Here is a 144179-nt window from a genome sequence, read left to right as displayed (position 1 = left end):
AAAATTCCTTTTTCGTCATCTAATCCCTTAAGTCCAAAAAAGTATAAGACAATACAGAAGGGATGAATTTTTGATACTTTTAACGAGCCGAACAAACAAGCGCTTGATATTTTTGTGTAATAATCCCTCAGGTGCAAAAAGATTAAAATCTAAAGGAGGGATAGCACTTCCGGTCCCTTTAACGAGCTGGAGAGGCCAATGGCTCAGCAATCTTTTCATATTTTACGAGTCAGTTGAAAACAACTTAAAGGAGACTCGTCTTTTGAGGAACGAGTGATAAAATTGGGTAGCAGCTGATTCCAGGTAAGGTTTGGAATTTTCCAATCACGACAGTGTTACAAGGATGGCTAGTGAGATCACTCTTCGCAGCTATTCCTCTAAAGGGGTAAACAATCAAATGGAGGTGAATGATCGGCCAATACAGAGTGGAGGTGATGATGAGAACACGACCAAGGCTTTTAACGGCTGAAGTACTACATTCACGATGGTTATTTACCGGGAAATAGTTCATTTTTTAATGAGCTTAAATGCGGGGGGAAACATTTGCTCATGGCTTATGTTTATTTTTTAACGAGCTTTAACTATGCTCTAAAACTGCTTGATGTAATGGTCATTTCTTGACTTTACCATAAATAGCTTTGTTCTTTCAACGATTGTACTGCATTTTCAATTGCTTCATCAAACTAGTTAGAAATGAACAATACATGTTTGAAAAATGAGTTAGAACACTAATATTTCACTCGAATTACATAAAAAGTAATGTAAAAGTGCTTTTACCTCTCATTTTACCATTTCATTTGAACTTTGGTTTGTTGGAGCTTTGGAGGTGCTTTCCCCCCTTGATTTTCATCAGCTGATTTCGGGAGATTCTGTGGACGATTCTCGGCGCCGTCTAGACTAGGTAGGAGCTAAACTAGAGCTCTTTCATTTCATGCTTTCCATTTTTCATTCTGAGCTTGATTCCTAGTTTTTCTGAGCCTCTGGGGTTTGAAAAACTCAGCCTGGCTTCAGCGCACCCGTTGTGTATCGAAAGGTGCGTTGTATGTTGGCCTGTCTACTGGCCATCTGACATGCAACGCACCCAGAGCACTACTGTAGGTGCGATGGGCGCAAGGAAGGAATTTTATGCACAGTTTTTTATGGAAATTTTTCCTGTTTCTTACCAAAATCAGGATCTAACTCTTCTCTTGTTTGTTTTTCAGAGATTTTTGGAGCAAGATGACTATTACATGGCGAGAACGTGAGCATGAAGGAGAGGACATGCTTTCTTTACATGATCCGGTTACAGTAAACGCACTGCGGAGCTGTGGCTTGCTGAAGTTTTTCCGCATTTCTAGCATGAGACAACAAATCAACTTGCTGCAGTATTTGCTCGATGCTTGGCATCCTACCAACCAGGTGTTCCAGATTAGGGGCAAATCCATCCCCTTGACTATAGTGTACATCTATTTCTTGACTGGCTTGTCGAGGCGGGGTGCCCCCATCTCTTTATCAGGTTCGGCCCGAGGAGGTGAATCTGTGAGAGATTATGTTCGCCGGTATTGCAGAGAGGGATCTAAGCCGAGTAAGGACAGCAAGATCATCATCCGTGATGTCACTGACAGGTCCCTCAGGACTATTCTGTTCACTTTTGGTAGGATGGCTGGTGGTGCGGCTCTTCATGTAGCCAACCGATCTTATATGCAGTATGCCTTGGAATGTCTCCAACCGAAGGTGTTCAACTGGTGTGACGCAATACTTCTTGTGATGAAAGAACAGTTGACCAAGGTGAAGAGTGGGAGGTTGAAGAACTTTGGTTATGGTTCTATCTTGACCGCCTTTGCCTTGGAAAAGATACCACAGATGCAGCCGCAGTATATTGCACTCGATTTACCTTCACCGACTGAACCACGTATGCAGAGATGGGTCAACCATATGTCTAGGCATGATGGTCAGTCTCAAATTTCCTTTTCTAATACCTTCTTCGGGTGGTTTGATCGTTAGGAGATGGTTTATTCCGAGTATCCATATGCCAGTATGGACTTCCGAGGTGATCCAGATTTAGTACTGCCGGCTGGTGAACAGTGGGGCGCCATTGGTAAATTCTTTGACCATATCCTTGTTTATCATTTTTCTTTTATAATGTCCTTGTGCTTTATTCTATCAAGACTTAATCAAACTCATGTGTTCATGGAAATGTTGGTCCCGTTCGGCTAGTAGTACACCTGAGAGTGCCAGCTGCCGCCCCAACAGGAGAGGCTATTGGAAGGGCTATCCTTCGCGACCTCGATGTGGCCGAGACTCTCACAACATTACAGGAACAGGTTGAGGGCCTCACTCTTGGTATTCCGGATGTGAGGATCGACGAGCTGCCCTTGAGGTTGCAGCGGCATACTACTGGTGTGCCAAGACGCTGGACTCGACTCTTATGCATGATCAGACAGGTTGTGACTTTCTATCACGAGCATGATTAGACTAGGGTGCCCCCTAGCATTTTGAGTTTTTTGGTCATTTGACCAATTTTGTCTTGGTTATAGAACATTATGTGTAAACCACAAACAGTTATATATATATATATATATATTTGATTTTCGAAGCTTTATTTTGGTTAAGTTACATGATCCAAATGGAAATATTGATGGTATGCTTCTTTTTATAAATGTTGCAAATGTCTATCTAACACATAATTTGCCAATGAGTCAGTTAATGCGTTTAAGTTTTTGGAAATATGCTGATATTGAATAAAATCAAATTGCCTTTCCAAAATCTTAACCCTTAGGAACATGCGATAAATAGATGGATTTCGTACAGAGTAGATACCAGTGAGTTGTAGTATGACGAGTTGTGAGTCTAGCCTGACAATCAGTTGGCGTATACCATGTGTGATGGCATCAGAGAGAAGTTCTATCAACGCGCTATATTCAGCGATGTTATTTGTTGACCGACCAATACATACCCCTCTGAAACTTACTAACTCGCCGCTTGGATCAAAAATGGCCCAGGCCGCGGAAGATAGGTTCCGCGAACTACGACTCGCTCCGTCGACATATCAACCACATGACTCCAATAGGTTTGACATCTGCAATAAATGTAAAAATTGGATTACTTGATCAAAACAAACACTTTAGCGAAAACAAAAACATAACAAAAGCATACAGGTTACTATACTGAATCACGCATAGTAACGCTTGAGGTACAACCCGTTACGAGGTTGCGCCAGTGGAATCCCGTCATAATCCATTAACTCGTACGCTCCTTTTGCTAACACTCACTTAACAATATAGGGGCCCATCCATAAATACTTGAACTTACCTGCCCCCAATTTATCAGATTCTTGGTCATAAAGCAAGACCAAGTCACCTTCTGAGAAGACACGGGGTTTGACATTCTTGTTGAACTGCGCTTTGACTCATTTCTTATGGGCTTCGTTAGCCAAAGTGGCATCATGACAGGTTTCATCCAATTTGATTAGTTCCAAGAAACGAGCCTCCTTTTCTGAATTTCCGGGGAGAAGGTCAATTGCGAGTTTGAGGGACGAGATTTCACACTGGATTGGTAAGACTGCTTCCAGGCCATATACCAGTTGGAAAGGTGTAAACCCGGTTGCATTCCTTACCGATGTTCGGTAAGCCCACAAGGCTGAGTACAGGATTAGGTGCCAACTTCTTTTGTGAATTCCAATCATCCTTTGCAGCATGCGCTTCAGGACCTTGTTGATTTCTTCAAATTGTCCATTGGCTTGCGGGTAATATGGAGTAGAGCTGTCGTGAGACAACCCTAGTTTGGCAGCTAATTCGACCATCATGTGACTGCGAAAATGTGATCCATGATCTGTGACTATAGCTTGTGGGACGCCGAATCTGGCGACTACATGATTGTAAAAGAAGAGGGCAGCTGTTTCACCAGTATTATCTGATGTAGGCATCACCTCGGCCCATTTGGTAAAATAGTCAACTGCGACTATGATATACCCATGCCCCCCGGTCGAGGTGGGGTTACATGTCATGAAATCGATGCCCCATTTGGTGAATGGCCCGACAGCAACTATTGGCTGCAGAGGTGCGGGTGGTATTCTAGTTTTGCCATTGAAAATTTGACAAGCATGGAAACTTCTGACTTCGGTTATGCCATCTTTGAACATTGTTGGCCAGAAGTATCCTGCTCATAAAAATTTTTGCGTTGTAGCATAACTGGATTGATGCCCCCCACACGCGCCTGAATGGCAATCATTCAGGACTTTTTCGGCCTCCTCATGGGTGAGGCACCTTCTCAGAACCGTATCGATACCACGACGGTAAAGTGTATCACCGACGATCATGTAGTCTTTTGCTTGCTATCGAATACGTTTTTGTTCGGAGCGAGAGGTATTTTGCCTATGTTTTTGGGTTTGGAGATAAATGATTATATCCCCATACCACAGATTGCTTGAAGATATCAGAAACAAATTTTCGTCCATGATCGTTTCTTGGGATATTTCATCGTTAGACGACGACGGGAGATCGCATAATAATTCTGCGAAAACCAGAGCTTTCTTTGACTTGGATTTTACAAATTCCAGATCAAACTCTTGTAGAATTGCTATCCATTTTAAATATTTTCCCCCCAGCAACTGTCGCGACAATATATAAGTCATGGGGTTGCAATCTGACAGAATGGTAGTTTTTCGAAAGAGGACATAGTGTCGAAATCTCTGTATCACTTGAACAACTACGAGCACTAGCTTTTCAACATAAGGATATTTTCTTTCTGTATCATTTAAGTTCTTACTCAAATAATAAATAGGATGTTCAATTCCGTTGTCTTCTTGAACTAAAACCATTGTGATGGTTGTATCCGTTGCAGCCAGATACAGGTTAAAGTCTTTTTTATAATCAGGAGCGTACATTAATGATGCTTTCATTAGATATTCTTTTAAAGCATCAAAGGAAGCTTGTGTAACCTGATCCCAGACAAAGGGTACTTCCTTTTTCAAAGGACACATATAACCTTTAGCAAGTTCGACGTAATTTGGAATGAACCTCCTCAGAAAGTTTGCTTTCCCTTGGAGTTTCTGAATCTAAAGAAAATTTGAAGGTGGAGGCAAACTTATGATCACCTGAACCTTACATGGGTCGAGACGAATCCTGTCTTTCGAGACTACAAAGCTAAGTAAACGACTAGAACTGACACAAAATACACATTTGTGTGGATTGAGTCGTATCTTGTAGTGTCGGCAACGTAGAAATATTGCTCTTAAATGTTGCGGATGATCAGTCCTCTTTCGCGAATGAGCTGGTAGGTCATCTAGGTATGGTTGAATGATGTTTTTGATGTCATGGAAAGCATAATTCATTACCCTCTGAAACGTTGCCCCTATGCTCTTTAAACCAAAGGGTAATTTTCGATATGCGAATGTGCCCCACGGACAAATAAATGCAGTCTTTGACTAGTCCTGTGGGCGGATATTTATTTGATTATACCCAGAGAATCCATCCATGAATGAAAAGATTTCGCATCCGGTGCACTCATGAACTATCTGGTCGATGAAGGGTGTAGGGTAGTTGTCTTTTGGACAAGCTTGATTTACATACCTATAATCGACGCACACTCTAATTGTTCCTTGTTTTTTCATAACAAGGACAATATTCGATACCCAATCGGTTAGAGGAACCGGGTAAATGAAACTAGCATGGAGAAGTTTTTCAACTTCTGCCTTAATGGCAGCGCCTTTCTTGTGGTGCACCTGCCGTAGCCGTTGTCGTACTAGTTTGACATCTGGATACATCTTGATTTCGTGTTCAATGATACTCAAGTCAATGCCTGGAATTTCACTATATGACCAAGCAAATACATCTCTGAATTCGTGAAAAAGAGCGTTATATATTTCCAGTTCTGAAGGAGAACAACATTTTCCAACATAGATATTCTCCACAACATCTGTTTTGGTCGAGATATTTATGGCGATAGTCTCTTCGATGTTGGACAAGTTTCGCTCGGAATCCACCGTGTTTACAGTATTTGATAGGAAATCAAAAACTGAAGGATGATAAAGGTCATCAGGAGTATTTTCTTCACAATCCGGAAGAAGGGAACAATGGTGGTAATCATCCCATGGTGCCCCTTCAATTACCATTGATTGAACAATTCCTTCGTCAGTAACATGCACTCGCGACCAAGGATCTGAATGGGTACCATATTCCTTAGACCTATCTATCCAAACGCTTGATGAGCGTTGATTTGGGTTTGCCTCCCATGCTAGGAACATTGATTGCTACAATATTTCTGTTGGGCTTGGAGGCAAAGCCTGCGCATGATCCATGTTGATATCATTTTTTGAGATCTTTTTTGAAGATATCATATTGCAGGTTCCTACCGACGCTACTTCCTCCAAATTGATTGGAGGTGGAAGGGAAAAAGTTCCCATTAATATAGGATCTTTTAGTAGGCCTACTCCGATATTTCGAAGCGAATGGGGGCTTCCATGGATCATTGGAATGCTTCCCATAACTTGAGAACCATTGGGGAGGAAGTTTTGTTGATCGACGATTGTAATCCCTCCTTGAAAGGGAAATGCAATCTTCCTAAAATAGGTCGACACAACAGCAACCATAGCATATATCCATGGTCTTCCCTGTAGGATGTTGTAATCGAGATTTCTGTCGATTACCTCAACATCTATTTCTATTGTTTTCCCTCCTAGTTCAACCTTCAAGTTACTTAGAATACCATATGGGGTATATGTTCATCCGTCAAATTCTTTTAATGTCGTCGAAGATCGCGACAAGGTTGGAGATCCTAAATTTTTCCAGCAACTCATTGACATAATACATGTAGATTCCCCCTCATCAATAATTGTTCGATGAACAGTTTTGTTGAGGGCTGTCACTTGAACGAGGAAAGCTAGTTGAGCTGGTAACTGAGGATCGTATCCTCTATGATCGAAGGATATAAGATTGGAATCCTTTGGGTCTATCGCACTAATGGCTGATAATAAAGCTTGCTTTTGGGATGGACAATTTTGTAGTACCTCAAGAGTCGACATAGCTGATGGCGATTGGGCCAAATCTTCCACTATACTATAATGTTGTGTCGCTCTAGCGCGGGGATTAAACATCGACTTGTGTACTACTCCCTTTGGCGGTTTTATTGTCAACTTGGGAATGATGGGTGGCGCAACTTCTATCGAAGTTGTTGTCGAACTACTAGGTTGATATTTATCCTTGTTGTTCGACAGTTGTGGATTCCCATAATCTTTGTTTCTTGTTGATATCAAAGCATCATTTTGCTGTTTGGAAACTGACAACATTAGCATTTGAGACGGGGAAGCATTTCCACTGTCAACCAGATTTGTCCCTGGATTTGGAAACAGATCAGTCAATACTGCAGAGGTTTTTGAATTCTTGAAGAACTTTTTAAGCTCAGCTCTGTGTGGACAATCTGCGGTCCAATGATCCTCATCGCATATAAAGCATGGATTTTTTGGTTTCCTATTTCCAGGAGGGTTTGCAGAAGATTTTTCAGGCGATGATTCTTCCTCTTTCTTCTTCTTCCCTTTGCCTTTCTTCTTGCCCCCTGGTTGCTTCGTTTCTTTTCCCTTATCTGTCGATACAGAATTTACTTCCGAGGCAAGAAGTTCCTCTTTTTCATTTTTACCGGAAATCTTACGAGCCTTTTTAGATGTAGCCTTTATCGATTTCGTGTCTGTTGCGCCAATCACGCCATCGCCGGCATGAGAGTCATTGTTTGATTTAGGAGGAGGAGGAACTGAGAATTCCGGTCTAGGAGTGTCATGTATTTTATCGTAGACCATGCCAGAATGACTGTAAATCAATTCCAAATATTGTGCACGAGCGATAACCTGCTCTTCGGTGACGACTGCCCCTTTTGCCACATCTTCCGTGATGGAAGGCAATAATGACTTAATAAACCATTCAACTAAAAGATGATCGGGAACATACGTTTTCACCATTCTATGACGACGTCGCCACTCATGTATATGATCAGATATGTGAGTGGTCATCGTTTGTTTGAAGTTGGTAAGAAGTTCCGTTCCCGTTTCGTACATTATTGGTAACTGAAAATGGTTTAAAAAGGTTGTGGCTAGGGTATTGAAGTTGTCAAATGAAGCTCTAGGCAATTCAATATACCATTTTGCTGTCAGACCAATTAACGTCCTCTGAAAAAGGCGAAGCCTAATCGAATGATCGTTTAGGGTGTTTGATGAACACCATAGATGAAAGGTCATCACATGATTCGACGGATCTTCACCCGGATTTCCATTAAATTAAGGAATATCTGATGGAAGTTTATGCGGAATCGCTGGCCACCAAGGGGCGTAAGCAATTGGATCGTTTGTTAACCGATTTAAATCAGGTAACTCTAAATTCACCACAAAGGGTAACTGTTGATTCAGGTTAGGTGAAGCATACCCAGGATAAGATGGGATTGCCTGAGAAGTTGGTCTTTGCATACCAGCATAATGCATTTGATGCTGCTAACTTTGGTAAGGTTGGTGGGCATGACCATTGTAAAATGGTTGATTTTGACCGTTTTGAATATGCGGTTGCCCACTATTCTCAAAGATTTGTTGCTCAGAACCTTGGTATACTTGTTGGAACTGCGGTTGTTGGTATTGCACTAGCCATGGTTGTGAAGCCATGTGTTGTTTCCCGATACTAACTGTTTGACCAAGACGACCAAGGCTTTTAATGGCTGAAGTACTATATTCATGATGGTTATTTACCAGGAAATAGTTCATTTTTTGATGAGCTTAAACGCGGGGGGAAACATTTTCTCATGGCTTATGTTTATTTTTTAACGATCTTGAACTATGCACTAAAACTACTCGATGCAACGGTCATTTCTTGACTTTACCATATATAGCTTTGTTCTTTCAAAGATTGTACTACATTTTCAATTGCTTCATCAAACTAGTTAGAAATGAACAATACATGTTTGAAAAATGAGTTAGAACACTAATATTTTACTCGAATTACGTAAAAATTAATGTAAAAGTGCTTTTACCTCTCATTTTACCATTTCATTTGAACTTTGGTTTGTTGGAGCTTTGTAGGTGCTTTCCCCCTTGATTTTCATCAGCTGATTTTAGGAGATTCTGTGGACAATTCTTGGCGCTGTCTCGACCAGGTAGGAGCTAAACTTGAGCTCATTCATTTCATGCTTTCCATTTTGCATTTTGAGCTTGATTCCTAGTTTTTCTGAGCCTCTAGGGTTTGAAAAACTCACCCTGGCTTCAGCGCACTCTTTTTGTATCGATAGGTGCGTTGGATGTTGTCTTGCCTACTAGCCATCTGACATGCAACGCACCCAGAGCACTACTGTAGGTGCGATGGGCGCAAGGAAGGAATTTTATGCACAGTTTTTGATGGAAATTTTGCTACTTTCGTTTTTCCTTTATGAAATATAGATGAGAGAAGAACAAAGAACACCAACCTCTGTCTTGCGCCAATCTCCTAGTGCAATTCCTCTCTCTCTTGATAGTCTTTCGCTACTTGCTCCCTTGTACGCCCAGCTTCACAGAGTACCTGTAAGATCACAGTAGCATAGCACTATACAATAACATGGATCTAGAATCATAAACAATCTAGGATCAGATGTAAATTGACCATACAAATGCATAAAACATAAATGACACAAGAGTATGGAGGAAAACTTGAATAGCTTTTATTGATAAACAAGAAAGAGCCAAGGGAGTTACAACCAGTTGTTCTGACCCAGCATCATCCTCTCAGCAAGGAAGCCCCTCTTCACCTCATACAAAGCTTAGATCACCCAACAATCTGATGTTGTCTCAAGAAACCAACATCAATTCCTTATAATATGCAAAATTCCAACCTCCTGGATCTCTGGGATGAGAGATCCATATATAGATATCTGTAAGGGAGACGAGTCAACTTGTGATTTGATTAGTGTCTTCCCTATGATAGTTCTTGCTTCCACTTGGAGATTGATGATCTGTTACTCATCCTTGGTCAAATTCAGAGAGGCAAGTGTCACAGGAGAAGTTTCTGGAAGTTTCCATGCCTCTCCACCTCGCGGAATGACATTGTCATTTGTCACTTCTCGCCCATCGCACCCCATAGAAGGGCTTTTTGTAATGCAACGCACCCACACAGTGTATTTAGGTGAGATGCAACGCACTTTGCCTATGGAGCAGCTGAAATGATCCTGTTTTGACCAGTTCTGAGCAGTTTTTCATGTAGAACTTCTGGGAGAAGCTGTAATTAGTTGACCTTGTTCCTTTAGGGGTTAGAACAACACTTTTAGGGACTTAGGAGCCCTTGCTTTATGGAAATTTCATGCTTGGGGTTGTAGTGCCCAAAAATGTCTATAACAGTTGCCCCCTAAAGCATGAGGTCGTTAATCTTTTGATGTCGGGTGAAATGCTTTATTATGAGGATCCGAAGTTATTTCAAGCTGGGAGGAGACCTGTAATAAGATACAATACAATAAATTATCTTCATAATATTTTCATGATCTAGCTGAGGCGGGCATTCCCATGCTCAAATTTATAAATTCATTTTCATGTACATAGGACAGACAATCGTCTAAGTGTAGACTGATGATTCTGGGAGAGTCATCATCCCTTTGATTGGATGATTATCTGTGCAGCAATGATGTACATTTGATGTCTTTATTTCCCTGAATATATATCGTAGCCCGGATGGATGAAACTGGATCCGGGGTCTTCAATCTCGTTCGATCTTCACTCGAAGTACAAGTCTATCCATGTGAGAGATGTTCTGGAGTCGAACATGGAAAGACATCGCCTGATTACTAGCCAATGATGTAATCTGTTAACAGGTGCGAGAGGAATCACCGATAATGATAATGACCATCAAGGTACTACAGTACAATTCACGTGGTGTGAATAAAGGAATTGGCGTCGAACACCACGAAAAATCTTTCGGTCAAAGGTCATTCATGTAAACCTGTCGCCGGAAGTGAGAAACTTGACATTGAGGCATGCAAGCTTAAAAGTACTGAATGGGGTGTTCCTAGATTGACTTCTTGGATAATGAGCTGATGTCGACAAGAAGCGATCCGTCACAGGAGGGCCTTAATGAATCCCACATCAATGACACGGAACGGAGCAAATGATTTTAATGGAGGTGAAAACAATCTGATGACATAAGGTTCAGGGTGGCGGTCATGAAAGAATGGAGTGTAAATGTATTGTAGCGGGTGAGACACAGGTGAATTCTCTGAATGACTTCTCTTGAACATATCGGCGACACTGACGTGATGGACTGGTAGCATTAACCCCAAATGTAGATGGTGTGATAGGACCATGGTGATTTGATCAGTGAATGAAACAGCCCAACCCGACTTGGATGTGGAGTGAAAGTGTCATGTTCAAGAGCGACTTGCTACCAACAAAGTTTCTTCAAGTTTTCTTCCCAATTTTTCCCCAGTCATTGCTGACCAGTACCTCTTTATTTTTGTCAAGCTTGAGGAGGATAACATATGCGTGTTCTATAATTTTCCCTTCGGGCAAACCCATCGCTATGTTTTAACGAGCCTAGCGATAGTGAAACTCGTTCTTGTCTGCTATGGACAAGTTTGTCACTATTAAGTTTTAACGAGTTTAACGACAAAGATAACTCGGTCCTTTTCAATTTTAGAGAGTCTAAAAAGGAATGTAAAGGAAACTCCAAAATTCCTTTTTCGTCATCTAATCCCTTAAGTCTGAAAAAATATAAAACAATACAGAAGGGATGAATTTTCGATAATTTTAACGAGCCGAACAAACAAGCACTCGATCTTTTTGTGTAATAATCCCTCAGGTCCAAAAAGATGAAAATATAAAGGAGGGATAGCACTTCCGATCCCTTTAACGAGCTGGAGAGGCCAATGGCTCAGCAATCTTTTCATATTTTACGAGTCAGTTGAAAAGATCTTAAAGGAGACTCGTCTTTTGAGGAACGAGTGATAAAATTGGGTAGCAGCTGATTCCAGGTAAGGTTTGGAATTTTCCAGTCACGGCAGTGTTACAAGGATGGCTAGTGAGATAACTCTTCGCAACTGTTCCTCAAAAGGGGTAAACAATCAAATGGAGGTGAATGATCGGCCAATACAGAGTGGAGGTGATGATGAGAACACGACCAAGGCTTTTAACGGCTGAAGTACTACATTCACGATGGTTATTTACCGGGAAATAGTTAATATTTTAATTAGCTTAAACGCGGGGGGAAACCTTTGCTCATGGCTTATGTTTATTTTTTTTAACAAGCTTGAACTATGTGCTAAAACTACTCGATTAATTCAGTCGTATAATAAGAATGTCCCATTTAAAAATGGCAATTTTTAGAGTTTTTCCCCACATCCTTTCTTTATGCAAGTTAGGAAACGACCAATCCTACGAGTTTAAAGGGTTAGAGGACCTACAAATTTAAAAAAATAAATAGTCACTCTTCGCTTGCATGCCGAAAGGTTTGCATGCCCCGAGGTATAAAACAGAGTTTCAAGGTCACCTTTCAAATCTCCAACAAAACATTTGTTTTATCAGGAAAGGTCTACCTCTTTCAGGTTACCGAAGATTGTTCTATTCACAGTGCAAACAAAACACTTCTTCGGTGATGTCTACCGAAATAGACAAAGGTGAGACAATCCACTCACATAACTTTGACAAGAGAATCTTATTCCAGTCTAACCCCCTCTTCCTATCACGGACAGGAGTACAGTCCGGTCATATATCTCTCGCAGAAACCTACCCTATACCCGAAGTTTTCCTGCCGAAGCAGACGAGGGTGCATGCCTCCTGGGTTTCAGTCATGTTCCCCGAATCACTCGCTCTCATCAGGTGGACGGACTAGAGATTGATGAGACATTCCTTGTGTGAAAATAGCATTCAGGAATGGCATATGACTATTTGCTTTGTGTGATCCGGGAAATGAAAGCTGGTCTACGAGCTTGACCACTCTTCCTTCGTGCGGAAAACACATCACTCTAAAGAGTGATGAGACAATGGCTCCCATGCAATAAATATAGTCTCGTCCAAGGAGTAGATTATAATCCAGGGGTCTTTGAACTACCATTACGTTCATGTGAACGGTTTTCCCTCTCAATGTTATGGGCACATTGGGAAGGATCCCTAACAGTCGACTGGTTCCTTTGTCAAAGCCTGTTAGATTTCTCATCTCAGGCAAAAGCAATGGCACACCAAGCGCTTTCCAAGCAGTCGAGGAAAGGATACTCATAGAAGCCCCTTCATCTATGATGGTACCAGCCATAACCATTCTATATATTTGAGCAATAATTCAGAATGGTATACTAGCTGATAAACGGGGTCTACCTAGTTGATTCCAGTCGAAAGACACAACTAGGTTGCTTGGAGGTGGGACCGAATAGATGGTCGGGTATGACTCTGACGAACCTCCTTCCTGTGGTAAAGGAACGGGTAAATTGCCCCCATGTTCATCGGAGTTTGTGCTTACGAAAAAAAATTGGACGGTGTCATCCTTATTCTCTTCTGAGACTATATCATCTGAACATGGAACCTCTAAAGGCAAGACCGGGTCAACTACCGCCTCGACCTTTTGACTTTCGTCTGGCATGGGTTCATATGATTTGTCTTCCATGATAGATGCTTCGGCCGACCACCTGAGCGGGTCAGCCCGCTTTTCAACTAGTGACGGACTCGGCAAGAGTTTTTTATATCGAGGAGGAAGTCGTAACGGTGACACCGGACGATCGTCCAAAACTCTTTTAGCCTCATCTAAGAAGGGACAACGATGGATGGCATGGTCGCCTTCGCACAGTTTGCAAGGAAATCTATATTATCCTTTTTGTCCTGGGGCTTCACTTTCACTAGTCGTCGGTGTGCTTTCAACATGATCATCAGAGGTTGACGACACCTGGTTGTGCAAACGAGGAGACCAGTCCCTTAATATCCGAGGGATGCAAGGACAATCTCTATGATAGTGGTCTCCTTTGCAAATGACACATGGCGATTTATGCCTGGTCGGTGCAGTGTGTGGATTTTCGCTAGACGACGCTTGGTTGCCCCTTTCACTTTTGGCTTCTTCTTCTTCTTCTCTTTCTTCTTCTTTTCCTTCTTCTTCTCAGGCACTTGGTTTTTGGCTTTACCAACCCCATCAAGCGAAGAAGAAGGAGGAGAGGAAGAATTGGAGGAAGCAGAAGGTTGGTGGGCAACTCTAGATTCGTCTAGTTGCTAACTCGATTGTTCAGGAATTGCAGTGTTCTGAACGACAGAGGTTGAGAAGAGCCATACGGGCAAGCCGATTGTCAATCCTGGAAGCGACAATGTGGCCATATGGGGTGCACCAACATCTCCCCAAGAGGAGAAGGGACTAGGATTTCCTCCAAGGGGAATTCCTTGGTTGGTGGGTTCCATTTTCTCAACCTAAGATCAATGTAGGAAAAGGTGATGATTATTCCGTTTAAAATAAATTTTAGACGCTTTGACACAACTCGTTTTTTCAATTTTTAAGAGTCGAGAAAAAACAAAAGATGACTCTATTCGCCTTCGATTTTTAATGAGCCTGAAGTAACAAGTGCTCAGATGGACCTTTTCCGTTAAGGAGTCTGAAAAGGAACGAAAGGGACTGCTCTGGAATCTAGGTAGAGCGATTACCAAACCAATCGCAAAACTGAAGAATACTTTTTACGGTACGGCAGTCAATCTTCCCGAATGCTGTGTTCAGTGCATTGCGATCGATAGGGCGGCAGACATAGCTTCTTATGGATAAAGGATTAAGCCTATTGTGGTCTCCCAAAATATACTCGACGGTACGTGGGAGCACAAGTCTGTACTGGCACTTATCATCTCAAAGTGGAGGAATCACCCAACCATCAGTGAGAACAACAGTTACTAGGCTTTATGACGCCAGAATACGTCTCTAGCCTAGACTTCTAAATGTTGTGCATTGGGTTCCAAAGCATTGTTAGATTCATTAAATTTATTTTATAGTTGATCTTGTTTAAGAAATTTGCCTTTCAGGTTCATCGTGAGATGTAGATGTATAATTCCTAAAATGCAATCTAAGATGATAAACAGTCTTTTATCTTATTTGTGCAATGAAAATCCTAGCTACTAAGGAAAGAGAGACAGTATTCTTTCACAAAGAGCAAAGAGCACACACTAGATGCACAGTCCTAAATCAAACCAATCAAACAATCTAAATACAAATGCACATGCATGTATTTGTTTTCGGCTTTCTTAGTATGTGAATGGTAAAAAGAAAGCTAATGCACAAATCTGAATTACTTTTCAAGCGACAACTACTAACAAGTTTCTTTTCGAAATCAGAAATGGAGACAATCACAACACTTTACGATTTGGAAAGGAATACTTGCTTTCGACACTAGAAAAATTACAAAATTCAGACCAAATACAATAGTAACACGATAATCGACTATCTACAGCAACCAAACTCTTTCCTATGACTGAAAACGACACTTGCGACACTTTCAAATCAAAGGACGACAGTACGATTACGTTACTTTTTGCAAAGGAGAACTGAAAATGACTCAACAAATACACAAAAACATTTACAGTTCTTTTTTACAACGGAGGCGGAATAACAGCAAGGAAAAGGGGTTTCAAACAGAGATATACTGATTACAGGCAGCAAAATTCATGAATAGAACTGGAAAGAATGAATCACAGAAACCAAAACTGAACAATGCCTAGTCTGATCGGCACACCTGTAACACAGGGAATTTGAAATGCAGCGCACCTACTACACTCGGGAGGTGTGCTGAATTTCAGATTCATAGAACAGTACCTGCACTGGTCCAGAGACGAGACTTTGCTTGGGTTCTAGGTCACAGTTTGCAGTTCAGTTCATGGGTTTTGGCCGAGTAAATGGTAATCAGTAATGCAACAATCAAGGGTAGATCTAAGGAGGTTGTGAGAGCTACCACAAGGGGCAATCAGAGAGTTTGTGAATTAGTTGTTTAAGTTATAAACAAATCCTGGAGATTGACTGAAGCGGCATTTATCTACTTTGCATTTGCATAGCAAATGCAGTTCGACAGCTACCTAGCTCGACTTCAGGCTCCGTCTGTAAGTTTATAAAATAGACAACAAGGAAGATAAAAAAACAAACTAATTTGTCCCTAGCAGAGTCGCCATTTTGTTACATGGAAAAGTGTCTACACAGAACTACTTATCCCACTAAGGTGTGGTAGCTACCTTAGAAACAAACAAAGTAAAGCTACTTTTGTTTTTCCTTTATGAAATATAGATGAGAGAAGAACAAAGAAGACCAACCTCTGTCTTGCGCTAATCTCCAAGTGCGATTCCTCTTTCTCTTGATAGTCTTTCGCTACTTGCTCCCTTGTACGCCCAGCTTCACAAAGTACCTGTAAGATCACAGTAGCACAGCACTATACAAGAACATGGATCTATAATCATAAACAATCTAGGATCAGATGTAAATTGACCATACAAATGCATAAAACATAAATGACACAAGAGTATGGAGGAAAATGTGAATAGCTTTTATTGATAAACAAGAAAGAGCCAAGGGAGTTACAACCAGTTGTTCTGACCCAGCATCATCCTCTCAGCAAGGAAGCCCCTCTTCACCTCATACAAAGCTTAGATCACCCAACAATCTGATGTTGTCTCAAGAAACCAACAGCAATTCCTTACAATATGCAAAATTCCAGCCTCCTGGATCTCTGGGATGAGGGATCCATATATAGATATCTGTAAGGGAGATGAGTCAGCTTGTGATTTGATTAGTGTCTTCCCTATGATATATCTTGCTTCCACTTGGACATTGATGATCTCTTACTCATCCTTGGTCAAATTCAGAGAGGCAAGTGTCGCAGGAGAATTTTCTAGAAGTTTCCATGCCTCTCCACCTCGCAGAATGACACTGCCATTTGTCACCTCTCACCCACCGCACCCCATAGAAGGTCTTTTTGAAATGAAACACACCCACACAGTGTATTTAGGTGAGATGCAACGCACTTTGCCTATGGAGCAGCTGAAATGATCCTGTTTTGACCAGTTCTGAGCAGGTTTTCATGGAGAACTTCTGGGAGAAGCTGTAATCAGTTAACCTTGTTCCTTTAGGGGTTAGAACAACACTTTTAGGGACTTAGGAGCCCTTGGTTTATGGAAATTTCATGCTTGGGGTTGTAGTGCCCAAAAATGTCTATAACACCTATCCCACATAAGTCGTCCAACGACTATAGAATTGATCCAATCCTCATCTCGCATTGTTATCTTGTATATCTGATCTAGATCATTGTCACTTTCGACCTAGTCGCGCATAGGTCCAATGTAACGCGCTCCTTCTGCAGGGTATAGGGGCACTACAACCCTGAGTGACTCCTTCTCAAATGACATCTTTCACTTATTTAAATTTATTACCCCTGTTCATATCAATAGCCCAGTCAATTCGTAGCAGCACAGGATATGTGTTACTTTCATCCACTATCTCAATGACCTCAAAGTCATCCAATGTACTCACACCCTCAGTGTCCACCGTTACACCATATAAGCACCCCATTGGAATAATCTTCTATTGATTTTCCACGCATAATTTAATAGGGTACCACTACAGCGTAGGTCTCCCCATCTTTTCCCATGTCTGTTTAGGCAAGACATTCGCATCAAACCCTAGATCTAAGATTACCTAGTCCATTTCATATTCTCCTATCTACGCGGTTAGCCTCATCTCACATCCCATTCGCACTTTATGCTTACCAATCTTTCTTACTGTGTGTTGTTCAATAGAAATCTTTTCCTTATTGGTGCACTATTCTATCATGTCTTTCAATCCTTTGACAGCTTTCCAATCGCACAATATCTTCATACAAGTCTTCAAAAAGGTAGCTAGTATTAAAGGATCTACTTCTAGTGACGCGTTAGTCTACAACATTTTCTCCTGACTTCCTGAGGTGGAGGCCTCAGGGAAGTTCTTCTTTGATTCCAAGAAAGTTTCTTTATCACGATTGAGATCAAAGTCAACTTCCTTCTCAGTTGCCTTGCATACCCATCTATCTTTCTCAGGTTGCTTATCTTTATCTGTGCTAGTTGTCATACCTCTTCTCAACACAACATTGACGTTCTGATCCTCTTCGCAGGGCTCAACCCTCATCATTTGAATGTTCTGCATAGGTTGTTGGGGTTGCGCCTTCTTCTCTTGCATCTTTGCCATTAGAACTAGACATTCCTCTATGACATGGTCAAACTGTCGACAATATGGACATGAGGGATGTGTGGGATTTGTACAATCTCACGTGAAGTGCCCTACTTCACCTCAATTATAGCATATCACCTTCCCATGTCCTCGTCCTGGTCCAACGCCTCTTCCTCTTCCTCGACCTTGTTATCCTCCACGCACTGCTCCCACGCCTTGATCGTGAGGCTGGTTTTCTGCCTGCATTCTGTAGGTAGGGATTCTATCCATCATCAACTCATAACTCCTACAATGGAATTCATCGTGTCCTGCAGACTTACAAAAATTGAAAAATAATTGTTAGAGGGTCTATACAAACTTCTACAATAGATGGTAGTTATCAGTAGCATGATGTCATGTAATCTAAAAAATAGCGCAGCTCTCGTGCTCGTCCCAACATTATTCTCTGGTTTCAGTGGCATAGACCCTCCTCCTATAATATAATTCTTAAAGACTGAGCAATGATCCATATCATGCCCATGGCTCTTACATTTTAGACACTAGATCTCAGTGTGTACCTCCAGTTGAGCTTCCCTTCCTTTCTTCAAGCACTACAACTCCAAGTGCAGAATTTCCAGCTGGGAGTGAATCTGTTGCACCCCAAGGTTCGTATCTTGAATAGGCAATGCGTCCAGCCTCATCACGATATACAAGGCTTCTACTTGCGTTGCTATTTTCTGTTGTGGAAGATGTATTCTTAAATGTGGTAAGAGCAATGATATAAACAAGTCGCGATGCTGGGTATCTGAGATTTGCATATTAGTCTGCCTGATCAAGCATTTCAACCTCTGATCAAAGTCCCAAGGTGTCGCATCGACCTTCTGTCGGATTTCCTTAAATTAAATTACGGATTGCACCTCTGACTTAGGCTTACTGAAATCCTTATTCAAAGCTAGCTGGGTATTTTCCAATGGTGTGTTGGGGTTATCGATTCAATACTTGATATACCATGTTAATGTGTGGTCCTGTAAAGCTATAATCAACTGTCCTTTCTTAATATTATATTATGTGATCTGTTGTGTTGTCGAAACAAAATATGCAACAAACCAAATGTTTTTTGGATCTTCGGTCCCCGTTCCTTTACAAATTTGCATCTTCATCGTGTTTTCCATGTTGAATGGTGGGGGTGGAGGTGGAGGTGTAGGTGAAGGTGTATGAGGCAGAGGTGGAGGTGGAGGAGGAGTGGATGGGTGAGATATCCTTGGAATACCCTATGTTATTAACTAAACTATACTTTGTGTCATAGTCAGCATCGTCCCTTCGTCGTCACTTAAAAGGGGTTCAATGAGCGGACTATATTCTCAGCTAGATCCTCTGTTTCTTCTAAAGAATCTCCCACTTCGCATAGCCCCAAACATCAAGGTAACTGCCTAAGCCTCTTTTCACATAACAACATTTTAATCCAAGTCTTCAGTGATTTCAAATACTTACCTCGCGATCATTTAAAGATCCTTTCCTTCGCTTTGCTATAGCTAATATTCTTATCAATCATGAAATAAATCACAAAAATGCCCAACCTGTGATTAACCCAGTGATCCATAGCCCGCATGATTGCTTTATGATGCCTCCAGATGTCGCACCAGTTTAGGAGTCCACACTATAGGGCCTTTGAGCCTCTACGTCCCTTTACTATCATCTAATTTAGATAACCACTTCTATAGTTCTTTGGGGAAGAAACAGAAGGACACGTCGATCTCGTCCATGTACAAAAATATTTGTAACCACTGCGCCTTAGATAATTTAGGGCTTCTGTTCTCCTGGGCCGCAAACACGTGTGGTTTTTAATCAATCTAGTTAACAAGCTCTTTCTTCGTAGGAAACCATTTATCGCACATCTCTCAGATAGATCCCGGTCCTAGCAACAGAACCATTTGTTGGTTTAAGGGGGCCTGACCTAGGTTCAGAGTTGTTCACACCAACCCAAAAAAGTCTAACTGCTGGTCCTTTTGGCAACAACTTACGTAGCGCAGGCTGCAGTCTCACCTGAACCAGTATTGGCGGATGCTAGAACCAGGTTTCTACATCCAAGAACATCTGATAAGTGGTTCTTAAGCTTCTATATCTCAGATCTGCCTTCACTCAGATTGGTAGTCTTTTAGGGGCTGCTACTGCAACTCTATGAAAATAGCTTCTTAACTTCACGAAGGTATATGATCAATCTTTGCGGACCTTAAAAAGGCAATTTACCTACTTTTCTGCATCAATGGATAACCCTAGATTTGATCTCGCGCATATCTAGCCAATTCATTAGAAAACATAGAAGAATCAACCCTTAACTTCACGAACACATATAATTACTTAAAGCATGTATAAATAATATAGATTCAACTGTTTCGCCCAAAATTCATATGTTATTTCATGAAAACATACCATTGAGCGACAGAATATAACATAAATAGAATCAACATAAGTGCTCATATTGTACAATAATTCTTCAAAATCAATCTTTATTGATATTCAACGTTCATATTATAGACTCTTCTACCCTGCACACTCAGCTGCGAACTTACCAAGGTGTCCTGCACACTCAGCTGCAGGAGCCTTCCCCTTCTCGCCTAAGTGCAAGAAGCAGAGCCTTCCTTCCTTAGCACTCACCCAAAACAACTACAACCATTCAAAGTTCACAATTGTTCCTTCTAAGTTATCCTTAAGGCTCGTTATGCCTCAACTATTTATAGCTTTATTCCATACAATAGCATGGCCCACGGACCATGGGAGAATCTTAAAACTGACTCAAAACAAGGGGATAAGACCCCTTTGACTCCTATATACCTACGCACTCCGCATCCATATTTCACGGAGACTTTACATCTTTTTACAAAACTTGGGTTAACTAACCCCAAAACTGACCCTAGGGGCCCTATCCCAACAGGGTCTGCATCGTCGGTGGTGTTATTACTAGTGTGGTGCGTTTTGCAGTCTCAACACCAAAACATGATGATCAAACAATGTGAATCAGGGTTCCTATGGATGAGGAAATGAATCGTATATGATGTTGTGTGTTATCATCATTAAGTGGTGGTGTAATTTCAATTATGGTGGGTTGATAACGAGCGGGTGGAATTTCTTGCAGCCTTGTTGGTGTACTAGGGGAAAACGTATCTTCCTCATTGTGAGGTTGATGTTGAATCCTAATTTGTCGGAATGTTTGTAACATATGACATGTCTCGGTGTTATGAGAGGTACTGGTGCAAACACTGCACACCAGACTAGTATTAACCAAATAGATAGTGTGGGTGCTAGAATTTCTCATAGGATGAGATGATGACTCCTGGTTGACATCATGAGATGGGAACCTTGGGGTGGTAGCCATCTCTGGATCTTAGTATCGGTGTGCTATGACTTCATTGTGTGGGTTTTCTTTAATGTTTCTCTCGTTGCGCGAAAACATGGAAGGTAATGACAATTCCTCATATGATGTGATTGAGAGAGGATGCGACAATAATAGCGTGTGATTTTCTCTTGATTGGAGAGATGGATTTGTGGAATTTGGACCATTAAGTGAAATATGTCATTAAACTTATCCAATTCATGACATATATTTACCAAGTGGTTGGGTTTATCGCATAGGGCACATGTGAGGGGTGATCTTTTTTTCCACGTGGCCTTAAGTCATTTTTTTCCTGATCTAGATTGATTATGGTGAGAAAATATGTGACGATGGGGGCCTTGTTGAACTATTAGCTGTATTTTTTCATCAAACACACTTAAAATGGACCTAGATGCTTGATTCCATTGTGGTGTGGTGTGATCTGATGGTTCGGTATATGATCCGACTAAGTTAGAATTCTCATGGATGAATCACCGCATGAATCCCAACATAGATTAGAAATGAGAAAGATGGGGGAAATACCGCACGCGATGATTTCATGCACAAATATGGCAAGTGTGACATTTGTGCCTGGGTCTGGTACTTGGGAAACGTAGGTAATTGGATACAATTAGTTGAATGCCCTTAGGCACAAATTGGTGGGGTTCCCAACTATTTGACACAAAGCACAGGGTTTAGGAACCCTAGAGGAGGGAGTGTTTGAAGCTTCCACCTTCTTACCTTTTTTATTATCCCTTTTTCTGGCACCGACTGGTGTTAGTGCAGGCGTTGCTTGTTATAGTGTGTTATCCTGAGGAGGAATAGGATTGACACCTGTTGAAGTGATACCTAAGCTTGCTGACATGGACTGAGGGGCAAGATACCAAACTGGTATTGCCATATCAATATTAGGCATTGAGAGTGTTTCAATGACTTGGTGCGAGACAAACCAGGTGGGGGGAATAAGAAGGGTGTTTGAGTGATGGCATATGGTAAGAAAGTAGGATCAGTAACAACATTTTTGTTGGTATCTGAAACTAGTTCTTGATCTTGGGGGTGTTTGATGAAATCATCATGCAAACCGATGCTCTTGTGGTTGGAGAAATCTCCTTTATCACAGGAGGGTCTCCGAGGAATGTCCCTAGGAGTGTTGATGGCTTAAATTGGCCTATGCTAAATTCAGTGTAAGTGGTGATCCATTCAAGAGAAGATGAGACAAAAGGTAGCACACCATCTAGTGTAGGTAATTTCTTCTTATCATAATATGTCAATTGATCTATTGTAATGAGTATTCCATCATGGGGGAACATCATTACCTTGAATACATACAAGGAAGCTACTGACATTTCGTACATGTAACTTCATCGCAATAGGATATTGTAATCCAACTATGCATCCAATACTTCGATATCTAGTAGCATGGTTTTGTCGGCCAGTTGTACTAGAACACCTTGGTATAGTCCTATGGGAGTTGAAGGGAGCTCGTCGTACGCTCTAAGAGTGATGTCAGAAGGTTTGAGTTCAAGGGATCCCAATTTCTGCCAAACAAATTTGGACATTACACATGTGGGTGCCCCTTTGTTGATAATGCAATGATGTATGGTGATATTTTGGATTGAGACTGGGATTTGAAAAGCAACGGCTAATGGTAGTCGTGGGATAGCTTTATCCAAGTTAAAGACCATTAATCAAGAATCGTTCAGGTTGATAGCACCTAGAGCGGTAAGTAGGGATTTCTATTGGGTTGGGAATGTTTGTAGGAACTTAATGCTAGCATAGTTGAGGGAGATTGTGTTAAGTTGTCGACTATGTTGTAGCTATGAGCATCTTTTGAGTTATGCCATGTTTATCGTAAAGGTCCTTTGGCCATCTTTGGCATGGGTTTTATGGGAAATCATGGGATGGTAAATGATGCTATAGGTGTTGTAGTGGTTGAGGTGAATGGGTTGGGTTCTAGGGGAGCTTCATAACTTCTATTTTTTTTCTGCAAGAGAATGTCTTCTCCTGTCATGAAAATGTCATGATTAGAATTAATATGGGGGTTTCATCCAGAGGGATGTGGATGGGATAGTTGTTGTTGAGTGTTAACCTCTCCATGATGGGGGAAGGATCATGCATTATTGTAGTCTGTTGTCCTCCCTCCCCCCTATTGTCTTGTATCCTTTTCAACTCAAGGAGTTTAGGACAATGATGGGTATAATGATTGTATTCCTTGCAGATGGAACATGAATGATTAGTCTATAGACTTGTGTTCTTATTTTTCCTGTGTGGGTTTTTATTGGTTGACCTTTGGTTTTGATTCTAGTTAAGTTTTCCCCTTTCTGGTGCCTACAGGGGTCTCTGATGATTGTTTCCCCTTATTCAAGCTCTCCCTTTGGTTCTCTCTTTGGTTTTTTCTTACCAACATTAGGTCGATCAGCTCAGTTGAATTTATCCTTTAATTAATGTTGTTGAGTGAGAGAACGTTGCAATAGATTAACTCTTGCATTAATTTGCGCAGGTGGGTTATTCTATTGTTGTGGTGGGAAACGAGAATATTGATTTCCTTGTCCCTGATTGGTATATGGATTCTGGGAAGAGGACATTTCTTCTATATTCCTAAAGGATTATTGGTTTCGTTGTGGGGGAGGGTATGGGCCTACATGTAGGGTTTGATATTGGTTAAACCTACTAGCCATATTCTACATCTACATGGGTTTACCGGGGTAGTATCCTCTATGCTGTGGTGGTGGTGTGTTTTTCATAGAATCAAATGCTTAGCCATTAAACGAGTATCTAGGGTACTAGTAGGTGTTGCTAGGTTGATTTTTGGTTATGGACCTATCAATCCATTAGTAGTACTGGATGCACCTCTTGTCTCTTTATAAGTCTACAAGTGTGGGGCATTTGGAAGCAAATAATAGATATACCTAGACTGGGTGTATATAAGCTCTAATTGTTGACCTTTGTTGATGGCTTCTTCCCCATTACGTGGGGATGAATTTTCCACGTATTTTTAAACTTCCAATGTGAGGGATATCAAAGATAATTTGAGGGATTTACCTTCAAACTATGCTTTACACAAGCTAGAACGTTTCCACCATTCATGGATATGATCTGATATGTGTGTAGCGGGTGTTTGTTTGAAGTGGGTGAGGAGTTCCAACCCTGAGTCATGATGAACCAAGAGCTAGAAGAATTTGAGGAATTTTTTAGTTAGGGAGCTAAGGGTGCGTCAAAATTATCGTAATCGAATAGTATCATCTATGATACTATTGGATGAACACCACAGGTGAAACGTCATGACATGGTTTCTTGGGTCTTCCCTATTTCCCTTTGAATTTTGGAATGTGTTTTGTTTTTCAAAAACCCCCCCATTTATTGATTTAATAGCTAATGTTCTATTAGTAAATTGGGACCCTTTAGTAAAAAACCCTCCAAGAAATATTTAGCACTTAAGCGCCCTCTTTTAAAACCTTTAGAAATAAATCAAGATATCAAGTCAAAACTCTCTAAGACTAGCAATTTTTGCCTTTACGCATACTGCTGGACCGCATTTAACTTAGACGTAATTAGACTTTTCATTCAAAGCTAAGACTTAAGGCATTTCCTATAAAATGAAGCGCTTATCACAATCACATATCGGCATTCACAAAGGATGCAACTTACAAAGCATGTAGTAACATGCAAGATGCAATATTGCGATAGAATGAGTCAATCTTATCACATCGCATCAATTTACCTAAAAGCCCAATCTTATGAACTGTGCGAGCTTGCGAAGTGCAATAAAACCCGGACCCAATAGAAGCAAATGTTATAAATTGTAAGTTATGTCCGGCATGTAGTGAAAATAACTTTATGAAATAATTACAAACTACGCTCTAAACGATAAAGAATATGTTGCTTATCTCACATCTCGCATCCCACAGAATATTAAAAACTCTAGGAAAGCGCACAACCAAAATTGCGATAGTGTGATTTGCAATATTGCGATAATCTTATCACAATCACAAAAAATCGGCGTTCTCGCAATTTAAACCCACCACCTTAAGTTTTTCCTTCCCATTTGTGATGCGGTCGTTTAATGAGTAATAAAGGCAATGATAAGAGACCTTAGCGGATATTTAATGAATTTAATGGCATTTATGTTAAAGAGAAGGTCAACGTGATACAATATCGTTTCATCTTCATTTCAATTAAAAGCTCCTTTCTTGTCACATTTTTGAGGTTAACGGTATCATTTATTCTCACTGTCAATCTCACTTGTGTTTATCCGATAACTTCCATTTTTCTCCATTTCCGGAAACCTCTGCAAAGAACATTGTTAGAAACAATGGTGAAGAAGGGAAAGGTGACTGCATCTGAGAAATCAGACATGGTGTCTCTTTTCTCTTTTACCACATGCAGCAAGGATGGAGGAACCTTCACATGGAAGGCCATGTATAAATTGTTAGAAGAAGAGAAACCCATGCCAATAGTAACAAAGGCCATGTCTGATGCTCAGGAGTCATCTAACACGTCATATTTCGAAACAGCATGTTCATTCCTACACCAAATAGCTGCGAGACCAAAGATTATACCATACACAGATATGGTCAAATGGGTAATTTACGAGGTAGACATCTCAGACAAAACCTTCAAGAATCCCAAGCAAGAGGTCATGGGGTCTTTATTAGCAGACAACCTACAACTAATGTACCAGTTACCAAAGCTGCAAAATCTCTACAAAAAACAGTTCCTTGAGAAATTCGCCAAAGAAAATGAGGACCTGTGAGATGTCACGCAGAACTGGAAATCAAGTGAAGCCAAGCTCAAATGGGATAAAACTAGTATGTAGTCAACAACATCCATTTCTCCCCCTCATAGTTTCGCAGCAGCAATGATATGTAGGTTATTCAATAGACCCGATAGCACCAGGGTTTCCATGGAATGGCTCTCGTTAATAGATGCAACAGTGGATGAAACAATTATGAACTGGGCCCAAAGTTTATCAGACAATTTGGCAAAGGCCATTATAGAATATCGAAGGAAAAGAAGTCCTTCTTCAAGGATTTTTCCCCCTTTCTTCATGAGTGATTTTGTTATGGATGCAATCTATTTTTGTTCTCAATTTCCCAATATGGGATGGAAGTGAACTGTACAGAACACACTTCCCATCCATATATACCATAAAATTTTGTGGTAATCTCAATTCCACTCCCATTTTTATAAAAACTGTCTAGGGGTTATGCTACCCATTCATAGAGCAATGTACGATAGAACTGCCCCTAGGTTTCATAAAGAGGTAGAAGCAGATATCTTGTCAGTAGCCAGATGATTTGGGGATGAGACATTCACCTACATCAGAGTTTTTGGGAGCATTTCTTCACCGCATATCCTCCCATATTATGTCCCCGACAAACTAATGGCCAGAGAAATAGCCTACCAAAGAGAAAGGGAAGGCGGATTAAGCAGAGGACTGAAAGAGAAGAAGGCGGTCATTTGGCCTACATTCCCATTACAATTTGGTGATTTTTCACTGCATGATTATGGACATGCATTAAAGGAATCAAAGATTATTATGTCTCTGAAATTAGCTACATTGACTGGAAGGCAATACGACCCTAATGGCATTGTTAAGGAATTTATTGTTGTATTAAAAGTAAAATAGTTCACCCACGAAGAGGACACCTTTGATGACCTCTTCCTACGAGCAGAAACATTTTCACAAGTTCAACATACATCATCACTACTTTTGACCCCAAAAGATATTAATGCTTTCCATGTGTACAGTAAAAAGAGATTATTAAAGGTGTCATTGGACCTACTGCAGATTGAACCAATAAGGGAGCCAGCTCCTAGTGTAAGCTTGGAGGGAAGCTCCAAATAAAACTCTGAAGAAGAAGCCCAAGATAGTTTGACTCATGAGTTAGAGAACTCAAAGAAATAGTCTCAAAATGGGGGAGGAAACACAAGCAAAGAGTCTGAAAAAGGCACAACTAGAAGTAGAGAGGAGACAGTCGAGTAGGCCCTAGAAAAGAAACAAGCATAGATTGCTTCTGCTTCAACTCGGTCAGGTAAAGATCCAATCATTGACCTAGAACAAGAATGGCAGTAGTTCAATAAAAATCTTCACACAAACACAAACCCTGAGAAAACATTTGAAATGAAAACTCCTAAGCAAACCCAGCATAAGGGAAATCCAGAAACAACAAGGGAAGGAGCTACAGGAATTCAAGACATTGAGATCATTCATGTTAATCCTATCAGAAATTGTCTTAAGAATTGAGGAAATACCCCCATTAGATGTATTCTACAGTCCTACCCACAAGGTTGTAGTCAAAAGACAAAGGAAGAAAAGGAAACTGGACACCACGGCTGTTACAACTCCAGAAAATGAACCAATCAATATCGTATGGAAGGACTCACCTATCGACCCATATGAGAATCTCACAAAGTTGTCGTAGTTTGTAGGAGCCTATGCCACAGTGCCCATCGACAAGGCTATATAGGTTGAAATTTTGCTAAAGGAAAAAGAACAGAAAACTCTACAACTAGACCAGAAATTAGCCCAAGAAAAATCTAATCAGCAAGCAGAATTACAAGTAGCCCAACTCCAAAGAGAATTCGAACAAATGAGGATTCAACACCAAGCCAGATTAGCAGAAAATGATTCGCAAATACAAGCCATGATAGATAAACTTAAATATTATCCACAAATCGACAAATTCATTAAAGAAGCACTCAGCCTCAATTCCCTACTAATGTATCAAAAGGAAGTATTTTGCCAAAAAATCTTGCAAATAAATCCTTATTGTGAGACCATTCATAAATTAAAAAATCAAGTTATCGATATGAGGTTTGAGTATGAAAAAATCCAAAAAAGGGTTTCCGAGTTTATCACCTGGAAAGAATCAAAGGATGAGAGAAAGGTTGGCCTACCAAAGCCAGAAGAGTCTCATAAATATATTTTCTTCCCGGATTGGGATTCTTAGTTGAAATAGGAAGAAAGGGAAACAACGATAGTAGCAACAGCAACAAATAGCATAATAGAAGCCATTAATGAAACTATTCATGGTGTCAATCTTGTCAAGGAGTGTGTACCATGGTTTCTTCTAAAAGTTAAACAGCTAGAGCATCAGTGGAAATAGGAAGTGCCGTAAAAGGAGGCAATGAAACAGTTAAACACGCTGAATTGGGAAGCATACTAGAAGTTTATGGTAAAACCACACAGCCAATGGATGACTCTAAGATGTTTAACAACCTCTACACAAAATATGTTTCCAACACTGACAGATGCCATATTTGTTGGTCAGTTAAATTATGCAATTGTCCAAATGCCTCCGCTCAAGCCAATGACTGATATTTTTGACCTTAGAGATCAAGTTCAAAGGAGTTAGTCATTAATTTATTTTTCTTTTAGTTTTATTTTTGCATATTATGAGGAAGGTTTTTTGAAACCTCCTCATGTTTTTTGTAATAATCTATTTTGACACATATCATTTAGTATTTAAACTCCTATCATACATTTATAGAGGGGTCGAGAAATTTTATCAAAAACACTTTTCAAGACATTTCACTTCTGTACTTTTGAGGAGGTTTTGATGAAATGGATGGAATATGATCTATTTTTCTTTACATATCTAGCATGTTCTATTGAAATTCACTTTTGCACTCTTAGAATGTGTTGGATTGAATGAGATTGGGTCAATATTGTTGAAGCACGTGAGCAAGACTTATCATATATGGTACTTTTACCGTATGATTATATTTTATTTATGTATTAAGAAATAATTCTTCTTTCAAGTGTTTTGTGTATAAAAGTCAGAATTATAGTTTCGCATTATTGCACTTTTGTATGATGTTAGCTCTGCTTCTAGTTTTTAATACATGAACAATTTTTATCTGCGATATATTTTTCTCAATCGTTTTGTCTAACTATTTATCCAAAATGATTATTGTTAAATGATTTAATTTCTTTTGGCAGTTGAATGATCTTTATTACTAATTGTTGTAAGACACCATTGTAGATCGCATATCATATTTTATTCCCAGGTATATTACAGTTAGAAAATGTTAGATTAAAGAGATGTGCATGTTTTTAGTAGTTATATTAGATTACACCTAGCTTAGTCATTTCCTGCTACATCTTATATCAACCCACCAACATTATCAAATCTCTCTAAGAAATTGGTCCCATTATCCCCAATCGGAGCCACTATACCAAACAGAAAAGGAGCTTTTTTAAGGTCCAAACCAGGTGGTTTTCCCCCATGTTGTCGCAACAATTTTCGAGGCTTCAACATTTTTGCGCTAGGAGGAGGGCCTACTGTGAATGTCAAGAAAATATAAATTAGTAAGCCATTCTAAAAGTAAAACTCCCTCACCATCACCTCCAAATTCTCGGTCGCATTCTGAATCCCCAAATCCTAGGTGTGAGGTTGTGAATAAATCCTTAGAATCCATTAATGTGATTCCAAAGAAATCAGATCAACCTCCTTCTACAAAAAATCCTAAAGTTCAGTCTTTAATCCATAAACTACAGGGGATTTATCTATCTCAAGAGGAATCTGAATTATCCCAAGCTAGTGTTTCTTCTCGGTTTCCTTCCTCTCAAAGGTTAACTAGAGCACATAGCAAAAAATTTGGGATCCCCCCATTTGAATTCCCTCTACCAAACCCTCGAAGGAAAACTAAGAAAAAATTATCTGAAACTCATAGTGAAATTCTATCATCATCACCTGAAACACCCTCATTCATTCCATCCACTTCATCACAAAATCAATCATCCACCTCACAACTCCAGATCGTGATTTACACTAGTATTAGAGCACAAACCTCCTCCACCCAATCACCTTCAACTACTAGAACATCTTCCTCTACACATATACCCACTATGGCTCAAAGACTGTGGACAAATCCAGGAGTTGTTCGAATGGAAGGACCATTACACTCACTATTGATGCATCCAATGAAATGGTTGCCAAAATTTAACCCTGATGATGGTCTACTTACTAAAGAACACATAAACAACTTCATGTTTTCCATAAATCTGAACACAGTGGTAGAAGAAGATGCAGTTGTAAGATTATTCCCTTATACCTTACAAGGATCAGCAGGATCATGGTATTTTTCATTACCATTAAGTTCCATTAATATTTGGGATGCCTTTCAAGAGTAGTTCCCAACCAAGTTTGGATATGACCGATCAACAGCTACTCTTCTCAATGATCTCTCCAACTTGAAAGTTGAACCTAGAGAACCAATTAAGGACTTCAATTCATGTTTTAATAAGTTACTGAATAAGATCCCCACAGCACCCAAGCTTAGTGATGAGGTCCAAAATGAATCGTACATTTCTTCTCTTCCCTCAAAAACGGCTATTTTTGTCAATAGGGCTACCAAACCAACTTTGGCATAAAACATGAAAGAAGCCATAGGTGTAGAAAAATGTATTTTAGCTTTAGAGAAAAAGAATGCATTAGAAGATCGAAAATCGAAGAAATTAAAATTTAGGGACGAATCCAAGAAAAAAACACCTAAAGATCATTTTTTTCTTGAAGGACTACAAAAGGTCCTTAAAACTATGTCCAATGAAATGGTCGACAGTAAAAATGGGTAGCTGAGACTTCTTCAAGGAAAGCATACAGACCTTACAAAAGAAATCCTTCCTCTGATCCTAAGCCTCCTAGTAAAATATCAAATATTGAATCATATGTGGAGGAAGAAGAAATCTCAACAGCTGAAGAACAAACTCATGACGAAGAAGTGGTTGAACTACAAGGAATGTGGGGTTTCATTCTTCCTGACGAAGAATCACAAGAAGCATTACCCATCACAACGAGGAGTACAAGCACTGTAGATTTTCCACAAACAAATCAAAAATAGAAAGCATCAACTCTAGCTCCTAAAGATAAAGCAATAGGTAAGAAATATTCACCCAAATCCACTTAAACCACTCCTCCTCAATCAAATTCTTCACCTTCAGCTAAAACCCTGCTAGTCTTTGATGAAATGGAATACAACATCCTTGAAGATATGAAAAAGACAAGGGCAAAGATTACATTTGTTGGGCATGGTATCCCCCACAGTAGGTTTTGGGGGATAAAGCCCGAGTTTTGGTCAATTGTATTGTAAGACTCCGCGAAGTGCCGGCGCGGAGCACGAAAGTCTAGGATGAGTCATAGGGTTGTTCGCCCTAAGAATTTTAAAATAATGTAAAGTTGTGTCACCCTACCCATGGTCTGAAAACCATGGGATTGTATAAATAGAGTGAGGATCTAAGTGAAAAGATAGTTTTTGGAAAGCAAGTAATAGATAGATGAGAAGGCATGGTTAGAGCATAGGGGGAAAGTTGAAGTGTACTGGTTCGTAGTAGTAGGAAGAGGCTCAGCAGCTGAGTGCACAGAGGCCTAGTAGAGTCTGCAGCTGAGTGTGCGGACCCCTGTAGCTGAGTGTGCAGGGCAGAGTCGGGTTTGTAAGTGGGGTTGTAATTGAATAGGAATACTAATAAAGATAAGTTTGATTCGGAATATTTTGCATCTATGTTTCTATTTATCTTTATGCATTTATATTGTTTATGATTACGCACACTTACCTAAATGTTGAATGAAGTAATAAGAATATTGGGCCCTCACAAGTTAAGTTAAGTACTAAGATAATAGTGCAGTAAGAATAGAGATTAGGGTATTACTTTCTTTGTGCCCTTACATAGGTGAATGGAGGTAGTGGCATAGGTCGCGAAGGATAAACAGTTGCGCAGAGTAGCGCAAGCATGCAGGTTTGGACCGCGAACCTATAGAAACTTCATCAAGACATCCTGAGGGTGCAGAAACCTGGTTCTAGCACCCTCCCATATTACTGCAGGTGAGACCTCAGTTCGTGCTCCACGGACTATTGTCAAAAGGGCCAGTAGTACCAGGATTTGCTTGGCTAAATCACTTCCAAACCTGGGTCAAGCTCCACTAAGCCAACAAATGGTTCCATTGTCAGGACCGGGATCTGCATAAGGGATGACTGATGTTGTTCCACTAGAACCCAAAAAAGAAGGAAATTGAAGAGTGGTTGGACAAGAAGATTCACGATTCCGCGACACAGGAAAACAAAACTCCGCAAGTATCTGAGAAAAAGTAGTTGGATCGCTACGTGTATATGGAAATCCATGAGATTTTCTTTGCATCCTTTCCTTCTGAACTATATGAGTGGATCATGAGGTTAGCCGATAGCTAGGGAAGGTGTAGGCTCGACCAACTGATAGTGTGGACTTCGGAATTAGTGCGCAGACTAGAAGCCTCAGAAGATAAGATAGCGTGAGTTGTGCACAACTAGCTCGACCGAATAATAGGAGGATTTATCACTAAGTTCGTGGTGGACATGACCGTCAGTTACAGTGAGGTAGAGTGACATTTTCTCAAGGGACCGCGAGGTAAGTATATTAAATCTTTGAATACCTGGATTAAGATGTTGTTATGTGAAAAGCGGGTTATGCGAATAAATTAATGTTTGGGACTACACGGAGTGGAAGAATCTATAGAAACGGAAGTAGTGAAGAATTAGAAAAGTGTCAGTTTGATAAGGCAGCGGATTTCACGGTTACCACCCACACCTCCACCCACTTCACCTCCTTCACCTCCATCTCCACCCACTCCACCTCCACCACCTCCATGGTTTAGTATGGCGAGTGCGATAAAACTACTAGTATTTATAGGATTAGGGAATGACAAGCCAAACCAATTCTGGTTCATGGTAAGAGTAGTATGGGAAGCACAAGGTGTCACAGATGACAACATTAAGAGGGATACATTGGTGAGTGCACTAAAGGATCACGCATTAACATGGTACATCAAGCACTCTATCGACCACCCAAACGCAGGGACAGAAAAGATCCATAATGCATTGAACAAAGAATTTAGCAAGCAAAAATCAAAGACACAGTCAATCATTGGGTTTAAAGATATCATGATGCTTGCAGGTGAGACCCCCTGGGATCTGGACCAAAGGCTGAAACGTACGATCCGCGAGGCTAATATGACGCTAATGGATGCACATTTCATGCATGGTTTGTAGCATCTCTGACACTACACTTGAGGATGGCGTTGTCACAATAGAAACTTTTTACCCAGGCTGAAGCATTGGAGATGGTGATGAGATTACATGAGACCCCAATACAGGACCCTGGGTTGGGAGTTCAGCAAATCCAGAGGCGCGGAAGGAAGTATGGTGCATAAAATGTAAAGGCCAAGGCCATGAAAAGGATCACTGCCCAGTATTCACGAACTACTTGGCAGTAGGAGGGCCAATGCCACTGAGACTGGAGGCAGAGGCAGGGCCGAGTGCGACACCCGCTTTATGGTGTCGATCTGTTAGATAGGAGGGAAACACACGACGGACAATTGTCATTTGCTGCAGAAATATACACAGACACCCCATCAATTGTTTTGTAATATCTATAGGTCAGTAGGCCACAATGAGCGCACTTATCGCAGTTACAAGCTAATGATGGATCAGACCCCAGCCTATAGAATGCAGAGCGAAACGCAAGCCCTTGACCCAGAAGTGGGGCTGGCACGCACTTGATTTCAGGGGCGAGGTCAAGGACAAGGAGGAATGGGACCAGGAAGGTGCCGTGGATAGTTAATTTGTTACAATTGCGGAGGAATAGGGCACTATGCTCGTGACTGTACCAACCCGGCGAGGATATCATGTACGTATTGTGCTCAGTTTGATCATGAAACAATAGATTATCCTACGTTGATCACAAAGATGCGCGAAAAAGGGGTATTCCAGCCTCCCCTACTTAGAATATACAAATGATGAGGTCTGAACCGCGTGAAGAGGACCCGAATGTAAACATGTTGCTCAAAAGTGGTGCGACCATGGGAAAGGATAAGGGAAAGTAGCCAGAGGAAAGTATGTGGGTTTGCAAGGCATCTGCAAAGGAACCCAAGTTTGACTTAGAACGTGCAAAGGAGACATTCAAGGAAGCTAAGAAGAGCTTTATGGAGGCCTCCACTTCAGGTAGTAAGGATCAACCAGAGCCAGGAATGGATCCTTCAATGCTTACTACCTTTCTAGAGACATGCATGAAATTGTTTCACAACAACAAGGTAGTTAAGGAACTACGGGATCTGATCACCAGGTGCACAGGGTCAGGAGAACTGCACGTAGTCTGGAAATTGGGGAAGCATGTATTGCACACTCGAAGGGAAATGAGGTTGACTGCGTAGATTGGTGAGTATGAAATGGATCAGGTAATCCTCGATCTGCGTTCAGACGAAAATGTATTATCGAAGAAAACATGGGAATGCTTGGGTAGGCCCGCATTATAGTGTTCCCCTATTCAATTATGAATGGTGAACCAACAGAATATTTTACCCATGGGGAGGTTTCAAGGGGTAACAGTTGATATTGAAGGTGCGAGCACACAAATGGATTTCGAAGTAATAGAGATTGTCGATGACGGCACTCCCTATCTATTATAGACATATTTGGGCAACCCCAATCACATATGTCCATAAACTAAGGGCTTCTAAACCCCTAAAAGTATTGTTTCATACCCTAAAGGAACAAGGTCAGCTGATTACATCATTTCCCAGAATTTTTCCCTGAAAAGCTACTCAGAATTGGTCAAAACTGGACCATACAGACTGCTGCATGATGAGGGTGTGATGCATCTCACCTGTTACACACAGGGGGTGTGATGCATACTGAAAATCCCCTTCTGTAGGGTGAGATGAGCGAGAGCAGACAAATTGCAGAAGCAGTTTTCTAGGTGGAAACTCAAAGAATCTTCTAGAAACTACTCATATGACACTTGCCTCTCTAAATTCACCCAGGGATGAGTAAGAGATCATGAAATCTCCAAGTGGAACCAAGAAATATCAGTGAAATGACACTAATAAAAATCCCAAAAGCTGACTCACTCTCCTGCAAACATCTATATATGGATCCCTCATCCCAGAGATCCAAAGGCTGGAATTTTGTAATTTGCAAGGAAGTGTTGTTGGTTTCTCTTTGAAGACATTGTTGGGTGATCTTGCTTTGAATGAGGTGAAGAGGGATTTCATGCTGGGAGGATGATGCTGGATCAGACAGCTTGGTTGTAATCCTCTCTTCTACTACTTATATCAATAAAGCTATTTGAGTTTTCCTCCATATGCTTTTATATCTCTGAATCTTGTATTTGTATATGCATTTATATGGTTAATGTCCATTTGATCCTACATTGTTTATGGTTATAGATCTCTATGCTTTGATGGTATTTTTTTTCTTTGACGCTACAGGTGTTCTTTGAAGTGGGACAAGTGAGAAAGGAGTGGAAAAAGCTTTATCAAGGGAGAGAGGAAACAAGCAAGGAGACCAGCGAAAGACTAAGGTTGGTATTCTCTGCTTCTCCCTCATCTATCTCTCATAAAGGAAAACACAAGTAAATTTAGTTTGTTTGTTTCTAAGATATATACTCGTCTTAGTAGGACTAGCAGCTCTGAATGGACACTAGTTTTCTCAATAACAAAATGGCGACTCCACTGGGAAGCAAATAGTTTGTTTGTTTTGTTACTGTTTTTTACTTTATAAACCACGGATGGAGCCTGAAGTTAAGCCAACTAGCCTTCGAACTGCTTTTGCTATGCAACTGCAAAGTAGATCAACGTTACTTCAGTCAATCTCTGGGTTGGTTTATGAACTGAACATCTAGCTCGCAAAGATCCTAAGTGTCATGGTGGTAGCTCAGATAACCTCATTAGATCAGTCCCTATACTTTGTGTTTACTGACTATCATTAGCTCAGCCTAAATCCCTGAACTTAGCTAGAAACTGTGAGTGAAAACCAAGCTCAGTCGCGTCCCTGGACCATCACACTGTCTCTCATTGGAAATCTGGATGCATTGCACCTCCTGCATGTTGCAAGTGAGATGCATCCCTATTTCCCTGTGTTACAGGTGTGATGATTGAGTGAGACTTTTTCTCCCTCCAGATTTTGGTTTTTTCCTCATTGTATTCAGCTTTATTCAGTAGTTTTGCTATCTATGATCAGTATATCACTATTGAAACCTTCTTCCTTTGCATTATTTCAGCCTCCATCAAAAGGAATTGTGAATGTTTTTTATGTATTTTTCATCATTTACACTTCTCCTTAGCAAATAGTAGCATAATCGAATTGTCGTCTTTTGATTTGAAAGTGTCGCAAGTGTCGTTTTCAGTCAAGAAAAAGAGTGTCGTAAAGCATTCCTCTTTTAGATAGTCAATTACACTTTTGCCATTGTATTTGATTTGAATTAATAGTATTTCAAGTGTCGAAAGAAATTTTAAATTCGAAATCGCAAAGTGTCATCTTAGTCTTCCTTTTGTTTTTTGAATTCGAAATCACAAAGTGTCGTCTTAGTCTTCCTTTAGCTCTTTTGAATTTGAAATCTCAAAGTGTCATATTAGCCTTCCTTTCATTTTTTGAAAAGAAAATTGTTAGTATTGTCACTTTGAAAGAAGATAGTTCAAATCTGTACTTAGTTTTCTTTTGTCATTCTCACATTAAGGAAATTGAAAAACAGTACATGCATGTGCATTTGCATTTAGACTACATGCTGAAATTGATTTAGGAAAAGTGCATCTAGTGTGTGCTCTCTGCTCTATGTTGAAAGAATTTCATTTCTCTTTCCTTGGTAGCTAGGATTTTCATTGCAAAAAAGAAAGTGAACGACTGTTTATCATCTTAGATTGCATATTTAGGAATTGTATATCTACATCACGCGGTGAACCTTAAAGGAAAACTTCTTAAGAGAGATCAACTGTAAAATAAACCTCAATGAACATAAAAACGCTTTGGAACCTAACACACAACATTTATAAGTCTAGGCTAGAGACGTATTCTTGCGTCGTAAAGCCTGGTAACTATTGCTTTCATCGTAGGTTGAGTGATTCCTCCTCTTTGAGACGACAAGTTCCAGTACAAACTTGTGCTCCCATGTGCCATCAATTATATATTGGGAGACCACAATACGCTATATCCTTTATCCCTAGGAAGTCGTGTCTGCTGCCCTATTGATCGCAATGCACTGAACACAGCATTCGAGAATATTGACTGTCGTACAGTAAAAAGAATTCTGCAGTTTTGCGATTGGTTTGGTAATCCCTCTGTCTAGATTTCCAGAGTAGTCACTTTCATTCCTTTTTAGACTCCTTAAAAGAAAAGGTCCATCTGAGTGCTTGTCACTTAAGGCTCATTAAAAATCGAAGGCAACTAGAGTCATCTTTAGCTTTTTCTCGACTCTTAAAAATTGAAAAATAAAGTTGTGTCAAAGCGTCATAAAATTTATTTTAATAGGAATGTTAGTGTTCCCTCGTTGGTCTTAGGTTGAGAAAATGGAGTCTACCAATCAAGGATTTCCCCATGGGGGAAATCCTAGTCCCTTCGCCTCTTGGGGAGATGTTGGTGCTCCACAGATGGCTACATTGTCCCTTCCAGGACTCATAATTGGCCTGCCAGTATGGCTTTTCTCAACCTTTGTCATTCAAAACACCACAATTCCTCAGCAATAAAATCAACAACCAGATGATACTAAAGTTGCTCCCCCACCTTCTACTTTTTTTGTTTCTCCCTCTCCTTCTTCCTCTTCAGTTGGTAAATCTACTAACACTAAAAACCAAGTAACTGAGAAGAGGAAGAAAGGGAAAGAGAAGAAGAAGAAGAATCCAACGATGAAAGGGGGCAACCATGCATCATCGGGCGAAAATACACACACTGCACCTTCCAAACCTAAATATCCATGTGTCATTTGCAAAGGAGACCACTATCATCAAGATTGTCCCTGCATCCCACGGATCTTGAGGGACTGGTCTCCCCGCTTGCACAATCCGATGTCTTCAACCTCTGACGATCACGTTGAGAGCACACCATCAACTAGTGAAAATGAAGTCAATGGATAGAAAGGAAGTTTAGATTTCCTTGTAGGTTGTGTAAAGGCAATCATGCCCTCCACTGTTGTCCCTTCTTGGACGACGCTAAAAGAGTCTTGGATAACCGTTCTACTTCACCACAGCGATTTCCTCCTGGATACAAGAAACTCTTGCCGAGTCCATCGCTAGTTGAAAATCTGACTGACACACCTTTGTTGTCAGGCGAAGCACCTATCATTCAAGATAAACCCTCTGAGTCCACACCAAACCAAAGTCAACAGGTCGAGACAGCAGTCGATCCAGCCTTGTCTTCAGAAGGTCCCCCTTTAGATGATACTGTCACCAAAGAGAATGAGAACGACACCGTTCAAATTCTTTTCGTTAACACAGAATTCGATGAACATGGGGGCAATCTACCTATTCCTTTACCGCAGGAAGGAAGTTCGTCAGAGATTTACTCGGCCGTTTATTCGGTCCCTCCTCTAAGCAATCTAGTCATACCCTTCGATTGGAATCTACTAGGCAGACGCTGCCTACCATCTAATGAACCATTCTGAATCATAGTACAAGCTTACAGAATGACCATGGTTGGTACTATCATAGATGAAGGGGCTTCTATGAGTATCCTTTCCTCAACTGCTTGGAAAGTGCTTGGTTCACCATCACTTCTGCCTAAGATTTGAAATCTGACAGGCTTCAACAAAGGAACCAGTCGACCGTTAGGGATCCTTCCAAATTTGCCTATAACTTTGAGAACGAAAGTCGTTCATCTAAACGTGATGGTAGTCCAAGGGCCCCTAGATTACAATCTACTCCTTGGGCGTGACTACATTTATAGCATGGGAGCTATTGTTTCCTCACTCTTTCAAGTGATGTGTTTTCCGCATGAAGGCAGAGTGGTCCACCTAGTTGACCAGCTTTCATCCCCTGGTTCAAACACAACTACTAGTCAAATTCCATCCCTAACTGGTCCTTCTAAGCAAGGAATGTCTCATCAATCTCTAGTCCGTCCACTTGATGATCGCAAGTGATTTGGTGATTGTAACTAAAACCCAAGAGGCATGCACCCTGGTCTCCCTCGGCAGGAAAACCCCAGTTATAAGGTAGGTTTCCATGGAGGATATATGACTAGTTCAAATTCCTTGTCCATTTAGGAAAATGGAAGTAGACTGGAAAAGGATTCCCCCATCAAAGGTTATGTGATTAGCACTGACAACAGTCACCTTTGTCCATTTCGATGGACATTGCAAAGGAAGTGTTTTGTCTACTACGTGGATGGAACAATCTTGCTAATGCAAGAACTTCCGTATGGTAACCTGGAAGCTCTACTTATACCTTGGGGCATGCAAACCTTTTTGCATGCAAGTGAAAAGCGACCTTTATTTTCTTTGTTTGTAGGCTCTCAACCCTTTAAACTCATAGGTCGGTCATTCCTAGCTTGCATATGAAAGGCTCCGAAGCAAAGTTTCGAATGGGGCAAGCTCCCTAAAAAATGAACCTATTGATGAGACATCCTTATTATACGACTGGCACGAGCAGTTTTACGCGAAGTTCAAGCTTGTTAAAAAATAAACCTAGCAATGAGAAAATATTCCCCCGGAGTTCAAGCTCATTAAAAAATGAACCCACTTTCGGTAAATAACCATTGCGATCGCATAATTATCAGCTTTTGAACCTTGGTTGTGTTCTTACCATCACCTCCACTCTTTTTAGCCGATCATACGCCTCCATTTGATTATTTACCCTTTTGAGGAATAGTTGGGAGAAGTGATTCTATTAGCCACCTTCTTTACACTGTCGTGATTGAAAAGTTCCAAACCTTACCTAGAACCAGTTGCTATCCAAAAACATCACTCGTTCCTCAAAAAACGAGTCTCCTTTAAGCTCTTTTCATCTGACTCGTAAAATATGAAAAGATTTCTGAGCAATTGTCTTCTCCATCTCGTTAAAGCGATCGAAAGTGCCATCCCTCCTCTAGATTTTAATCTTTTTGGACCCGGGGGATCATTACACAAAAAGATTGAGCGCTTGTCTTGTTCGGCTCTTTAAAACTATCAAAAAGTCATCCCTTTCATATTATTTTATACTTTTTTGGACTTAAGGGATTATATTACGAAAAAGGACTACTGGAGTTGCCTTTACGTCTCTTTTTAGACTCTCTAAAATTAAAAAGGACTGAGTTATCTTTGTTGTTAAACTCGTTGAAGCGCGACAATGCAGACAAGAGCGAGTTTCATTGTCGCTAGGCTCGTTAAAACATAGCGACAGGTTTGCCCGAAAGGGAAAATTATAGAACATGCATATGTTATCCTCCTCAAGCTTGACAAAAATAAAGAGGTACTGGTCAGCAATGACTGGGGAAAAAGGGAAGAAAACTTGAATAACTTCATTGGTAGCAAGTCGCTCTTGAACATGACACTTTCACTCCATCACCATGATTGAGTCGACTTGGGTTATTCCATTCACCGGTCATATCACCATTGGTCCGATGTGCCATCCATTTTGGGTTAACACTACCAATCCATTTCAGTGTCGCTGATATGCTCAAGAGAAGTTGCTCAGAGAATTCACCAACCTAGCTAACACCTCATGTGCTGCAATACCTTCACTCTCCATTTTTCATGACCGCCACCCTGAACCTTGTATCATTAGATCATTTTCACCTCCACAAAATCATTTGCTTCGTTCCATGTCGTAGATGTGGGATTCATTAAGGTGCTCCTACGACAGGTCACTTCTTGTCGACATCAGCTCATTATCCAAGAAGTTGACTTAGGAACAACCCTTTCAGTACTTTGAAGCTTGCATGCCTCAATGGCAAGTTTCTCACTTCCAGCGATAGGTTTACATCAATGGCCTTCGACCAAAAGATTTTGCGTGGTGTTCGACATCAACTCATGTATTCACACCACGTGAATTGTACTATAGTACCATGAGCGTCATTATCATTATCGGTGATACCTCTCATGCTTGTTAACAACGTGCATCATTGGCTGGTAATCAGGCGATGTCTTTCCATGTTCGACATCAGAACATCTTTTCACATGGATCGACTTGTACTTTGGGCAAAGATTGAACCATTTTGAAGACCCCAGATCTAGTTTCATCCATCTGGGCTATGATATATTCAGGAAAATAAAGACATCAAATGTACATCACAACTACACAGATAATCATCCAAACTAAGGATGATGGCTCTACCAAAATCATCAATTTACCACACAGATGATTGTCTGTCTTATGTACATGAAAATGAATTTATAATGCTAAGAATGGGAATGCCCACCTGACATCTAGATCATGAAAATATTATGAAGATAATGTATTGTATTGTATCTTATTGCAAGTCACCTTCCAGTTCGAAAAAACCTCGGATCCTCATTATAAAGCATTTCACCCGACATCAGAAGATTTACGACCTCATGCTTTAGGGAGTAACTGTTATAAACATATTTGGGTAACCCCAATCACATATGTCCATAAACCAAGGGCTTCGAAACCCCTAAAAGTGTTGTTTCATACCCTAAAGGAACAAGGTCAGTTGATTACATCATTTCCCAAAAGTTCTCCCTGAAAAACTGCTCAGAACTGGTCAAACCTGGACCATACAGACTGCTCCATGCTGAGAGTGTGATGCATCTCACCTGTTACACATGGGGGGTGCAATGCATACTGAAAAACCCTTCTGTAGGGTGCGTGAGCGAGAGCAGAAAAATGGTAGAAGCAGTTTTCTAGGTGGAAACTCAAAGAATCTTCTAGAAACTACTCATATGACACTTGCCTCTCCGAATTCGCCTAGGGATGAGTAAGAGATCATGAAATCTCCAAGTGGAACCAAGAACTATTAGTGAAATGAAACTAATAAAAATCCCAGAAGCTGACTCACTCTCCTGCAAACATCTATATATGGATCCCTCATCCTAGAGATCCGGAGGCTGGAATTTTGTAATTTGAAAGGAAGTGTTTTTGGTTTCTCTTTGAAGACATTGTTGGGTGATCTTGGTTTGAATGAGGTGAAGAGGGATTTCATGCTGGGAGGATGATGTTGGATCAAACAACTTGGTTGTAATCCTCTCTTCTACTACTTCTATCAATAAAGCTATTTGAGTTTTCCTCCATATGCTTTTATATCTCTGAATCTTGTATTTGTATATGCATTTATATGGTTAATGTACATTTCATCCTACATTGTTTATGGTTATATATCTCTATGCTTTGATGGTATTTGTTTCTTTGACTCTACAGGTGCTTTTTGAAGTGGAACAAGTGAGAAAGGAGTGGCGAAAGCTCTATCAAGGGAGAGAGGAAACAAGCAAGGAGACCAACGAAAGACTGAGGTTGGTATTCTCTGCTTCTCTCTCATCTACCTCTCATAAAGGAAAACACAAGTAACTTTAGTTTTTTTTTTTGTAAGATAGCTACCCGTATTAGTGGGACTAGAAGCTCTAAATGGACACTAGTTTTCCCAATAACACTATCCCGCGTTGTTAGGAATAGACTGGGCCACCAATATAAATGAAGTCATCAACCTAAAGAAGCACAAGATGATCTTCGAGAAAAATTCATTACGCGTAGTAGTCCCACTAGACCCTGCAGAAGGAGCGTGCTACACTAAGCCAGTACGCAACGACGATAGTGATGATCATCTTGATTATATTTACAAGATAACTGCATGAGACCAGGATTCGGTGAATCTGACTACAGATGGGAGGATCTCATGGGAGTGCGAAAGCTCCTACACTTCAGATTCAAACGAGGAAGTAGAGTGATGGAAGAATCGGTTGCACGAAGAAACGACGCTGAATTGCAACATGATGGTTAGATCACTATGTTGGATGACAACAGAGGCAAGGGGGCTGCCAACATATGATGGTTTGACATAGGTGGATTAATTCCTGAGTAAATTTGAAAGCGCAGTACCGAAACAGCAATGGTCCGATGCGTTGAAGTGGGCATTGCGCAACACCCGCACGATGGTGGGGTACACATCAAGGAAATTTTGAGGATTGGTGTGGATGTAGAAGGATGATGCACCTATGGTTTGGAAACCCCCAGCTTCAAATGAGAGTAGGGCGGCAAGGATGGAGCAACTTGGATGCCCACCTCTGTAGAAGGGTACAGACATGTGCTGTGTAGCCCACTCAAGCACACCCCAAATGAAGGATCGAAAATCGGAATAGCACGCAGCAGTAGGAAAGGCGATGTGCACCACAAACGTTCCACATAGAAGCATTCAAGAAGATATGCGGAGTCCTGAATAGGGTTCACCAAGAAAGACGAACTAATTGGGACCTATGCATACCAATGGTTCGATGGGCCTATAGGGCCATGTGCAAAAACCTGAGCGCGGAGATGATTTCGAAGCTGAAGAGCAGAGTTGAGACCATAATTTTGGAGGAAAGGAATCCTCACGTAATAGCTCTCATAGGTGGGACAACACGTGAGGACCCAGACAAAAGAATTATGCAGTTACAGGAAGCCATTCAGTGAGGGAACATTAAACTTCTCAAACTCAAAGAAGATCGGGTGTGGCTGAGGAAGAAAAGCATGTTAATGGAAACAAAAATCAACAAAATGGAAAACAAAATCGCACGAGCATGTCACATCAATAAACTAAGAATGACAGGACAAGATATGGGCAGCCATACTACTGCATTAGAAGATTGCCACCAAGAATTTGTGGCTCTGCTACCGTGGCTGCGACCACACCTTACTAGACAAAGTAACGAGGGGAGTGCACCGCATAAGGAAGAACACGCAGCACTGACTATCATGAGGGTAATTGAGGAGTGCCCGCAAACTAGGCTGGAAGGTGAATTGAAGCCTCGTACAGGTGGTGCAACCACCTGACTATCCATAGGGAGCAAATTCTTAGCGCTCCAAGCAGTTGAAAGAGAGCACGGGACTATAAAAGAGTCTGTATGGGAGCTGCACGATAAGGAAGTTGCGTGCACGATCAGTACGTCATAGGGGTCGCGCCCGCGCATAGGGGGTTGTGCTGCCGTGCAGTTAGGCTGGGAAGTGACCGTTGGTGTCACTGTTCATGACAAGATGTCCAATTTAAGGCAACAAGGAGCAGGCGGTAGGCAATTAAGACACAAAGTCAGAACTAGATTTGGGACGATCTGCCGCCAATCTAGCATTAATGGGCCGAATGAGGGGGGAACGGTCGAATTTGAATTCAAAAAGGCCTATAAATCACAGGTGAATCTCCAGCAAACAACCCTTGGTATTTTGAGAATTCAGTCTCTATCAAGTGGGTATAGACCTTTCGAATTTGGAGGCTTTGAGAGCAAGTTGAGTGTTTGAGACATTGACGAAGGAGATGGAGGACTTCCTGAATAGATGATGTCGACAACCGAGGAAGCCGCACAGAACCCTATGCTGTCGATAGGGGATGCACTGGAAATTCCAAAATCACCCCGGACGCTGAGGCCCAAAAAGGATCAACAGGCAGCATGACCAATCCGCATGTCTCCGCGAAATCTGCGGTTTGGTAAACTGTCTACGGAAGACAAGGGAAAGACTGTTAATATTGAGACAAATGATGAGGAGGAGGATCTTCATGCTTTCGTAGAAGAGATCGAAGCAGATGAACAAATGGAGGAAGACATTCAGCCATTACGCACTGCAGAAAAATTTCCCAAGTATGTCCCTCCCCGGAGAGGGAAAGCAAAAGTAGCCAAGGATTTGGATGTCGTTAAGAGCGCACTCCAAAGCCCTCTCCTCCCAGATGCAAATATGTTTGAAGGTTCAGTTCTGGGCAGCATGCCCATGATGAAATTTGAAGATTGGGACCTCGTGGACAGAGAAAAGTTCCCACATTTGGAGACTAGCAAACTCATGAAACAGAGCAAGGACAGGTCAGTTACAGTGCACATAGTCACCCATCTATTGGCTGGGAAGGTGATGAGAAAATGTCGTGGAAACAAGGTACCGGTGATGGTCATCGCGCTTGCCGAACAATGCACAGAGGAGGTCCAATTCAACTGGGCCGAATTCCTCTGTGAGGAATTCCTAACCAATTGCAAAGAAGCTAAGGAGCAGGGCAAGACCTTCCACTACGCGTGGTTGCTCTTGTCTATCTTATTAGTGACAGGGGAATTGCCTGAGGAGAGTCAGTTCCCTCCCCTTGAATAGGACTTGCCAAAGGCGGAAAAATACACGTCGCTCTGGGCGACGAAGAACGCCACACGAATCCGCGAGACCAAGATCTTCTAGGTGTTCATGGAGGCGAGCGTCTAGATGTGGATCAACAAAAGGCAGCGCCTATCCCCCACTGTGTACGACAGTCTGCGGAACTTTGCAGACTTCAAGGCAGATATGCACAATGTGAATATCAAGGCGCGTAAGGATCTGATGCTGAGTTGGACCAAAATTCCTTTCATCACAATTGATGATGTCATTTTCGTTGTGCTTGACTCATGGCCACTTGAGTGGCATGCCCCAGATCTAGCGGCGCATGATGAGACAGTGATACAAAAACAGAAGGATGCCACCAGGCTGCTGGCACAGCAGAAACACAATGAGCAATTTTGCGAGGAGGTAAGGGCTTCCCATGAGGCAGCGAAGGCCACCGCAGTGCAGACCAAGGCCGTCGAAAAATCAGCAGCAGCACCGGAAATCGGGGCCACCACGACGTAGGAGGAAAGAGGCCCAAACCTAACCATAGGACAGGGGACAAAAGACACGTCGGAAGCGTAGACCCAAGCATGACATATACACAACTGAAATTCCTGTGCAGTACGGAATGAACAGGGCCATGAAAGAAGACCAAGGCTTCCAAACTGGATGGTGAACCCATTACACTGACAGAGCGTGACCTATACAACATCGGCAACACAGTTCGTGAGGTCACCAGAGAAGCGCTCAAAGAAGCAATGATAGAGTAGCAGAATGTGTTGGGGGCCCTCAGGGCGCAACTGTAGAAAATTCAGGTGCGACCCCCCCAGGAGGGAACAATAGTCATCTACAGTGCCGCAGGTACATCAACAACGGAGCAGTCGTTGTGGGCCAAAATGGCTAATACTGTCGCACTGCCAGAAGGAGCACTGATAGCGTACAGCATGGAGGACAAAGCTGCAGTGGGCTAGATCAAGGGACTTGGCCTAAATTTAGCTACCCTTCCGTGGGATATATTATACCAGCTACAGGATGGAGTGACGACAGAACTCCACGCTAGGGAAGGACGCACCATACAAATGCTCAGCGAACAATGAATCAATATCGAGCAGCTTAGTCTACAATGAACTGAAGCACTAGCATAGAATCAATAGTTGGAACAGATAGTAGAGGAAGCATGTCACCGCATCCCAGAGCTAGAAATTGTAATAGACCTACCAGTAGGAGTGCAAATTCACAAATTGGCTAGTGGATTCTGTGAGGCAAAGGAGGAAGCAACGAGGATACAGCTGGACCTCAACCTTAAGATTGTCAAACTGTGATTAAAGGCACAGTCATCCACACCATCGAAAGTTAGGGAACAGCACGCTGGCGCTATCCAAAAGGGGCTAGAGGAAATAGGATAGGCTGTGTAGGATTGTACTATAATGTTGGAAGAATCCCTCGTGGTCCTCACTTCCTTACAGGAGGACCTCTCAATACAACACCTAGAAATAGAAGTGCGGGAGCTCCAAGTGCAATATGACACTATGCACGGAACGACGCAGATTGTTATCCTGATCCAACAGTTAGAGAAGCTACAACAAGCAAAGGTGTCGAAGGAATAGGTGGATGTTGCAAGATAGAAAGAGGCAGTACTTAAAGTGCACATCTAACCATGGATTGATGAGGCCTTCTGCATCACTGTCGATATCGAAGGAAAGCTCACACAAATGAAGGTGATGCATGCCTTAAGACAGGGATCTGCCCCTCACAGCGTGAATTCAACAGAAAGAGTAGATCAGATCCAGCAGATGGCAAAGCAGTGCATTGCAGACCTTCGTGCAACACAGGCACAGTTGGAGGGGCTCTGTGCCAATCGCCGCACCAGCAGAGTGACTCGAGACGAGTCACGATGATTGTGTTGGGGGCCTGTTGGGCATGGGATCCCCCACAACAGGTTTTGGGGCTTAAAGCCCGATTTTCGGTCAATTGTATTGTAAGACTCCACGAAGTACGGGCGCGGAACGTGAAATTCTAGGATGAGTCATAGGGTTGTCTGCACGAAGAATTGTAAAATAATGTAACGTTGTGTCAACCTACCCATGGTCCACGGACCATGGGATTGTATAAATATAGAGAGGCTCTAAGTGAAAAGATAACTTTTGGAAAGCAAGTAATAGATAGATGCGAAGGCATGGTTAGAGCATGGGGGGAAGTTGAAGTGTGCTGGGTCGTAGTAGTAGGAAGAGGCTCTACAGTTGAGTGCACAGAGGCCTAGTAGAGTCCGCAGCTGAGTGCACGGACCCCTGCAGCTGAGTGCGTAGGGTAGAGTCGAGTCTGTAAGTGGAGTTGTACCTGAAAAGGAATACTAATAAAGATAAGTTTGATTCGGAATATTGTGCATCTATGTTTCTATTTATCTTTATGCATTTATATTGTTTATGATTACGTGCACTTACCTGAATGTTGAATGAAGTAATAAGAATATTGGGTCCTCACAAGTTAAGTTAAGTACTAATATAATAGCATAGTAAGAATAGAGATCAGGGTAGTACTTTCTTCATGCCCTTACAGAGGTGCGCGGAGGTAGTGGCACAGGTTGCGAAGGATAGACAGCTGCGCAGAGTAGCGCAAGCGCGCAGGTTCGGACCGCGAACCTCTAGAAACCTCATCAAGACATCCCTAGGGTGCATAAACCTGGTTCCGGTACCCTCCCATACTACTTCGGGTGAGACCTCAGTCCGTGCTCCACGGACAGGTTCCGAAAGGGCTAGTAGTACCGGGATTTTCTTGGCTAAATCACTTCCGAACCTGGGTCAGGCCCCACTAAGCCAACAACATTCCATGAGATTAAAAAGTTACAACATCAACAAAAGCTATTGCTCAAAGAATTGAAAGCAGTCCCTACTTCTCCTCTTCCTGTTGTTGTAATATCACAAGCTGCTCAAGGGATGGGAAGGCCTCCTACTACCTCATTAGACAAACTCAGTTCAACTGATATTGCTCTAATAGGAGGAAGATCCAAATCCCGTACACCTTCAATTATTTTAACTTTTGAAGTTTTCAATAAAAATATACACAATTGTTTAGTTGATTCTCGAGCTTCATCCAACATTCTAAAGAAAACAGTTTGTGCGAAATTAAATGTGGAGCCCCAAAAATTTGTTATTCGCGTTATGCAGTTAGATCGATATCAAGTCGAAGCTATAGGGGAACTCAATCAAGTCACTATTAGACTCTCTTTAAACCCGAAATTATGTCAAGTCATTGAAATTCTTGTGGTTGATATCCCAAAATTCTACGGCTTAATCCTTAGAAGAGACTGGTCAGAAAATATTCATGGCTATTTCGCAACCGGTTGGTCCCACATGTGGCTTCCTTATAACGGTAAGCTAAATCAAATAAGGGTTGACTATGAGAAACATCAAAATTATAGCGTCACAGAACTGGAGGGAGAAAATGAGCCCGTCACATACAACAACAATATCATTGGATATTATTCAGTTGAATCATTTGTAGGCATATTTAATGCAAATACATCACCCTTCTTAGAAAAAAAAAAATTATCACAAGTCAAAAATTATTCTCAAACAGATTCTTCTAAGTGTATAAATTTTGTATATAGACTTGTAGTTGAGTCTTTATTTTTGAACTTATATTTTGATGGATCTAAATCTAACGATGGAGTTGGAGCAGGATGCATATTAGATAGCCCAGAAGGGGAAAAAACTATGTTACCATGCAGACTTGAATTCGAATGAAAAAATAACAGTGTCGAATATGAAGCATTAGTTCGAGGGTTGTATAAAACCATCAGCCTTGATATCAAATATCTTCAAGTCTTTGGAGATTCAGAAATTGTAATTAAACAGGTAAGGAATACTATAATTGTCTCTCTAGACATTTGAAATATTATCAATCATTAGTCCAGGACCTCACCTCCCATTTTACATCGTTTAACATTTCCCCTATCCCAAGACTCCAAAATGCAAGTGCCAGCCTTTTGGTTAATTTTGCATCCAAGCTCGTTCCACCAGGAGATTATAGCCCCAATCGCTTTTCAATTGAATTAATTTTTAGGACTTCTATTCCCGACAATATTACCAATTGGAGAGTCTTTAATAATGATCCCAATATCATAAATTTTCTAACATATGAAGGCTCTTACAATGACCAGATAATAGATGAAGATCAACATGGCAGCCAACTTAAGCAAGAAATAACTGCAAAGTCCATACCTAAATCTGTGGTTAAGTTGGAATACTTATATGATCTTAAGGACAAGTTCAAGAAATCCACTAACTCAAAACTTGAGAGTTCAACTTTGAGGTTTGAATTAGTTAATATTGGGACTGATCTTAAACCTCAAAATATCAATTTAGGATTTGGTCTAACACTTGATGAAAGATTACCCTTTATTCATTTGTTAAAGAAATACAAAAATATCTTTGCTCGTAACTATGAAGATCTTAAGACATATGATACTTCCATCATCCAACATACCATTCCCATGATATCTGATGAAAAGCATGTACAACAGAAGTTGATAAAGATTCATACGAATTTATAAAATCAAATCAAATCTTAATTGAATAAGCTTCTCAAAGCCAAAATAATTTTTCCTGTCAGACATTCAAGGTGGGTTTCTAACCTTGTTCCAGTTAGGAAAAATAATGGTGATATTCGAATAAGTATAGACTTTCGCAATCTCAACAAAGCTTGTCAAAAGGATAACTTTCCATTACAGCCTATAGAACATATACTACAATCAGTTGCAGGCTCAAAACTGATACATTTCCTGGATGGATTTCCACGTTATAATCAGATTCTCGTACATCCAAATGACTGGCTAAATACCACGTTTCAAACCAAATGGGGCACCTATGCCTATGTAAAGATGCCATTTGGGTTAATCAATGCTGGTGCAACATTTCAAAGAACCATGGACATAGATTTCAAAGATTTGGTGAATAAATCAATGGTAACTTATTTAGATGACATAAATTTGTATTCAAAAAAGCGCAGTAATAATTTAAAGGATTTAAAACAAATCGTTGAGCATTGTCAGAGATATGGAATTTCTCTCAATCCCAAGAAATCTTTCTTTGCGTTGAGTGAAGGAAATCTCCTTGGATTTATCGTATCCAAAGAAGGAGTTCTTATTGATGCCAATAGGATAAGAGAAATCTCTGAAATCTATTTACCCTATAATAAAAAATACATGCAATCGTTCCTAGGTCAGATGAATTTTGTCAAAATATTTGTCCCTCACTTTTCATGAATTATTTTACCCCTCCAATCTATGATTAAGATAAGTTATTTTTTTAAATGGGGACATATCGAGCATGAAGCTTTTAAGCTATTAAACAAGGAATCATACATGCTCCCTCTTTAGCAACTCCGAATTTTTCTAATCATTTCACTTTATATACCTTTGCTTCCGAGACATCATATGCAGCTATATTGACATAGGTCAATGATGACAAAATCGAAGCACCAATTTCTTTTTTTAGCTCCAATTTGCAGGGGGGTGAATTAAACTATTTAGACGTTGAAAAACAAGCTTTTGTTGTTTTCAAATCAATAAAGCATTTCAAACCCTTTCTTCTCAAGACTCACACTAAGGTAGTAGTCCCATTCTTAGCAGTGAGAAATTTGCTGATGCAAAGAGAAGTAGGCAAGAAAAGAGCAAATTGGGTAACAGCACTGCAAGAATATCACATTGAGATCAGACCAGCTAAGATTGTTAAAGATCAAGGTTTTTGTAGAATGTTAGCAGGAGCATCCAACTTACCAGCACTACAAGATCTAGGTGATGATATACAAATATGTTAGGTAAGCCTCAACAATACTGAATCTAAATATGTTGATATCATATTGTATTTAAAAAATGGATATGCTCCTATGCAACTCAATTACAAAAGGAAAAGGGCTTTGAGGATAAAATTTAAGCACTATTAAATCATCAATGGTGTGTTGTTTAGAAAAAAATATTACTATTTTTCTATTAGATGCCTTGAAAAATCTGAGGCAAAAAAGGTTTTGCAGGAACTCCATGATGACCCAGCTGGTGGACATTTTGGAGGAGACACAACAACACATAAAATCCTACATGTTGGCTATTATTGGCCAACCTTATTCAAATATGCACACGAATATGTAAGGAAATGTGAAATTTGTCAAACAGCTGATGGAAGCCAGAGGAAACCCGCATTACCATTGCAACCGGTCAACACTCAAAAACCATTTTAAAAATGGGGGTTGGACATAATAGGTGAGATCATTCCTCACTCTTCAAAGAAGCATAGATATATCCTTACAGCAACTGATTACTTCACCAAATGGGTGGAAGAAACTCCACTTAAGGTAGCCAATTCTGAAAACATCATTGAATTCATTGACGAGTTTATTATTACCAAATTTGGCCTACCAACTACCCTCATGTTTGACAATGCATATTATTTCACAGGCAATGCTATGGTAGAATTTTCTCAGGGAAATGGCTTGGCCGAATCTACAAACAAAAATATCATAAGAATCATCAAAAAACCGTCAATCAAAGTCATAAAAACTGGCACAAATCTTTAACATTTTCTCTATGGGCAGATCAAATAACACAGAAGGCCTGAATAAACACTTATCCTTTTAATTTTGTCTATGGGAAATAGGTTGTTCTCCCTACAAATGTAGCTATTCCCTCTCTAGCCCTGTTTCAATTTATTGAAGAAACTCCTTCCTCTTCTATGCAATTTAGGGAATCTCAAATCCTCAAGCTCGAAGAAGAAAGAGACAAAGCCAAAATCACACATGCACATCATCAACAGTTAGCTAAATCTTCATTTGATGCAAATTTTGTAAGTCATAAATCCTTTCAGCTCAGAGACGTTGTATTGAAGTGGAATAAAGCACACAAGGAAAAAGAAAATCATACCAAATTCAAAAGAATGTGGCTTGGCCCATTTCAGATTATGGAACAAATCGGCCCATACACCTTCTTATTGCAAGATTTATCAGGTAAGAGAGATTCTCTACCTGTTAATGGGAAAATTTTGAAGAAATGTTTTTCACAGAAGATAACCTCTTCTATCCCTTGTACACTATTTCCCTTACTTTTTCTAAGAAAATAAAAGTTAAATTGCATTTACTTTGGCCTTTACAATAATAATCTCTTTTATATTTTTACTTTTCACTTGTATAAGTAGAGATTTTTGAGAAGATAATTTTCACATTTGAAACATAAGCTAAGTTCTATTACTCTGAAACCTGCTTGTCTTCCACAAAAATTACTTGTCCTTTGCAAAACCTCAACTTTATAAAGAAACCTTTGTTCTAACATCAATCAAGAAAAGTATCTATAACAAAGTAAAGACTCTCTGTAGAAAAGCATCCTTAACTCTATAATTGTCATCCAAAAACTCTTAAGGAGTCAATGATTCTCCCCATCTAGAAAACTTTTCTCTTTTTAGAGTGTAATTCTAAAATATACTTAAACTTAGGATAAGAGGCCTCATCAAGATTTGTCTTACCATGATCATAGGGAAGTAATAAATTGACATTACCAATACTACATATCAAAACAAGGTAATCCCTTCATATTATTCTAATCAAGAGACAAGGGGTCTCATCACGAGCTAGCTTGTTCAGTTGAGTTATAACCAGTGAATGGCATTGTCAATTTTGGCCACCAAACCAATACAATGACCTTTAATTAGAAAAAATAAATCGTTTAGAAAAACAAAGAAAAAAAGTAGATGAATCTGAATTTATCTCTAAAAATTGCACTCTTAACTGGATGGGATATTGAATCATTTTTGGTTAAAAGGTAACCCTATCGAGGCTATGGACGCTTGCTGGTAGTAGAGGCTCTACCTATGACAAATGAGTACATCTAAAAGCTAATTTGCAAGAGCCCCTTGCTTTATCTTTAAAACCATGTAAAGACTGATGTAGACAAAGGAATTTCCATTTTGAAAAGGATAATCAAATGGATGATAACTAGGTGGATTTTGTTTTCTTATTCAAAGAAATGTTACTTATCTTAGATTTCATGCATTTCCTATTTTCTGAACTATCTTTATTTTGGAAGTTTTAGAAATTTCAAAAAACTATCAGAGATAACTGGTTCTTCTATCAAATCGCCAATTGTTGTGCTATTCAACAACCCCCCATTTATTGATTTAATAGCTAATGTTCTATTAGTAAATGGGGACCCTTTAGTAAAAAACCCTCCAAGAAAAATTTAGCACTTAGGCGCTTTCTTTTAAAACTTTTAGAAATAAATCAAGATATCAAGTCAAAACCCTCTAAGACTAGCAATTCTCACCTTTTCGTATATCGCTGGACCAAGTGCGTTGAAGAGTTATTTAACAAACAAAATCTACGAATTGTGATAGAATGAATCAACGCATTTAACTTAGACATCATTAGAATTTTAATTCAAAGCTAGGGGTTAAATCATTTCCTATCAAACAAAGGAGTTATCACAATCACATATCGTCAATCACAAAGGACGCAACTCGCAAATCATGTCGTAACATGCAAGATGCGATATTGCGATAGAACGAGTCAATCTTATCGCATCGCTTCAATTTACTTAAAAGCCCAATCTTATGAACTGCGTGAGCTTGCAAAGTGTGATAAAACCCAGACCCGATAGAAGCAAATGTTATAAATTGTAAGTTATGTCCGGTACAGTGTGAAAAGAATTTTATGAAATAATTACAAACTACACTCTAAACGATAAAGAATATGCCTCTTATCTCGCATATCGCATCCTGCAGTATATTAAAAAACTCTAGGAAAGCGCACAGCCAAAATTGTGATAGTGTGATTTGTGATATTGCGATAACCTTATTGCAATCGAAAAAAATAAGCGTTCTCATAGTTTAAACCTACCACCTTAAGTTTTTCCTTCCCGTTTGCGATGCGGTAGTTTAATGAGTAATAAAGGCAACAATAAGATACCTTAGTGGATATTTAATGAATTTAATGGCTTTTATGTTAAAGAGTGGCTCTACGTGATACAATATCTTTTCATATGCATTTTGATTAAAAGCTCATTTCTTGTCACCTTTTTGAGGTTAACTGTATCATTTATTCTCACTGTCAATCTCGCTTGTGTTTATCCAATAACTTCCATTTTTCTCCATTTCAGGAAACCTCTATAGAGAACATCCTTAGAAATAATGGTGAAGAAGGGAAAGGCGACTCCATCTGAGAAATCAGAAATGGTCCCGCTTTTCTTTGATACCATATGCAATAAGGATGGAGGAACCTCGACATGGGAGGCCATGTATAACTTGTTAGAAGAAGAGTAGCCCAAGCCACTGGTAACAAAGTCCACGATTGATGCTCAAGAATCATCTAACGCCTCCTATTTCGAAACATCATTTCCATTCCTACACCAAATAGCTGCGACACCAAAGATTATTGTTGGCATTATGATACAGGTGTTGTCCTTGATGGAAACTCACTCAGACAGAAGATCACGGTGCAGAATGATCATACTACAAAGAAAGAAGAAAGAGAAGTATACGCAGGTTCACCTTGACAAAGGAGTGTATACACACGAGTTAACATACCAAAAGGGGCGTATAACATATACACGCACTTTCACAGAATGAAAAGCACGTATATCTTGGAAAACTAAGTTTTGGTCCATGGTATTTTGATCCATGGTATTGTTCCAAGATATCTGGTCTGAGGTATTGACCATAGGTATTTTGTCCAAGGTATTGGTCCTAAGTGGTTTTGGTCCATGGTATTGAGAAATGCTTAAAACTATATAAGGAAGACAAGATCATTAGGCCAAGGTGTGCACGGATTGAATATCTGATGAAGTGTGAGATCCAGTATGTAGGTTATGGGTTTGTGATGCTTTGCTTGATCTGAACTAAGGATGCACCTATGTGGATGATGATGATGGATGATGGATCATGATCTTAAGGCTTGGAATGTATTATCATTATGTGATTCGATCATGGATAGACTAGATCTGAATACTGATGCATGTTTTATTCTGCAAATGTTATAATCTGGGTATGACTGAATTCTTAAATAGCTGTGAAGTTCTTAAGTTAGTATTTGCATATCTGTACGCGGGTTCGCTTTGGTAAAAGCATATATACACGCTGGTTAGGCTCATCATAGTAGCGTATACATTATGAAATATGATATCTGAATTTGCAGTTGGTTCTAATGGTTGTTGCAGAGTTATAGGTTCTACTCTATGTTTTGGTGATTGTGTTTTGATGACAGGTCTTTAGTGATTCAGTTATGGGTGATTCAGATATTGATGATTGAGATTCAATGATTGGTTAATGCAATGGTTGTATTGCAATGGTGATTGATTTTGAGCTTCAATGTTGTTGATGGGTCCAGTATGAAAATTGGATGAAACGTGGCCTTCAGATTATGGTGTTGTGTTCCAGGAGTATCCAGTTTGAAAATTTATGAAACGTGGTCCCTAGAGGAAGAGAGAAGGTCATAACCTTCTATAGGCCAGCGTCTACGTACTGGTAAACATATCGGCTAGTACAAGAGCCAGGGGGTTAGAGCTCCCTTCCAATAGTAGCTGGAAAATGAGTGAAGGTTGGAGCCTTCAATAGGTCGGCGCCTACGTACTAGTAAACAGATCGACTAGTACAAGAGCTAGGGGGTTGTAGCTCCCTTCTAGTAGAAGCTGGAGAACAAGACAAGGTTGTAGCCTTCTGCAAGTGGGTGCCTATGTACTGGTATGAGTCTACACTAGTAAAATATTGTAAACAAGTTTTCTTATATTAAAAAAAAGACAGCAACATGTGGTTTTTGTCTCACATTGGGTTTCCGCCTTATATCTTGGTGTTCATATGTGTTTCTTATGTGTGATGATCTGTTCTATTTTTTCTGCACCTAGTTACTATTTATATGGTTAATGAAGTATTGATGCACTGATTAAAGATCAACATATGATGAATTAACTGAATCAGAAGTCTGTTGCATATACGCTAGTTTCCTTAAACACAATTGTGTGATTCACCCCCCCCCCCCCCTCTCAATATTATTTCCAACAATTATACCATACGCAGATATGGTAAAATGGGAAATTGACGAGGTAGACATCTCACACAGAACCTTCAAGAATCACAGGCAAGAGGTCATGGGGTCTTTCCCAGCAGACAACCTACAACTAATGTACCAATTACCAAAGCCGCAAAATCTCTACAACAAACAATTCCTTGAACAATTCTCCAAAGAAAATGAGGAGCTGTAAAAAGAAAAGGCAAGCTCAAATGGGATAAAACTGGTACGTACTCAACGACATCCATTTCTCCCCCTCATAGTTTCGTAACAGCAATGATATGTGGGTTATTCTATAGACCTAATAGCACCAAGTTTTCTATGGAATGGCTCTCGTTAATAGATGCAATAGTGAATGCAACAATTATGAACTGGGCCCAAATTTTATCAGAAAATTTGGCAAAGGCCATTATAGAATATAGAAGGAAGAGAAGTCCTTCTTCAAGGATTTTTCCCCCTTACTTCATGAGTGCTTTTGTTATGGATGCAATCTATTTTTGTTCTCAATTTCCCAATATGGGATGGAAGTGGACTATAAAAAAACCGCTTCCCATCCATATATACCATAACATTTTGTGGCAATCTCAATTCCATCCCCATTTTTATAAAATATGTCAAGGGGTTATGCTACCCATTCATAGAGTAGTGTATGATAGAACCACCCCTAGGTTTTCTAAAGAGGCCGAAGTAGATATCTTGCCAGTAGCCAGATTGTTTGGGGAAGAGACATTCACCTACATCAGAGTTTTTGGGAGCACTGCTTCACCACATGTCCTCCCATATTATGTCCTCGACAAAATAATGGCCAAATAAATATCCTACCAAACAGCAGGGGAAGGCGGATTAAGCAAAGGACTTAAAGAGCAGAAGAAGGCCATTTGGCCTACATTCCCATTACAATGTGGTGCTTTTTCACTACACGATTATGGACACACATTAAAGGAAGAAGAGATTATGATGTCTCTAAAATTAGCTACATTTTTTGGAAGGAAATACGACCCTAATGGCACTGTTAATATATTTAGTGCTATGGTAAAATTAAAACAGTTCACCCACAAAGAGGACACTTTTGATGACCTCTTCCTACAAGCAGAAACATTTTCACAAGTTCAACATATGGCATCATTACTTTTGACACCAAAAGATATTAATGCTTTCCATGTGTACAGGAAAAAGATATTATTAAAAGTCCCATTGGACCTACTACATATTGAACCAATAAGGGAGCCAAATCCCAGCATAAGCTTGGAAGGAAGCTCCAAAGAAAACTCTAAAGAAGAAACCCAAGGGAGTTCGACTCATGAGCCAAAGCACTCAGAGTAGTAGTCTCAAAATGGGGGAGGAAACACAAATAAAGAGTCTGAAAAAGACATAGCTGGAAGTACAGAGGAGACAGCCAAGCAGGCCTTAGCAAAGAAACAAGCAGAGGTTGCTTCTACTTCAACTCAGTCAGGTAAAGCTCCAATCATTGACCTGGAACAAGAATGGGAGAAGTTCAATAAAAAGCTCCACACAGACACAAACCCTGAGCAAACATCTGAAATGCAAACTCCCAAGCAAACCTAGCATAAGGAAAATCTAGAAACAATAGGGGAAGGAGCTACAGGCACTTAGGACATTGAGATCATTCCTGCTATTCCTACTTCAAAAATTGTCTTAAGAATTGAGGAAATACCTCCATTAGATGTATTCTACAGTCCTACCCACAAGGTTGTAGTCAAAAGACAAAGGAAGAAAAGGAAACTGGACACCATGGCTGTTACAACTCTAGAAAATGAACCAATGGATATCGTATGGAAGGACTCGCCTATCGACCCATCTGAGAATCTCACAAAGTTGTCGCAGTTCACAAGAGCCTATGCCACAATGACCATCGACAAGGCGACAAAGGTCCAAATGCTTCTGAAGGAAAAATAACAGAAAATTTTGCTACTAGAACAACAATTAGCCCAAGAAAAATCTAATCAACAAGAAAAATTACAAGTAGCCCAGCTCCAAAGAGAATTTGAACAGATGAGGATACAACACCAAGCCATCTTAGCAGAAAAGGATTCGCAAACACAATCCATGATAGATAAACTTAAAGATAATCCACAAATTAATGAATATCAAAGAAGCATTCAGCCTCAATTCCCTACTAATGCAACAAAAGGAAGTATTTTGCCAGAAAATCTTGCAAATAAATCCTTATTGTGATACCAGTCATAAATTAACAAATCAAGTTATCAATATGAGATTTGAGTACGAAAAAATCCACAAAAGGGTTTCTAATTTTATCACCTAGAAAGAAACAAAGGATGGGAGAAAGCTTGACCTACCAAAGCTGGAAGACTCTCATAAAGATATTTTGTTCATGGATTGGGATTCTCAGTTGAAATAGACAAAAATGGAAACAACGATAGCAGTGACAAGAACAAATAACATAATATAATCCATTAACAAAAATCTACATGGTGCCAATCTTGTCAAGGAGTGTGTACTAGGGTTTCTTCCAAATATTAAACATCTAGAGTAGCAGTGGAAACAAGCAATGCATGAAAAAGGAGGACGCAATCAAATAGCTAAACAGGCTAAATTGGGAAGCATATTGGCAGTTTCTCGTAAAACCACACAACCAATGGATGACTCTAAGATGTTTAACAACCTCTACACAAAATATGGTTCTAGCACTGAAAAATGCCATATTTGTTGGGCAGTTAAAATTTGCAATTGGCCAACCACCTCAGCTCAAGCCAATGACTGATATTTGCGACCTTAGAGATCAAGTTCAAAGGAGTTAGTCATTAATTTATTTTTCTTTTGCTTTTATTTTGGCATATTCTGAGGAAGGTTATTTGAAACCTCCTCAGCTATTTTTGTAATAATCTATTTTGAGACATATAGTTTATTATTTAAACCCCTCTCACGCATTTATAGAGGGGTCCAGAAATTTTATCAAAAACACTTTTCAAGACATTGCACTTCTGTACTTTTGAGGAGGTTTTGATTAAATGAATGGAACGAGATCTATTTTTCTTTACATATCTAGCTTGTTATACTGAAATGCACTTTTGTACTCTTAGAATGTGTTGGATTCAATGAGATTGGATCAATATTGCTTAAGCACATGAACATGATTTATCATATATGGTACTTTTATCGTATGATTATGTTTTATTTATGTATTAAGAAATAATTATTCTTTCAATTGTTTTGTGTATAAAAGTCAGAATTATAGTTTCGCATTATTGCACTTTTGTATGATGTTAGCTCTGATTCCATTTTTGAATACATGAATGATTTTTATATGCGATATATTTTTCTCAATCGTTTTGTCTAACTATTTATCCAAAATGATTATTGTTAAACGATTTAATTTCTTTTGGAAGTTGAATGATCTTTATTACCAATTGTTGTAAGACATCATTGTAGATTGCATATCGTATTTTATTCTCGGGTATATTATAGTTAGATAATGTTAGATTAAAGAGATATGCATGTGTTTAGTAGTTAGATTAGATTACACTTAGCTTAGTCATTTCCCGTTACATCTTATATCATCCCACCAACATTATCAAATCTCTCTGGGAAACTGGTCCCATTATCCCCAGTCGGAGCCACTATACCAAACGGGAAGGAGCTGCTTTTAAGGTCTGAACCAGGTGGTTTTCCCCCATGTTGTCGTAGTGATTTTCAAGGCTTCAACAGAATGTTAGAAGGGAGCTTGGTGGGAATGGTTGACCAATTTTGGTCATGCGCAATCAATTCATTAGTTAGCTTCCTTAAATATGCCAGGTTTAAAGAAGATAAGAATGGGATTTGCAAGTTTTCTGACATTGCGAAACAATTTTGGACAACTATATGTAAAGAGATCCTCTATGGGAAAGTGTTAAGAGAGCGACCTTGTGGGTGTCTCATGGACTTTCCGGAGGAGTGGCATGTGGGTTCCCCAAAAGGGTACCATGTGGGGACTATTGTGGGGTCATGAAAGGTGTGCTTTGATGGGGAGGAGTCCCGAGAAAAGTTTCACCAATAGAGGAATATCCTATAATAGTGGCTAGGTGACGTCTTCTATGCCTAAATGGTAGGAGGTGTGGCACACCTCCCGGTAATGGGGGGAGGTTTAAAAAATGCCTGGATGGATGGGGAGCCATGGGTCCCCTATGGTGTCGATTAGAGTGTGTGCTACTTTTTGTATTGTGTGGGAAGGAGACTATTCTTTAAAGAAAATAAATCACATACATAAAACAAAGAAAAAAATAAAAATATTACTTTCCATTTAACTTTAGCCTATGTGATCAATCAAACAAAAAAATGGTTTTTGTTTGTTTTTGCATATGATAAAAGATCCTATGAAGACCTAACTTCCCTTACCACTCTCAAAGTAACTAGACCTTGTGGATATATATTTTGATGGGTACTAGGGAAACATCGTGAAAGAACTAGCAGTGCCTTCCAGCATCTAAAGAATCAACCAAGGTAATGAAATGAGGCTCAAGTGCTGCCCGCACTATCACCTATAGGGAAAGGATGCCATAGATTTTTGCCACTAAAATACCTTCATCCCACGTGAGCATTCAAGTCTTTATCTTCTTGGTATTAAGTTACAAATATCAAGCACTATATGGGTTGGGTATCCCCAAAGAGTACCACACGCACTAGACCTAAGTCAAACCCCCTCTGAATCGAGTCTCTTCCATGTTTGGGTATTCTTTTCCGTGGGATGATTGAAGGATTTTAAGCTCCCTAAAGTGTCAACTTCTATGTCTTAAAGATGTAACATCACCATGGTGGTTTATGGGATGCCTACCCCCAATGTTCCTAACCTAAACAATAAATTCTTTGGTGGCCTCTCTAGGGAATTTAGTTCGTTCAATTCATGGTTTCTTTTAAGGGTCTTACTTTTCTTTAGGGTTTGAGATGTAAGCTGAAATAAACTAAGTATCAAAATATTCGGAAACTTTATGCTTTCCAATACGAAATTTATAGAAGCTTAGTGTGTGATGTGTAATTGTGTACAAGTGATCAAGTGAGCATGTAAAGTGTGAGAAGATGTGGATATTCGGTGATCTGTTTTAATATCCTTTTAACTACACTAGATTTTATTTGTTCCTTGCATTAAAAAGAAATTATATGTGGCTGATGGACCACTTACTCTTTCGTAAGAAAATCTTTCATAAGAAAACCTTTCATAAGCAAACCCAGGTTCCTCTAAGAGACGTAAGGGAAGCAAAGATTACTTACTTTCTATAATAAAACTTGCTCCTAGTCCCACAAAATGAAAGAAATGAATGCTTTAGTCAATCCCGCAAGGTCCAAACCCTTTGCTCCTTCCAATGCCTTTAGAACCTACAATTATCAAAGCAAAGCATATACAACAACAGTAATAGAAAGCATGTTCATGATATAGGTGTTAAATCATATAAGCATGTGAGAAAATGAGTATTAACATAAGATTTCATATGTAAAGCATAACGTATATTAATGAATAAACACAATAAATATGAGGAACAGAAAAACATATATTTATTGATGTAATCTAAATGAAATGTGGAAAACTACAACCTAAGTCTTCCTCCAACTCCAAGCGAAACCATCCTTCGGATCCATCCTACCCAGGCCTCAGCAGTCCTCCTCCGTAAAGGTGCACCAGGATGTCATACAAAGATGATGGACACCTAAAATAAGGAAACAAAGGTTTCCTATAACTTGGGAGTGCATGAGGCAGAAGGATTTCTTCAAACTTGATCAGGGATGTAATCAATTATAATATCAATACCTCATCTCTCTCCCCCCTAGGCCTTCCCATGGAGTTTTATTTATACTTCTCCAAATTAGGTTTTTTTTTTTTTTTTTGCAGTTGGGAAACTATTGGGCGATGGGCTATAGTAGGTGAGTAACAGGTAAAACCCATAAACTCCACCTGAATTTAAGGAGATTATATATTTTTTAGTGTTTTAACACATATATGCAAGTTGGGTATAGAATGACCCACATGTACACACTTTTTATAAAAGGAAAAATAGAGTATGAGAATTAAAACACTATTTTTTAGAATTTGGACCAAGTCTGGAAAGGAAGTGTTGCCCTAGGCCATAACCAGAGCATCAAATCTACCAAGAGTGGTAAACGGTGCTATAACATATGCCCCCTAATATATGAGGTCAGAACGCGTACATGATGGCCGAAATGTATTAAGCGTACAGGAGTCCTACAAAGATCTAAAAGGAGTTCACCAGAATTCAGCCTGCCAAGCCAATGAAAAAGATCAAAAAGAAATCTGATGTCTGAGGTAGGAATACCCATGCTCAGAGATAATAAATCATGTCCACATGTCAAGTACAAAAGTAGATCCAATATGTATACAAGTATAAAGGAATTGAAAATACATAGTGGATCATTCGATCATATCCATAGAAGTAGATATCTCAATATCACATATAAATAACTGATCAATGATGCTGAAGTAGAAAGTTGACCACTGAAGTCATAAAGTTGATCCAAAAGTACCAAGTCAAAGAGTGGAACAAATGGTACTACACGCAACTCGAGTGCCAAGACATAGGATGTCACTGTAATGAACTCCAACATATAAGGTGGATGGTGTCAACTAGCAGAAACAGGAGCAACTGGCAAGTGAACCAAGAAATATTGATGCAAACCCGAGGTCTTCACCAATCACTATGTACATTTCTACACAATGGAAATAAATGATCTGAAGTCAACCATGTGAGAAATCATTTGATTACTGGTTATTGATGTATAAAGTTAAAAAACACGAGACTACTCCCTGATAATGATAATGAGAGCCAAGGTATCTAGTACAATCTAACAAGTGCGAATAAATTAGATGAAGGTGAACACTTGGAAGAATCTATCAATCAGGAGACAATGATGCTTTCCCATTGTCGATAGCGAAGGAGTCTGCCACTAATGACTGCAAACGTTAAGGTACTGACAAATGGAATCTAGACCTTGTTCCCAGAGCAATGAGTTGAAGTCGATGGGAAAATATCCGATGGAAGGAAGGAATTAAGGCATCCTTCATCAATCCAGTGCAAGTGTAACTCGTAAGACAATAATGTGGAAGGAATCAAATGAAGAAAGATGTAGTAACAAAATCGAGGCACATTTCCCGCATACACAAGATGTAGCTAGCACACAATAGAAATCCTCTAAACCAACCAATAATGAAATCTGACACTAAGGCGAGGAATACACCGATAGGGTCAAATGGAAACCAAGGTACTACACGAATCCCAATGTGTGATAATGAAAGCTAACATCGAACACAAGGGAAAGCACTCAGTCAAAGACCCATGATACTGATTGATGTTGAGCACAAGGTGACCTATCAATAATGAAAATGGGGCCAACGTGCAGCTCTAGATCCTCTCTCACAAAAATTTATCGTAGTCGATAAGAGAAAGACCCATCAGCAAGAAGTCAGTGTAGACCTTCTCAAACCAGCATGAGAAAAGGACCAATAGCAGATGTGATAATGAACATGACTCTGACAATCAGGGATGGCCGACTGAAAATAGGTCAAGAGACACCGCAGAAAGGCCGACTCAGGTTTACTTCCCTTGAACAAGAGCATGACTCAAAGGTGACTACATGGCGGCATATGATAACTTTGTATAAGTTTGTCATGCAGGAGGCATAAACAAACTCTCCATATGATTGGAAGAGATAACCAATCGAAGGATTACTGACTCGAAAACAAGGTTAAGGCTATCCTAAGTCAAAATAAAGCCCATCCCAATGGAGGAAAGACTTATTTTTAGTTCTTTGTTCAAGGGCGACACAACTGAATCTAGCTGCCATCAACTATGGAAATAACGTCCCATTCTCGCTCTTTTTGGAATATTAATTTTTTTGTCTTTTTCATATTTAGAAATCCTAAAAAAGAATAAAAGAATACCTATAGTGAGGTGGAAAGAATGAGTGTCCAAATACAGATGCACTAGTTCCTGGCAGGGGAACATTCCTATGCTCAATGCAATGTGACGAAACTAGTCAATGACAATTAAAGGAATGCTCTTTCCACGGGTGAAAAGGTGTCAAGTTGTAGAGGCTAGGTGATTGCAAGGTCGATTTCACAAAAGACTTGGTGAAAAGGTGGCTTAAACATGATTCCAAGTGAAGTTGTTGAAGGCCAAAAGGTACAAATGGTCAACATGCAATGCAGCAGTACAACTCAACACAAAGGAGCCTTTAGGGTATAAATCCAGAAAAATAGCGAAGAAGGAAGAGAATGAGGCTTCATCGCAAAAGTCATGGCGGGACTAAATAGGACTCTTGAGTATAAGAACAAATTTTTAGCATCGGTGCCAAGTGACAACGAGGTACTATCTAGGGTGCCCATGATAAGGTAGCCTCTACCACACAATTCATGATGCTTCTAAGCAATGTGAAGGTTCTGCATCATATCTTGGTGGGGTCGATCCTAAGGCCAAAATGGGAAAGGAAACTGATAAATGTAGAATGTAGGTGAAAAACCTAACCTATATGCCAGTTTCGAGAACCAATACCTGTAAAAGCGGATCAACCATAAAAATGACCAGAGGAGAAGTCTTCCAAGTTTCGTAGGCATAATTAATAACACTAGACAAGAATGTAATACATCCCATATATAAACTTCAGATAAAATCTTGTGTTTTATAATTTATAGAATACAAAACTTGAAAATTCATACCTTATATGTACAATATGGTACAGGGAACCACACAGCCTTGTGACTTACGCATAATAGTTCTTCAGGACAAGCCCATTGTGAGGCTTAGGCCAAGGACTCCTTTGGTAGTTGAAACTCATGGCTTCAAAATTTTCCTCCTGTGAAGGTAAATCAACTTCCAAGAAATCATGAGAGCTAGAATGATCAAAAGATGGAATTAAGGGGTCCCATATCCCCATAGGAGAAATCACTTGGTCAACTATCGGGACCAAGTCCCAAGAAGGAAAATAATAGTTCAAAGGATCCTTCTTAGAAACAATTGAACATTGAGGATTCAATGCCACATAGTTCACTTGTGGTCAGGTAGAGTCTACTTGAACACTTGGAACAAACCAAGGGGTATTATATAGTAAATTTGAATTAGGGTGGTGATTATCAGATGCAAGTTTATCAATAGTGACAATATTTATGTTATGAGGAAAACACATCACTCGAAATAATGAAGACACCACAACATTCATAGCATAGACAAAATCACTCCCAAGTAGCCTATTAAAGTCTAAAGGGCGATCAACCACCATCATATCGATAAAAACATTCTTCCCACCTAAAGTAATAGGCAATTGAATAATAACACTCATAGATTCACCAGGTCTTCTATCATAGGTTAAAAACTGACTATTAGCTATCAACAAATTTGGAGAACCAAAATCTTTCCAAGTCAAGGAGGATATAATACTTGTATAGGATCCTTCATCCACCATACATCAATAGACGTTTGTGGAATTAACTCTAACCTTTATTTAGAAAGGTGTAGCGAAAGGAAGACAAGGCTCGACAATATTATCCCAATCGAATGAGACACTCCTGGAACTTGGAGGGGGTACATTCGAAGAAGTCGGAGTGCCCCCAGTACTAGAAGACTCTGTACTAGAAATCAAGAAGACTATGTTTTTAAGCACTTCACCCCCAAAAGGAGGAGTGTAATCAGCTAGAGATTGCACTGGCTCGACCACTTCATCAATTAATGGTCGATTAGACTGTTGAGAAACCATAACAAATTCAGGAGTAGAAGAACCTTCAAACTCGGACCATATCCTTTGTACCACTGGAATATCAGGGAGAAAATGAGTAAGATGGTCTCCCTTACATATCTTATAAGGGAAATTAGGTTTAAAACTTCTACACCTAGTTTTCTGATCAACATTCGTTCTGCCAACATGACTAGGAGTGGTTGGTGGAGAGTCCCTAACATGACTTGTAGAGGTTAGTGACTCTTTCCCAAGAGAGATGGGACTAGTGCTCCTAGCCCTACTCATAGAAGCAGGTGAGTCAAAAGAAATAAGACTCACAGAGGTATGTGACTCGTTGCTAGTATGACTCACAGTGACTAGACTTATGCCCCTAGCGTGACTTGTAGCAGCTGAAATCTCATCTATGACATGAATAGCAAAGATTGATGATGATTCATTACTATTTTGACTTGCAATGACTAGACTTATGCCCCTAGCGTGACTTGCAGCGGCTGAAATATCATCTACAACATGACTAGCATAGGTTTATGATGGTTAATGGATAGAAGTATTCTTTGTCTTCGTCTTCCTCTTTCACTTCTTTTTACATCTCTTATTACAAAAGGGAGGAGAAAGAGGAATCCTATATTTCTCTTTCGAAGAAGATGAACAATTAACACCCATTTGATGCCCTTGAAATAAATCATTCATCTGAGAATCTTCAAGAACATTTGGAATATTTAGAGTGGACCACAACCAAACTGGTAGTCCATCATTCAATCTAGGAATATTCAAAGTGGCCATCAAGGGGGTACCAACATTTCCAAAGAAAGGAAAAGCAAAAGGATCCCCTTTTGGAAAGGTACCTTGGTTGGTCTCCACAGGAATATTGGCCATACCAAAATTATCTGTAGATCCTTCCCTTACGGGAATGTACAAATGACTTTCCAAGGAAGAGGGATGCACAATCAAAACCTTTGGCCTTAAGGAGGCAACTCCAAAACATTCAAAACTAAAGATCAAAAGCCTTTCCAGATCGGTGGAGTGGTAGGTCAGTCACTTAGAATCTAAGTTCCAAAAGTGACAAGACAAATCCACCTAAAGCCAACTAAATACAAAGAGAAAAGAGCACTCGACCATAAATTCCACAAAGATGAAACCAATAAAGAAACTTCCAATTATTTCCACTTCGGGTGATGAGAAATGGACACCAAAATACAAGAAATTGAAGTAAGGGACCTTCCAAAGATATTTTGGGATAATAACGGTGCAAGCCTACCAGCGAAGGTAACATAAACAGTTACGCTAACCTCCAGAAAAATCCTTTGCCGGTGCAAGCACATAAGATTCGCAAGGGTACCCTCAAGAAGTACTAATGAAAGTGATACAAAGTCTGCCTCAGGTGCCACGGGATTCCCCTCCGCAGGCACCTATGTGATCCCTAGGAATAGAAACTATGGGCACCAGTTCATATCAAAAGTCGAGCGGAATAGTCTCGGGGCGATATCCAACAAGTAGAAGAGGGGGTATCTCTCTTCCTTGCTTCACTATGCCTCGTGCTTGACTCCCAGTCATGGAGATTTCCGGGTATTTCTAACGAGACTAGATTTCACTCATTATTCAACATCTATGTTTGATAGTTTGAGTGGCCTTGGAGAGTTATCTCTCCACTCACCTATTCCAAGGCCATAAAGAACTAAACTTGTTGGTATTGTTAATGAAAAATTAAAAAAAATGTTCTAGTTCTTTTTATTAAAGTGCTTGATTTTAGAGGGTTGTTCTTTAAGTCAAAGGTACAACAAGAGTGAAACTTATGGTGTTTTCGACGCAAAAGAAATCAATATAAACTTAACTATATGCATGCAATTATTTTCTTCCATGGAAAAGGATTTCTACTTGGTTCTACGAAAAACTTATAGAAGCAAAATGTTTTTTTTCTTTAATAGAAGTACACTCCACACACACTCAAAATCTAACAAAAGAGACTAAAAATGCTTATTGTGGAAACTAACCTAATGAAAACTCAAATGATGATGCAAGATCCTATGAATATCCATATAATAAGCAAATGTGTTTCTTTACAAGATTAATAAGCCAACTTTAAAATAAAGAGGGGAAAAATTCAATAACAAATTTCCCTCAAAACCAACCAAAACCAATTGAAAAAGTTCACAATTGCTAAAACAAAAAAACAAAAGAAACCAAAAACAAAAAATTAAAAAGAAAAAGAAAGGAAAAAGCTATGTTTTTGTCTTCTTATTTTTTTAAACCCAAAGAAATTTTTGAGGTCACAAAAGACTACTAAACTTCAATGATTAAGAAACAACATAAAGATTCCCTTAACTTCGCAAGTTATGCAACTCATCAATAATATTAAACTTGAAACAAGAAAGGACTACAAACTTGCATTAACTGATGTGAATAGCAGTATAAAAGACTTCAGAAAACCAACAGAATGTCAAGAAAGACTCTCAAGATTTTGAAAGAGACACTCAAAAACCATGAAAAACAAAATCGGTCAACCAAAAAGGAAAGCAAAGCAAAGAAATCTGAAACTTGGGTTATAAATGAAACTCAAACCAGTTTCTTTGTTCTGGAAAGCCAGAACAACCAAGAACTTCTAACAGAAGCCTTGAACCCAAAACGAAAACTGAAACCTTACTCAAAAAGAAATCCTGGGTCAACTAGATTTCTCACCAAGAAGAAGATTCAGAATTGAAAACTTGAAAGAAAGCAGAGCTTTAATGACAGTGAATGATCAGAAAATAGAAAAATTCACCAGGCAACAAACTTAACTGGGCAAAATATTTTGAAAAATTAATTCAGAATTAGGTATACGCGACTGTGTAGAGGCACAGAGGCATGTACATGCGTTTCAAACACAGGAAACTCGCGTATACGCTAGTATATTTGAGGAAACAAGCGTGTATACGCTATTGTATCCCTAAAAAGCACGTTTAAAAATCTCAATTAATAAAAATAAAAAATCAAGGCCTGATCCAAAAGATCAGACTTGATGCCTAGGAAACCAATAAGTTTCTGACATTGTAAAAACAAGAAATCAAGAAAACAAACCCTGATCAAGAACAAACAACCCAAACTAGGAAAAACAAGAATGTTTTTCCCAATCAAGTTGCCAATTCTGTTATGGGTGGAAACACCCTAGGATCTTGTGTTTAAAACCCTAACAGAGCGGAGGGCATACATCATAAAGAAACACGTAGACAAGCAGTCTAAATGCTTAAACGACTAAAGTAGGAAGAAGAGGTATTACCCGGAGGTCCTACGTTCGAGGTCGATCCCGCAAGGGCCAAACTCTCTACTCCTTCCAATGTCTTTAAAACCTGCAACTTATCCAAGCAAAGCATATACAACAGTAGTAATAGAAACCATTAGGTGTTAAATCACATAAGCATGTGAGAAAATGAGTATTAACATAAGATTTCATATGTAAATCATAACATAGATTAATGCATAAACACAATAAATATGACGAACATAAAAACATTTCTTTATTGATGTAAGCTAAACGAAATGTGGAAAACTACAACCTGAGTCTTCCTCCAGCTCCAAACTAAACTGTCCTTCAGATCCGTCCTGCCGAGGCCTCAGTAGTCCTCCTTCATAAAGGTACACCAGGATTTCATACAAAGATGATGGACACCTCAAAGAAGGAAACAAAGGTTTCCTATAACTTGGGATTCCAGGAGGCAGAAGGATTTCTTCAGACTTGATCAGGGATGTAATCAAATATAATATCAATACCTCATCTCTCTCCCCCTTAGGCCTTTCCATGGAGGTTTATTTATAATTCTCCAAATTGGGTTTTTTTTTTTTTTTTTAGTTGGGAAACTGTTGGGCCATGGGCTATAGTAGGTGAGTAATAGGTAAAACCCGTAAACTTTGCCTGAATTTAAGGATAATATATATTTTTTAGTGTTTTAACACATATACGCAGGTTGGGTATAGACTGACCCGCATGTACACACTTTTTATACAAGGAAAAATAGTGTATGGGAATTAAAACACTATTTTTTAGAATTTGGACCAAGTCTGGAAAGGAAGGGTTGCCCTAGGCCATAACCAGAGAATTAAATCTACCAAGAGTGGTAAATGGTGCTATAACATATGCCCCCTAATATATGAGGTCAGAAGGGGTACATGATGGCCGAAATGTATTAATTGTACAAAAGGAATCCTACCAAGATCTGAGAGGAGTTCACCAGAATTCAGCGTGCCAAGCCAGTGAAAAAGATCAGAAAGAAAGTTGTTGTTTGAGGCGGGCATATGCATGCTCAAAGATAATAAAGCATGTCCGCACGTCAAGTACAAAAGTAGATCCAATATGTATACAAGTATAAAGGAACTGAAAATACATAGTGGATCATCTGATCATATCCATAGAAGTTGATATCTCAATATCACATATAAAGAACTAATCAATGATGTTGAAGTAGAAAGTTGACCACTAAAGTCATAAAACTGATCCAAAAAGTACCAAGTAAAATAGTGGAACAAACGATACTACACGCAACTCGGGTGCCAACATATAGGATGTCACTGTAATGAACTGTAACATATAAGGTGGATGGTGTCAACTAGCAGAAACAAGAGCAAATGACAAGTGAACCAAGAAATGTTGATGCAAACCTGAGGTCTTCACTGACCACCGTACATTTCTTCACAATGGGAATAAATGATCTGAAGTCAATCATGTGAGAAAACATTTGATTACTTGTTATTGATGTATACAATTAAAAAACAAGAGACTACTAACTAATAATGATGATGAGATCCAAGGTACCCGTTACAATCTAACAAGAGCGAATAAATTAGATGAAGTCGAACACTTGGAAGAATCTATCAATCAAGAGACAATGATGCTTTCCCATTGTCGATAACGAAGGAGTCTGCCACTAATGACTGCAAACCTTAAGGTACTACCAAATGGACACTAGACCTTGTTCCCAGAGCAATGAGTTCAAGTCGATGGGAAAATATCTGCTGGAAGGAAGGAATTAAAGCATCCTTCATCAATCTAGCGCAAGTGTAACCTGTAGGACAATAATGTGGAAGGAATCAGATGAAGAAAGATGTAGTAACCAAATCGAAGCACATTTCAAACGTACACAAGATGTAGCTAGCGCACGATAGAAATCCTCTGAACCTACCAGTAATGAAAGCTGACACAGAGGCGAGGAATACACCAATAGGGTCAAATGGAAACCAAGGAACTGCATGAATCCCAATGTGTGATAATGAAAGCTAACGCCAAACACAAGGGAAACCGCTCAGTCAAAGACCCATGATACTGATTGATGTTGAGCACAAGGTGACCTATCAATAATGAAAATAGGGCCAGGGTGCAGCTCTAGATCACTCTCAGAGAAATTTATCGTAGTCAATAAGAGAAAGACTCGCCAACAAGAATCCAGTGTAGACCTTCTCAAACTAGCATGAGCAAAGGACCAAATAGATGATGTGATAATGAACATGACTCTGACAACCAGGGATGGCCAACTGAATATAGGTCAAGAGACACAGCAAAAAGGCTGACTCGGGTTTACTTCCCTTGAACAAGAGCATGACTCAAAGGTGACTACATGGCAACATATGATAACTTTGTCTAAGTTTGTCATGCAGGAAGCATAAACAAACTCTCCATATGATTGGAAGAGATAACCAATCGAAGAAGTATTGACTCAATAACAAGGTTAAGGTTCTCCTAAGTCAAATTAAAGCCCATCCCAATGGAGGAAAGACTTATTTTTAGTGCTTTGTTCAAGGGCGACACAACTAACTCTAGATGCCATCAATTATGGAAATAATGTCCCATTCCCGCTCTTTTTGGAATATTTTTTTTTTTTTTTTTCATATTTAGAAAGGTTGAAAAGGAATAAAATAATTCCTATAGTACGATGGAAAGAAGGAGTGTTCAAATACAAATGCATTAGTTCCTGGCAGGGGAACATTCCTATGCTCAACGCAAGGTGACGAAATTGGTCAATGACACTTAAAGGAATGTTCTTTCCACGGGTGAAAAGGTGTCAAGTTGCAGAAGCTAGGTGATTGCAAGGTTGATTTCACAAAAGGCTTGCTGAAAAGGTGGCTTGATTATGTGCTCCCCCTGAGCCTATACCACCAATAGGAAGATGATCAACAATAGGATGATGCATCAACAACCCCCAGCTTTTGCCTGAGGTATTCAAAAGTGTCCCTGGGCAACGGTTTGGTGAAAATATCAGCAACTTGTTCCTTCGAAGGAACATACTCCAACTTGACCTTCTGTTCAAGTACTTGTTCCCGGAGAAAATGGTACTTGATTGGTATGTGCTTGGTTTTTGAATGCATAACCGGATTCTTTGAGATGCTGATTGCACTTGTGTTGTCACATAAGATAGGGATTGGAGGTGTACAAGTGATTTGATAATCCTGCAAAGTCTGCATCATCCAAAGGAGTTGGGTGCAACAAGATGCAGCAGCAACATATTCTGCTTCAGCTGTAGACAAGGCAATTGAACTCTGTTTCTTGCTGAACCAAGATACCAGTCTGGGACCCATAAAGAACGCACCACCACTTGTGCTTTTCCTGTCATCCACGCTTCCGGCCCAATCTGCATATGTATAAGCATGAAGAGTGAGATCTGTATCTCTAGGATACCATAAGCCATAATTTTGAGTCCCTTGAAGATATTTGAAAATTCTCTTCACTGCTTGAAGATGAGTCTCCTTTGGATTTGCCTGAAATCTTCCAACTATTCCAACTGCATGCATGATGTCTGGTCGGGTACCTGTTAAATATAGTAAACTTCCAATCATAGATCTGTAGGTTGGTTGATGTACTGCTGCAGACTCATCATTTGCACTGAGACTACATCCTGTGACCATGGGCGTACATACTGGTTTTGCATCTTCCATGCCATATTTCTTCAAAATCTGCTTGAGATACTTGGTTTGAGATAAAAGGATTCCTCCTTCCTTTTGTTGGATTTGCAAACCAAGAAAGTATGTCAGTTCTCCTAGCAAGGACATTTCAAATTCTTTCTGCATGACTGAGGCAAAGCTTTGACTCATAGCTTCTTCATTGCTGCCAAAAATAATGTCATCTACATACACAACAAGTATTAGCAATTTGTCATTTTCAATTTTTATATATAGATTGCTATCTGCTGAACCTTTTGAAAAACCTTGTTGATGAAGATATTTGTCCAACCGGTAGTACCAAGCCCTTGGGGCTTGTTTGAGACCATAGAGAGCCTTTTTCAATCGGCATACAAGATTTGGATCATTTCCAAGAATGAACCCATCTGGCTGTTCAATGTACACTTCTTCTTCCAAGTCTCCATTCAGAAAGGCTGATTTTACGTCCATTTGAAATACTTTGAAATTCTGAGAACTTGAGAGAGCAAGGAACATTCGGATGGCCTCAAGTCTTGCAACAGGAGCAAAAGTTTCTTCAAAGTCTATTCCTTCTTGCTGTGCATACCCTTTACAAACAAGTCTGGCTTTGTTTCTAATTACTTCTCCATTTTCATTCAATTTATTTTTGAAGACCCATTTTGTTCCGATAACATTCTTATCCTTTGGTCTAGGAACCAGCTCCCAAGTGTTGTTCTTTTCGATTTGCTCAAGTTCTTCATCCATTGCTTTCACCCAACATTCATCTTTGCATGCCTCTTTCACATTTTGTGGTTCAGTAGAGGAGAGTAATGCCAAATAACTTGAAGCTTCTGCAACTGTTCTTCTAGTTTGTATACCTGCTTCTTTCTGTCCCATGATCTGAGATTCTGGATGGTTCTTTTGAACATATCTGGATGGAGTCTTTTCTTCTATTCTTGTTCGTTCTTCTGCTTCTTCGTGAGGTTCTTCTTGAGATTGTTCTTGCGGTTCTTCTTCTTCATCATTCTGTCTTTGAGGGTAGCTTTCATCTTCTTCGATGTCTTCACGATGTATTTGCCTAGGAATGTATCCCTTCTCGTCAACCACTACATCAATGCTGTCAACAATTCTGCCAAGTCTTTTATTGTAGCATTTGTATGCTTTGCTATGTGGAGAGTAGCCAAGAAGAATACCTTCATCTGCTCTAGGATCAAGTTTGCCAAGCTGCTCCTCAGTATTCTTGATATAGCATTTGCTCCCAAAGATTTTGAAGTGCTTTACCGAAGGAGTTTTACCACTCCAGAGCTCATGAGGAGTTTGAGTGCTGTTCACTCGGACATTTGTTTTGTTGAGAATAATAACCGCAGCATGTGCAGCTTCACCCCAGAAGGTTGCGGGAGTTCCTGATTCATCGAGCATAGCACGAGCCATTTGTTGGATTGTTCTGTTCATTCTTTCAACTACTCCATTTTGCTGAGGAGTTCTAGCTGTAGAGAATTCTCTCCTTATCCCATGTTCATCACAGAAATCGAAAAATTCATTTGAAGTAAATTCCCCACCTCTGTCAGATCTGAGGCACTTAATTTTGTGACCTGATTCATTTTCAACCAAAGCTTTGAAGGATTTGAATTTTTCGAATGCTTCATCTTTGTGCTTCATAAGTCCTAACCAAACAAACCTGGAGAAATCGTCAATAAATAATATCAAGTATTCCTCTCCTCTAGGTGTTCTTTTTCTGAATGGTCCACATACATCTGTATGTACTAGCTCAAGAGGCATGCTGGCTGATCCTTCTTTCTCTGGAAAGTTAGTTCTGGTTTGTTTTCCAAACTGACATGATCTGCATATGGTGTTGTCAGGAATTTTGATATCTGGAAGATCGCGAACTGCCTGATATTTGCAAGCTTTCCTTATTTGTGAGAAGCTTAGATGTCCCAACCTTCGATGCCATAACCAGTGCTCTTCATCCTTGCTTAGATAACATTGTTGTTGTCCTTCATCAAATATGTATAGATTATTTGGAGTTCTTTTTCCTTTGAGAACTGTTTTACCTGTATCAAGATCACGAACAAGACATCCATTTGATCTGAATATAACCTCGGTTCTTTGATCACACATCTGGCTGACACTTAGTAGATTATGCTTCAGTCCATCAACAAACAAAACATTTCCAGCCTTAACATCTTCTTTTAAAGGAGCAATACCTTTTCCTTTTATAGTTGCAGGAGTATCATTTCCAAAAGAGACTTTCTTTCCCTTTTCTAAATTAGAATAAGACTCAAGTTTTTCTTTATCACCTGTCATATGCTTCGAACATCCACTGTCAATGTACCATAGATTTTCTTGTCCTTCTGCATAAAATGCTATCCCACATCTTTCTGTTTGAGGTTCCTTTATTCTCCATGTTTTGGTGCCTGAGGCTTGTTCCTTTTTCTGTTCTTGTACCTTTCTTTCCGGAAACCTGCTTCTGCATTCAAAGTCTTCATGTCCAAAATTATTGCAAATAGAACATTCAACTTCATTTTCAAGAGCTGAAAAGTTGTTATAGGTCCTTTTTGCAATCCCTGTCATACTTCTTTGTTTTTGAGCTTCCCTAGTCATGATTGTTTTATACGCAACACATTGAGCTGCTTTGTGACCAAAGTTATGGCAAGAAAAGCATTGTCCATTGAAGAAGCTTCTGCGATTATTGGATCTACCAGCCAACTGATTGTAATTTCTATTTTCATCTATTCTTGAACCAAATTGAGAAGATTTTACCTGTGGCTGGTTGTGGCTTTTGTTCACCCTTAAGCTGGATTGCCCCTGATAGTTTCTGTTTGACATTTGTCCCTGCTTTACCTGATGATCTTCCTTGTGCTCTTGCTCATTTCTTCTTGCTGCATCAAGATAACTTTTTGAAGTGGATGCTTGAGAAGTTTCTCCATTATAGCCCAAACCTGTCTTATTTAGTGGAGACCGCTGCACACTGATAATCTCATCCAAAGTTTCAGATCCTTTGACAAACTTGAGATTAATAGTTTTTGTTTTCTCAATTTCTTTTCTAAGACCAACAATTTCACCTTCTAATTTTTCAAGATGTTTTTCCTTTTCATCAATTTGGAATTGTAGAGTATCAATAATCATGTTCTTTTCTTCTATACATCTCTTGAGTCTAGTAATTTCATCATAAAGGTTATCCACATCTACAGCATCCTCATAATCATCATCTTCAAATGCCATTAACAGTCTATATTTATTACCTTGTTCATCTTCATCACTGTTTGATAAGCCATCACTATCTTCATGGGTGTAGTAGCTTTTCTTATTTGCACTTTGTTTCTTGTTCCATCTAACTGGTTCCTTTCCTTTATCCTTATAAGAGCATTTTGCAGCATAATGACCTACTCTTCCACAAGCAAAGCATTTGAAAGGTAGCTTACCTCTGAACCTTCCAGAACCTCTTTGAAGATTTCTGACAAAATTTGATTCTTCTTCTTCTTCTTCTGGATCATGGCTTGCTTCATAGTAATCTTCTTTGCCTGATGCTTTAAAAGCAGCCTCCCTTCTGTCTGATGGTCCTCCCTTTCTCATTTCATAAGCAGTTAGAATTCCATGTAGCTGAGACATAGTAAGAACACGGAGATTTTCTTTTTCTTCTATTGCAGATACTTTGGATTCAAACTTGGGGGATAATGATCTTAGAATCTTTTGAACTACTATAGACTCCTTTACTTCTTCACCCAAATTTTTCATACAATTTACAATCTCATCTACCCAAGAAAATAATTAGCCACACTTTCATCATTATACATCTTGAGAGTCTCATATTGAATCCTGAGAGTTTGAAGTTTAGCTTGTTTTACCTGTTCATCTCCTTCATAGCTTGTGATCATTTTGTCCCATATTTCTTTTGCTGATTTGAAGTGCATTACCTTCATGAATTCTGTTTGGGATATACTTCCTAATAGAGTACTGACTGCTTTTGCATTTGTTTCATACTTCTTTTTCTCAGCTGGATCTGTAGGAGTAGCTGAAGGAAAAGCATAGCTTGTTTCTACAATGTCCCAAACTTCAGTACCAAGAGATTGAAGATATGCAGTAACTCTTACCTTCCAATAATTGAAGTTTGTCCCATCAAAAACTGGTGGCCTGATTGATGCTTCTCTCTCGTAGTTGCTCATGATGAACGATCTACCTTCAAGCGATCAAGCTTTTCTGAAGGACCTGCTCTGATACCAATTGTTGGAAATAATACTGAGAGGGGGGGTGAATCAGTATTATCTAGCAATTTACCAAATCTTCCTTATTTGATCTTTTGAATTATTCTTGCATATCAGTACCATAAAACAATGAGCATGAATAAAGAAAATAGACAGTCACACCAAAGAACACAAGATGTAAGGTGGAAACCCAATGTGGGAGAAAACCACCTGCTGCAATATGTCTCTATCTTCTTTCAAGAAATTCTTTTTACAATGATTTTGTACTGGTGCAGTCCTTTACCAGCACGCAGGCTGCAACCTGCAGAGAGCTACAACTCTCTCTCGTTTTCAGTCTCTCCTGGAAGGGAGCTACAACCCCCTACTTCTTTTCATGAAGAATCAAATGATCAACAAGTATACAACAGATACAGTCTACTACAGATATCAGATCAATAATTACAGAAACAACCCAGAACACTTTATGAACAGAAATATACAGTCAACAGATCATCTTAAGACAGGGACGCATATTTTCTTTCTGTGGCCTGCGACTGGACGCAGTCTACCTTCTGCTGTTCTGCGTGCAGACGCACTGTTCCTCTATGCTTTGCTGCGACCGACGCACCCAGCATAACTATCGCGCCGCGTCTTTCGCTTCAGAGACGCACCCAATAACACAGTCGCGCCGCGTCCTTTGCCTCAGAGACGCACCTGAGCCTTTACTGTACTGCGTCCCGGCGCACTTGCCCTTCACTAAACTTGCGTCCCTTCAGATATAAGAAATATGAGGACTTCAGAACCAACCCAAACTCTCAGATCCACAGATCTGATCATGCGCCATAAAGATCATAGTCCATTAGAAGATTCGCCCTTATAGATCTGGACTAGATCTCACCAAGAGATATTCAACCAAGATGATGCTTAATCCAAATGAATTCCTTTGCTTTATATAGGCAAGCTTCTCCCCAAAACATGGAACAATATCACGAGCCGACACCATAGAAACACAAAACCGTCGGCTAGATACCACACAAGAAACCCCCACGTGCTTTTCTCTGCCTTGAAATGTGTGCACTGGGCGGACGCACCTCCTGAACGGCTGGCCTGCGTCCCTGGACGCGGGTTCTGCATGGTATGCCTGCGGGGACGCACTTGCTGAACATATTTCCTGCGTCCTTCTTGATTTATCACCTGAATGGGTTTGCCATCAAGGACAACACCTGAATCATAATGCCAACACTTTCCACGGGTGAAAAGGTGTCAAGTTGCAGAAGCTAGGTGATTGCAAGGTTGATTTCACAAAAGGCTTGCTGAAAAGGTGGCTTAAAATGATTCCAAGTGAAGCTGTCTGAAGGCCAAAAGGTACAAATGGTCAACATGCAATGTAGTAGTACAACTCAACACAAAGGAGCCTCTAGGTTATAAAGCCAGAAAAATAGTGAAGAAGGAAGAGAATGAGGCTTCATTGCAAAAGTGATGGTGGGACTAAAGAGGACTCTCGAGCCTAAGAACAAATTTTCAGCATGGGTGCCAAGTGACAACGAGGTACTATCTAGGGTGCCCATGATAAGGTAGGCTCTACCACGCAATTCATGATGCTTCTAAGCAATGTGAAGGTTTGGCATCATATCTTGGTGGGGTCGATCCTAAGGCCAAAATGGGAAAGGAAACTGATAAATGCAAAATGTAGGTGAAAAACCTAACCTATATGCCAGTTTCGAGAACCAATACCTGTAAAAGCGGATCAACCATAAAAATGACTAAAGGAGAAGTCTTCCATGTTCCGTAGACATAATTAGGAACACTAAACAAGAAGTTAATACATCCCATATATAAACTTCAGATAAAATCTTGTGTTTTGTATTTTATAGAATACAAAACTTGAAAATTTGTACCTTATATGTACAATATGGTACAGGGAACCACACAGCCTTGTGGCTTACACATAATAGTTCTTCAGGACAAGCCCATTACGAGGCTCAGGCCAAGGACTCCTTTGGTGGTTCAAACTCATGGCTTCAAAAATTTCCTCCTGTGAAGGAAAATCAACTTCCAAGAAAACAAGAGAACTAGAAAGATCAAAAGAGGGAATTAAGGGGTCCCATGTCCCCATAGGAGAAATCACTTAGTCAACTGTCGAGACCAAGTCTCAAGAAGGAAAATAATAGTTCAAAGGATCCTTCTTAGAAACAGTTGAATATTGAGGATTCAATGCCACATAGTTCACCCGTGGTCAGGTAGAGTCTACTTGAACACTTGGAACAAACCAAAAGGTATTATGTAGTAAATTTGAATTAGGGTGGTGATTATCAGATGCAAGTTGATCAATAGTGACAATATTTCCATTATGAGGAAAACACATCACTCGAAAGAGTGAAGACACCACAACATTCATAGCATAGAAAAAATCACGCCCAAGTAGCATATTAAAGTCTAAAGGGTGATCAACCACCATCATATCGATAAAAACATTCTTCCTACCTAAAGTAATAGGCAATTGAGGAATAACACCCATATATTCACTAGGTTCAATCTTCTATCATAGGCTAACAACTGACTATTAGTTGTCAACAACTTTGGAGAACCCAAATCTTTCCAAGTCAAGGAGGATATAATACTTCCAGAGGATCCTTCATCCACCATACATCAATAGACGTTTGTGGAATTAACTCTAACCTTTATTTGGAAAGGTATAGCGAAAGGAAGACGAGGCTCGAAAAGATTATCCCAATCAAATGAGACACTCCTAGAACTTGGAGGGGGTACATTCGAAGAAGCCGGAATGCCCCCAATACTAGAGGACTCTGTACTAGAAATCAAGAAGACTATGTTGTTAAGCAATTCACCCCCCAAAAGAGGAGTGTAATCAGCTAGAGATTGCACTGGCTCGACCACTTCATCAACTAATGGTTGATTAGACTGTTAAGAAACCGTAAAAAATTCAGGAGTAGAAGAACCTTCAGACTTGGACCTTATCCTTTGTACCACTAGAATATCAAGGAACAAATGAGTAAGATGGTCTCCCTTACATATCTTATAAGGGAAATTAGGTTTAAAACTTCTACGCCTAGCTTTCTGATCAACATTCGTTCTGCCAACATGACTAGCAGTGGTTGTTGGAGAGTCCCTAACATGACTTGTAGAGGTAAGTGACTCTTTCCCAAGAGAGATAGGACTTCTGCTCTCAGCCCTACTCACTGAAGAAGGTGAGTCAATAGAAATATGACTCGCAGAGGTATGTGACTCATTGCTAGTATGACTCACGGTGACTAGACTTATGCCCCTAGCGTGACTTGCAACGATTGAAAGCTCATCTACGACATGACTAGCAGAGGTTGATGATGATTCATTGCTAGTTTGACTTGCAATGACTAGACTTATGCCCCTAGCACTTGCAGTGGCTGAAATCTCATTTCCAACATGACTAGCAGAGGTTGATGAAGGTTAATGGATATAAGTATTCTTCTTTTTCTTCCTCTTTCTCTTCTTTTTAGATCTCTTATTACAATAGGGAGGAGAAAGAGGAATCCTAGATTTATCTTTTGAATAAGATGAGAAATTAACACCCATTTGATGCCCTTGAAATAAAGAATTCATCTGAGAAACTTCAAGAACATTTGGAATATTCGGAGTGGAACCACAGCCAAATTGGTAGTCCAACATTCAATCTAAGAATATTCAAAATGGCCGTCAAGGGGGTACCAACGTTTCCAAAGAAAGGAAAAGCAAAAGGATCCCCTTTTGGAAAGGTACCTTGGTTGTATCCACAGGAATATTGACAATACCAAACTTATCTGCAAATCCTTCCCTTACGGGAATGTACAAATTACTTTCCAAGGAAGAGATATGCACAATCAAAACCCTTGGCCTTAAGGAGGCAACTCCACAACTTTCAAAACTAAAGATCAAAAACCTTTCTAGATCGGTGGAGTGGTAGGTCAGTCACTCAGAATCTAAGGCCCAAAAGTGACAAGACAAATCCTCCTAAAGCCAACTAAATACAAAGAGCAAAGAGCACTTGACCATAAATTCCCTAAAGATGAAACCAATAAAGCAACTTCCAAGTATTTCCACTCTGGGTGATGAGGACTGGACACCAAAATATAAGAAATTGAAGTAAGGAGCCTTCCAAAGATAGTTTGGAATATAACGGGCTAAGCCTACTAGCGAAGGTAATAGAAACAGTTACGCTGACCTCTAGAAAATATCCTTTGTCAGTGCAACCACACAAGCTTCACAAGGGTACCCTCTAGGAGTACTAATGAATGTGATGCAATGTCTGCCTCAGGTGCCATGGGATTCCCCTCCATAGGCACCTATGTGATCCTAGGAATAGCAACTATGGGCACCAATTCATATCAAAAGTTGAGTGGAATAGTCTTGAGGCGAGATCCAACAAGTAGGAGAGGGGGTATCTCTCTTCCTTGCCTTCACTCTCCCTCGTCCTTGACTCCCAGTCACAGAGATTTCTCGGTATTTCTAACGACACTAGATTTCACTCATTATCCAACATCTATGTTTGATAGTTTGAGTGGCCTTGGAGAGTTAACTCTCCACTCACATATTCCAAGGCCCTAAAGAACTAAACTTGTTGGTGTTATTAATGAAAAATTAAAAAATAAAATCTAGTTCTTTTTATTAAAGTGCTTGATTTTAGAGGGTTGTTCTTTAAGTCAAAGGTACAATGAGAGTGAAACTTATGGTGTTTTCGACGCAAAGAAATCAATAGAAACTTAACTATATGCATGCAGTTATTTTCTTTGATGAAAAATGATTTCTACTTGGTTCTCGAAAAACTTATATAAGAAAAATAATCATTTTTCTTTAATAGAATTACACTCCACACACACTCAAAATCTAAAAGAAAAGACTAAAAATGCTTATTGTGCAAACTAACCTAATTCAAACTCAAATGATGATGCAAGATCCTATGAATATTCATATAATAAGAAAATGTGGTTCTTTACAAGATCAATAAGCCAACTTGAAAATAAAGAGGACAAAAATTCAATAACAAAATTCCCTAAAAACCAAGCAAAACCAATTGAAAAAGTTCACAATTGCTAAAAAGCAAAACAAAAGAAACCAAAAACAAAAACTTGAAAGAAAAAGAAAGGAAAAAGCTATGTTATTGTCTTATTTTTTTTTAAACCCAAAGAAATTTTTGAGGTCACAAAAGAATACCAAACTTCAAAGATCAAGAAACAGCATAAAGAGTCCCTGAACTTTGCAAGTTATGCAACTCATCAATAAAACTAAACTTGAAACAAGGAAGGACTACAAACTTGCATTAATTGATGTGAATAGCAGTATAAAAGACTTCTGAAAACCTACAGAATGTCAAGAAAGACTCTCAAGATTGTGAAAGAGACACTCAAAAACCATGAAAAACAACATAGATCAACCAAAAATGAAAGCAAAGCAAAGAAATCTGAAACTTGGGTTATAAATGAAACTAAAACCAATTTCTTGTTCTAGAAAGCTAGAACAACCAAGAACTTCTGATAGAAGCCTTAAACCCAAAACGAAAACTAAAACCTTACTCAAAAAGAAATCCTGGGTCATCTAGGTTTCTCACCAAGAAGAAGATTTGAAATTGAAAACTTGCAAGAAACCAGAGCCTTAATGACCGTGAATGATCAAAAAATAGCAAAATTCACCAGGAAACAAACTTAACTGGGCAAAATATTTTGAAAAATTAATTCAAAATTATGTATACGCAACTGTGTAAAGGCATAGAGGTGTGTACATGTGTTTCAAACACAGGAAACTAACATATACGCTAGTATATTTGAGGAAACAAACATGTATATGCTATTGTATCCCTAAAAAACGGGTATAAAAAGATCAATTAATAAAAATAAAAAATCAAGGCCTGATCAAAAAGATCAGACTTGATGCCTGGGAAGACAATAAGTCACTGACATTGTAAAAACAAGAAATCAAGAAAACAAACCCTAATCAAGAACAAACAACCCAAACTAGGAAAAATAGGAATGTTTTTCCCAATGGAGTCGCCAATACGGTTGTGGGTGGATACACCCTAGGGTCTTGAGTTAAAAACCCTAACAGAGCGAAGGGTGTACAACATAAATAAACACGTAGACAAGCAGTTTAAATGCTTAAACAATTGAAGTAGGAAGAAGAGGTATTACCGGGAGGTCCTACGTTCGAGGTTGATCCCGCAAGGTCGAAACCCTCTACTCCTTCCAATCCCTTTAGAACCTGTAACTTATCCAAACAAATCATATACAATGGCAGTAATAGAAAGCGTGTTCATGATATAGGTGTTAAATCATATAAGCATGTGAGAAAATAAGCATTAACATAAGATTTCATATGTAAATCATAACATAGATTAATGCATAAAAAAAAAATATCAGGAACAAAACAACATTCTTTTATTGATGTAAGCTAAATGAAATATGGAAAACTACAACCTTAGTCTTCCTCCATCTCCAAGTGGAAACGTCCTACGGATCCGTCATGTCCAGGCCTTAGCAGTCCTCATCCGTAAAGGTGCACCAGGATGTCATACAAAGATGATGGACACCTCAAAGAAGGAAACAAAGGTTTCCTATAACTTGGGAGTGCAAGAGGCATAGGGGTTTCTTCATACTTGATAAGGGATGTAATCAACTATAATATCAATATCTCATCTCTCTCCCCCTTAGGCTTTCCCATGGAGGTTTATTTATACTTCTTCAAATTAGTTTTTTTAGTTGGGAAACAGGTTGTCCACGGGCTATAGTAGGTGAGTAACAGGTAAAACTTGTAAACTCTGCCTGAATTTAAGGAGATTATATATTTTTTAGTGTTTTAACACATATACATGGGTTGGGTGTAGACTGACCCACGTGTACATGCTTTTTATACAGGGAAAATACCTATGGTAATTAAAAAACTGTTTTTTAGAATTAGGACCAATTCTGGAAAGGAATGGTTGCCCTGGGCCATAACCAGAGCATCAAATCTACCAAGAGTGGTAAATGGTGCTATAACAATAGTCTAATTACCTAGCTAATTATGATTAGTAGAGAAATTAAGCAATCTAAAATTACTAGAAAAAAATTCAGGCGTGATGGAAATTCTCTAAAGGCTACTAATCACCTGGAAAATGAGAAATTATAAGATATTTTTTGCTTTATCCAAACTCGCGTGGGTTTCACTATGCATAGAAGTGGCAATGTGTATGTTATAGGAAACATCATGGAGTGTACATTTGTCTAAGAATAATTCATGCAGTCCACAAGAAATTGTATATTAACAAGTTTCTCGGCCAACAACAGGTTCAAAGGGTCATGTAAAAATTCCAGAGAGGTATTGAACACCTTGTAAGTCGATTACGCAGAGAGAGGGTCCTACAAACGCAACCTTTAGATTAAAGAAAAGACAACAATATGGTAGCCATTTATGTGGTAGTTTTTTTGTAGAAATGGGGTACCAATAGACAGCTCCTTAGTAGTTGGTTGTTCCCTGCAAAGGAGTACATACAGATTTGGTGTTGTCAGTGAACAAACTAGGAGAAAGAAATAATTGCAAATAGTGAAAACAAAGCATATACAAACATGAACTAAAGAAAAGAGATAAATACACAAATAATGATTAATGGAGCAAACAAGTCAACAAAATAATGGAAAAAATCTCCCTTTATTGATTACTGGTAGTAGAAGATGAATACAATAGATGAATACTAAACACTTGAAAATAATTATTTGAGCTATTGAGCTAAAATATCCTCAGGAAGGAGGTTCATTTCCTCAATCTCTTTGCAAGATTCTCCTCTCTCTTAAAGAAGTATGAAGACTCTATCAATGGTGGAATCTTCTCTCACTAATATGATGGATTTCTTAAAAGAAATATGGCCAACATGCTAGTGCTCTTACTTATTTGCTTCAACAATGAAATGTTGGGTTTCCTTGATAGCAATTTTTCCAACATAACATTGTCTCATGTTTTGGTTCTCCCATGGAATATTTATATAGAATTTTTGAATCCATATTCCCTCTCCTATTTCATGAATGATAATGACTTATGAGTAGGACAATATGATTCTATTCAGGGCTACATATCTTTAGGGGGACTCGAATTCGATTGTCCTTCACTGAGATCCTGTCAGAGAATCATCTCCAAGTGTGGGAAGTGGTGCCGAATTTGCTGAGCCAGTCATTTTCTCAATTGCATGGCTTTTGAAGTAAATACCGTTTGATGTGCAACTATCGAAGAAACAATTGTGCAAAATTCATTTTTTTAACTCCATATACTTTGGACCTTAGGAGAAATTAATTTTTTTGAACTTCATAACGTCTTCAGCTATAAAATATTCACTTGTGAATTCTACTGGATGAATTTAAGCATCTTCTAAATTGTACAAACATGTGTATGATTTTTTGGTGTCAACAATATCATTGTAGTTAGTTTACAATTGCACAACTGCAGTAGTTTTAACTTATTTTTTGTTACTCTTTTCTCCTATCATCACTCTTTAGCCTCTTGAGTCATATATGTCTTAACACCATTGCGCCCCCTAGGAATTTGTCATGGAGACTTCATGGCCTTCGCCTTCAGTTTCATTTAGGACATTCTCTTACTCCTACTTGCTAGTTAGGATCCATCCTCCTAGTCCTCCTTTAAGTCCACATATAGGCACTAGTCTTTATGATTCTTCTAGTTCTGCCTCTCATTCTGCGTCTTCCCAACCCTTCATCACCACCATGTTAGGTACTAATGTGGGTGGTGGAAAACAAGGTGGTAACCAAGGTAACCCCACATGCGGAACCTCTTAAACTATGGCCATCGATCTCCACTTGCTTCCCTATATGCATGGTTTTAGCCTCCCAGATTTAAGCCAACTCAACAACAATCCTCTTCTCCATAACCAGAATTGGCCTCCCATGCCCACCAAACTTCCTTCCAACATTCCCAAGTTTGAAGGTAATCCTGGAGAAGACCCCACCAATCATGTTCGCTCTTTCCACATGTGGTGTTCATCAAATTCCATCACAGAGGACTCCATTTGTCTTTGACTCTTCCAACGCACCCTAACTAGAGTTGCTTCCAAGTGGCATGTCGATCAACCACATGCCTCCCATTCCACCTTTGCAACCATTTCTAACGCATTTATTTCATATTTCCAATTACCTCTTCGATATCACACTACTACCGAACTATTGACCTCTTTTCGTCAAACTTCTTCCACCTGCCTTTCTGACCATGTAAAAGAATGGAGCAGACGGAGGAGCATTTGTAAATCCCCTGAGTATAAAGACCGTGTGTATATGGTTTTTTTTTAATAGTCCTATTGTCCCCCATAGGTAAATATGTCAACTCTCACTTCCCTCAAATTGAGGAAGAAGCTCTCTAGATAACCTTGAAATATGATCTGATCTATTCACAATCAAATTATGTTTATATTTTCCTCCCTAATCTTCCTCGGTCTAGTGTTGCTTCTGCACCAAGGGCATCTCATTCAGCTGATAGTATTGTTGGATCTCTCTCCCACCTTCAATCATCACCATACCCTCAACCTCTTATGATTTATGGTCAACCCCAAGGGGGACTAGTTCTGCTTACACCTATCCCCCTCTTAATCCTTTGCATGTTAACTCTTACGAAGGTACAAGCACATCATATGCATTTCTCCAGCTGCATCAGTCGATGTAAGGGCGAGCTATTGCTAAATATGGTGATAAAAATTTTGTCATGAATCCTTATTATCCTTATGCATAGCCTAGCACACCAGCCTTACTGACACTACCACCTCGACCTTCCATGCCTTCATCGCCTCTACCACAACAATAACCACCTCTACCAAATGCTTATGCTCAACAGAGTAATATCAATCCCCCTATACCCAAGAGAAGGAATAATGGGAAGGGTAAATGGAACCGTCAACCTCAAGGTAACCAAGGAAATAAAGGTTGACAACCTAATTCCCCTGAGGGTGACCAGCATAATCTCGTAACCTAGCAACAGGGCAGATAGGCCAAGAAAAACAATGCTCTTAGAACTAATAAACCTTGTGCCTGTTCTAGATTTTTTGGTTGTTATACTCATGAATATTTTCTTTCACCTCAGATGCGTTAGGCATGGGAAGCTTAAGCAACTACCTCTAGAGGACCTTAGGCCATCACTCCACCTCCTCCCCCTCCTAGTTCTTCATAGTCAACAGTGCTTACCAATCCATACCCTCATCAAGGATATGTAGCTACACAACCTGCCTAGAATCCTCCACCTCCTCAACCTTCTGTTGTGCTCTACAACAACCCCCCATTTTATATCATTTTTAATTATAAACATTAACGTATGAAATGGGTCCCTTTAAAATTTGATTTGGTATCAATGCTATTATAATCCAAACAAGTCCAAAAAAAAAATGAATAAATGCGCTTTATAAAACTTTCTGGGCAAACCCTTAAAAGAAATCATGTAATGATTTGTCATTGCGATAAAGCGATCGAAAGATCACATATCGCAATGACACATAAATTATAATTAAGCACCCCAAAGTTTTCCGCCGATGCGCATTCGGCGCATTCGGCGATCGGCGATACTCCAAATACATGTTATAATGCTCCATGCCAATAGTCCCGATGCGCATTCGGCACATTCGGAGATCGGCGATCGGCGACACGCTACCACAGTTGTAATATCCCCAAAGACTTGTCCCGATGCGATGCGCAATCGGGAGTCGGGTATCGCGGCAATCTTACCCAAGTCTTATCGCGCTCAAAGCTTTTCGCCGATGCGATATCGCACTCGGTGATCGGTGATATCCAATACACGCCATTAAAGCACACTAATTATATCCCCGATTGCGATCCGATAAAGCGCGGTTTTCAAGAGAAGAGTCGTTAAGTGATGGGATGGCACAATTCAATTGTAATAAAGGCTTGATTTCTCACAATCCTTCATCCATGCTCAACCGCCAAAACGTCCATTGCATGCTTAAGTGAATCGTTCACCCGAATAACGATATAATGGGCATTTAAGAAATGACGGATTGAAAACGGCTAATTAATAAGATCATGTCTTAAAATCTTTTCACAGATTGTATACGCGCCCATTTTAGAAGCTAAATCTTTTAGTTACGCATCTATTCATATGTTTTGTATCACTTAAGAGTTTTTCATTGTTATCTCTGTGTATTACGCCCGATTGCCTCTTTGTGCAGAATTCATTCACAAAAGCTAGACCAGAAAAGATGGGAAAGAAGTCCAAGAAGACTGCAGGTGCTTCCGCAACACCATCTGCGGGACAAGCGGCCGCAAACAAGAAGAAGGGACTGATATCTGATACCACATGCACGGGGCTCACCAGAGTGACTTGGCAGGGCACTTATAACCTAATAGAAGCTGAACAACCAGAAAAGATAGTGTCGCAAGCTAGTGTGGACTTACTCAAGAAGTCTGATGCAACTCTCAAAGATTTGGCCGATTCTTTCCTTCACAGGATAGCGGCCAAAGATCAAATTCTTCCTTATACAGATGTTGTGCGATGGGCGATTGAAGAAATCCCCATTTTGGACAAAACTTTTAATACAAGAGATGGGAGGATTTTCGGGTCATTCAAGCCAGAAGACTTAAGGCAAATGTATCATTTGCCTGAAACTGAGAAAATATATAACAAAGACTTCTTGGAGAAGTTCGCAAGCGAGAATGAGATCGAATCTGAACCTATCAAGGATTGGAGGCAAAATCCCAACAAACACAAGCACGGATCCTCCGGTAGGTACTCTGTCGATTCTTTAGCTTCTCCTTATTGTTATGCAGGGATTATGATGTGTAGGCTATGGGGATTGCATGATTCTGCCAATTTTACCATTGAAATGGTTCCTTTAATGGAGGCAGCAGTAAATAGTTGGATTATGGATTGGGCTACTATCCTTTCGGATAAATTAGCAGTAGCTGTTCGTGATTTTAGGTCTCAGTCTGTTGTTTCAGAAAGAAAAATGCCCCCGTTCTACTATAGTGCATATATCCTAGACACTCTTTGTTTCAATTCCGAATTTCCTGTTCTCGGGTGGAGGTGGACTGCACAGGACCCTTCACCCATTCATATATATCATCAAAAATTGTGGAAGTCTTCTTATAAAGACCACCTGTATCAAATCTGTAATGGTTTCATGGTGCCCATTTACTATTCCATTTTTTATAAACCCATTTCAAAAATTTCCTATCTAGATTCCTTTGATTTACCAGCAGTAGCAAGTTGGTTTGGAGAAGAAAATTTCACCTATATCAGAGTTTTCGGCAGCAAAGCCGACCCACATGTTCTTCCTCTTTATGTTCCAGATAAGCTGCTAACAAGGGAGATTGCATATCAGATCATGGCTGAGAGTACTACACAGACTCTCAAAATAGAAAAGAAGAGGGGATGGCCATCTTTTCCCTTCAGATGTGGCGTTTATACTCTGCATGATCTTAAACATGCAGAAAAGGAAGCCACGAAGCTCCAGTCTTTAACACTGGCCACGATCCCAAACAGACCATACGACCCAAAAAAGACTACTTACAATGCATTAGAGCAGGCCAAGTTAACAAGGTTTGAACATCAGAAGGATATGTTTGACGACTTGTTCATTGCCGCTGAGACAATTGGTCATGTTAAAGAACTCGCTAGGATGCGATATAACGATGTGGGAATAACTGAGTTCAATAAACTCAGAGAACAGAGGTTGCAAACTCTGCCTCTGTATTTACTGGCAACATCCCCAGCAACATCATCAAGCCGACCTGTTCAAGAACAGGAGGAGCAGCAGAAGAAGCAACAGGAAGAGCAGTAGAGAAAAGAACAAGCAGAAAGGCTAGAAAAAGAACAAGCCGAGAAACAGCATAGAACACAAATGGAACAAGAAGAAAGAAGGAAGAAAGAACTGGCAGATAGGCAGAAAAGGGAGCAAGAAGAACAGCAAAAGAAGGAACATGAAGAAAAACAGAGGAGAGAAAAAGAGGAGCAGCAGAGGAAAGAGCAGGAGGAAGAGCAACAGAAGCAAACCACCAATGTAGACACTACTATAGACCCCAATTTGTTACAAGAATGGCAGCAATTTCACTCCATCATCAGTGGATTGGAATGTTCAAAAAACGAGGATACCTCTAAGACAAGTGATGCTCAGGATGTTACCTCTCCTCAGGTTCTAAGTGGAACCAGCGGCCCACCAAGTTCAAAAGAAGTTGAAGTTATTCCAAAAGACCCCTCCGACAGGTTATTCTACAGATAGAAGATATTCCGCCATTGGATGTTTTCTATAGCCCAAAACACAGGGCAGTTGTAAGGCGGTCAAGGAAGAGACGAAGGATTGATCAACCTTCTATCTTCCCCGAACAAACGGTCACAGGTAATGTAGTATGGAAGGAGGAATTGGATCCCTCTGATGACTTAACAAAGCTATCACAGTATGCAGGCGCTTATTCGGCGGCAACAATTTACAAAGCATCGGAGGTGAGCCTTCTATTGAAGAATAAGGATCAAGAAACCCTTGCGTTACAGGCAGAATTGGTTGAAACAAGGCAAAAAGCAGCACAAGCTGAAGAACAGTTGCTGGCGCAACAGCAAGAGAATAATCAGTTGACTTAGCAATTGCAAGCGGAAAGGCAAAGGATCGATCAGGATGTGATCCAGAAACAAAAGGAATTGTCGGAGGTGTTGGAGAATTTGAAAGTGGCGAATGAGAAAATGATAAAGACCAAAGACGAGCAGATTGCTCAAATGTCATCGCAGCTAGAAAAAATGAAGGGTGCATCGCAGGTAAAAGAATTTAAGACAGAGGCATTAATGATAAACAATGCGCTGATAGCTCAGGTCAGACTCTTATGTCAACAGATGGATCAAGCTGAGTCCTTATGTGAGCTAACCACAGCTATAAATCAACAGGTAGAAAAGGCCAGGACTGAACTAGATCAAGCGGACGAAGCCATTACTGCACATCTTGACTGGCAAGATACTGATTTGGGAAAAGCAGCAAAATTGCCCGGGATTAATGAAACACAGAAAGATATTCTTTTCACAGAATTGCATACTCAAGTGATGAAGGCAGAAAGGGCGGCTTCAAGATGTAAAACAACCGCCAGCAATCTAGTGGATCTAGTCAATAACACTCTTTACCTGGCCAATATGATTTCTCAATGTACACCGGGAAAGATGACAACTCCAAATGCATTAGAGCTAACATGCTACCCCGAGTTAGAAGAAAAAGGGAGATTAATCGCTGGAGTTAAAAGCTTATCCTTAGATGCATATTGGCTCTTTTTGATCAAGCCACATACACAGAGATCTGCCCTAAAGTGCCTTACAGACGCAATCGGGTGTATAATTCCCGATATCCAAGATGCCACCTACGCTGCACAGCTCAGTTCGCGCCTCAACAAACCTCCGGAAGTTGAGCCGATGCTTGCAATTAATCAACTCAGATTCAAAGGAAAGCAGCCGACTTAATGAGTCACCCTCCCACTTGCCAGATCGCCAGCCAAAACAGGATCAAAAGTTATTGATACCAGCTTAGTAGGATTTCTGTTTAAGTAGATATTTAAATTAGATTATGTATTTATAGACCCTTTCATTGTTTTGGAAAGGGTCGTAAAATTTTGTAACAGACTTAAAGGCTGAAGTTTGCACTACTGTGCTTCAGCCTATATTCTTTTGTGAAACTCGACCAATGGTTCTTAATTTAATAGGAAAGTTGTTTTATGCAATTGCGCACTATTGTCTGTTGTTTGGAATGCTTTCTGAGTTGAAGGAAGGACTGCGACGTAGCGATTAATATACGGGAGTGTTAAGCAGCTTACATGGTACTTTTATCTGCATCTGTATTCATTCCTTTTATATAAATTGTTGTGTTATTACTTCTTGCTATTATTGAATACATGCATGCGCTATAACAGCAAATCTCTATCTCAGCCCACTATTGGATGTTTTGTGATTTGCATTTCTTTTAAATATGTATGTAACAATGATATAAATGATAGTGTAGTAATTTCGTTGTTATCGCTTTGTGTAACTATTTATGCACAGCAATCTTGAGCAATTTAATATTTATGTTTGAAGACAGAGTCATCCATATGCCTGTCTAAAAGCCTAGATCATCAAAAGCTACACTTTAGAGATCGATAAAACCCCGGGGTAGATTATTGTTATTATATTCCTGCCGATAGTTGTAGTTATTCGCTTATCACTAGCATAATCTATAAGTCGCTCATCCATCCCATTTTTATCCACTTTTGGGAAACTAGTCCCATTATCCCCAGTCGGAGCCACTATTCCAAAAGGAAAAGGAGCTGTACTAAGGTCCGGACCGGGTGGTTTCCCCTATGTTGTTGCAGCAATTTTCGAGGCCTCAACATAATTGGCACTAGAAGGAGGGCCTCAACTGTGAATGCCACATAAGTCCAAACCTATAAGCCATTCCAAGAGTATTTCCCCCTCCGAATCCCCTAGACCTTCCCATTTGCATACTGGTTCGCCGGTATCCAAACAAGGAGAAGTGGAATCAACTACCACTGCTCAAACCCATCATACCACAGAACAATTAAGTCTTGAATCACCTGAAGTCTAGTCTCTAATCCATAAACTTCAGAGCTTCTCGATTTCACCACAGAAATCTGAGGTATCAGAAAGCAGTGCGACTTCGCAGTTCAATCTCACTCACCCTCTCACCAGACTTCAGAGCGAAAAACTCGGTATTGAACCCACTGAGTTTCCTTTACCTAAAAGGAAAAGGGCGAAGAAAATTACTGAAGGATCTGATAGTGAAGAGCTTTCATCCACGTCCTCCATTGCATTTTCCCCTCTGCGAGGTCAACCATCCACTCCCCCATTACAAATTGTCGCCCATCAGGTATCAGAAGCCTCAATATCCCAACCTATTCACTCCTCATCTTTGATCCCTTCCCATACATCTGGAATCCCAACAGTAGTGTCAACCACTGTCGCTATCATAATGGCAGACCCATGGACTAGGCCAGGTGCAGTCAACATGCCTGCACCATTGCATGATCTACCAGATGCTCCCGAAAAATGGCTGCCTAAATTTAATCCAGATGACGGAACCCAGGCTGAAGAACACATTAACAATTTTATGTTAGCAGTTAACTTAAAAGGAGTGACAGAGCAAGATGTTGTTGTAAGACTCTTCCCCTACACCTTACAAGGATCAGCAGGATCCTGGTATTTTTCCTTACCTTCTGGTTCAATTACCAGTTGGAACACATGCCAAGAGCAGTTTCTTACCAAATATGGAGATGATAGGTCCTTAGCTACTTTAATAAACGACCTCTCCAATCTGAGAATAGAGCACAGGGAACCAATAAAGGATTTTAATGCCAGATTTAATAAACTCCTGAATAAAATCCCTACCGCTTCTAAACCAAGTGAACAAATCCGAAGCAAATGGTATATTACTGCCCTACCTGCCAACATAGCTATTTTTGTGGACATGGCTGGGAAACCTACCTTAGCTGAAAACATGAGAGAAGCACTTGCTGTTGAAAAGCGCATCAATTCTCTAGAAAAGAAAGCTGCTTTGGAAGATAGAAAAGCTAAAAAAGTCTCATTTAAAGAAGATTCCAAGAAGAAAACCCCAAAGGACCCGTATGACATGGAAGGTTTACAAAAGGTCCTTAAAACGTTGTCTAACGAAATGGTCGAGATAAAGAAGCAGGTGGCTGAAACCTCAAACAAAAGACCATTTAGAACTTATAAGAAAACTGAATCAAAGCCGCCCAATGTTATATCTAACGCAGATTCAGAGCAAGAAGAAGAGGAAGAGGAACCAACCTCACAAACCGATGATGAAGAAGAAATAGCTGAATGCCACGGAATGTGGGATTTTATACTCCCAAACTCTGAAACCGAGAATGAAGAAGAAGCCTTTCCGGTTACCACAAGAAGTAAAAGTACTTCTGAACCTGCTCAGGCAACTTCAAAGAAGAGGAGCGCAGGTGCTGCCACAACAAAGGAAAAAGTTCTCCCAAAGAAGTCGCCTGTAGTAGTTCCCCAAAACCAGCCTTTAACTTCTAATTCTCCTTCAACATCCAAGACATTAGTGGTATCTGATTCAATGAAATATAATATTGTTGATGATATGAAGAAAACTAAGGCAAATATAACTATGTTTGAGCTTAGTAAATTAAAGCATCAACAAAAATTACTTCTTAAGGAATTAAATGATGTTCCCTCTACTCCCCTTCCCAGTGCAAGAGCTGCCAACGATTCAGGCCAGCCTCCTGCAGGTATGGTTGAAGCTACCGATTCAGTTCTAATTGGAGATAAATCAAATTCTCACACTCCACCCTTCCTGCTGACTTATGAGATTTATAATAGAAACCTGCACAACTGTTTAATTGATTCAGGGGCATCATCTAATATAATGCCAGCTTCAGTTTGCTCTAAACTGAACATTGAACCCCAGAAGTCTGCTATTCATATTGTACAGTTGGACAGGACTAAGGTGCAGGTTGTGGGAGAAATTAATTCTGTAACCATCAGGTTGTCGGCCGATCCCAGGATTGTACAAAGGATAGATATCCTAATTGCTGATATACCTGAGTTTTATGGTTTAATTTTGAGCAGAGATTGGTCCGAAAAACTGCATGGGTACATTTCCACAGATTGGTCACATATGTGGCTTCCCTACAAGGGAAAGCCAAATCAAATAAGGATCGATCGAGAAAAGCATATGACCCACACAGTTACTGAATTTGAGCAAGAAAACCAACCTGTAGCATTCAACAACATTTTGGGGAACTATTCATCAGAATCATTCTTTGGAAACTTTGTTGCCCAACCATCTCCTTTTTCAGTCAATCATTTTACATCTCAGATTGAAAATTTTTCACAAACTGATAAGTCCATATGTTTTAATGATGCTGAGAAAAATGTAAATATTTTTGTTAATACTCCTTTATTTTGGTCTTTATATTTTGATGGCTCTAAGTCCAGCGAAGGCTCAGGAGCAGGTTGCATTTTGGTTAGTCCGCAAGGAGAAAAGACAATGTTGTCTTGTAGGTTAGAATTTGAGTGCACTAATAACACAGCCGAATATGAAGCTTTAGTCCAGGGATTATATAAAGCAATCGGCCTTGAAGTGCGATATCTAAAAGTATTCGGCGATTTGGAAATCATTGTCAAACAGGTGAGGAATGCAATTCATTGTCTTTCAAGTCACCTCAAGCATTATCAATCGCTAGTACAGGATCTTACCTCACACTTTTCAACATTCAACATTTCTTCCATTCCTAGGTCACAAAATTCGGCAGCCGACCTACTAGCCAATGTAGCTTCTAAGCTTCTACCTTCTGAAGACTACAGCCTTGATAGATTTTCTGTAGAATTACTTTTTAGGCCTTCAATTCCTGACAATGTCACTAATTGGAGAGTATTTAACCATGACGAAGATATCTTGCAGTTTCTAACTTCGGAAAAATCCTATAACAATCAAGTTATTGAGGAAGATGATCATGATCTACAGATGAAAGAAACGCCTCAAGAAAATTCAATCCCTAAACCAGTGGTGAAGCTTGAAGACCTTTATGATATCAAAGACAGGTTTAAACCTGTAATTAATGCAAAGCTTCAAAGTTCTACCCTTAGGTTTGAATTGATAAATCTAGGCACTAACGATGCTCCTCAAAACATCAACTTAGGAATAGGACTTTCCCAGGAAGAAAAGGAAGCATTTATTAAACTGTTAAGAAAAAACAAACAGGTCTTTGCTTGGAAATATGATTACTTGAAGACATATGATACATCTATTATCCAGCATACCATTCCTATGCTTCCTGATCAGAAACCGATTCAGCAAAAGTTAAGAAAAATACATCCAAATTTGGAGAGCCAGATAAAGTCGGAGCTTAACAAGCTCTTGAAAACCAAGATTATTTTTCCAGTCCGACATTCAAACTGGGTCTCTAATATGGTGCCAGTCAGAAAGAAAAATGGCGACATTCGAATCTGTATTGATTTCAGAAACTTGAATAAAGCAAGCTTGAAAGATAATTTCCCATTACCTACTATGGAGCAAATCCTCCAATCAGTAGCAGGCTCTGAATTGATGTCCTTTCTTGATGGATTCTCAGGATATAACCAAGTTTTGGTTCATCCTGATGACCAACTTAAAACCACATTCAGAACAAAATGGGGAACATACGCATATCAGAAAATGCCTTTTGGACTCATAAATGCAGGAGCGACATTCCAGAGAGCCATGGATATAGCCTTTAAAGGGTTGATTAATCGATCAGTAGTTGTCTATCTTGATGATATTACTGTATATTCTAAGAAGAGATATAATCATTTGCATGACTTAAATCAAATCTTTCAGCGATGCAAAAGATATGGTATTTCTCTGAACCCAAAGAAGTCTTTCTTTGCTCTTGATCAAGGAAAACTCTTAGGCTTTATAGTATCCAAAGATGGCATTTATATTGATCCTGATCGGATCAAGGAAATTTCTGAAATCCCTTTCCCACACAATAAAAAGTCGATGCAGTCATTTTTGGGCCAGATTAATTTTGTTAAACGATTTGTTCCAGATTTTTCTCAAATTGTATTACCACTTCAGACAATGATCAAGAAGAATTCAGTCTTCAAGTGGGGATCAGAAGAAAAGCAAGCTTTTGATGTTATCAAACAATCAATAATCAATGCCCCAGCCTTGAATACTCCAATTTTTTCTAATCATTTTACATTGTATACCATTGCGTCCGATGTATCTTATGCTGCAGTTCTCACGCAGCCAAATGCTCACAATTTAGAAGCACCCATATCATTCTTCAGTTCAAATCTTCAAGGTGCCGAATTAAATTATTCCGATGTAGAAAAACAAGCCTTTGCTGTATTTAAAGCGGTCAAACATTATAGACCCTTTCTTTTAAAAACCCATACAAAAATAATAGTTCCTTTCCCAGCAGTTAGGCAACTATTAATCCAGAAAGAGCTGGGTGAAAAAAGGGCAAATTGGGTCACAGCGCTTCAAGAATATGACCTAGAAATTAAGCCAGCAAAGATTGTTAGGGGCCAAGGTTTTTGCAGGATATTGGCTGGAGCATCCAACATTCCAGAATCAAGCGACGCAGATCAAACTCAAGAAATTAATCAGATAAGTGTTACTGATTCTGGATCCCAATATGCCGATTTAATCTTTTATCTAAAGAATGGTTATGCGCCTCCGAATTTATCTTACAAAAACAAAAGGGCCATTAGATTAAAAGCAAAGAATTTTACAATCATTAATGATATGCTTTTTAGACAGAATTACGATTCTATCTTGTTAAGATGCCTTGAAAAACCTGAAGCCCAAAAGGTTTTGCAGGAGCTACATGACGGACCAGCAGGAGGACATTTCAGAGCTGACACAACAGCTCACAAAATTATTCGTGCTGGTTACTATTGGCCTACTTTGTTTAAAGATGCTCACGAGTACGTAAGGAAATGTCTAAATTGTCAAACTGCTAGCGGAAGACAACGTAAATCAGCTTTCACCTTGCAACCAATCAACATTGAACAGCCATTTGAGCAATGGGGATTGGATATTATTGGGGAGATTACTCCAGCATCTTCCAAACATCATAAGTATATCCTTACTGCTACCGATTACTTCACAAAGTGGGTTGAGGCAATCCCTTTAAAGACAGCAAACTCTGAAGCAATCATTGAATTCATAGATCAATTCATCATTACCAGGTTTGGTGTCCCAAATGCTCTTGTTTTTGATAATGCATCTTACTTTTCAGGCAATGCTATGTTTGATTTCGCTATTAAAAGAGGATTTAAGTTAAAATATTCTGCTAATTATTATCCCCAAGAAAATGGTTTAGCAGAATCTACTAATAAGAATCTGATTAAAATTATTAAGTGAACTATCGAACAAAATCAGAGGAATTGGCACAAATCCTTAGTGTTCGCATTATGGGCTGATAGGATAACACATAAAGCTTCTATTGGAACTTCTCCATTTAATCTTGTTTATGGAAAAGAAGCAACCTTACCTACAAATCTTATTCTTCCTTCTTTAGCCCTAGTGCAGTTCATTGAGGAAACTCCTTCCTCTTCTATTCAGTTCAGACATGACCAGATCCTAAAATTAGAAGAGGAAAGAGAAAAAGCCAAGGTTACTCATGCCAAACACCAGCAAGTCATCAAATCAGCTTTTGATTCAGCCTCGTCCGGTTCAAAGCAGTTCCAAGTCGGTGATTTAGTTCTGAAATGGGATAAAGCCCATGAGGACAAGGGTAAGCACTCTAAGTTCCAGAATTTGTGGCTTGGACCATTTCAGATCTGTGAGAAGATAGGCCATTCAACCTTTATATTGCAAGATTTAGCAGGTTTGAGAGATTCTCTCCCTGTTAATGGCCTTGTCTTGAAGAAATTCTTTCACTGAGGAGGTAACCCCTTCTCCTTTCATTTCAGTAGGATTTTTAATAGTTTGTAGGATTTTAAGAAATAAGGTTGCGAGATGTCTTCCATTGACCTTTTGCTGCATTTAAAAAGTTGTCCCATAGAATGAATATGAACATTTGATTTTAAAATGATAGAATTTTTAATCAAAAAGGATACTTTCTAAGAAATTAGATGTCTTCGTATTCTGAAATCACAATTCAAATTTTTGTCAACTCCTCTCAAATCATAGAAATATTGTAAACCATTTTCTGTTTTTTTAAATTGGTCTCTAAAGGTTATCTATACTAAGATAGGAATCAATCCAATCTCAGCATCTTCAACTCTTACTCTGTCATCCATTACTCTTAAGAAGAAGATTGTTCACCCCATTCACTAAATTTTATGATTTTTCAGAGTGTAATTCTAAAATATAAGATATTTAAGATAAGAGGTCTTATTACAAGCCTGCTTACCACGTTCATAGAGAAACAGTTTATCTGACATTACCATACTGCAAACCAAAACAGGGTAATGGCTTGATATTTCAAGACAAGGGGTCTCATCACGAGCCAGCTTGTTCAGCTAAGCTACTATCAGTGAGTGGCATTGTCAAACAGCTGGCCACCAAACCAGGACAATGGCTTTTTATCTTATCATTAACAGAAAAGAAAAAGGAAATGAAATACAAAATATGTAAAAAAAAAATATTTTGAATTCATTCTGTTAATCACACTCTTAATTGGATGGGACAGTGGGCAATCACATGGTTAAAAGGTATCCTTGTCGAAACTATAGATGTATGCTGGCAGCAGAGGCTCTACCTGTGACAGATGAGTTTACTATAAAAGGCTGATTTGGAAAGGTATTCTATTTTATCATTACAAACCAATAAGGACCGATTTCAAAGCTTAGAATGTTTTTACTTTCATAGAAAAGAGGGAGTCAACAAAATAGTTTCATTTTTCTCAGAATATATTGAAATCTAGTTATATTAGAAATTTCCCCATTGATTGAAACTCTATTCTTTGAAAAAGCTTAAGTGTTTCTATTTTGAAAGAGATAACTGGTTCTCCCAGCGAATCGCCAATTGTTGTGCTCTACAACAACCCCCCATTTCATATCATTTTTACTTATAAACATTAACGTATGAAATGGGTCCCTTTAAAATTTGATTTGGTATCAATGCTATTATAATCCAAACAAGTCCAAAAAAAAATGAATAAATGCGCTTTATAAAACTTTCTGGGCAAACCCTTAAAAGAAATCATGTAATGATTTGTCATTGCGATAAAGCGATCGCAAGATCGCATATCGCAATGACACATAAATTATAATTAAGCACCCCAAAGTTTTCCGTCGATGCGCATTCAGCGCATTCGGCGATCGGTGATACTCCAGATACATGTTATAATGCTCCATGCCAATAGTCCCGATGCGCATTCGGCGCATTCGGCGATCGACGATCGGCGACACGCTACCACAGTTGTAATATCCCCAAAGACTTGTCCCGATGCGATGCGCAATCGGGAGTCGGGTATCGCGGCAATCTTACCCAAGTCTTATCGCGCTCAAAGCTTTTCGCCGATGCGATATCGCACTCGGTGATCGGTGATATCCAATACACGCCATTAAAGCACACTAATTATATCCCCGATTGCGATCCGATAAAGCGCGGTTTTCAAGAGAAGAGCCGTTAAGTGATGGGATGGCACAATTCAATTGTAATAAAGGCTTGATTTCTCACAATCCTTCATCCACACTCAACCGCCAAAACGTCCATTGCATGCTTAAGTGAATCGTTCACCCGAATAACGATATAATGGGCATTTAAGAAATGACAGATTGAAAACGGCTAATTAATAAGATCATGTCTTAAAATCTTTTCACAGATTGTATACGCGCCCATTTTAAAAGCTAAATCTTTTAGTTACGCATCTATTCATATGTGCTGTATCACTTAAGAGTTTTTCATTGCTATCTCTGTGTATTACGCCCGATTGCCTCTTTGCGCAGAATTCATTCACAGAAGCTAGACCAGAAAAGATGGGAAAGAAGTCCAAGAAGACTGCAGGTGCTTCCGCAACACCATCTGCGGGACAAGCGGCCGCAAACAAGAAGAAGGGACTGATATCTGATACCACATGCACGGGGCTCACCAGAGTGACTTGGCAGGGCACTTATAACCTAATTGAAGTTGAACAGCCAGAAAAGATAGTGTCGCAAGCTAGTGTGGACTTACTCAAGAAGTCTGATGCAACTCTCAAAGATTTGGCTGATTCTTTCCTTCACAGGATAGCGGCCAGAGATCAAATTCTTCCTTATACAGATGTTGTGCGATGGGCGATTGAAGAAATCCCCATTTTGGACAAAACTTTTAATACAAGAGATGGGAGGATTTTCGGGTCATTCAAGCCAGAAGACTTAAGGCAAATGTATCAGTTGCCTGAACCTGAGAAAATATATAACAAAGACTTCTTGGAGAAGTTCGCAAGCGAGAATGAGATCGAATCTGAACCTATCAAGGATTGGAGGCAAAATCCCAACAAACACAAGCACGGATCCTCCGGTAGGTACTCTGTCGATTCTTTAGCTTCTCCTTATTGTTATGTGGGGATTATGATGTGTAGGCTATGGGGATTGCATGATTCTGCCAATTTTACCATTGAAATGGTTCCTTTAATGGAGGCAGCAGTAAATAGTTGGATTATGGATTGGGCTACTATCCTTTCGGATAAATTAGCAGTAGTTGTTCGTGATTTTAGGTCTCAGTCTATTGTTTCAGAAAGAAAAATGCCCCCGTTCTACTATAGTGCATATATCCTAGACACTCTTTGTTTCAATTCCGAATTTCCTGTTCTCGGGTGGAGGTGGACTGCACAGGACCCTTCACCCATTCATATATATCATCAAAAATTGTGGAAGTCTTCTTATAAAGACCACCTGTATCAAATCTGTAATGGTTTCATGGTGCCCATTTACTATTCCATTTTTGATAAACCCATTTCAAAAATTTCCTATCTAGCTTCCTTTGATTTACCAACAGTAGCAAGTTGGTTTGGAGAAGAAAATTTCACCTATATCAGAGTTTTCGGCAGCAAAGCCAACCCACATGTTCTTCCTCTTTATGTTCTAGATAAGCTGCTAGCAAGGGAGATTGCATATCAGATCATGGCTGAGAGTACTACACAGACTCTCAAAATAGAAAAGAAGAGGGGATGGCCATCTTTTCCCTTCAGATGTGGCGTTTATACTCTGCATGATCTTAAACATGCAGAAAAGGAAGCCACGAAGCTCCAGTCTTTAACACTGGCCACGATCCCAAACAGACCATACGACCCAAAAAAGACTGCTTACAATGCATTAGAGTAGGCCAAGTTAACAAGGTTTGAACATCAGAAGGATATGTTTGACGACTTGTTCATTGCCGCTGAGACAATTGGTCATGTTAAAGAACTCGCTAGGATGTGATATAACGATGTGGGATTAACTGAGTTCAATAAACTCAGAGAACAGAGGTTGCAAACTTTGCCTCTGCATTTACTGGCAACATCCCCAGCAACATCATCAAGCCGACCTGTTCAAGAACAGGAGGAGCTGCAGAAGAAGCAACAGGAAGAGTAGCAGAGAAAAGAACAAGCAGAAAGGCTAGAAAAAGAACAAGCCGAGAAACAGCATAGAACACAAATGGAACAAGAAGAAAGAAGGAAGAAAGAACTGGCAGATAGGCAGAAAAGGGAGCAAGAAGAACAGCAAAAGAAGGAACATGAAGAAAAACAGAGGAGAGAAAAAGAGGAGCAGCAGAGGAAAGAGTAGGAGGAAGAGCAACATAAGCAAACCACCAATGTAGACACTACTATAGACCCCAATTTGTTACAAGAATGGCAGCAATTTCACTCCATCATCAGTGGATTGGAATGTTCAAAAAACGGGGATACCTCTAAGACAAGTGATACTCAGGATGTTACCTCTCCTCAGGTTCTAAGTGGAACCAACGGCCCACCAAGTTCAAAAGAAGTTGAAGTTATTCCAAAAGACCCCTCTGACCAGGTTATTCTACAGATAGAAGATATTCCGCCATTGGATGTTTTCTACAGCCCAAAACACAGGGCAGTTGTAAGGCGGTCAAGGAAGAGACGAAGGATTGATCAACCTTCTATCTTCCCCGAACAAACGGTCACAGGTAATGTAGTATGGAAGGAGGAATTGGATCCCTCCGATGACTTAACAAAGCTATCACAGTATGCAGCCGCTTATTCAGCGGCAAAAATTGACAAAGCATCGGAGGTGAGCCTTCTATTGAAGAATAAGGATCAAGAAATCCTTGCGTTACAGGCAGAATTGGTTGAAACAAGGCAAAAAGCAGCACAAGCTGAAGAACAGTTGCTGGCGCAACAGCAAGAGAATAATCAGTTGACTCAGCAATTGCAAGCGGAAAGGCAAAGGATCGATCAGGATGCGATCCAGAAACAAAAGGAATTGTCAGAGGCGTTGGAGAATTTGAAAGTGGCGAATGAGCAAATGATAAAGACCAAATACGAGCAGATTGCTCAAATGTCATCGCAGCTAGAAAAAATGAAGGGTGCATCGCAGGTAAAAGAATTTAAGACAGAGGCATTATTGATAAACAATGCGCTGATAGCTCAGGTCAGACTCTTATGTCAACAGATGGATCAAGCTGAGTCCTTATGTGAGCTAACCACAGCTATAAATCAACAGGTAGAAAAGGCCAGGACTGAACTAGATCAAGCGAACGAAGCCATTACTGCACATCTTGACTGGCAAGATACTGATTTGGGAAAAGCAGCAAAATTGCCCAGGATTAATGAAACACAGAAAGATATTCTTTTCACAATATGGCATACTCAAGTGATGAAGGCAGAAAGGGCGGCTTCAAGATGTAAAACAACCGCCAGCAATCTAGTGGATCTAGTCAATAACACTCTTTACCTGGCCAATATGATTTCTCAATGTACACCAGGAAAGATGACAACTCCAAATGCATTAGAGCTAACATGCTACCCTGAGTTAGAAGAAAAAGGGAGATTAATCGCTGGAGTTAAAAGCTTATCCTTAGATGCATATTGGCTCTTTTTTATCAAGCCACATACACAGAGATCTGCCCTAAAGTGCCTTACAGACGCAATCGGGTGTATAATTCCCGATATCCAAGATGCCACCTACGCTGCACAGCTCAGTTCGCGCCTCAACAAACCTCCGGAAGTTGAGCTGATGCTTGCAATTAATCAACTCAGATTCAAAGGAAAGCAGCCGACTAAATGAGTCACCCTCCCGCTTGCCAGATCGCCAGCCAAAACAGGATCAAAAGTTATTGATACCAGCTTAGTAGGATTTCTGTTTAAGTAGATATTTAAATTAGATTATGTATTTATAGACCCTTTCATTGTTTTGGAAAGGGTCGTAAAATTTTGTAACAGACTTAAAGGCTGAAGTTTGCACTACTGTGCTTCAGCCTATATTCTTTTGTGAAACTCGACCAATGGTTCTTAATTTAATAGGAAAACTGTTTTATGCAATTGCGCACTATTGTCTGTTGTTTGGAATGCTTTCTGAGTTGAAGGAAGGACTGCGACATAGCGATTAATATACGGGAGTGTTAAGCAGCTTACATGGTACTTTTATCTGCATCTGTATTCATTCCTTTTATATAAATTGTTGTGTTATTACTTCTTGCTATTATTGAATACATGCATGCGCTATAACAGCAAATCTCTATCTCAGCCCACTATTGGATGTTTTGTGATTTGCATTTCTTTTAAATATGTATGTAACAATGATATAAATGATAGTGTAGTAATTTCGTTGTTATCGCTTTGTGTAACTATTTATGCACAGCAATCTTGAGCAATTTAATATTTATGTTTGAAGACAGAGTCATCTATATGCCTGTCTAAAAGCCTAGATCATCAAACGCTACACTTTAGAGATCGATAAAACCCCGGGGTAGATTATTGTTATTATATTCCTGCCGATAGTTGTAGTTATTCGCTTATCACTAGCATAATCTATAAGTCGCTCATCCATCCCATTTTTATCCACTTTTGGGAAACTGGTCCCATTATCCCCAGTCGGAGCCACTATTCCAAACGGAAAAGGAGTTGTACTAAGGTCTGGACCGGGTGGTTTCCCCTATGTTGTTGCAACGATTTTCGAGGCCTCAACACCTTCACAAATTGGGAATGGAAATTACCAGATTCTCGTGATACATTCTGAAGAAATCAACCTCTAGACTTGATCATGCCAATATGACAATCCTCCTAATAAGTCAACGACTGGTTCCCAAACCAAAAGTTCCATTGAGTCCCTGTCGTCACCAAATGGTACCTTACAGATCCCTCTGCCTAAGGTATAGGTTCACCCCAATATCATCAAAGGTCACTTACATCACAATGTTGCTCTTCTAAAGCTGCCCATGCATACATTGTAGTATATGATTTGGCACAGTCTCATGTTTCCATGTCAATGTTAGAAGTTCTCTAGACATGCCCCTCCCAATGGAAAGATCTACTATTTTTTTTGGGCGTCATGGTTCCTATTGATGATCACTTGATATTCTTCAATGTTGATAAAGCAGAGCATCCTCCCCTTCCTTCATCCATTTCTTTCTAGATATGAGTCTCAATAAAAAAATCCATTGACGAAGGCACCTCCACCAATGTGATAGCCACTAGTGTCTAAATGCAATTTGGTTCCCTTGACGTATCACCATCCACCATCACCCTTCGTGCATGGGATGGTCAACCCTCACAACCTCTCGGTCTCTATCAAAATTTCCCTATCACTATCACTGGCAAGACGATCATGATCAATATTGAAGTTATCAATGCCCCTTTAGATTATAACCTCTTGTTGGGTTGTAGTTACACCTATGCCATGTTAGTTATTACAACTTCTATCTTTCACAAGACGTGCTTCCCTCATAATGGAAATATTTTTACTATTGATCAACTTACTTATTATGACCCTTATTCACAGACAACTCCTAAGAATACTATCTCATCAATGTTAAGAAATAATACTATTGGTATTGTTACCACTATTTCCCCTATAGTCTATAAATATTCCACGTTGCTTGGGACATATTATGACCCTCCTCATACTTCTTTTTAACATAGATATTTGATTGTTTTCATGCTTCATGCATCACGGATGTAGGAAAGTAGTCTGGTATGTCTTCCCAACAACCAGCTCCTCCGCAACATCTTGCTCAAGGCTCCACTTATCCTTCTTGTACAATTCCTCTAGTAAAATTCCCTCCTACTAGTATCTCTCCTAGTCCTTTTCCACCAGGAAAAATTCCCCCAGGTCTTTCCCATCCATGAGCAATTCCTCTAATTCATTACCCCCTTAGTTAGATACCTTTCTTATTCCCACCACTAGGAATATTTTAAACTCCTGTAATGGCTATGTTGATTCTTCCTAACATCGCCTTGGGGATCCTAGTTTGGTACATTGATCCTCCGTTAAACATAGCTCCCGGTCATCTTAAACCTTATACAAATTTAAATCTATTTAAATTGGTTCACACCACCCCTTCCTTTTCTTTAGTTCCACAGCAACCTCAACAGGAATCCACTCCCATTGTGAAAGAATTTGGTGAGGGGAGAAAAGCCTAGAAAAAGAGAAACAAAGACAAGGCACCCCAAGTAACTCTCGCTCCTCTTAAGCCACCTAAGCCATGTTGGTGGGCATGCCACCAATAATGGTATTGACCTCCCTCATATTAACAATGTGGCCTCTAATACGTTTTCTTGACCCTAACATTCCTGAGGTCCATGTTACCTTACCTGAGTCCGCCAAGAAGAACAAATCATTATGCACAAGTCACCCTACAACTTTGTGTGATAAGTATCGACATTATTCCTATAACCATCCCCATCTCGAATATTTTCATGATACACTTCAAGTGCTTCATGATTTAGATGTTGCTTGTAGTGATTCTACTTCCCCTCTACTTGCAGGTCCCATCCCCAGTGCTTCACCAAGACAGGAGGTTTCTCAACCCACCATCGTGACTCCACCTCCTGATGTTGAGATAACGCATAGTTCAGCCCCTATTCTCTACCTTTTTTCATCCATGGGATCGATCTATTGAGATTCTTTAGGAGTTTCCTATTGTGCTTCTTTCGAATCTTCTTCGAAGGACACTTTGGTCTCAACATCGATAGATGTCACATCTATTAATCATCTATCCAACCCTTCCAACGATGCTCATGTGAATCTTGTCTCTCATGAAAATTCTTCTGGTAGTTCATCTTCATCATTTGATCCTCCTTCCTCCCATCCTACCATATTTCATTATGATGAATACATTATGGAAGCCATGACCACCCCTAATTATTCTTGGGATGATATACACCATCACGCATACTTCCTTCTGCAACAATTACCAATATGTTTGGGAGTCTAAAGACTTCATCCATGATTAAGTTGATTGGTTCAAAAGTAATTTGTTTGCTTCTTGCACTTTTCAAATGGATCTATCATCCTCACCATATATTTTTTATGTTGATGGCACCAGTCACTTCTCTAGGAATCTAGCCTCAACAACTTGGGCCATTTTCTCCCCTTTATATTCATTAGTCCACTCCAATGGTGTCTGCATCAGATTTTCCACCAATAATCAAGATGAATATGATGCAATGATAGGTTTTTTAGTGGTTCCCTTGATCATTGCATGTTTCACCTCCATGTTTGTCTCAATTCCTTGCTACTCATCATCCAATTGAATGACGCTTATCATGTGTGTAATCTTATCCTATTTAGAATATATCTACGAGTTAATATTTTGGCACATGAATTTGAATCCATTTCATTCAATCATATTCCTAGAGCACAAAATAACTATGTAGATACCATTGAAAATAACATTCTAGACTGGCATTTATCACATGCATATACAAGATAACATCCATAAAAGAAGAAAATGGAAAACCACATGATCACAAAAATATGCATAACCATATTATGTATCATAATATCCATCATATAGTGTTTAGAGTCCACTACTCTAAATACATCATGCAAGCCCATAACATGCTATCACATACATACAAAAATGAGGGCACATAGGCCCCTATGCCTAATCCCTATCTTCTAGATGGCCCCAAGCTAGTGGGGTTGCTCCCCCAGCTCCTAAGTCTCTGGCTGCCTAACCAGCCATAGCTGTGTGACTCATGATCGCCTACCACTCAGAGGGAAGACTCATACACTCATTTGTATACTAATATTCCATATCATTCCACCATGCCTTGTCAACTCGGTCAGTACTACGCCCAGCCTATGACAGAGATCCTCCAGTAATGCATCATTATCTGGCCTCTAATGTGCTATTGATCCCCTTTGATCTACAACCCCAAGTGTTGCATCTCATCCGACATATCCTGTCGGCTTCATCGATGCTATATATACATGTCATAAGTTTGAAAATTAGTACCACATATATATATATATATATATATATATATATATATATATTCTAAACTATACATGCAACCAATTATAGCAACTATCCCTTACCATTTGGTCCCCATGATCGTCCTGGTGGAAGTGGTAGATCAGGACCTCCCTAGAAGTTCATACCATTGTATGGATAGTCAACTATGTAGTGTGGAATTTTATCCCAATGAGAAAAAAACTCAAGTCGAAACACACGTCTGGCTCCTCCCCCTCCAGGCCGTCATAGTAGTTGCCCAAAGTGGTGCATCCTAGGCTCCTATGGGCCCCCATCACGAATCTACACATATGTTCGGATGGTGGGGATATTCTCAAAGAAGAATGAGCATAAAACTATCCCAAATGAACAATTATCATTGGCCCACTTCCTGCATAGACCCAACTAATGTTTCAAAAATTTCATCAACATCTGGGCCCACCATAGTAGGTCCCTCCATGTACACCCTCCACTAGTATCATCTAAACTCCAGTAATGCATTGGAAGGCATGGATACCCAAGATCTACACCACTACTACGTCTATACCTCGTGTCTCAATTCTCTCCAAATCATGTATCTAGATACATGTTCCCTTTACCCGTGTATTTCGTACATAGTGAATATCTACAAACTCTCCCATATTCCTCCTACGAGGCAGCACTGGATGGATCTACCCCACCACCCCCAAGGTTGGAAACCCTATCAAAAAGTATATGTCATGGATACTAATATCGATCCTATGACCCTATATCACAAAGGCCTCTTGATCCGAGTACCAATAGCTCATAATCTAAGATAAAAGTGGCCCACCCTCTCTCATGAAAGGGTTATCCAAGAACTTGAGCAACCCACATCACGTTAGAGCTCCTCTCACAACCTAATTACCCTGAATCTTAGTGCAAAGATCATCAAAGCCTCGTTCTCTCCATACCAATTTTAACTATGCAATACCTGCCAAAAAACCATCATATTTTGTCATATCAAAGTCATAACGCACATTTTCAGACCTTAACTTAAGCTCTTAAGAGACCCCTTTTCCCTTAGTTCCTGGATGCAGTTTTTCCCCAAAAATTGCATTGGGCACACTTTTCAACGCATTTTTTTGCACCCCAAAACATAAAAAATGGCCCAATAGCTGTGTTACAACTATGGAGAAGAGAAAGGATTCCCCCCGAGGCAATTGAAGCCCTAATGTGAGAACTTAATCCAGTGAAAATGATGAGTAGGGTTAGCTCACCTAACTAAAAGCCGTAGATCCAAATTCTGACAATTGGTCTATCCGCTATGAGCTCACCAATATTTATGGCCTTATCCTCCTCTCCAATTCTCCAACAGGTCAATGTGCAAATGAAATGGATTTCGGCGCAAGAAACACTTTTATTGGAAAAACCCTAGTTTTTTCGTTGAGCATTACAAGTGAACTGAAGCTTGGTATGAAAAACCATCAACACCATTGGAAAGCTCTCAACGAGCTCTATAATGGGTCTCTCTTTATTTTTGGTAATTTGAAACTTCACTCGGAAGCAATTTTTTCCATGAGGCCTCACTTTACCTCCTATTCAAATAGAATATCTTCATACGAGTAACCTGTACTCTTTCACCACTTTTCCCCTATACTTGATCACTTAGGTGTTAAGTTTCATCATGAGTAACCATTACTTAATCATGTTTTTACGGTCCCCTTTGGGCCTCCCCCATGCGGAAACATCATCGAGTCACCCTTGTTCAAAGCATCAGAGATGAGTCACCCTAGCATGCATGGAGTATGTTCAAAGGCCCATCATGTATGATTACAATCCATCATCCATCATTGCATTGCTTTCATCCCATTTCACTCATATTTGGCTTCCAGCTATACTAACCTATCTTTGAAAAGCCTCCATCTGAGTAATTTACTATCCCCTCTGCAATTGAGTCAGTGACTGCTAGGTCAACCTTGCATAATATGCTTTGACAAGGGAAGTTTTCATTCAACCACTCATATTATCCCTCCATCATCATCCCTGGTGATATTCTATTAGTCAGATTACTATGATCCTCGTGCCTTTGTTGAGGAATCCGCATTGCCTCAACTCTCATGGGCCCTCTTCTGTTGACTTCAACACATTTATTCCAGGAGAGTGGTTTAGAGGGTGTTGTACCTTTGTTCCAACCTTCATCATTTTTTGGTGCCTCAGATCAAGAAAAGGGAATCCTCATTTCCCTTTGATTTGGTTGTTTCTCACGTGCTCAACTCCACCTCATTATCGCACACTCAAGAATTGTACACTTGATGGTCCAGTGAACCAACAGATTGTACCATCATTTCACAGGTGTGTGTGTGATGTTTCATACCTCATGAGGGGGTGGCCCTTAAGGTAGCCCCCCATATGTCCTGATGACAGAAGTTCATGATCCAGATGCAGTTTCATACATTTGACTGTTTCATCCCCCATTGATCGTAGCACTCACAACATGGTCATCTCCTTCAAATGATCCATTAAATATTCCGAGCCCTTTCCTATTCAACGAGGCTTATTTGGTTATGATATCCTCTTCTTCTCATTTTGGCTGAGGCATTATGTCTCATGTACTCACATTAACAGATGTTATTGTATCCACTCATGGTCTCTATTTTCCAGGCACATTATGTATATGACACTCATTGTATCACTTTCTAGCCCATTGATACCAACATATCATGTATCATGTACTTTGTTTCTTGGACCCACATTGTTGGGCACATCATTATTAAATCATTATTTGATAATTATTTCACTTTTTTACTTAATCACCCTGTAACGATTAAATAATTTATTATTTATTTTATTCCTTATTTATTCCACATTTTCCTTTTGAGATAATTGTTAAATCATTATTTAATAATTATTTCAAACTCATATTTTCCTTAATTCTCATGGAGTGAATAATAAATCATTTTTATTTGTTAATTACTTCAACCACTTTCTAAATAAAGATATTTAACCATTTTGAATATATTTCCCTCTCAAAACATAATAAATTAAATCCACAACAGTGAGATTTTGATTTAGTCAAAAATATTTTATTATTTTCTAATTCTCAATCTATTCCAATATTTTGTCATAAATAGAGGGTTTTCTCTCCATTCTTCACCATGACCATTTTCATCGTCAACATTATTGTCTCATAACATTTGAGTTCCCACTTGAGTTCAACCACCCTTTTTTTTTTTGCCCATTGCAAATTGAAAGAGAGAAGCATGTTGATGAAGAACAAGGACAAGAAAAGGACCCATCCCAAGGAGGGGAAACTGTAGACCTATTTTGTAATTTCTCCTCACCGGGTGTATTCATTAATAAAATTATCATTTATTCAAGTACTTCATTGGGTTATTATACTTTTTTGTTGTTATATGTTCTATTTGCATGATCTATTATGTTGCAAGGTTTTATCTCATGTTTTATTGTTGATTTGAAGCATAAAAGCAACCATATTTTGTTGTTAAGGTTATAAGTCACCTATACCTTAAGTGAAACATTTTTGGTACACTTGCAAGAATTTTCAAACTAACAGGTATTCCAATAGCATCATAAAATTATTGCAGATATTTTGAAACGACATAAATAAAAAGAGATATTCCACTTGAATATGATTTATTTGAGGCAAGATAATTGGAAACCAATTTACTCATTGTCATTTCTATCAGGTTGTTTTATATTGTGAAGGCTCATCCTAATAGTTTGGTCTTGAAGAAGTTGTTCCTTGTTTGACTTCTCTATTTCTGATGGTGCTATTGGTAAACATTCTTTCGGTAGAGTACATTCAACTGAAATTTCTTCATATTCTAGATCTACAAAACAAGCATCATGATTAGAACCATTATCAACAATAAAAGTTGAGGAAGGAGGAGAATATGATCCTAGATTATTTTTCTCATCAAAATGAACATATCTTCGAAACAACACTTCCATAGAGGTAGTTTCAAAGAGCCTATAGGCCTTCATTTCCTCATATTAGCCAACAAATATCAGTCATTGACTTTTCTTTTCTATGGCTTTGCACTTTTCATGTAGAATCAATGTCTAAGCAGAACTACAAAATAGCCTAGAAGAAGAGAATTAGGATTCTCATGTGTTCAACCTTCCACTAGAGTCATATTACAAACGACCTTTTGAGACATTGTTTAAAATATAATTAGCACAATTAACTACTTCATCCCAGAAGGAAGGTGTCATATTTTTTGATTAAATCATGGAATTTTCATCTCCTTGAGTGTTCATTTCTTCCTTTCAATAACACTATTTTTTTAAAGGGTGTAGGGAACAAAATGTTGATGAAGAATTCCTTGTTATCTACAAAAATATTGAAATTCCTTAGTGACATATCCCCCCCCCATTATCAGTGTTTAGCTTATTGATGGAACATGATGATTATTTCTCAACAAAAGATTTAAATGTCTCGAATGTTGCAAATTCTTTACCATTGTACTTAAGAAATTACACCCTAGAGTGATGTGAGAAATCATCAATAATGGTTAGTGCATACTTGGCCTCTAAAATAGAAAGAGGTTTAAATATCATGAAATCACTATACACCAACTCAAGAGGTCAATTTTCTCTTAAAGTTTTCTTTTTAGGAAAAGGGATCTTGGTATTTTTTACTAAGAGCACAACATGCACACAGCCATTTAGTACAAGAAACTTCTGGAAGACTAGAAAACAAATTTCAAGTGAACATCTACTACAAATATTTATAATTTAGATGACAAAATATTTCATGCCAAATCCTACGCAAAGAATCAACATGAGATATTAAAGAAGAAGTTAAGGAAGGTTGAATGTTGGCAAACTTATATAATCTGATGTCATGATCAACCTAAATAATAGCAACAACAACTATTAGATCGCATAGTTATTAAATAATACCTAATTAGGAAAAAATCGAAACATTTTCTCATCATTAAAATGACAAATCCTATAGATCGATAATAAATTTATTGAGATCTTTAGGACAAATATTATATTGGTAATGCACCCATTGTTCAACTGCACAGAAATTGATCCTAAGAATTCAAGCTGAGTGGAGTCTCTGACTGCCATTTGTGAAATGTTGCTATGGGAAGTGGAAGGAAGAAAATCTTGACAAGGAGTCATGTGATGTGATGCTCCTAAATCGAGTATTTAGTGATATATAGATCTTCCTAGAGCCCGATCTGATAAAACATGTCCTCTACTTGTTGAAATATTGTGCTTCTTCATGGCATTATCTAATACTTGCAACTTTCCCTGACATTTTTCTTTAGGATGTACATATTTTTCACAAAAGGAACGTGTTTCATTTTTTATTATTATTTTGCCTTGTGTTTTTCTTAGAGGAAGATCCATTGATCTTGGAAACTCGAAGTGTAGAGTGAGTGTTCTCTTAAGGATTGGATGGAGTCTCAAAGGTTGGAGCAGAATTCTCCTTCTGTTGGGACCAGTATTTATGTTGACCTTTGGAATAATGAACTACAAGATGATAATTCAAAGAGCTACAGACAACATATAGCTACTTAAGCTTATATTGTTCTGGTGTGAGACGGTCACAGAATGTCTCAAAATTGGTCATTTTGAATGAATCTCCTAGGGCATCCATTATTGAATAAGACGTAGATGAGAAAACATGAAAATGACCCTTTAGATTTGATAATATATAATTTTTGTTTAATCCTTGCTACATGCTTTTAATTGGGCCACAAAAGCCTAAATTTTGAAAGGTACCCCTCAATAGAGGCATTCTCATTATGTATCAAAGTTAATCATGTTTCTTCCAATTATAAAGCATGAAATTCAATGATTTTTCCAAATAGAGAGGCCAATTTATCCTAGATTTCTTTTGGAGTGGTACATTGTTCCATATTAAACAATAAATTATAGTACACATACATCCCTACCAAACCCATGTCTTCATTTTCTTATTCCAATAAGAAAAAATTTCAACTTCCTTTGTAAAAACTAGTTGATTATCACTTAACATTTGTCACAGTCCTATTGATTTAAAAATTCGTTGCATTTTAATCTTCCAAGTATGAAAATTATAGGGAGTAAGAAGCTCTAGAATCCTTAAATCTGCCACATTTTAACAAACTCTGTTACTTGTAACAGCTATAGTTTATCCAATGACTTTCCTAGATATTTCAAAAACTATGCAATGACATATATATGTGTGCGTGTAAATTTCTTCCTACAAAAAATTCTCTTTTACCCTAGTAAAATATTGTTATCAATAGTTTGGAAGAAATTCTTTTAAGAAATTTGAAAATCCTCCCAACAGAATATCTTTGCAGTTAAAATTTATTCCATATACGTTAAAAAATACCCTTTCAACTAAACTTTAGGGGAAAAATAATAATTAAGTGGAAACAAAATTAAAAAAATGATAATTGCATCTTGGTTCACTGCAAAGAAAACCCTTGCTTTTGTCTTTCTTCCTCAAACAATTGAGCATCAAAATCTACAAAATAACTCCAATCTAATTTAGGTTTCAACAGAGAATATTTGATGCCTATCTCAACAATCTCATTCAACTTCGGGATCTAGTATAATTTGACGAAAAAACATAATCACACTACGATCAACTTACTCAGAATACAACGTTATGATGTGTTTGGAGAAAATAGGTATCTTTGTAGATATAAATAAGACCATAACATCATAAAGAAACCTAATCACAAATCCAGATCTACAAAAAAAAATGGCCTCCTACCTAGATCGGAATTAATCTAATCCCGACTTACAATAGATCTCTCAAAACAAGCAAGAAGGAGCTTGTAGCCCGAGCTCTAATACTAGTAAGAGTGCAAAAAAACAACAAGGACTTGACTATAAAACCTAAGATACCTTCTACAAAGAGATAACCATTGAAGAACAAAGGAAAAGTCACTTCATTGCTTGAGTAAAAAGGGTTTACAACAACCGAATTTATAAGTTCAATGAAAGCTTCTCGCAATAACTAGAAGATAAGTATTGTAATGCAACATAGAAGGATGCTATGTAAGCTTACAAGTTCGAAAGCTAGTTTATTGGGACTCAAGAAAAAAGATTGAATTTTCAACGCCACTTGAAGGAATTTTATTAATGAAAAGAGAAAAAAAAATTACATAAGAGAATTCTCGGAATGGATCATCAACCATGATCCTTGGTACTCTTTCAATATTAAATATCATGAAAAAATCTCATCTTAAGCCAACCATTACTACGAAGGAATATAAGACATCCAATAACTAATGCATATTAGAGAAACACGCTTTTACCTAATATACACATTAAACCAAGTTGAACTTACCTAACTCATAAGTTTCCAAATATCCTAACAACTATATGATTATTAAAAAGGTATGTATTGTAGTAGTTTTATTTTTCTATGCTAGATATGGTGATTATAAAAAAGCCTACTTATGTCTTTGGTACAGATCATCAGTAGAACAAGGGACCATCAGTCCAAGTAGTTTGCAAACGCAATAAAAACAAAATTGAACAAAGTAATGATGTATATGGCAAAGAGCAACAAAAATAACTACCTAGATAAAGAAAAATCATCTTAACATGCCTTACATTCTTTGAAATCAAAAGTAACTAAGACGACTTGATCATAATATAAACTAAGAATAAGCATACGCATCAATCTTAATGGGCACTAGCCCTTTTCAGCTGTAGTGGTCAGAACTAGGAGCAACACCTGCTACTATGCATGCTATTCAACCATCTTGATCCTTGAGTTGAAGGTGGATATCATCCAAAACTAAGAAAAAATTCTCCTTGGCACCATTTTGGTGAAACAAGAATTCATTGAGGCGAGCCTTGACGTCCCAGAATAAATCAATCGTGTACATATATTGATTTTGGTTCCCATGAGTGTGCCTCATGTGAGGAACCCATGCCATGATTGCTGCAAGCACTTTAAAATCAAAGATGCAAGCCTCCTCAAAAATTACATCATCCTTTGCTTTATGGAACTCATTTTAAATATTTTAGGAAGCCTACTTGTGGAAATTTCAAGCTATTTATTGTCTTGGCCTCTATACATGCCCATCAACCACTTGGAGATCCTCTGCCTCCACTGACATGTCTACACCTAGTTCCTTAATGGGTCATTGTTGCAACTCTCTATAGGTGATCCAGGTGGATATTGGTGGCCACCTGCCAAGTCCACCTGGACCCCCACCATTGTCTTTCTCAGCATTTTTAGTTTCCTTAATTGTAGCACAACTTACTATTTTTAGCAGTTTTTCGGGTCCTGAACTCCCGGAGCCGTTTTGAGGCCCTAAACGACGTTTTTTGGGAAATCTGGGGGCAACATGGGTCCATGGACCGATGTTGCCCTTCCCAAAGTGGTAGTGCTCGGATAGATATTTCTAACGAGCTATTGTACGCGTCAAACGGAGATCGTATGCCAAAGTTACGACCCCGGGAAGTTGATGTACCAATTTACCCAAACGGGGCCCACAGTTTGGCGTTTCATCTCCTAGGGTTAGGTTTTGGAATGTTAAGGGTTGTCCATTGTTTCTCAACAATAAATAGGCCTTCGAGCCTCATTGTAACACAGTTCAGAGGCATGTAGCCATCACATCTCTTCTCATAGATAAGCTACCATCGCCCTAGCTAGTTTATTGCCATTTCTGTTTGTAAGCATATTTCAGTATTTTCCATTAATGAAATGAAGTATTATTTCCGCTGCATCTTTGTGTATATGGTTATCTCTGTAATTTGTTGCGTTCCTGTTTAAATCCGGATCAGTGGTATCAGAGCGGTCTGCTTTTTCTCTGTTTTTCTTTGCATGTCCCCAACAAGGTCGGGATATAAGGAGTTAGGGCTTGAACTGGTTGAACCTTTGCAAGACCAGCCTCGCAAATCCCGACGGCCTCCCATGGCGGACGAGAAGAAAGATGAGGGGGCAGGAGATCCCATCAAAATCTTGCTCGAAGAAGCACTCGAGCGACAACGGAACGCGATGATGGACAGCTTTGCGCAGATCCTTCAGCGGCTACCCCGAAGCGGCGCATCGGCTTCCAGTAGCTCCTCTGGAAACGCCACACCCTTTAAGGTACAAGTTAATTTTGAAATCCCCATATTCGAGGGTCAGATAGACGCCGATGCCGTAGATAAATGGTTAAATCTGCTAGAGGGTTATTTTTCTGTTCATGAATTTTCGAGTCGGGAAAAGATTGTTTTTGCTCTTCTCAAAGCAGCCCCCCACGTCAAGGACTGGTGGGAAACCTACTGCGAGCAGAAGGATGAAAGTACTGGCTCACTATTTTCAGCCGCACCCACCTGGGATTCGTTCCGGGATGCCATCAAGGAGCAGTACTACCCTGTCGGAAGCTATGAGGATGAATACATAAAGTGGACCACGCTGCGGCAGGGAAGGGACCAAGACGTGCCGGAGTTCACCAATCTTTTCCATACCCTTCGCACAAAGTTGGGTATCAAGGATTCGGAGCAACATTTGATACTCAAATACCGTGGCTGCCTGCACAAGTACATCCAGGAAGAAATACAGTTTTTAAACATCCCCTCGCTCGGCGCAGCATCCCGGTATGCCGTCAAGGTCGAGCAGAAGTTTAAACAAAAGAAGCGAGACTTTGGATCTGCGAATCCAAAGCAAGGGAAAGGTGCCCCTAAACCACATAACAAAGGACAAAGCCAAGGCGGGACAGCCCAAGACAACCAGCCGAAGCTGCAAGCAAAGAGCAACGCCGCGAAGCCGAGAAAGGACACTGGAAAATGGTGCGAGTTCCATAAGAGCTCCACTCACAACACAAGTGAGTGTCGGGCCAAGCAGTCACTGGTGGCTGAGCTAAAGTTTTCAGAATCAGATGCATGTTCCGACTCTGATTCAGAACCCGATAAGGGGTATGAAAAAGGGAAGCAGATCATTGATGCGGATCCCAGCGCCACTGTTGCTACCGCAAAGATCCGGAAAAATGAAACCGAAGATCCAGAGGAGGAGGAGCGTCTCTTCCACTCCCAGATGTGGGTAAAGGGCTCCCCGATACAGTTCATTGTTGATAGCGGGAGTCAAAAGAACCTCATTTCGGCAGAGGTCGTGAAGCGGTTGGGCTTACCGACCACAGCACATCCACAACCATACACCATTGGGTGGCTTCACCAAGGGCGAGATCTTCGCGTGAGCCAGCAGTGTCGCCTTCCATACAACATCAAGCCCTTCACGGATGAGGTATTGTGTGACATTGCTCCCCTTGAAGTTTGTGATGTATTACTAGGACAACCATACTTGTGGAAGCGACATGCTGTGTATGAATCAAGGCCCCGTGCTGTTATTATTACATTGGGAAATAAGTTGTTCAGGATACCAGAGGTAGCACCACCTGCCGCCATCTCTTTGATTACTGCAAAACAATGCAGTAAGATCATTTCCAAAACCAGGAAATTTGTTTTCCTGATGATACGCCCTCAAGGGAAGAAGAAGACAGTGGCCGCGGCCTCCAAACGGGGTTCCTCTGCACGGCAGCTACTGATGGACAAGATTGTGGAGGAGTACGAAGACATCTTCACCTCCCCGGCAGGGGTTCCTCTGCACTGTCAAGTCAAGCACTCCATCGATCTGACCCCAGGTGCGCCGCTACCCAATGGACCAATTTATCGACGCTCCGTTCTGGAGAACAATGAAATCAAGAGACAGATTCAGGAGCTCCTGCAGAAAGGTCACATCCGTCCGAGTTCTTCGCCCTGTGGGAGCCCGATAGTGTTGGTACAGAAGAAGGATGGGACGTGGAGACTCTGTATTGACTATCGGGCGCTGAACAAGATCACTGTCCGTAATAGGTACCCGATCCCGCGGATTGATGACCTCCTAGACCAACTAAAGGGGGCGAAATATTTCAGCAAGATCGATCTGAAGTCAGGATATCACCAAGTACCAATTGAACCCTCAGATGTGTGGAAGACTGCCTTCAAATCCAAGGAGGGCCTCTTCGAATGGTTGGTCATGCCTTTCGGATTGACGAATGCTCCTGCAACCTTTATGAGGATAATGGATGACATCTTGCGGCCATTCACCAACTCCTTTGTAGTAGTATACTTGGATGACATTCTGATCTTCAGCCAGAGTTGGGAAGAGCACCTCCACCACATCCGACAGGTTCTCCAAACACTGCGGCAACACAAGCTATGTGCCAATTTGGAGAAATGCACTTTTGGCATGACCGAGGTTCAGTATCTGGGATACATCATTGATGAACAGGGGGTGCATGTCGATCCAGCCAAGGTCCAAGTCATTCGGGATTGGACCTCTCCAACCACTCTAACAGAGCTCCGCAGCTTTCTAGGTCTTGCCAACTTCTACCGCAGGTTTGTGTTGGGATTTTCTCATATTTCTTGGCCCTTGAGTCAAAGTCACCAAGGGCGGGGCGAAAGCAAAATTCTTTTGGTCTGAATCTCAACAGAAGTCATTCAGGGAGTTGAAGGATCGCCTCTGCACGGCACCAGTGCTCGCGTTACCAGATTTACAACAACCATTTGAGGTCGAGACAGATGCCTCTGACTATGCTATTGGGGCAGTCCTTACTCAACATGGACATCCAGTGGCATATCACAGTGAAACACTTTCAGACACAGTCCGGAAGTACCCCACTTATGATAAAGAGATGTATTCCATTGTACAGGCCTGCCGACAATGGAAGCATTACATTTTGGGGAAGGAAACGGTCATCCACACAGACCACCGACCTCTGCAGTTCATACAGACCCAAGGGAAATTGCAGAATGATCGCCATCAGAAGTGGTCTACATACCTGCAACAGTTTCACTTGAATATCAAGTATAAAAAGGGCAGCACCAATAATGTTGCAGATTGCCTCAGTCGACCACCGATCATGGCGCTAACCACCGTGCTCAACTCTTGCGGGCACGAGACTTCTGATTGGCCACTTCTCTACAAAAGCGACCCAGAATTCGGCCACACATACCAGACACTCTTGGAGGGTCGGCAGGTTGCAGATTTTCACCTCCAGGATGCCCTATTATGCCACCTCGGTCACCTCTGTGTTCCTTCAAGCGAGCGTGCCAAGATGATTTGGGAAGCACACTACAGTCGGGCTGCTGGGCATTTCGGGGTCGAGAAAACAGTGGCAGTACTGCAAAACTATTTCTATTGGCCGAATCTTCGACAGGATGTTGGGAAGTACATCCGATCATGTACTGCCTGTGCCATTGCCAAACCGACCATTAAGAAGCAAGGCCTCTATACCCCGTTGCCTACCCCTAGTCGACCTTGGGAATCCATCTCCATGGATTACATGTCAGGCCTTCCTTCCACTAAGCATGGAAATGACTGTGTTTTTGTGGTCGTCGACAGGTTCTCAAAGATGGCCATTATGATGGCCTGCAAGAAGAATATCACAGCAGAAGCCACTGCTAAACTCTTCTTTGAACGAGTGTGGGTGCACTTTGGGATCCCACAGTCTATCATCTCAGATCAGGACAGTCGGTTTCTCAGCACCTTTTGGTCCAGTCTCTGGTCAATGCTGGACACCAAACTCACGAAGTCCACAGCCTTCCATCCTCAAACTGATGGCCAGACGGAGGTTGTCAATAGGATGATTGTGCACATTCTGCGCATGTATAACTCAAAGCATCCACGCACATGGGACGAGAGCCTCCCCTACGTTCAGCACAGCTACAACCGAGCTCTTCACAGCTCCACTGGCCATAGCCCTTTTCAGGTGGGTTTGGGATTCCAGCCACTATGCCCCATTGATGTGGCCATGCCACTTGCAGCTACTCACATGAATTCAGCTCATGTCCAGTCCGAAACAGATAAGGCCACCAGCTTCATTGAGCGAATCCAACATATTCGCCAGCAGGTCCATGACATTCTTGAGAAATCAAATGCCAAGTACAAGCAGCGACATGATCAACATCGGGTGCCACACAAGTTTCAGGTGGGCGACAAAGTCTGGTTGCATTTGCAAAAGGAACGCCTTACTGGAGCCTATCGGAAATTGAGACCACTCCGATATGGTCCTTACACCATTACTAAGGCTATGGGAGACAATGCATTTGAGCTCAGCATTCCCCCATTCCTTGGCCTGCACCCAGTATTTAATGTGGACCGCCTTCGGCCATACTTTCCACCATTGCTAGACACATCCGACATTGCAGAACAGCTCAAACCCACAGAATTAAATCCAGATTGCATGGAACAAGCTGCAACTGATCGGATCATGGACACACAGATCAAGAACACTCGCCAACAGAATATCCAACTGTATCGAGTTGTCAAAGCGGGCCAACTCCTTCAGCAGGGCAAGTGGCTCACCATGGAACAAGTTCAGCAGAAGTTTCCTCATCTCATGGAGGAGCTCAACGCAATGGGGACCATTGCTTCCTAAGGGGGGAGGAATGATCCAGGTGGATATTGGTGGCCACTCCGGATCAATAGGGCCAAAAACACGGGAAAATCCAAAGTGTGGGAGATGCTAAGGGTGAAAGAAGAGAAATGGTTATGGCTAAAAAGCGTTGAATATTAGCCATCAAGCAACTACAAAGCTAGCAAGGACACTCATTAGGCGGAAGGCATAAACATTAAGGATGCTCAAATAAATCCACAAGAAGAAGTTGAAGGTAAATGGAAATAAAAACCAAGATAGATAACTTTGTCAAAAAGGAGAACACCATTAAGACCATTCTGGTGAACCACTCCAACATCGAAGCGAAGCATGTGCAATAACTCTAATCACAATATGGCGAGGCACAAGGAGGGAGGATTAGAATGAAATATAAAACATCACACTTTGGGATATATGTCATGAAATTACTTTTGCCTATTATGCATATCACTATTTAACATGGTTATGAGGGGTGATATTCATATCATCTTCATACATTATTTAATGTGAGAATGGCATATCCCTCCACTTCTTATCTCAACCCAATTCACTTAAAAGAAACAAGATATGGTAAATAATATATTACCATTGACACACATTTGGGATATATGTTGTGAAACTACTTTAACATGGTTAAAGCATATCCCTCCACTTCGTATCTCATCCCAATTCACCTAAGAGAAAGAAGATATGGTAAAGAATATATTACCATGGACAAACACTTTGGGATATATGTTGTGAAACTACTTTTACATATTATGCATATAACTCTTTAACATGGTTACGAGGGGTGTTAGTCATATCATCTTCATACATTACTTAAAGTGAGAATGGCATCCTTTCACTTCGTATCTTATCCCAATCCACCTAAGAAAAAGAAAATATGTTAAAGAATATATTACCATTAACACACATTTTGGGATAAATGTTGTGAAACTACTTTTATAAATTATGCATATCACTCTTTAACATGGTTACGAGAGGTGATAGTCATATCATCTTCATACATTGATAGTCATATCATCTTCATACATTACTTAAAGTGAGAATGGCATATCCCTCCACTTCGGATCTCATCCCAATTCACCCCAGAGAAAGAAGATATGGTAAAGAATATGTTACCATTGACACACACTTTGGGATATATGTTGTGAAACTATTTTTACTTTACATGGAGTAAGGTATTTGAGAGTTGTGCGAATGGCATATCCCTCCACTTCGTATCTCATCCCAATTCACCTAAGAGAAAGAAGGTAGGGTAAAGAATATATATTCACCTAAGAGAAAGAAGGTAGGGTAAAGAATATATTACCATTGACACACACTTTGGGATATATGTTGTGAAACTATTTTTATTTTACATGGAGTAAAGTATTTGAGAGTTGTGGAATATTTAATGGTCATTATTTGATGTTGGATAATGAGATATAGAAAGAGTTTATGTAAATTTTATTTGTGTGATTCATATTATAATAGTTTTATTTTAAGTAATTGAAAAGGAAAAGAAAAATATATATAATTATTTTAAATAATTATGACTTATTTTTAATAATTTAATAATTGAGATTATGTAAAAGTATTAAATTTTTATTATTTAAAATCTGTTTTTAATATATAAATGGAAAATAAATTTAACCCTTTATAATATGTATGTACATATATGGAATTTTTATTTTTATTTTTTATTTTTTTTAAAGAATGTGCAACTTTGAAATATGTGTCATCATTATTATATTAAATACAAGTATTTCATAAAGGTAATAAAAGGTGTGGAAAGGAACCCATGCAAGAGAGAAAAGAAAATGATTCCTTCACCAAAACATTTAAACTAAAAAAATTTATTAACTCTTTATAATATTTAAATAATATAAATTTATTGTAATTCCAATAATACACAATTTTCAAGCATAAATTTTGGGGAAAATTATGAAAATTTTGGGAGGATTTTGATAAAATCTGACTTAAATTTATGCAAATCTAGATTGTGTCAAACTTTAAGATTTTAAGTGTTCATAAATTTTTGATAATAAGAATCCATTTCTACCATTAAATAATCTAATTTTAAAACTTTTTTCAAGCAGTAGAATCAATTTCTACCATTAAATAATCTAATTTTAAAACTTTTTTAAGCAGCAGTCTAAGAATTATGCTTTTTTCCTTGAAGTTTATGGAAATTCTGGCAATATTTTGAAATAATAGCCCACATATTTTTGTAAATCCAAGTAAAGTTGTCAAAATTCATAATTTTAGGTGCCCTAAAAGTTTTTTGACAGTGCTAAATCCATTTCCACCATCAAAAACATAATTCAAACACTACATTTACAAAAAAAAAAAATTAAAAAACCAGATTCCTCCTACTTTTAGCAGTTTAACTAGCCTGAAAAATTACCCTGATAGCAATTCCTCAGCCTCAGTAGAGTACTATTTTTTTTTTGAAAAAATTTTAACCTAAAAACTTTAATTCTCTGGCAGAATTGAGAATCCATTTCTGCGATTAAACAGTCCAACTTTCAAACTTTTTTTCAGGAAAAAACTTTAACCTAAAAACTTTAATCCCCGGGCAGAATTGACTTGGTAGACAACTCCTAAAAAATATACCCAAAGAACAAAAATACCAAAACTGAAGAGATTTAACTTGCAACTTATTGGTTCCATTCAAAAAACCAAAACCATGTGACGCAACGCATACATGAAGCAACGAATCCCCATCACTGCCCCTGTACTGCCCCTGTACTGCAACAGTCGTTGTTTGGTACCGAATTTCCACACCATATGATTACGCTATTGAATGAGGATGTCAGATGGCATCAGCAGAGGCAGTGAAGAACAAAGGGTGAAATTTTGCGGATCAGCAGAGTATTGATCAGCTCCGATTCCCCATAATCAGAAACATCCCTTCACGAAGTTGAGATTTGCACGAAAGAGAAAAATGGGTTTACATGCTTTGTACAGCAGATCTAAGCCATCACATCCCCGCATGGGTAGGATCAACGTTTTCTCCACTGTGGATTCTCTGGTTTTATTGACGTAGTAAAGGCTGAACTTGCTCAGATATGCAAGCAACGCAATAGAATACGACACATGATTCACTGTGCAAATCAGTCAAGGCAAAGCAGGCCTAACCAATATCCATCCTCTTTGTGCATTCTTGGGGGAGCACATAGATGATCTGTCCCCGTGGGCTTTGATATACGTACGGTGTTTGTATGAAGTTGGGCTGATCTTTCTGGCAAACAATAAATCCCATGCTATTGGGTATTGAATGCCCTCTAAGAGACAGTATTTAATGCACTCCAAGAGATTGACGGGACAGCCCTGGTCGATTCCTCCGCCTCCGCTTCCGCCTTGATCGCCACCGCCACCACCATTCCATAAGAACGCATGCGGAGGCATGCGTAACACAAGACGCGAGCTCCATCGATGTTAAATACTGTATACGAAATGAAATACTGTATACGAAATGAAGACATCAGGTGGAATCAGTATTGTACGCATTAATACCATTTATTTATATTCAAATTCAAATTCGAAATTTGAACTTTGAACTTGTAAACCCGCCCCGCCCCGCCCAAATTCAAAATTTGAACTTATAAACCAGTAGCGACGACAAACGTGGGTCAGAGGCATTCAGGCCTTTCTGGAACCTTCAATGAACCTTCAAGGCACCCCCCGGTTTCCCTTTTCTACAAGGGGGAGGAGGAGGGGCGAAAGGCTCTGTAGCTTTATCTTTTACAGAAATGGGCGTTGCACAGGTTGTGATTCTCCTTCTGGTTGTGTTTTTGGGATGTTCCTTTTGCCACTGCATTCGGTCTCACTGTCCTCAAGATCTTCTCAACGTCGAAGCCTCTCAAGATGACTTCAATTGAGTCGATTTACAGCGGGTTTGCAATTTTTGTATTGCTTTTCTGTTTCAGTATTGGTTCTCTGTTATGTTTCAGTACAGGTTGTGATTCTCCTTCTGGTTGTGTTTTTGGGATGTTCCTTTTGCCACTGCATTCGGTCTCACTGTCCTCAAGATCCTCTCAACGTCGAAGCCTCTCAAGATGACTTCAATTGAGTCGATTTACAGCGGGTTTGCAATTTTTGTATTGCTTTTCTGTTTCAGTATTGGTTCTCTGTTATTGGGCCCAATACAGTATTGATCTAAGAGCTTAACATTATTGGGTTTCTTCTTAATATAAAGTTCTTTATATGTCGTGAAAGTGCCTGAGATCGAACCTCTGTCGACATGACCGAGTTGTGACCTGTAGGAACCTTATTTGTTAGTTAGAGGCTGCCTTCTTTCCTAGCTAGGTCTCAATACTTTTAAATAAATAAGGTTCAAACTCGATTTGTGCTCAGAGGCTTCCGTGGAGTATTAAATTGACAAGTTATGGTCCCATGAATATTCTATTTTGCAGAGAAAATGTCATGAAATCAATTACCAAGGAAATTTCTTCGTGAGACATTTCACATTCATACAATCTAATCGAATCAGCTTCGTTTGCTAGTTCGGTTACTCTTTGGTGGGAAGGAACAAACATAACCATGACTGAAACTCATGTGATTATAGGGGTAGGCTTCGGTGGGAAGCAACAGACATAACCGTATCATCGACGGAGAGAGTTATAATTTTGTAACTTTAATTTTAACATACCAACAAGTCAAAGTGTAGAGATTCTCTTGGTGTTCAATAATGCATATTTACATTGGAATTGTAATATGTAAATAAAGAACATAGATTTTTGAATGCAACTGTGACTCATAGTGTAGAGCCTTATAGAGAAAACTAGGTTATCAAGACTGAAACATCTCACTTTTGTCAAGAAAATTTTACACTAAAACAAATTCGCAATTTCAAAATATACAAATTAAAATAAAAGACATCTATTAATAATTAAAATAATTGATTATATTTTTTATTTTTAAGATTTTTTTCCTCTACAAATATATTAATGGTTAGGAATTTTAAATTAATTTTTGTTTATTAAAATTTATATGGGATATTCAATTTTAATGGTTAGGAATTTTAAATTAATTTATGTTTACTAAAATTTGTATGGGATATTCCATTTTAATGGTCAGGAATTTTAATTTAATTTATGTTTACTAAAATTTATATGGGATATTCAATTTTAATGGTTAGGAATTTTAAAATAATTTATGTTTACTAAAATTCATATAGGATATTCAATTTTAATGGTTAGGAATTTTAAATTAATTTATGTTCCCTAAAATTTATATAGGATATTCAATTTTAAGAAAGTAAGAAATTAGTTAGAATTTTTTATTTTTTATTATTTTTATATTCAATAGAAATCAGATTTTTTTTTAGATTACTAGAATGTCATTCATCAAAACCTCAACACTGTCCATAGTATGACAAATATTTTGAAAATTAGATGGAATGTGAGTTTAAGATAGACAATCTAAGAGAGTGATTTTCATCTTCAACCATCTTAGGATCACACAGGTGGCATTCATCCCATGGTGTTTGCGGAATTGACCAATGCCCACTTTCACTATAAAGCTCATGAGAATTAGATCTAATCTTTGCAACATTGATTTTCTTAACACTTATCCACACAAAGAAATTTTTGTTTTCAAGATTGGGGTTGATCACTTCCTTATAATATCTTAGTTTCCTTTTTTCGCTCTAGCTCTTTACCTCCTTACATTTTCTCTTTAAATTTGGAACTAATAATATTTTTAATCTACAAGATGATCTCTTTTATTCACCGATGGTCTAGCCATGACTGTGCCTTATGCCACCCTCGCTTTAGTCAAAGTTGGGTGTTTTGGTTAGAGTTAGAAGCATTTTTATGAAACCCCTTGGCATCCATGTTGTATAACTTCTTCTTCTTCTACATAACATATCTATTCATAACCATGCTTTCAATGTGGGGAAGACTTGCTTCAATCATGAGGATATAGTAGGGAGTATTTCGTTAAATATTGAGGTGGTAGGCTATACATTGTTTTATGATTTGTTGAATCTTCCCCCACGATTCTCTGGATAAGTTGTGATCCAAACCTCCATCCACATAAAAAAATAGGAGTGACAAGAGTCTTAAAGAGGAGCCTCCTTTTATCCTAAATCCAAAGGCTTGTCATCTTACAACTGTCTTCAACCCAATAGTAAGCTTTCCAACATCCATTTTTCCTTTTCTCAATGTTATAATTCCAGTTGAGCTAATGATGGATGTCAATTCCCAGATATTTGTATGAAGGAGTTGTTGTCATAAATTAAATCATCATAAGTGATCTTTTCAAAACTTTATATTATTTATTCTATGAAGGAATTAAAAAAATACATTTTACAACTAATAGTAAAGATTTTATAAATCTAACCCAGATGCAGGTGACAACCATGATAGTTATGACGATTAGATGGTCTGGCGGCGAGGGGACTGGACACATGGCCGCTTGCATTCCCTCCCATGCCAGCCTGCAACAAATTCACGGCGGCCTGCAAATTGCATTAAATGGGTACTCTGGCCAAGAACTACCCATTATTCGCACAGCTATGGATGCCCCAAAATTTATTCATGCTCCCAACCCCCCCCCTGCCATATGCCCTCCTCAAACAGTGCAACCCTGTTCTCGAACTGTTACTGGAAGCTGATGCTAGTTGCTCAGTTGTGTAGACCTTGGTAACAGGAATCATTTCTCCCAAACAAGGCTCTGCAATTTGACTCCAGCTTAGAACTCCCTCTCTCATCCTCTGCCCAACCATTCAGCCAATTTCTCCATTGATAGCGCTGCTTCGAACATTTCCATGGCTCGCATCTGTCACCAAATGCATAGCAGAAGAGGAGGTAGCCGTGGTGGTGGCGTCCGCACTCCTACAACGCCTAGCCCAGACTCTGCTTCCCCCTCCCCTTCCCCTAACATCCATAATCCTTCTCGCACCTTCCTGGGTAGGTACCCTAATACCCGCAGTGGTCGAGGACACGCTCTGCTCCAGGGGGCTAGTCAGAGAAACGCTGCCATCCATACAGCCTCCTTTCCCCTCCCCCCTAACCCTGCTCCTCACTCAACTCAATTTCGGTTTCGCAGCACCCTGAATCGGCCCACTAGCTTAGGAGCGTTCGCGACCTTGGTAAGCAACCGCTGGAAGAGGGGGTTACCACCCTACTTGGCAAGGAGATGGGTGGCAGTCAACATGCTGCAGAAGGTAGAATTGAACACACACAGACTCTAGGAAGCCGAATGGGAGTCACGTTCCACCTGCATGTAGCTGCTGGCAGCTCCGCTGGCCTTCCTCCTGCTCATGGACTTCTCGCTGGCGTGTCAACAGAGGAGGATGACTGGTACCAATACGCATGTCACATCGAGGAGGAGCCGGCCCCAGACGACTTATAGAAGTGACACTTGGCAGCCAGGTGTCGCCTCCTACGAGCTGGGTGTTTATTCTGCTGCTTGGTTATTTTTTGAAAATTTTTTATTATGTTTGAACTTTCCTGGTCATCTTCTACCATGATTGAAGCTTTTTGGTTTAAAATTGATAACCCATGTGTGGGTTCTTTTTTCCTTAATGGATTGGTTTCCCCATCGATGGGGCAGTCAGGTTCTTTCTGATAACGGATGTTCAGTACTGCTGAGGCTTGAGCCTCATTGTAATTATATTTTTGTTTCATATTAATAGAATAGCTTTACTTAGAAAAAAAAAAAAATTATAAATCTATAATAAGTATCATAAAGAAAAAAAATATAAGACATTTGGGAAAGGATAGAATGTTTAGCTTAGTCTCTACACTTGGGTTGGAATTAAAGATCAATAGAAAGTATAAAGGGTTTTATACTCTTTGCCAAATTGTAATAAGGAAAGAGTTGAACTCTATACAATAATTATTCTTAACTTGGAGAAACCTGGACCTTAGTGTGGAATATGCAGTGACCTAGAACTCCTACACAATGTCCTAACAATTATAATGTTTCATCAATGAAGAAGAGGATGATCTCCTCTAGTTCACAAATACCTTGTGTGGATATGAATGTAGACTCGGTTATAACTCTATCGCCTTTGAAATATTTGACGAGTCCTCATGTTAGTGATGGAAAGAACTTTAGAATTATGGATGCCCTATTAAAGCTAAAATATTTATGTGGCTTTTGCTTAAAAATAGAAACCTAACATATTCAAAAGAGAAACTTTGAGGGCCCTAGAAGATGTAGCTTACGTGAATAATATATTGAAACAAGCATACATCACACCCTTTTTTGTCCCTTTAAAAACTGGGTTGATCGAAATTGAAGGAATTACAAGGTTGAAATGAATTACAAGGAGACTCAATAAAAAAGACCTTAAGGAATTGGCATAAGGACAATAAAAACTTTTAAAACCTTTCCCCTCAACAAATCATGGGGAGTCTAGATTGCAAGAAGACCAAAAATATTTGAATGTAGGGAGATAGTCTTCCCTTTAAATGTGTAACCCAATTCTTGAATATGATTAGCAAATTTCGTCAATTCTGACAAGTCCCTCAGTGTGCTCAGAATTCAAACATGATTATTGATACCTAGATCCAGTTCTAATAATTTTCTAATTAAAGTTATTGTGAGATGTTTCTTTGGGATACATAGCACATGATATTTATGAATAAATGTTTTTGAAGAGAAAATGTAGTCCATAATTAGGTCGGTTCAAAATATTAATGCATTATCCCATGGATGCATCCAAAAAAACATCTCATCTAGACTTAAAGCCCTTAGGCCCTTTTCATAGAGCATCTTAGGGAGGTAAACACACAGGGAAGTAAGGAGAGTAATTTTCCTTTACCCATAGAGTAGTAAGGGAAGTGATTTTCCTTTCTCAAAATCATACCCTTACCTTAATTGTCAAACAACAAGACTAAAATTATAACACTAAAATTGCAACTACTACTTGCTATTGAGAGATGAGTCACTTATGTTCATGTCCTACATAATTTTCTCCTTGTGACTCAATGGGTGAATGGAGATGCCGATCATATAAATTTTTTGTTACAACCCCTCTATTAACACATCAAAATATTGCGATCTTACATTACTTACATCGCTTTTTCTCATGTCTATAAGAAAAATAACAAGAAAGTTGATATGTTACCCATGGATAGCCTTGAATTGCAAGAAGGAATTAGGGACATCACATAATCAGAAAGGGGGCATGTTTCCTTTTATCTTCATGATCCTCAGTTTTAAAAATATGTCTAGGAAACATTTATGAAACACTCCTTCTTGGTGATAACCTATACATTTTTAGGGTGTTTTAGGAAACAAATGTTGGTTTATGAAGTTTGTTTATGAATTTTGTTTGAATAACGATGTTTATATTATTTAGATTATGATTGTATAAAGGGTGTTATTTAATTCCCCTTAGCCATAAAAAAAAGGAATACATTCCTAGGTACATATATATTTTGGTCTCTTGACTTTTTGATCCAAGAAGGATAATGTAAACACCTTTGTAGTATCATCCTCATGTAATTTTGTTAATATAATTAAGCCCATAGGCATGTCTATTGAAGGGCTTTCAAAATTTTAATTTAACAATCAAAATTTAAAAAAAAGTCATATGAACTTGAGTTATGGGATTTTGGGTATGCCATATTAGTAAGTAAGCCATGATATTATAACAAAGACTATTTTCATGTTAAGCGTCCTTATGGTGAAGTGATGGTGAATCTCACGATTAAGAATTCTTAATTAATAATAATAGTAATTTGAAATAGTTATAATTTATGTTGTAAATAAAAATTGGTAATGGCTAATAAAATTGATCACAATTTTTATGATTTTTCTAATTTTAACAATAAAAAAAAATATTTTGGGAATTATAAAACATTTACTAATTATTTAATTCATATAACTATACTAATTATAATATTTTTAAAAATTACAATAATACAATTATATAACTATAATTATAATTCATATATATAAATATAAATATATAATATTAATCAATAAACAATAATCTGAGATATATATTTCTCAAACAAAAAAAACTTATTTTTTATTATATCTTTTAATTTTATGATATATTTAATTATTTTAAATAAAAGAGAAAATAAAAATAAAAATAAAGAACACATTTAAGTAGTCGATGCGAAAACAACTTATAATAATAAATAATCACGTAAATATTTATATTTTTGGTAAGTTTAAAGTACGACAAAAACAAAGTAAGGAAAGGTTGAAAAAAATATATATATATTTACCTTAAATTGGATTTTTATATTGAAATTTTTTTGCTTTTATAATAATTATTAAATATATAAATTTAAAAAAATATTTAATAGAAATAGCATTTACAATCAAAAATAATTTTAATTATAGTATTAAAATAGTTTATTGTAAGTAACGGTAAATAATTGTTAAATTCAATATTAATTGCTATTATCATTAATTTACGAAACAAAATAAATGGTTAAAATTATATATATTATAATAATTATTATAATTAAAAAAAAGTCATATGAACTTGAGTTATAGGATTTTGGGTATGCCGTATTAGTAAGTAAGTCATGATATTATAACAAAGGCTATTTTTATGTTGAAAGTCTTTATGGTAAAGTGATGGTGAATCTCACGATTTAGAATTCTTAATTAATAATAATAGTTGACAATTTTGTGCTTTTATAATAATTATTAAATATAGAAATTTTAAAAAATATTTAATAAAAATTACATTTACGATTAAAAATAAATTTAAATATAGTATTAAAATAGTTTATTGAAATTAATGGTAAATAATTGTTAAATTCATTATTAATTAAATTAATACTAATTGAATATTATAAAGTAAATTAACCAAAACATAATAATTATGTATTAATAAAATGGAAAAACGTAATAATTATCTATAAATGACAGACTAATGTAAAGAATTATTATTATATATTTACTTTCAATATTAAAATTAATTTTGAAGTTACATATTTATTCATGTTATAATAAATTAATATTAAATAAAATATTAATCTATATTTTAATAATCAAGAAGCTGAAGTAATTTAATACTATATTTACTAAATATTTAACTAGAATTTATATAATTTATTAGATTTAGACTAGGTGCATATATATATATATATATTTTCTTTATTATATAAAATTTTAATTTTTGATATATAATTTTTGTAATTTTAATTTTTTTATAACTTAAAGTTTTAAGGAAATATTTTTTATATTGTTTTTTTAGTTAAAGTTATCATTTGTTTTATTGAAAGAATAAATATTATTAAGTATCTCATGTAGAAGAAGAAGTTATTTAATATGAACGTCACTAGGTTTCCCAAAATTGCTTCTAACCCTAATCAAAACACTCACTTTAGGCTTAAGTGCGTCTAATATTGTCTCAACCATTGGGGGATAAAGGAGGAGATCATGTTGAAGAATAAGGATAATATTTAAAAAATTATTACTTCCAAATTTAAGGATAAGTTGTGTAGCTACCAAGAGTTAGAAGGAAAAATGAAACTATGATTTTATAAGGAGGTGATCAATCCCAATTTTTAAAACCAAAATTATCTATCTTTCTTTAGTAGTATCAATAAGAAAATTAAAATTTTTAAGACAAGAACTAATTCTCATGAGCTTCACAATGAACTGGTCATCAGTCAATTCCCAAAATGCGACCAGATGAAGGAGTCTATCACCTATGATATATTAAGAGGGTTGAGGATGAAAGAATTTTATCTTGGATGGTAAAACTTTTATTCACATCCATTCTAAATTTCGAAATATATGTCATATTGCCAACCATCTTGACTCACTATGGTGATCTACTTTTGTCACTTCTTTTCCAACATAGGAAAAAATGTTAAAAAATCTCAATTAATCTCTTACCTTGCTAATTTTTAATAGAGCATATTGATTATAGTAAATGTCCTTCATCACCATTATCATAAACATTACTATGAATAAAAATAATTAGTATATATATATATGTTCAGTTTAGTTTAAGTGGTGAGCTGAAATAATTGTTATATTTTTCAAATAAATTTAAATTTTATAAAATAATACATAAAAATTTATAAAAAAAAAATCTATATAATATTCCTAATTTAAATAAATATATAACAAGTTCTTGGCATGTTATTAACAATTTCACTCTTGTATTCAAGTTGAGAGGAAAACTAATTCCTAACCCATTTTTTCTTTAAATAATCCTTAATATGAAACATTTTATAAAAATATTTATAGGAATATATTATATTATATATTTTTATTCAATACGGTGAATAAACTATTAACGTAAAATATTATCCTAATAAAATAACAAATATATTTTTATTCAATACGGTGAATAAACTATTAACGTAAAATATTATCCTAATAAAATAACAAATATAATTGAAAATTATATATGTATAACATTTTTGTAATTAGTAAAATATTAATAACGTATTCATTAATATGTAAATTAATAATAAAAATGTTGATTCAAATTTTCATGTATTTTTTAATACCATTATAAAAGCGTTATAGAGTAGTTAATATTTGTTGGTTAGTTTAAATATGGTTAAATTAAAGTAAAAATATTGAATTCAAGTTAGTGTTAAGGTTTAGAATCTAGTTACTTTAGGTTTTACTGTATGGTAAATTGAAGTATTTTGTTAATTATAATTTTACATTGTGGAAGTGGAGAATCTTATCCTATCTAGACACAATAATAATCTCTTATTGTACTCATAATGTTTTTCTTGAAAAAATTGTCTAGAAGATTTTACATTTTCCTTGTAAAGTATAGATAAATATATTTTAAAGGGTAATTTTTCTTGCTAGATATATTCTTGCAAGATAGGTTGAGAATATTCCTTAGAAAAAACCATAAATATTAAAAATAAATTTGCTTTATTTATTTATTTGTTTATTGTTTAAATTGATACTCATTTAAATTTATTGTTAATATCTTTTTATAGATTTCTTATTTTTTGTAAGCAAGTCAAGAATTTCATGTTAGCAAAAATGATACACATAATTTATAGAGCCATAATGTTGGTGAGACCAAGTTTGGGACCAACTACCCACCATGGAGAACTTGTAGATCCATGCTTGAAAGAAAGATTTGTTCCCAGACATTTCCAAAGATAATAGCACACATAACTAGATATGATAGCACATAACATCCTGAGAGGCTTTTCCTATCTAAGGGGGAAGCAGAGTCTGGGCTAGGCGTTGTAGGAGTGCGGACGCCACCACCACGGCTACCTCCTCTTCTGCTATGCATTTGGTGACAGATGCGAGCCATGGAAATGTTCGAAGCAGAGCTATCAATGGAGAAATTGGCTGAATGGTTGGGCAGAGGATGAGAGAGGGAGTTCTAAGCTGGAGTCAAATTGCAGAGCCTTGTTTGGGAGAAATGATTCCTGTTACCAAGGTCTACACAACTGAGCAACTAGCATCAGCTTCCAGTAACAGTTCGAGAACAGGGTTGCACTGCTTGAGGAGGGCATATGGCAGGGGGGGGGGTTGGGAGCATGAATAAATTTTGGGGCATCCATAGCTGTGCGAATAATGGGTAGTTCTCGGCCAGAGTACCCATTTAATGCAATTTGCAGGCCGCCGTGAATTTGTTGCAGGCTGGCATGGGAGGGAACGCAAGCAGCCATGTGTCCAGTCCCCTCGCCGCCAGACCATCTAATCGTCATAACTATCATGGTTGTCACCTGCATCTGGGTTAGATTTATAAAATCTTTACTATTAGTTGTAAAATGTATTTTTTTAATTCCTTCATAGAATAAATAATATAAAGTTTTGAAAAGATCACTTATGATGATTTAATTTATGACAACAACTCCTTCATACAAATATCTGGGAATTGACATGCATCATTAGCTCAACTGGAATTATAACATTGAGAAAAGGAAAAATGGATGTTGGAAAGCTTACTATTGGGTTGAAGACAGTTGTAAGATGACAAGCCTTTGGATTTGGGATAAAAGGAGGCTCCTCTTTAAGACTCTTGTCACTCCTATTTTTTTATGTGGATGAAGGTTTGGATCACAACTTATCCAGAGAATCGTGGGGGAAGATTCAACAAATCATAAAACAATGTATAGCCTACCACCTCAATATTTAACGAAATACTCCCTACTATATCCTCATGATTGAAGCAAGTCTTCCCCACATTGAAAGCATGGTTATGAATAGATATGTTATGTAGAAGAAGAAGAAGTTATACAACATGGATGCCAAGGGGTTTCATAAAAATGCTTCTAACTCTAACCAAAACACCCAACTTTGACTAAAGCGAGGGTGGCATAAGGCACAGTCATGGCTAGACCATCGGTGAATAAAAGAGATCATCTTGTAGATTAAAAATATTATTAGTTCCAAATTTAAAGAGAAAATGTAAGGAGGTAAAGAGCTAGAGCGAAAAAAGGAAACTAAGATATTATAAGGAAGTGATCAACCCCAATCTTGAAAACAAAAATTTCTTTGTGTGGATAAGTGTTAAGAAAATCAATGTTGCAAAGATTAGATCTAATTCTCATGAGCTTTATAGTGAAAGTGGGCATTGGTCAATTCCGCAAACACCATGGGATGAATGCCACCTGTGTGATCCTAAGATGGTTGAAGATGAAAATCACTCTCTTAGATTGTCTATCTTAAACTCACATTCCATCTAATTTTCAAAATATTTGTCATACTATGGACAGTGTTGAGGTTTTGATGAATGACATTCTAGTAATCTAAAAAAAAATCTGATTTCTATTGAATATAAAAATAATAAAAAATAAAAAATTCTAACTAATTTCTTACTTTCTTAAAATTGAATATCCTATATAAATTTTAGGGAACATAAATTAATTTAAAATTCCTAACCATTAAAATTGAATATCCTATATGAATTTTAGTAAACATAAATTATTTTAAAATTCCTAACCATTAAAATTGAATATCCCATATAAATTTTAGTAAACATAAATTAAATTAAAATTCCTGACCATTAAAATTGAATATCCCATATAAATTTTAATAAACATAAATTAATTTAAAATTCCTAACCATTGAAATTGAATATCCATATAAATTTTAATAAACATAAATTAATTTAAAATTCCTAACCATTAATATATTTGAAGAGAAAAAAAATCTTAAAAATAAAAAATATAATCAATTATTTTAATTATTAATAGATGTCTTTTATTTTAATTTGTATATTTTGAAATTGCGAATTTTTTTTAGTGTAAAATTTTCTTGACAAAAGTGAGATGTTTCAGTCTTGATAACCTAGTTTTCTCTATAAGGCTCTACACTATGAGTCACAGTTGCATTCAAAAATCTATGTTCTTTATTTACATATTACAATTCCAATGTAAATATGCATTATTGAACACCAAGAGAATCTCTACACTTTGACTTGTTGGTATGTTAAAATTAAAGTTACAAAATTATAACTCTCTCCGTCGATGATACGGTTATGTCTGTTGCTTCCCACCGAAGCCTACCCCTATAATCACATGAGTTTCAGTCATGGTTATGTTTGTTCCTTCCCACCAAAGAGTAACCGAACTAGCAAACGAAGCTGATTCGATTAGATTGTATGAATGTGAAATGTCTCACGAAGAAATTTCCTTGGTAATTGATTTCATGACATTTTCTCTGCAAAATAGAATATTCATGGGACCATAACTTGTCAATTTAATACTCCACGGAAGCCTCTGAGCACAAATCGAGTTTGAACCTTATTTATTTAAAAGTATTGAGACCTAGCTAGGAAAGAAGGCAGCCTCTAACTAACAAATAAGGTTCCTACAGGTCACAACTCGGTCATGTCGACAGAGGTTCGATCTCAGGCACTTTCACGACATATAAAGAACTTTATATTAAGAAGAAACCCAATAATGTTAAGCTCTTAGATCAATACTGTATTGGGCCCAATAACAGAGAACCAATACTGAAACAGAAAAGCAATACAAAAATTGCAAACCCGCTGTAAATCGACTCAATTGAAGTCATCTTGAGAGGCTTCGACGTTGAGAGGATCTTGAGGACAGTGAGACCGAATGCAGTGGCAAAAGGAACATCCCAAAAACACAACCAGAAGGAGAATCACAACCTGTACTGAAACATAACAGAGAACCAATACTGAAACAGAAAAGCAATACAAAAATTGCAAACCCGCTGTAAATCGACTCAATTGAAGTCATCTTGAGAAGCTTCGACGTTGAGAAGATCTTGAGGACAGTGAGACCGAATGCAGTGGCAAAAGGAACATCCCAAAAACACAACCAGAAGGAGAATCACAAACTGTGCAACGCCCATTTCTGTAAAAGATAAAGCTACAGAGCCTTTCGCCCCTCCTCCTCCCCCTTGTAGAAAAGGGAAACCGGGGGGTGCCTTGAAGGTTCATTGAAGGTTCCAGAAAGGCCTGAATGCCTCTGACCCACGTTTGTCGTCGCTACTGGTTTATAAGTTCAAATTTTGAATTTGGGGCGGGGCGGGGCGGGTTTACAAGTTCAAAGTTCAAATTTCGAATTTGAATTTGAATATAAATAAATGGTATTAATGCGTACAATACTGATTCCACCTGATGTCTTCATTTCGTATACAGTATTTAACATCGATGGAGCTCGCGTCTTGTGTTACGCATGCCTCCGCATGCGTTCTTATGGAATGGTGGTGGCGGTGGCGATCAAGGCGGAGGCGGAGGCGGAGGAATCGACCAGGGCTGTCCCGTCAATCTCTTGGAGTGCATTAAATACTGTCTCTTAGAGGGCATTCAATACCCAATAGCATGGGATTTATTGTTTGCCGATCTTTCTTGCGGTACAAGTTGTGTAGAGATCCAATATATATTCTGCCCAGAATTTGACCGTTTCAAGAATTCAATGTATTAATGGAGCAATAGTGAATTGATGGGATCTCGATTAGAAGGTTTGGTTAAAGTTTCCCATGGTTTCAGAATATTATTCTCTGTCGGATTCAGACACAGATTCTATTTCTGCCTCTTCGTTTATGGAGCGCGCTATACAGCTCCATTACCTTTTCCATTTAAGACCTATAAACAGGGCAGGGTCTAAACGTTATATATTTTTGGAGTTCAATTTATTTTGGTTAGAATTAGGAAAAAAAATTGCAATTTTAATCTTCAAATACCAAATCTTTGTAACTATCAATAATTTTTTATGGCTGAGATAAACTTGTGATACCAATAAATCCTCGTCAAATTCTAACCTAATTAAATCCTCGTCAAATTCTAACCTAATTAGATGACTACAAATTATACCAATTTTTTTTTACAAAATCCAAGATCTTTCTCCTAAACTTGTGATACCAATAAATCTTTATCAAATTCTAAACCAATTAAATAACGTCAAATTATACCAATAAATCTTTATCAAATTCTAAACCAATTAAACACCCACAAATTATACCCAAAATAATCTTAAAAACCCTATACCATTTAATTGGATCGTTCGCCTTCTTTCCACTGCTGTAACTGTCAATTCTTTCATCATCTCACGTGTACGTTATACAAATTGTTCTCTCCCTCGCTTCTCTGTACAGAATATTGGATTGCAGTTTGCATGGATATGGCAGTATGGTTAACTTGAATTACTTTTCAGTATGGTTAACTTGAATTACTTTTCTTTCAGGAGGTCAAATTTTACAGAACTTGGTACAGAAAGGATTCGCAGCGGTACAACGGTCGGGAAACAATAAGATATGGCTTTGAACAAGTACTGGGCGTAAGATCTGAATGACAGAAAATGTATTAATTCTGAGTGCTTGGTATTCTTTATGGCATCTTTCACTTCAAAGAATTTGGAATGATGGAATAAGACTATTTGCTTGGATGCGTCATTTTGCAACGGAACCGAGAATCAAAGACCAATATTCTCACCCAAAGAGGTCGACAAATATGTTAAATTCGTAGATAAAACACCAAATCGAACCAGAAATATATTATAATGATTACAGATGTAGAAGATAACATACCATCTCAAATACTCAAAAGCCGTACTATATATTAATGAACTCAAAGACCCTGTTCCCTGATGCAAGCAAATGAGCACTATTCAGGCAAGTAGGGTAGCAAATTAGTTGGTTTTTGCAATTCTAATATTTATTATGATTATTTTAGCAAAAATGTTGATGAGCATAGAAAAATTTTGGCTGTATTTGAGTGGCAAATCATCCTTGGTAATTTGTATATCAAATTTCATCAGTGTAACGTAGTTTGGATTTTCATAATTTGTCAACCTTTATAACTTATAAATATATATAAGTTATTTGTATTTTCATAATTTGTCAACCTTTATAACTTATAAATATATATAAGTTTTTGTAAAGTGAGTTTGAGTGTGTATGGTAGTAAAAGATAAATGAGATGGGAAATTTTATTTTTTATAATTATTTTATTTATATAAATTAAATCAGTATAGATTTCTTTTAAATATGGATTTAACATAAGTCTAGAGGATTTAATTTTTTTAAGTGCAATTTTTTTAATGATTGGACATTATTTAAATGCTTTATATAATTATTTAAATTTTTTTTTTAATTTCTAAGACTTTTATTTTGGCAATTTCAATTTGGATGAGAGCCTTACATCCTTACACATTATACTTAGCATCATACTTGAGTGTAGAGTGAGCCTCTCCTCTTAATAACTAATTTGTAATGCTAAAATTAAATAACTAATTTATAATATTATCATAAAATAAAATATGAAAATTCCCAATAAAAAATAAAATAGTTAAACACTTTTTATAAATTTTAAAACCAAAAACATCTAAACTTTTATTTTACATAATTTATAAAATTATTAAATACAAACTATTTATACATTATATTTTTTAATAAAATTTCAAAAATACATTTACCAAATTATAATAAATATATATATATATATATATATATATAAAATTACATAATGCATATATGTTTTATTATACATACATGGGTTTATTCACACCCTCATAAGTTCCTTGAATCTATGAAATTTATGACTAGAGGGAAAGGAGATATTCAAAACAAGAATTTGAATGACTCAAGGAAGGGAGATATTCAAAACAAGAATTTAAAGATTATTGGCCTATGTACAAAATCATTTATAAAAATGGGTTATAATTTATTGGACTTTTCAATGTAAATCTTTACATTTTGAATATGCATACAACAATATTAGAAGGGATGTAAATATGTTTTTTATCTAATGAGAACATGTTCCATTTATATTTTAGTTGTTTAAATGAAAGGTAATAAAATGTTTGGATATTTAAATTTAATTTTAAGCTTAAATTTTATGGGAAATAGTTAATGATAAAAATTATTGGAAGATTAATATTATTTAAAAGATTATTTGAATTTATTTTTATAGAAATTTAATAATAATATCTATTTTTCAAATAAATTAATTTTGTTTGTTTGTCAAATTGTATGTGGTACTTTGGGTTGGTCACACTAGCCTTAAGGTGACTAGATTAGATTTTAGCATGTCTCTTCCTTTCCCCTAACACAATTGAGAGTTTTCCCTAACACAGTTGAGGATCACCTTGTTGACCAAGCCCCATCCTCAATCAACTATGCTAATAATCTTTTTATTAAACATATAAACTCTATATATATAATATCTACTTGTATTTTATTTTTATTATTTTTAATATTTTTATTTTCATTTAAAATGTAATTAGAATTTATAATAAAAAAATAAACTTATTAATAATTATCGAACTTTTGTTCTTATATCTTTATATAAAGTTTCACAAAAATGCTCATAACATGTGAATCTTTTTTCTACATATCGTCCCAAACAATATAGTCCTAATACCCATACTCCATTAATGTTAATCACAGTAAATTATAGTAGCGATGATTAGTTTTTGAGACTCGCGTTTGTCGCTTAGTGCACCATGCGTATGAGTTCACATTCCAATGCCATGTAGAAAACAAGAAAATTAAATGCGTTTAACAAATTGATCTTCGTAGTTGATATTTTTAGTCTTCACAGGTATAATACATTAGGCATATGATTTCACTTCCCTTAAAAACCATATAGAAGTCACGTATATCATCATCATGTGATAGTGCATCAATTTGGATTTTACCAATAAAAGCAGTTAATTCTCATTCATTTTTCATGATGGAATGTCAAATCTCATCAACTTTTCATGATGGAACGTTTGGATCTTGGTCTTGGTTTTGTTTTTGTTAATAGGTGTGGTTTCATTTCATTTCTTTTATTTTATTTTATAATTTTAAGGAAAAAAATATTTTATTTTGTATTAATTTAAAAATTTTATTTTTTTGGAAATTTTATTTTTAATTTTTTATTGGCATAGTTAATTTTGAGGGGATATAATTTTTCTGGTTTTTTTAGATGAGACATAATTCCACTACCTCTGTTTTAATTTTTTATATTTATTAATTTAGATGAGACATAATTCTGTTACTTTTGTTTTAATTTTTACCTTTATCAATTTGGATGAGATATAATTAAGTTGAGTTTGTTTTATTTTTTTGTTGATCAGTGCTTGATAATTGATTTAAAAAAAAAACTAAATTGTTATTATTTTTTATGATTTATAAATTATTGTGAAATTTTTGTTACAATAATTTTTTATTATATATTATTTTATTTAAAATTAAGATATGGTATTATTAGATAAGTGAGATTTAAAATTAAATTTTGTTATTGTCAAAATAATGTTTAAGTAATTGAAAAATAGTTTATTTTAATAAAAATAGCTAAAATGAATAATATGTTTAACTAATTGAAAAATAGTTTATTTTAATAAAAATAGCTAAAATGAATAATATATTGAACTCAAGATGTATCTTAAAAGAATTTAATATCGGAAAATGATTAGCATTGAATCATCATATAATTTGTCATCTATCTTGAAGAAAAGTTAGAAGAATTTACTTATAAGGCTCATTTTAATGGCAAATACCACTTTGGACCATTGGGCTTTGGAGTTTGAGAGCCATTTTGAGGCATCAAATGGAATTTTGGGGGCTCCAAAGCTTACAATATTAGCTTATACCCCTTGATGCTCTTTTACACTTCAAGACTTTTTCCAACGATGCAAAAATCACCTCAATCATAGCTTATATGTGAAAGTTATACCTCTTACAAGTTGATGTACCTTATTGTCCACCATGGTATAATGCTCTTCTATACTTCGAGACGTTACGAATGGTGCAAAAATTACCTTAACCAAAGCTTACATGTGAAAGTTATGCCTCTCACAAGTTAATGTACCTTATTGACCACCATGGTACGAGGAGATGCCACATCAAACCCCATTACTGACATATGTGGGTCTAGCTACATGTCAACCTTCAAGAAGATTCTAGAAGTTCCAACACCTTACCACTAATTCAGGAATGAGGAATTCCAAACCCTAACTCTAGATGGTTATTGAGCTATGTTAAATACTAAGTCACTAGGAGGAGAAGGGATTTCATTCATTTTTCATGATGGGTGTCAATTCTCATCCACTTTTCATGATGGAATGTTTGGATCTTCCTTTTTTTTTATTAGTTTTGGTCTGCTCAAGCATTTGTTTATTCAAAAATAATTTTCTAGAAATTTTATTTCTAATTTCCCATTCACTTAGCAAATTTTAATGGGACATAATTCTATTGTTTTATTTTTAATTTTTTTATCACTTTCCATGGGACATAATTCCGCTGTGTTTTATTTTTGTTTTATTTTTTTATATTTATTAGTACCTAACAAATTTATTTGAAATTAAAAAAAAAAAAAAACTAATTTGTCATTATTTTTTATTATTTGTAAATTATTATGAAAATTTTGTTACATATTTTTGTTATAATCAATTTTATAATTGTTTGCTATTTTTTATTATATATTATTTTATTTAAAATTTAGATATGATATTATTAAATAAGTAAGGTTTAAAATTAAATTTTGATATTGTTAAAATAATGTTTAACTAATTAAAAAATAGTTTAATTTAATAAAAGTACCTAAAATAAATACTATACTATTTATATAATGAACTCAAGATTAATATTAAAAAAATCTAATATAGGAAAATGATTAGCATTGGATCATCATATATGTTATCATCTATCTTGTTACTTTTGAGAAGAAAAGTGAGAAGAATTGGCTTCAAAGGCTCATTCTAATGGCAAATACCACTTTTGACCATTGCGGTTTGGAGCTTTTCAGAGCCATTCTGAGGCATCAAATGGAATTTTAGGGGGTCAAACGTTTTCAATATTAGCTTATAACCCTTGATGCTCTTTTACACTTCGATACTTTTTCCAACGGTGCAAAAATCCCCTGAATCAGAGCTTGTATGTGAAAGTTATACCTCTTACAAGTTGATGTACCTTATTGACCACCATGGTATGATGCTCTTCTATACTTCGAGACATTACCAATGGTGCAAAAATTACCTTAATCAAAGCTTGCATGTGAAATTTATGCCTCTCACAAGTTAATGTACCTTATTGACCACCATGGTACGAGCGGATGCCACATCAAACCCCATTACTCACATATGTGGGTCTAGCTACATGTCGACCTTCAAGAAGATTTTAGAAGTTCCAACACCTTATCACTAATTGAGGATTGAGGAATTCCAAACCCTAACTCTAGATGGTCATTGAGCTATGTTAAATACTAAGTCATTGTTGGCTTGTGGGGGCCTAACCCAGGTTCAACATTAGTTAGCCAAACAAATCCCTACACTACTAGCCCTTTCAGCATTAGCCCGTAGAGCGCGGACTGAAGTCTCACTCGAAGCAGTATGGGGGGGATGTTGGAACCAAGTTTCCACACCCTTGAGATGGTTGTGATGTCAGTTTATTCCAACTATACCTGCCTTCGCGTAGGTTGCTGATCCCTCTACTCTACCCTTCA

Source organism: Pinus tabuliformis, chromosome X (assembly GCF_031772625.1).
Source record: "Pinus tabuliformis cultivar Carrire ecotype Pingquan chromosome X, CPIR1, whole genome shotgun sequence".
NCBI classification, from domain to species: Eukaryota; Viridiplantae; Streptophyta; class Pinopsida; order Pinales; family Pinaceae; genus Pinus; species Pinus tabuliformis.
This window is presented reverse-complemented; position numbering follows the sequence as displayed.